General features: G+C 41.7%; 1 protein-coding gene across 1 annotated transcript; it reads left to right on the top strand.

The window, feature by feature from the left end:
* Positions 1-30,760: 30,760 nt before the first annotated feature.
* TGFBI (transforming growth factor beta induced) lies at positions 30,761-87,668 on the top strand. Its single transcript, XM_048490898.1, has 17 exons — positions 30,761-31,269; positions 38,398-38,496; positions 58,586-58,650; positions 61,508-61,665; positions 63,540-63,704; positions 64,013-64,159; positions 64,273-64,414; positions 67,320-67,532; positions 69,823-69,960; positions 72,417-72,553; positions 74,547-74,683; positions 75,288-75,418; positions 77,766-77,890; positions 79,142-79,244; positions 82,011-82,090; positions 83,892-83,916; positions 85,734-87,668. Exons 1-17 carry the CDS (start codon positions 31,151-31,153, stop codon positions 85,772-85,774), a joined length of 2,025 nt encoding a protein of 674 aa, XP_048346855.1. The 5' UTR covers positions 30,761-31,150; the 3' UTR covers positions 85,775-87,668.
* Positions 87,669-103,301: the final 15,633 nt, after the last annotated feature.

Here is a 103,301-nt window from a genome sequence, read left to right as displayed (position 1 = left end):
CTAGATCATTTGGGGAGGGAGGCTAAGTTCCAGAATTCATCCCCCCCCCCAGTGGTTTGATTCAGACGTAACACAAAACTCTTCTTATGTAGTGTTTCATCATTTCACCATTAGCACCTTTAGTTCTGTCTGCAGTTGGCCAGAGATGAAAGTGCCATCCTCTTTTCAACTCATACCCTTCTATATTTAGTAATGTTTCTTCCTTAAGTTTTACCCAAGACTTGATCCACATTAATGCAAACAAATCACGATATAAGCGCAAGTCTGGAAGACTGTAACCTCCTCACTTTTTAACCTCTATCAAATTCGCATATTTAATCCGTTTACCTTCCCCCCCCCCATACAAATGTAACAAAATCCTTTCTCCAGCCTTCAAAAATCCTGTTTGATGTTATAAATGGAATACATTGAAAAAGATAAGTCATTTTTGGTAGTACCAACATCTTAATCACAGATATTCTGCCATAGAACTATAACATCTTGTTTTGCCAACTAGAAAGTTTCTTCTTAATATCACTCCAAATATTACATTGTTAACCATGTAATGCTATTGACCCCTATGCCATGAAAAGTTTTAAATGTCCATCTCTGCACATTAAATCTCTGTTAAAGGGCCAGTGCATTTTAGCAAAGCTGGTTGACAAACTTAGTGATACAGCCATGCTAGATAAAGATTTCATCCAGTTCTCTTCTGCCTTGTCCTCTCTTTCTGTCTCCCATTTCTTCCTTCCTATTACTGCTTTGCTGTGATGGTGGGAGAATCAGTTAGCCAGACATCTGGCTTGCTAGGAAGGAGAAAGAAACAATCTCTTTCCGACCTTCTTGTACCTGATTTGTTCTTTCGTTGACTGAAATTCCCAGTGCATAATAAGAACCATAGTTCCAAGCCAAGAATGATGGGATTTTTCTTCCTTTCCACCAGCCAATATCAGACTGACTGACTGGCTGGCTGGCCCATTCATCTCTGTTCACCCAGTTGGCCCACCACTAGCTCACTACTACCACCTGCTTGGCTGAATTGGGTTGGGAGCTTCAAGAACTATCTGATGATGTCAGGAGGAGCACCATGTGGTACCACGTGCTACTTGGAATAACCTAAAATATGCACTGATTGCGGCACATGATATGGTTTATGCAAGTATGATTATGCAGCAAGTTGAGGATAACTTGCCTATTTTTAATTTCATTTGGAAACAAGTAGAATCATCTCAATAAATTGAATGGGAAAGGCGTCTGTGAACCATGTGTGAAAGGGTCATACTCAGGGGATGCAGACAATTACAAATGATCAGGTACTGGAAAATATTTATCCAGCCAAACCATCTGTACATTTAGTCTGACTCATCTGAAAACCAGACCAACAAGATGAGTTACCTCTTGTAATAAAATAGCCAACACATAAATATTCTTTTCAAGTAGCCACATTACACTATATGTAAAGCATGTTTGAAAGGCTGCTGAGGGTATTTTCCATGAAGGCACAATCTAAGCACGATAATCCCAGCTACTCTGACTATATAACATCTGCTCCCAATTTTCATGTGATTTATGTTGACGGATTGTAAATTATACACAGGTTAAAATCCTAGCTTTGTATTAAGTACAACTGAATTGTCAAAGTTTTGTATATTAGATCTCATAGAGACACCACGAGAAGTGCTATCCTTCATTTACATGTTTTAATTGTCAGGCACATATACTGTTAAAAAATAGCTTCGCACAGAGGACATTTGACACTGTGTTCCAAGGCTGCTATTTCTTTATTATTGTTTACCCCTCATAAATCACTAATGCACAGAATGGGTGGCTCAGGGATGCACGGGATTAGCTAATGCTACTCCTGCAGTCTAATGGGTCTATATTTGTTTGGTGTATTAACTTCACCTAAAGAATCCTGGGAATTTTAAGTTGCTGCTGATTCTGAGAATTCTCTGCTACCAACTCTAACCCCTCACAGAACTACAATTTCCAGAGATAGGGAATGCTTATGAAATCAGAATATTAAGAAATTCTATTTTCCATGTAGTCCTATTGTGTGGTATACTAGTTTGGCATGAAAACTAACCACACTAACCACCTATGAATGTTGTTATGGGTGGATTCAGTTTATCTGCACTGATGTGCTCATGAAGTCACTGGAGATAAGTGCTTCCTCATGCTTCTCCACAGACCATCCTGTGACAGTGCTCCATATGATTTGGGAACTCAATTTTCATAATGTACCTAAGACCACGATGATGTTTTAAAATTTAAATCTGACCAGCTACAAGGAGCACGTAGAATGTTGTCCCAGGTGGACTACTAATCTGATCTAGTTTAGCAGTTTTATCTCTCTCTCTCTTTAAGGTAGGTGAAATTTCTTAGCACTATGCGGAATCCATCCTCACAAATTACTGCTGCTTCACCCCTGAAATAATAGGCAGCAGGAACCAAGCTGGGAAAAATATATTCATGACTGTCACTCATCAGTTTTGGCTTATCCAGCATATTTGACCAGAGAATGATCTCCACCTTTTTTTTGCCACAGTGTTATAAATAGTGCCAGAAAAGCATTCCTCAAAACTGAGAAGACCAAGAATGATGACAGTTTTACAGGATCATATGATAATTACATTCATCTGGAGAATGGCAATGCTTTCTGCATGCAACCATTTCATGGACTGTACAAGTTTTGGAAGTCCACTGTCTGTTTTACACTCATGGAATGCATGGTGTACATATACCTGCTCTGCTACTTTGCTTTCATATCAATACCTCTATTTCCAAACAGTGCCACAGAGAATACAATCAGTTGAACTACAAAACAGAGCTAGGGACAGATCGGGGTGGGGGTGGGGTCTCCACAAACCTCAAGAAAATTTCTGGGGTCACAAAAAACTGAAAGCTGAAAAATAAATTACATCAAGGGATTAAAACTTCCACAAAGTAACAGGAACACACCCATGGCTTTAAGAACTGAGTGAACTTTGAGTGACTGTTGGGGATTGCTGGGCTGCCACAATAATATTTCCAAGCCTTGGTTTCTGTAACACAAAGTCATGTGGGGAGTGGCTCAGAAAGCCAAATAGCACTAGAAAACATCCCACCCCCCTATAGTATGTCCTCTGATGGAAGAAGACACATTGGGAACAGGCCCAGCAACAGCTACCAGAAATCCACTATGGACACAGCTTGGCCCAACACTGACTTCCATGCAACTCAGCCCTTCGTGACTCAGTCCAGCAACCACTACACAACTCGGTTGATCACTGTGCAGTCTGACCTACTGCTAGTTGGGCTGCATGGTTGTGCCTGGGACTTGGAGGTAGGGAAATAGCGGGCTGGGGCACATGGCATCATATGCACTATGATATCTCTTCCAGGAAAACCATAACATTTCCATAATTCCTAGAGCCACTCAGTGTCGCTTCTGGGTTTTCCCCAAAAGTGATGTCACAGTGCACAAAACACTGACTTTTAATCTTTGTCCTTTCACCACTCAGAGTGGCAGCAGGAAGTGATTTCTAACCACTGCTATCATATCCTATAATTTCTCTCTTGTATTTCCATTTTATAGATCCAGTTTAGATTAAAAACTAACAATATTTATTTATTGAAGTTTTATCCCACTCTTTGCCAACCAAAGTAGGACTCAGAACAGCTAACCATATCCTATATCATTAAAAAAGATGTAAGACTATAAAACCTGAATTAGCACTAAAATACTTAAAAGATGGTATCCTCCATTATCTCGTTAACAAATGAACAAGCAGCAGCAATGGTCAAAATAATAGTACTAAGAACAGGTATATTTCACAAGAAAAACAGTAGGGGGTCATGACCCTGGAAGGGTCCAGCAGGGAGGTCAATTGAAATACAACCATTGCTGCCCTGAACCATATTTTGTATTATAATTGTGTGGTGTTCTGTATAATTATTGTGTGGTGTTCTGTATTTTATGTTAGGAATTAAACAGTGTTATGGTACACTGTTTGCTGAATGTATGTACAATCAGCTACTTAGATTAGATTAAAATAGTCATATTTTCCAAAATACGGGGTGGGGGGATCAGTAATCCACCATGCATTTCCTTTGCTCCAGAGCAACCAATTTTGACTGACTTTTGTTTACCTCATTCCTTAGCAAGCCTGCTACTCAGTATGTTGTGACTAAGCAAGTTGTTGCAAAAGATGCCATAACGGCATGCTCACATTTGCTTCTAAGAAATCCTTTTCAGTGGTAATTTTAACACTGGGATGGACATGTGTGGTTCCCCATTGCTGGTGCAGCTGCCAATACAGCCGAGCAGGAACAGGGCTTCCATAGCATTTATTTAAAATATTTATTTGCCATCTTTCTCCCTTACAGAACTCAAGGTGGCTTATACAATATAACAACTATAAAACACTTTAAAAACAATGTAAACCCCCCCCCCCCAAAAAAAAACCCTATAAAAAGTGGCAGGTTTCCCCTGCAGTTGCATTAGGCTCAATTGAGGGGGTCCTGGAAGTGGGGAGGGTTTTCACCTCCGGCATGCCAGCCCACCTGTGCTGGTTATCAGGATTAGACTGTAAAAGTTGTATGAAGAACAAAACAAACAAAAAGGCCATACTTGTAATAAAAAAAATGATTTGTACAGACAATTCACATTAATGCTGCTGGAAAAGATGCATGTAGAAACCCCAGGAGTAAGTCAAGGAACATGTCAAAAAGCCCTGACAGCACAGTTATAGCAATGTGTTATGATTTAGTCAGAGCACATGTCAAGAAACCAACTGCTTGAAAAGAAAAAAAAACTTGCCCGAGGACAGTAGTTTTGAACATTAAAGGGACAAAAGGGAGAGCTCTTCTGAACCAGAATACCAGCCCCATGTTACTAAGTGTCAACATTTTTCATAAAATAGCCTTGGCATTTGAAGCTAACGTTTGTGCCAAGTGAAGATGAATGGTTGGATAATAGTTTCTCATTTGGGTGGTGTTTATGGAGTGAACAAAGCTAAATTTCCTTCTGACTCTGCTGCTGTCCATCACCATAACGTGACTGAGATGGCATTTTGGAAAGTTCTGAAGTATTACCAAAAAACATAAGTGTTAACTTGGAAGAAGAAAAAAAACTTAGGAATGCTCAGGACCCGATCCTGAAGTTACGGCATTTAGGATTTACTGCTGGGCTAATTAATACACAACCAGAATGTCACTGTAGCCTTAGGGGAGGTGAATGGCCAGGTCTGGCCTTATAAATCCTGGCATCAGCGGTTCCCTCCCCTTCTGCCTGCCGCACTTGTGCAGCAGGCAGGGTAAAGCCTCACGAGCCATCGGAGCTCGCGAGGCTGGGAAGGTGGCAGCCATGCCAGGAGGCTGTTCCTTCCCCTCCAGCAATGGTGGCCGTGGTAAGTTGAAGCCACTCCTTTCTGGTTGTGTATTACTTAACCCAGCACTAAATCCTAAATTTAGCTTGGAGACAGCGGGGAGATACCCACTATGATGGAACCTCCTTAAGAGGTTTGGGGTAGAACAAGCCAAAGGGGGAACATGTCCAGACATGGGCTTCTATGGCTTGTGCCCCTGGCAGCAAGAAGTCTTCAGGAAGTGGCAACCGCCCATCTGGAATCTCAGAAGCTGCTCCAATGTGTGGTAATTTTCCTCAGCAGATGGGCTGAAGGAAAATTTAGGTGACTGGGGGACAGCATAAGAACATAAGAACATAAGAACAAGCCAGCTGGATCAGACCAAAGTCCATCTAGTCCAGCTCTCTGCTACTCGCAGTGGCCCACCAGGTGCCTTGGGGAGCTCACATGTAGGATGTGAACGCAATGGCCTTCTGCGGCTGTTGCTCCCGATCACCTGGTCTGTTAAGGCATTTGCAATCTCAGATCAAAGAGGATCAAGATTGGTAGCCATAAATCGACTTCTCCTCCATAAATCTGTCCAAGCCCCTTTTAAAAGCTATATCCAGGTTAGTGGCCATCACCAATTCTCCTGTGGCAGCATATTCCAAACACCAATCACACGTTGGCGTGAAGAAGTGTTTCCTTTTATTAGTCCTAATTCTTTCCCCCAGCATTTTCAATGAATGCCCCCTGGTTCTAGTATTGTGAGAAAGAGAGAAAAATTTCTCTCTGTCAACATTTTCTACCCCATGCATAATTTTATAGACTTCAATCATATCCCCCCTTAGTCCATCCTCCTCTCCAAACTAAAAAAAAAGGAGTCCCAAAGCGCTGCAGCCTCTCCTCATAGGGAAGGTGTGCTCCAGTCCCTCAATCATCCTTGTTGCCCTTCTCTGCACTTTTTTCTATCTCCTCAATATCCTTTTTTTGAGATCGCGGGGCGACCAGAACTGGACACAGTACTCCAAGTGCGGTCAGCACTCACTGCTTTACATAAAGGCATGACAATCTTTGCAGTTTTATTATCAATTCCTTTCCTAATCATCCCCAGCATAGAGTTTGCCTTTTTTTTCACAGCTGCCATGCATTGAGTTTGACGATTCCCATGGAACTATCAAATCAAGACGCCTAAATCCCTTTCCTGGTCTGTGACTGATAGCACTGGACCCCTGTAACGATGTATGTGAAGTTTGGATTTTTTGCCCCTATGTGCATCACTTTACATTTAGCTACATTGAACTGCATTTGCCATTTCTGAGCCCACTCACCTAATTTATCAAGGTCCGCTTGGAGCTCTTCGCAATCCTTTGTGGTTTTCACCACTGTACATAATTTGGTATCATCTGCAAACTTGGCCACCACGCTACCCACCCCTACTTCCAGGTCATTTATGAATAGGTTAAAGAGCACTGGTCCCAAAACGGGTCCTTGGGGGACACCACTCCCGACATCTCTCCATTGTAAGAACTTCCCATTTACAATTCCACTCTTTTGTTTCCTGTTTCTCAACCAGTTTTTAATCCATAGGAGGACTTCCCCTCTTATTCCTTCATTGCTGAGTTTTCTCAACAGTCTCTGGTGAGGAACTTTGTCAAAAGCCTTTTGGAAATCCAAGTAGACAATGTCCACCAGTTCACCCCTGTCCACATGCCTGTTTACACCCCTCAAGAACCTCCTGAAGTAAGTTTAGCAAGACAGGATTTGCCTCTGCAAAAGCCATGCTGACTCTTTCTCAGCAGGTCTTGCTTTTCTACATGCTTTATAATTTTATCTTTAATGATAGATTCTACTAATTTACCAGGAACAGATGTCAAACTGACTGGCCTGTAATTTCCCGGGTCCCCCCTAGATCCTTTCTTAAAGATTGGTGTGACATTGGCCATCTTCCAGTCTTCAGGGATGGAGCCTGATTCCAGGGATAAGTTGCATATTAAAGTGAGAAGATCAGCAATTTCATGCTTGAGCTCTTTAAGAACTCTTGGGTGAATGCAATCTGGGCCAGGGGATTTGGTAACATTTAGTTTATCAATGGCTGCCAAGAACTTCTTCCTTGTCTACCACTATCTTCGCTAGTTCCTCAGATTAAGCCATTCCTAAGAAGCTTGGTTCAGGTGCAGGAATGTTCGTCACCTCCTCTCTTGGGTGAAGACAGATGCAAAGAATTCATTCAGCTTCTCTGCAATCTCCCTGCCATCTTTTAGCTTACACCCTTTGTTCCTTTGTCATCTAACGGGCCTACCGCTTCCCTTTGCTGGCTTCCTGCTTTTGATGTACTTTGAAGAACTTGTTTGTTGCTGGTCTTGATGTTCCACAGCCATGCGTTCCTCATAATCCCTTTTGCCTCCTTACAGCTAACTTGCTTCTCTTTTGCCACCATTTCCAGTGTTCTCTGTGGTGTTCTTCATCAGTAGTTAAGTTGGACTTCCATTTTTCTAAAAGACATTTTCTTTTTTTCTGATAATTTCCTCCAACCTCTCTTTGTTAACCATGGTGGCTTTCTTCTTTTGGACTGGAGTGCTGCCTTTTTTCCACAACCTTGTGGAACACATTCCAGCTGAGCTTTATTACTGTGTTTTTAAATAACCTCCAAGCATCCTGGACAGTTTTGACTCTCTTGATTTTCCTTTCAGCTCTCCTGCGCACTATCCCCCCCTCTATCATCTTTGAGAAATTTCCCTTTCTGAAGGCCGAATGTAACTACACATTAGTAGTTGCCACTTGTTCGCATGCTGAGATACTGAATCTTGACAGCATTGTGAGGTCGCTGTTCCCTCATCGGCTCAACAACAACACTGGGACTTCCTGCAAAAAATTCAGGTCACTGGGTCCCACATAGAATTAGATCTAGGATCACCTCTCCCCTGGTTGGTTCCACAACCATCTGCTCTAAGCCACAGTCATTTAGCATATCCAGGAATGCTCTCTCCTTACTATGACCTGAACATGCATTTTTCCAGTTTATATGGGGATAGTTAAAATCACCCATTACCACTACATTTTTGTTTTTGTTGGCCTCTCTAATTTCTTTTTCCATCTCAGAATCCTCTTGTGCACTTTGGTTAGGGGGACGATAATATATTCCTAATATTAAACTGTCCTTCACACCTGGTATTGATATCCACAGTGATTCTGTAGGGGAACCAGCTCCCCTTGCATTGTCTATTTTATGTGATACTGGGCAGCATTTGGGCTGCCCAGCACGCAGATCAGACCCCCGTTCTGCGCCTTACAGTTCGTTTACCTTGAATCAATAATTTTAATAAAAGGCTATGGCCAACCTTTTTTACCATCCAAAATGATGTTGTGGTGGTTGTTTAATTTAGTCATAATAGTCAGGAGGGTTATTAGCTACTTCGCTCAAGCAGCAATGACACTGTAGCCTTGGCCATTAACCTTTAAACTGACACTACCTAGTAAAATTACTTCTGCCAGGGGCCAAGAGAATGTGCCATATACTGTCATTTTCAAAAATGTATTTATTCTGAACTTTTGTTTTGGGAAGAAAGGAGGGCCAAACCTATCTTAGCCTCATCCTGGTCTCCTCACACAGCGATACCATAAACCAGTTCACTTCCGAAAAGTAGCTGGGGGGAGCAGCATCACCCCTTTTCACCTGAGTCAGCTGCATTGTTGCCAGCACCAGCTTGGGAAATTCCTAGAGATCTAGGAGTGATGCGGTGCCTGGGAAGGGGAGACCTTGGGGAGGGGAACTCATCTCTGTAGTCTGGAGATCAGTTGTAATTCCAGGAGAACTCCCGTCCTCCAGTCCAGTCAAGGGCAATAGGAATTAATCTTCTCTTCTCTCATTTACTTCCTTTGGCCAGCTAACTCTCCCTTGCTGGGGCATCACAGTAGAGAAAACCCATTAACCATCTTCTGTCTGCTGTGATTCCATGTAATGCCTCCCCTTTTACATTTCTCACAAAATGTTCAGTTTAAACTTTACTGCGGGAAAATCCACATGAGGTGATTCAGAGGAAGAAAAAAGCAGATGGAGAAGCAATTAAGGATCTCCTGCTCCCTACCTCTTCATTCCTGATAACCCTTTGAGAGCAGCTTTCCATTCTGAGAACACCCAAGAGAACTTCAACTGGGCACATATCAATATGAAAGATAGTGATTATCTCAAAAATTTGTTGAAATTTCCAGAGAACTGGGAAAGGCAAAGAAATATTCCCACACAAAGGACCTAAAACTCTTAATAGGGTATTAAAAAGCTGACATTTGGTACACATTGCTCAAATCATATTTATTATTAGAGGCACTAGGGCATATTCACATCTAGCTGCCAAAACTTGGGGCATAAAGTATTCCTAATAAAAGGACAGCATTTCAGCTCAGAAGGAGCCAAGGCACATATGGGGTGGGATGTTGGGCTATGGAGGTCTTGTTGCTGACTTCATACATGCATTTGTGTGAAGAAAAGTAATAAATATCAGTGCTTGTAGAATGCCGATTTAATTTGTTGGATGGAAACAAAATTCTTAAGCAAAGACAAAATAAAGAAATGTAGGAGACAGGTCAGTCTAAATCAGGGCTCACCAGCCATTTATTTAATGAGAGCTACTTCTGAGTAAGCCATATTTAGAACTCCCATCCAGGATATGATTAGCATTGTGGTGTAGCTTTAGTATTCATGCAGGAGCCATTTTGCCAACAGTTGATTGATTCAGTTGCAGAAGGAAAGAGAAAAGCTCCTGCAGAATTACTTTGGAGATTGTAATAGAAAAGGGAAAAAGAAATCACAGGCTGCCTTCCTGGGAAAAGGAGCTGTCGTTAACAGAGAGGGAGCAACTTGTCATTAGTTCATGACAGTGTGTGGCACTAAACATCTGGAAATTGTTTATGGGGCAAAAAAATCTCATTCAGACTTGATTCTGTGACAACGCTGATCTATGTTATTTTTCTCTTTCTAGATTCATCAGCAAACATTCCAAAAGCTGAGGCCAACAACAAAAAGAAAATAATGTAACAATAGTATTTAAGAATATTTCATATATTGTACAAAAGATTGCAGTATTATGTTTAATCAACCAGCCAAAAGAAGAAGGATCAAGAAGAAGCTCAAGTAGCAGAGAAAATGTCTCTCTGGTGACTTGTTGTAGAGGATGGAATGTGATGAACTCATAAAAAAGAGGAATTGGGCTAGCTGCTATCACATTTGGAAAATATCAAAAGATTTGGAAAGGAATGAAGAAAACAAAATCCCCTGTAGATGAGGTAGTTACCATGCCATCATATTGATATGAAGATCAATGGTTAGAGACACAAGTATTTGTGTGGTATCTTTACTAACAGATTAAGGGAAGAGCTATGGCTTAGTAGTAGGGCATCTACTTGGCATGCAGAAGGTCCCAAGTTCATTTTCCTGCTTCTATTTAAAATAGTCAGTGATGTGAAAGACCTCTGTCTGATACTCTGGGGAGCTGCTGCCGCTTGGTGTAGACAGTAATTACTTTCATGGGCCAATAGTCTGATTCAGTATAAAGCAACTTCGTGTGTATGTGTATACTAGGGCAGGCATTTGTACAAAATAATATCTGTCATTTTTACTGGGAGAACATGAGACATGGGATGGGGGACAAGTCAGTTCTACCAGAAAGAAATATGCAGGTACACAAAATTTACTTTTTGGACAGCTGCAGAACTCAGGAGGAGACAGATCTGGAAATCCTCATTCTCTAGCCACACAGCCATAGAATCATGTAGAGGAAGGACACATCATGAGATATTTGAAGTCTTCCAGTTGGTTCATATGATGGAACTAGCCATATACATGAGGACTGAAAGCATTCTGTAATCACACAATTTATAGCATGCTTCATGCGATTGAGGTCCCAGCTGGAAAACATGGACATGATTACTGACCCATCTAAGTGCAGAACTAATTTATGGCAATATATAGCTGATTAGTTGCCCATCATTTCTCCTAGACCTCACAAATACTTCTATGTTCATCTCTGCCTGCTGCTTATTATGGCAGTGGATTGAGCCCAAGGACGTAGGTAAGGGTTTTTTTTCCCTCGGGTTCAAAACCCCCCCCCCATTACATGTCCGAAACTCTGCCCCCCATTTGTGGTTTTTTTTAGTTTTTTTCGGTTTTTGGCCTGCAGGGGGCACAGTTTTTAGGCTAGCAGTACCAAAATTTCAGAGATTTGTGTCAAAGGTGATGAACAATAAAAACATTAAAAACAAGTTTGAAATAAATTTAGTTATATAAAAACCATTTAACACAATTATAAATGGGAGCTGAGTGCTGTCTGGATATTTCATGATGCAGTTCAAATCTCCAGATTACCGCTCCCAATGGTTTCATGAAGATGTTAAAAAGCTTGGCAGGCTCTTTTGGATTATACATAATTAATGAGGGTAGATCTCCCACTTTGGCAGGAGACCTCCCATCCATCCCCACCTGCTCTGCCTACCACCAGCCAGTTAAGTGGAGGGATGCGAGGGGCGGGGGAAATCTGGGGAATTGGTGTCTTGCCAACACCATAGCATCATTGCCAACTCAGGTTGGCAATTATGTATATAACAATGAATTCTGGTTGCCTGAACTGTTCTGGCATCTGAAACTGCATGTGAGCTAGATAGGGCAGGGAAAGGCAATGCTTGTATCCACTGACACATGAGTGGGGTACCTGGAGCAAAGATTATGCAAAGATTATGGTTTATCCCCTCCTTTGTTAAATAGGCAGCATCAATCAGGCAACTGTCTATGTCCTGTATTTTTTGTTTCTGAGTAGGGCAGATGTTGCGTGTGAGACAAAGAAGAGCCTTTGACTCCACAGCACAAATAAAGAAGGAAATGCTGCAGAGATAGGTATGGTAATTAAGCAGGATAGGCATGTTGAAATATTATCTGGGCAGGGTAACAGGTGAAAATGTCATCAAGAAAATCTGATATTCATGGCATGGAAATATTTCTGATTGAGTAATCACAGTAGGTCATGGGCTAAGTTTCTTCTCTTTTAGGCAGAAAAATAGAAGATCCATTAAAGCTGTCTTGGTGCTCACTTGCACCCAGTACCAAAACATGTTTCATTAACAAAGAATGCAGGAAGATCAGCTAGAAATTCCATGCTTTTCATCATCTGGTGAATCAGGTGCTGGTCAGCTGTGGTGTATGTAAACAGCAACTATTTCCCATGTGCCCAAGCATTTCATTGGCCAGCCAAAATCCAGTAAACATTTAATATCATTGACCAGCACCTCTTTATTTAAACTTATCCAGACATAAACCATACTAGGGAAACACCTGGCTGCTCCTCTGGATTATATCTGACAGCAGCCTTTGTAAACCTCTTGAATGCTTTACCAGAAAAGGTCTGATCTCTAAACTGCTTATGTTTCTTTTGGAATGAAACCTACACAAGTCAGTATACTAAGTGCAGGAGCATATGCAATTTCCATAGGCCAGTATCCTTCTTGGCACCCAAAGGAACCATGTTGCAGTGAAAAGTAACAGCAGACTGACCGAGCAATTCTAAACAGAATTACACCCTTCTCAATGTATTGAAGTCAATAGGCTTGGGAGGATGTCTCTTCATTTAGGATTATACTTCAAATATGTCATCATCTCTTCTCCCATATTTGTAGTCAATAATTTGTATGTTATATCTTAGCACATTTTCCATTTATATCGTATGGAAGAACTTAGGACCATATATGTCCTAAAGTTGCCAGACTTCAGGAATGATTTGAGTGTTGGCAACTATAGATTAAACATACCGCTGCTGTGCAACAGCAAAGTATAAACACAACACAGAATTAAAATGAAGTAAAATAAAAACTGTACTTCGTTGAGGTAATTTCCATTTCCATCTAAAAATCTTACCTAGATACTGGTTGCTCCAAGTGGCCCCTGAATGCACTTGGACAGGCATGTCTGCATTCCCTCATAAAACAGAGAGAGAGAGAGAGAGAGAGAGAGAGAGAGAGAGAGAGAGAGAGATGTGCATACTACTCCTTTGGAAGCAGCATCCCAAGAAAGAGAGACGCAGGAAGGAAGTGAGCATATTATATTAGCAGAGTAATATATTAGCAGAGTAGAACTGAAGAGACAGATTCTCAGTTGCTTTTTATCTGCGTTTACTAACTATAAAGGGAGGGTTACATGCAGATAAAATAAGAAATCCTTTTTGGTCAGTCTTCAACAGTTTTTAGACAGATCTTGTGGGGTATGTTACGCAAGGGGTAAATAGGAGTTACTTGCATATTCCCTATCCAGCTAAGACATACTTCCCATTTTTCACATCTCATTTTGTTTTTTCGTTTGTGTCTGATTTGGTGTCTAAGCAGTGATGAAGTAGAAGTAGGTAAAATGATGTCACCTCTCTTCATATAGTTTTAAGGATTAAAACCACATGCCTTGAAAAAAAAGCATGTCCTCATAGACAACTATTCCTTGCTGCATTGTCCAACAAGAAAACCAGACTTTCTTTTTCCTTCTTTGTTCTGTTCAGTTTAGAGTTTAACAGATACAAACGATTCTTAGTTTAAATTAGCACATCTCTTGGGGATAATAAACTGCAGAAGCAAAAATTTCTGCTTGCCAATTTAACATTTGAACTGTGATTTTTACTAAGGGTGCCAAAACCTTTTGAGCTACAGACTCAGATGAGCAAAAGTGCTAAACACCAAATCTGTCTGTCTTAATCGGGCTACAAAATATAGATGAATCCTGCTGGAATTTTACAAAGATTACATCATGTTATTCATGTACAGTAGATATTACTGACGACTTTTAAATAATACAACTATAGAAATTACTTTCCCCTTGGTAATAACCTGAGACAGCAATAGCTTGCTGTAATGGCATTTTCTTGGGCTTGGGTTATACATGTCTCAGGATGGAAAAATTCACACAATAAGATCCCTGAGTTTTAGAGGGAAGAACTAGTAGCAGTCTCAGCATGCATAGCACTGTGATTATAGTGAGTCACCACCAGGATTGAAGGAGGGGAGTATAGTGTGCAATTTCAGAAGTGAAGACTGGGAAATTTTTTTTTTGAATTACAGTGCAAACTTGGAAGATCTTCTGACCATAGATGTTCTAAGGATAATATAGGGAGGTTAGGGCAAAATAAACTTTGTGAAAGACCAATCAGTCCTACTAATTACTCACATGATCAGTTCTGTTTAACACAGGCCCTTTCCACACAGCAAATGTATAACGGGTTGCAGTTGTGATAAAGAAACTCTGCCTTTCTTTATTTTCCCATTCGCATGTGTTCCATGCAGGCCACAGAAATAATCGGGGTTGCTGCTGCGCCTTTGTACGGAGATGTTTCTCTCTTTTTTTATTGTCCTGCAACATACATGTAGCTATGCACGCATGCTAAAATGAACCCCCACAGCCATGCCGATGTCCCATGATATGACTGGCTGTACCTGTGTAGCTATGCAGCTGCAAGCTGCAACAGCTTGGCAATGGTGATCAGCTTCTCCCTGACCGTGGAGGATAGTGAGGGAAATAAGGGACCTCCTGACTTGCTGTTCGCTTGGAAGAGGCTCCAACTCGGGATTTTTAAAAAGGATCACTGGTTTAGTTATTTTCAGAAAATCCAGGTTTGAGGAAATAAAATGAGGCAGACTCGTTTGGGGGGCGTGACCTGTGTGAAGCCCCCAGCAATTGGGTTATATAGCATCCTATACCTGTGTTTCTTGGCCAGTGCAGAATGGGCCTCAGATAGGCTAAGGAGAGCACAATTTGACCTAAATTTGTCTTGTCCTGTAAATACTGGCTGATCTCATAACTTCTAACCTTTTTACTCCCAATTTTACATTTTTATGTTTAGAGATTTTCGACCAATTGTTCAAGTAAAGGTTAGAGCCAGCATGGTGTAGTGGTTAAGAGCAGGTGGATTCTAATCTGGAAAACTGGGTTTGATTTCCCACTCCTCCCCTAAGTGGCAGAGGCTTATCTGGTGAACCAGATGTGTTTCCGCACTCCAACATTCCTGCTGGGTGACCTTAGGCTAGTCACAGTTCTTTGGAACCCTCTTGGCCCCACTACCTCACAAGGTGTCTGTTGTGGGGAGAGGAAGGGAAAGGAGCTTGTAAGCAACCTTGAGACTCCTTACAGGAGAGAAAGGTGGGGTATAAATCCAAACTCTTTACAAAGGTGTGATGCTTGGTTATTTCCTTCTAGGCTTCCAAGTATCACAGGTCCTTTACAGAATATGTGAACCATTGAACCATAGCAAAGCCAAATGGATTTAGGGTTTGTGTGCAAGGGGTGGAATCAAGATGTGTATGAACTTTTCTAAACAATATTAAGCTAAATTAGAATTGATTTTTCACAGGAGAACACATAAAAACAATTCTGCTGATAACTGAAGTTGGAAAGACCTCAGCCTCCAAAATCTTCCAAAATGATGCTATGATAAGACTACAACTTAATCAAACAATCTAAAGTAACCCCCTGGTTAATTTTTTTTAAGGGACTATGCCAAAATTTTGTATTTAGCAATTTTAACAACTTGAGCAGTAAGAGTGGCTTTTAGTTATTTGAGATTTCATGCTGTGCCATCAGCATGTTTCCTACATATCTCTGCCTGAACACCTTTGCACTTGCAGACTGGTGTGGTTGAAGATTTACCATACTATGTGCTTGATTGCCCCCTTTACAGCAGGGCCCAAAAGTGTGGCATAAATTCATTTAGTCCTATAGAGGACTTTCTGGCACATATTTTTGTTTTTTTGTATTTCCTGCCTCCCCGAGTCACCAGAAAGCTCTCTGGAAGTGGCAGGGTGGTGCATCCCCTGCTGCCCCGGGCTGTGGATTGGGCTGTTAGTCTAATGTAATTTTCTTCCTGACTTCTTTTGTATTTTTAAAAAATGCTGCTGTGGAGGTAGCAATCTGCAGTGGAAAACCAACAGGAGTGGGGGAGAGTTTCTTAACCATTTTTCTATCCAGATTTTATCACACTGACACTAATTCTTACCATTTTGTTGGAACTGCTATTTCCACCATAGGGGGAAAATATCTACGTATGTTTCAAGGCAAGAGATGTTTGGAGGTGGATTGCCATTGTCTGCCTCCTTGGGCTGAAAGAGTTCTAAGAAAACTGTGACAAGTCACCCAGTAGACTTTATGTGGAGGAGTGAGGAAACAAAGCTGGTTCACCAGGTTAGAACCTGCCACTCTTACCCACTACACCAAACTGGCTCTCAGAGGGAAAAATATAGAGCTACTCATGTCTTTTCACCTGTAATGGAATCGAGAGATAATATTTACAGGTAAAACTACTAGATTGGAAATATGCAGTGCAATGGTAAGCAGCATTATGCTCTTCCAAGTCCCAGAGGCAGGTCGGGGGGAAATGGCACCAGAGACAACTCCTCCTCCAGGTGTCCCCCCCTGCACCCCCAGCACTCAGGGGTGGGGCTCAGGAGCGTAGCTCTGTCCCCAAGCCCTGCCCTCCAGCCTCCATGCCAGCCAGCTTTTGAAAGCTCGGAAACTGGGGGTGAGGCTTGGGAGGTGGCGTGTCCCAGCCCAGCCTCTGTGCTTTCAAAAGCCCCGGATTTCAAAAGCCGACCTGCAGGGAGGTGTGGGGGTGGAACTTGGTGGCGTGCGGCTGGGGCACATGCCATTTGGACTCATGGAGGAGTGCGCCTAGCAACATGGGGCCTTTCCCCACTTTATAGAATAACGTGCAGGCGCACTGAATCCGAGAAATGCTGGAGTTTTTGAGCGTGCAGTCGTGGTCCCCACTGCAGAGGCTCCGTTGCGGCTCTATTCTTCTGAAAGGCGCTGCGACCTGGTGCGCATGTCAGGATGTTACATTTCCCCACCACGACTACGCTACCAATCCGTCGATGGTGCGGGGCTGGTCATTCCAATTTGATTAGATCCGGTGATGCGGCTGACGGGCAGGACAGGTCTGATATCCGATTGGTCTGTTAGTTTGGGGGTCGAACGGCCTTCGTTTCAACGGGACCGGGGAGAAAGCGTGCACAGATGTCGGCATACAATGCATTATTCGTAGAAGGCCTACTAATCGCTTTCTACTTGGCTTTTGCATATTTCTTGCAGAAAACCTTGGCAGATAAGCCTCCTGTCCTCCCGTGCTCCTGTGCATCATGTCATTTTCAATCTTGGCGGAACCCCCACCCTTCTTCCGTGGTCTTTGGTACATATGGGTCTCGCATGTGTGTGCAAGCCGTCGAGGGATTGACGATGCCCGGCCGTGAAATGGGCTTGCATCCACGCGTGGCGTTTCGACTGGACTGAGCTGAGAAACATAACGCGGATGGAGCAGCTTCTGGCTCGTTCAGAAAGGGCCAGAGGTCCCGCACTGTCACTCCGAGTGGCGTGGAAAACTCCGAAACCCCGGAGTGACGCCACTCCAGGCTTACCCACAAGCCGGCGAGCAGCCGCAGGGTTCTTTGAAAACTCCAGTTCCGAAGAGGGGCAGGTATCGATGCAGCCAAAGCGGCCACGAAGAGAGCGGCTGCGTCGAGGCGGCTGCGTGGTCGCTCTGCTGCTAAGTAGTGGGGAGAAACGCTCGCGGGACCTACCGGTACGCACTTCAGTGGATAAACGCACGGCATAAGGTGAGTGGGGAAGGGCCCATGAACTGCCAAGTTCATAACAGTCAATGGGCTCTTTCAAAGTGGTATCCAACAGATTTTAAAAATGATTTATTTGTTTGCCACCTATCTTCTTTATAAGAACTCAAGGCAGTTTACAATGTAATTAAAAATAAAATAAAATACATTAAAATCACTCATTCAAGTCAATAATTCAAAACTGTCAGTCTTCACTCTCTAAGGTCTACTTGTTCAAGAGCAATTTGATTTTCTTGTTCTAACCAACTTGCACATTTATCTAATAGATTTCTTGTGTATAATTTACTCATAATGTTCAAAAGGCTAATGGGCCTATAGTTTGCTGGGTCCATTTTATTACTATTACTGTTAAATAATTGATGACAAGGAAGTACACTTTATCTCACCTCCACATCACCCTCCTCATCAGTGAAGCAGATCAAAGCCACATTTAGTGCCCTGCTAAATGTGCAGGGTCAGTAATTACTTTATTTAACAGTCATAAAATTCATCTGTCATGAAAACCATTAAAACAATATTAAAGCCGTAATAATTAAATACTTGAAAGATAAGTTTGAGTATTCAGATCCAGAGTGACAGAATGGAAACAAGCTGTCATGTCAATTAAAAGTTCTGGAAAAGAGAAAGTTTTTCGCTCCTCAGCAAAATACTTGTAGAGATAGTGCCAAACAGACTTCTCAGAGCAAAGTTGCCGGGTTTTTTTTTAATGTGGAGGAGAAAACTCCATGTAATTTAGCATTTCATGGAGTCCGGTTGCAAGGCACCACCATAGTGATGTGAAATTCTTTGAAGTGTTATGAAAACCTTTTTAGAATGTTTTGAGACAGACAACATTGCTGCAATTAATGTCTGACCTGAAAATAAACAGGCTTGTGCATTAAGCTCCCTTTGTGCATTATTTATACAGTGTAACATTTGGTAGTCAAATTTAGCTAATGAAGTGGAATATGAAAGGATTCATCTAATGTTCTTTATCTTACTGATTGTTAATCAAGAAGCTTTTATAAGACTCCTAAAAAGTCTCTTTTTTAAACTTCTCTTCCCATAAACAGTTGGCATATTTTACCAATTATCTGTTTAACTCTAATCTACAAAATTGCTCTTGCTAAATTAAAACACATGTTTTTGAAATATATATATATATATTTGTATATATGTACTGAGTACATGTAAAATGTACTCAGAGCAGGGCCCAAGGGTGGACAGAAGGAGATGGCTGGTTGCCATTTTTCCACTCTGTGAGTCTGGACCAACCAAGAGTCCAGCAACATGATGTAATGGAGCAAGGGACAGAACTCTATTAAACATCTCAGTGTCCAAGAAATTAATTAAATAAATAGTCACTTGGCTCAGCAATGCTCAAACATATGGAAGTTAAAAAGATTCAGATTCACAATGTAAACATATCAGGAATTAACATTGTTTGGAACTAAGAAAATCCTTTCCTAGCATAGGCGCCAGAGGTGGGGATGAAAACTGGATGGATGGAAACTGGATGTCTAACTATTGAGAGTTATTCCAGTCTAAGGTGGCAAACATTTCAAGGGGCTTAGAATGGAGTAACTCTCAATAGGCTTGCACTATAAATGGCTGGGCTAAACAGAGCCTCCATGTTAATAAATGGTGTATCTTGTATTATCAGATGCTTGCCTTAAACAATGAGCCTCTGTTCATGAGTTTTCCAAAAGCTTCTAGTTGGCAGCTGTTGGACAAAGAGCCACATGGCCATTGGCCTCACCCACCTAGGATGTTCTTTCATCTCTGCCTTTCCATACTTTGCTCACACCCTTCATTCATGTAATAGAAAGTTGCAAAGAGATTATTTGTCATTCCCCCGCCCCCCCATCTTTGGAATTCTTATACTGCAACTTTCCCAAATATTAATTGCTTCTACTTCCCAGTACTACAGTGCTTCCATGGCTCTATAATCTCACTGCACTTTATCTCTTGAGCTCCTACACTCTTCCATATGCAGGAGTCCTGTGAAAAGATCCCTGAAGGACATTGCCACTGAATAGGTGGTTTTTGGAAAATGGCCGCTTCCAGCCGCTGCCATCCCTCCCCCCTTTGCCCGATTGACCTACCTTCTCTGCGAACATCCGGTGCGTTGCTGAGGCAACGAGGCACGCCCCCCGTGCCACCACAGACTCTGGAGTGGTCGCAAGCCAGAGGCCGAGAAGTGTCCCCTGGCCTTGGTGATGCACCAAATGGTCGCAGAGAAGGTAGGTCGATCGGGCGACGGCGCTCCATGGCCCTGTCTTCCCTTTCGTTATGTATCCCGACCCAACCCCCAGTGTGGCTGTGCGGAGTAGATACAGGATTGAAATAATTTAAGAGGGGTAACCAGATGTCGTTCATATGCCCTTGTCTGTTTAGGATACAGTAGTCAACTGTCATTCATGTATTTATTATCTTGTCTTTGATCCAAGAATGACAGGGTGACACACCAAGATCTCTTGACTTCCAGTTTATCCCCTTAACAATCATGACTGGGCTGTGAGTTTAGATTATGAGACACTGGACACTTTCACATATCCTGACGAATGCACTTTCAATCCAATTTCAATGCATTTTAACAATAATTTGTAAGTGGATTTTACCGTTTCACACTGATTTTTGCCCATAGTTACCCAGAGACCTTTATGGAAGAGAAAGTATTTGATCCTAGGTTGTCCCAGTCAAAGTCCTGCACTGTAACTAGTAAATCACATACATAAACAATGATATCACTAGTTAACATATCCTGAATGCATATTGACTAATGTGTATACTAGCAAAATATATCTTTTTTCTCTTAAAGAGAAAACCCTTTTCTGTCCACTCAACTGCAAACTCTGCTGAAATGTTACACCAGAGGTGAGGTTGCCACCAAAAAGAGCAATTTCACATCTCCATCTCTTCTGTCCTCTGTAATGTCTAGGGATCTTCAGCATATGATGTTAGGTAACATGACTGGGCTGTGAGTTTCCCTTCTTTTATGGAGATACAGAATCTCTCTGCACAATGACATGGCATGCTGTTTTCTCCAATAGCCTGATATCTACTATAAAGATGAATTCCAACCTTAGATAAGAAAATTTCTCTCTGTGTGTGGAACAGCCACAGCAAACTGACCAGTCTAGATGCTTGAACATGCAATCAAATCTCTAGTAATTCCCAGGACCAATGAAATATTTCTTTCACCACTATCTGATCACTGTTGTCCAAACTCTAATAAAAAGCATTTTGTTGTCACACACTGACATCTGTCCTAGGAAAGGAAATGAATTCAGATTGGAAAGCATAGCCTTCCAAAGTGGCTCAGACAACACATGAAAGCAGTTATTTTTCTATATTGCAAAATAAACTGGAGCCAAACAAAGAGGATAACCACATTTGTACAGCACTGACATCACTGAAAGAAAACCAGAAACATCTTTTCTTATCTGGTTCAGACTTGGCCATCTCTTTCCGAATATGGCTTTTTTCCAGTGATGACATAGATTGTTCCATAGCTAATACAAGAGATGAATATCATCTGGTGGAGGCTAAAGATATAAATTTTGATTTCTCCATTTCTCTTTAATCATGTATTCATTGAAAATGAAATATGTATTTCAGTACAGTGAATAAATACTGGAGTAGACAAAACAGAAGGTAAGTACTTTTATTCTCTTTTTAACATTTCAATATTGTTGACAGTATGCTGGGTACTGTACAAAACTCAAAGTCACCTGTCTATAACCTGAAAACATAAAATGGATGTGGGGGGGGGGGGGCAAAAGGCCAGGAGATAGATTTTTTAAAAACAAAGTAAAATAAACATGGGGTTGGGTCCATCAAAAAATGTATACTGACGCGAATGGGGAGTTCATGATTTTGCCAGTATTTTTCCCTTCTTTTAAACTTGCCCCTATTTTTGTCCCTTGGAGATCCCTCTCCCCCTAGAACAACATCTAAGGGAGCCTTTGGGGCTGCAGTGGGAGAGGGGAGACAAGGAAGTCCAGATCCATTGATGAAAATCTAAATCATATAAATTCAGACGCATAGCTACAATGGGTACATCTGGGGACAAACTCCACAGGCGACCCCCATTGAGTCACTTCTGGCCTGGCTGGGCCTGGGTGTGAGGTGCATATGCCACCTGGGCAGGCCTCAGACCTCACAAAGTGTCTGTTGTGGGGAGAGGAAGGGAAAGGAGTTGGTAAGCCATCTTGAGACTCCTTATAGGATAGAAAGGTGGGGTATACATCTAAACTCTACTACTACTACTACTACTACTACTACTACTACTACTACTACTACTACCACTACTACTACTACATCTATAAACTTAGCACTTAAGAGAGGGGGGGTTGGTTCTGTGTACATAGATTTTCAAAGGACCAATGAGGCTAAGGTCTTTTTCTCAATTATGTATGTTTATTTTACTACATTTTTGCTGTGAAGAAGCATGTTATCTCTGCAGTCATGAAGTCACAGTTTTGAGAAATGCAAAACCAAACATCTGTGAAAATATCTTCTAGATAGAAAAATTGCTCAAAACAATCCTACAGAAACCTCTGGAAGAGCATGACATTGTGAATGGATCAATAGAATTCATTTACCAAAACATGTAAACATTACATAAATATACACATAATTAAATACAAATCCTTCTTTCATTATGAACAATTTTGAATGATAATGTAACTTAAATAGAGAACTGTCTTTAGATAGATTTTTCCTCAAAAAAGCATTTCAGTTCAAAATCCAATTTAAATAAAACACCCCCATACACATATACAAGAGGGTGATATATAAATAATGAGGGACAGTAAAAATTTAGGCAGCACTTCCCCAAAGGAAAAGTGTCTATCAAGGATTCTGAATGTATACATTTACATAAGATGCAGGGCTGAATCTGCGGGGGTGGGGGGATAAGTTTCCCCAGGCATGGGCAGAGGGGGGTGGGGGGTAGAAACCATGTCAGAGGCCCGTGCTGTTATTTGCACAACACTATCAATATATGTGATGATGCTGTGAGAAGTTTTGCAGGGAGGAAAATGAGAAAAAAATCAATTGTAGTGAATTCTCTACCACATTTCCATCTTATGCGAATACTGATGACTTGAGTTTGCAAAAGCTCTTGTTTTAAGAGAGCCCATCCTTTACATCCTCCTCTCACATTCAGCATTCTTGCCAAGGAATAACTCTCATCCTGTCTGAGTTCATTAAAGTCTGCTTTCCTAAAATCTAACATACATGTCTCCTGACAGCAACAGGAATTTTAGCAGGACTATGCATGGTTTTTCCATGAGCTGTATTTTGGATCTCTGAATTTACTTTCAGTCAGTCAAACACTGTATGGGAGTTTCCTGCTGGAAAACCAATTCTCGAATATAAGGGCCCCAATTTCGACATGAACATAAAAATTCTCTCTAGGCATGAATTGGGAGGGAGGAATGCAGGGAACAAGTAAGAAGGCAATGCAGTATAATCAACACTTACAAAGCCATAGTAAGCAAGGGCAAGAAATGTGCATGTACCTAGAGATGTTTTTACTACAGTTGATCACCCAGATGAACAGGCAGGCGGGTTTTCAAGAGAAAACCACAAGGGAATGCACAAAACTGCTTTTCCATTTCCAGCTTGTCTGTTAAGCTAGGTGATTAGTTGCATCAAATACATCCAAAAGACTTCCAGCTGTGTTCATGTCTTTCTCCTCTGGCTATGCTCTAATTGCATACAACGTCAACCAAAAATCATTAGCTGCCTATTTACATGTCATTCTTATATTATTTATACCTGTAGTTAATTCCTTATTGCCATCAATGGGTTTATATTCACATGGAAGGAAATACAATTCGGCAAACTCACTTTCTGTTCATGTTGTCTTTGTAGAAAGATAAAGTATCTATTAAGTGCCCCAAGAAAGAATGCAGTAGTGAAAAATCAAACATCTCTGGGAAAAATGCTTTGACTGAAAAAAATTGAATTGGAAAGGTGTTTTAAAAACTTGGATAATATTAGAAGAAATGCACAAAACATTCCCAATGAATAGTTAGAAAGTTCACAGGAAAAGCAGCAGCACTTCTCAGAGGTAAAATCTGTGGAGAAAATATAAGAGATATGTAAAGCTTTATGGAAAGGACTGTGGTTATTGGTTCTATACATAATTTCTAACTGTTTGACCATCATTGCGTCTGACCATTTTTTCTTTCTTTGCTTTGATTCTGTGTGGTTGACCACAAACACCACCTCTTGAATCAACACATGAAAATGGTGCTAGAAATCCTCTAGAGATGGTTACCAACTGCCTAGCCTCCCTATGCAGAAGAACAGCAATGCTATTCTCCTTGCAAATAGTTCAGTCATTTGTTCTGCACGTTTTGCTTACCGAAGGAGAAAAAGGCTTTCCAAACAATAAAGCTTGATCACTGCTAAAGGCTTCTTCTGTTTGGCTCTGTGAGGTACCTTGGGGAGAAATTTGCTTCCTGACTTGTTCTGGAACAGCTGCCATTTCTTGGCTGTTACTTTGGCATGGGGGAAAAAACACAAAAGCATTTTTTGTGTGTGCTTGTGAATAGACAATATTTCCAGCACATCTACATAAGTGAGACAATTAGAAAGGTATTCCCAAATGACTGCTTATAACAAAACTTGCTTTTTTTCAGGGGAAAAAAACCTACTACGCTGAGAAACAATATTGTTTACTGGGTACAGTACTGATGTGGGATCAATATAGTGCAATCCTAAACATATTCAGAAATAAATCCCATAGAACTCAACAACTTTACTCCCTCATAGAATCATAGAGTTGGAAGAGACCACAAAAGCCATAAAGTCAAACACCCTGCTATGCAGGAATACACAAAGTACCCTTGACAGATGGCCATCCAGCCTCTGTTTAAAAACCTCCAAAGAAGGAGACTCCACCATACTCCAAGGCAGTGTATTCCACTGTGGAACAGTCCTCACTGTCAGGAAGTTCTTCCTAATGTTAGGGTGGAATCTTTTTTCTGTACCTTGAATCCATTACTGCTTGTCTTAGTCTCTTGAGCAGCGGAAAACAAGCTTGCTCCATCTTCAACATAAGAGGACCGGGGGGGCAGAGGGGGCCAACACCCAAGGTGAAACCCTGGAGAGTCCCTCCTCACTGAGGAGCGAGGCACACCCATTGGAAACATGGCGGCAGCTCTGCACAGATACTGGAACTCACTTATGCTGGATTCTTCTGTGCATGACGCTGCGGACTTGGTCATTAAATTTCACTGCTTTCATGTAGGCTTGGTAGAGTTAGTGTTCTTAAATCTGGCAGGGTTTCAAATAGTATTTAGTTAGCAATATGACCTAGGTTGATATGTATTTATTGTAGTGTAGTGTAGGTAGGATGTTGTTGCTGTTATTAGGTTATATTAGTTAGGTTTCTAGATTCGGGTTTATTAAGAAGTCACCATCTATTTGTTTAACCTTATGCGGTATCAGGTTAAATAGTTATATTAATTGTAGGGAGCAAAGTTATTGTGGGTGGGTTGTGGGGAATTGTATTTTTGATATAGTTCTGCTATTTGTGAAATGTTAGGCTCTTGTGAAATTGTGAAATGTTATGTTATTGTTGCTATGTAATTATTTATTATGTTATTATGCGATACTATGTGGAATGTAAGGTCATTGTAGTTATGTGACCATTATATTGCTGTTATTATGAAATATTATATGTAATGTTAGTATTATTATATATGTTGAGTTCCTTGTTATGCCTTGTTAACCTGATACATTGGGAGGCTATTGCATTTGACTACTTGCCTTATATTTGTATATTATGTTATTGTATATTATTATGTGTCATTTTGCTGTTGTGCATCGCCCTGAGCCCTCCGGGGGAGGGTGGTATATAAATTAAATATCGAATTGAATCAAAGGTGCCACTTGCGAGTGTCACATGGGGGGCACATTTGGCTGCCCTTTCCCTCCTATGAGAGATGCTTTGCATTGCCTGCCTGCTGCCACCACCTCCTGCCTGCTTCCACCATCTCCTCCTGCGTCCCTACCTACCAACTTCTGCCCACCCACCACACCCACCCACCACCTTGGGTTGCTACTAGCCACTGGCTTCTTCCATCCACCCACAGGTTTGCCTCTTCAACATGGCATCCCTTCAAATATTTAAACATAGCTATCATGTCAAATTTAAACATGGCTATCATGTCTCCCCCTGCCCTCTGCCAAAGGCAGGGGGAGAACATTTAAAGCCAGGGAAAGGGGCCAGGGACAGGTCAGAGGAGTCCTTCAGCAATCCGGGAGAGTCCTGAGGGGGAAACCATGTTTGAGCTAGGACCAGCTCAGGCCCCATCTGCACTAATGGTCAAGAAAGGCCCTTTATGAGCCCAACTACCCTGCACCAGACCCTGGCTCACAGGTCACACAGACCCTGGCTCACAGGTCTGATGGACAGGCAAGGGTTGTCACCCTACTACTAAGGGAAGGGAAGGAAGAAGGGCTGAATGGGAAAGAGGCTTTTAAAGAGTCTGATGGAAGGACCAAGGAATTGAGCTGGGGAAGGAGCCTGGACTGGGAGAATGGTATAAAAGGGTGAGGGCTAGGATGGCCAAGGAAGATTATCTAAAGGGGCCCGTCGGCCATGGGAAAGGCTGTCAGAAGCTTGCCAGCCTCAAGGAACCCTGTCTGAGGTCAGAGGAAAGGCGCCTCAGCCCCCAGGGAATGGGGTGAGTGGTGCCGGGATCCAGAACCTCGACACCTTCCACACCCTCCTACCCCCAAATCTACCCCCCAGATCTCCAGATATTTCCCAATCCAGAGCTGCCAAACCTATTCTGATTGGTCCCTTTGGGTTGTATATTCATTTGTGGTGAAGGGAGGGAAGATGCATGCTCAGGAGGTGCTTTCCAAGTGGAAGACTTTCTAGATTATGAGAGCAGCAAGGGGAAGGGTGGAACTGAATGAAGTAGTTTCAGAGGGTAGCCATATTGGTCTGTAGAAGAGCAGCTAGATTCAAGTCCTGTAGCATCTTAGAAACCAACAAGATTTTTGAGGTCTGAGTTTACAAAAATCAAGCTTTCAAGAATCTGACAAAGGGAGCTTTGACTCTTGAAAGCTCAGCAAAATCTGGCTGGTCTTAGCCTTAGAGAGGTGCTGCTGAACTCGAATGTAGATAAGGTGTCAGTATTGGGAGTAAAAGTTATAATGTCAGAAGCTGAAATTGCTAGGTCTTGTTTGAAAAATCAAGGACCTTCCTATACATTACACTGTTTTCACATTGTTCCTCTCCGTTGTGTCCACCAATGTCTGGTTGACTAGACATTCTTTACAAGTTCTCTAGAGCAGTGGTTCTCAACCTTCCTAATGCCGCAACCCTTTAATACAGTTCCTCATGTTGTGGTGACCCCAACCCTAACATTTATCCATTTTACAGATGGAGAACACTGATGCAGAGAGTCTTAGGCGACCCCTGTGAAAGGGTCGTTCGACCACCAGGTTGAGAACTACTGCTCTAGAGGGACCAATTTGGATTGGGACTATTGTTTAAACCTCCCCCCGTACCATTTCCTGACCTGAAATGGCCCCAGGAAGTTACAATTTACCCCACTGGGGAAATTTACATGTGTATAGGTAAGTTTCCCTGTAGCACCTTTCTGGGGCCATTTTGGGTGCCGTAAATGCTGAGAAGAAGAAAAGGCATAAGGTCCATACCTCTGAACACTGAATTCCTAATTTGAACTGGGCAGTCACATACCTGAGAATAAATTCTGGATATCTCATTTTTGACTTATCTGGTCAACAGGACAAGGGAGGACCGGGTGGGGGGGAATTGCTCTGTCTTTGAGAACATAATGTGGAGTAGTAGATGTAATGCTCTGTAAGAATATCTTTTGCCTTGATCTGTGTATTTGTAAATAAGCAAACATTACAAAGGCACCATAAAATTGACAGTGATTTTTCCTCCAAAGGAAGCCAAACTCAGGTCACACTGTTCCTGTAACTTCTCACTGCTCTGGGAAATGGGGAGGACATAACAATATGTATGAACTTCAGCTGTAGTTGTAAAAGTCTTGCTGGCCGCACCACAAAATCTCACACTCCAACCAGTGTTGTCAAATGAGAGAGAATTCTTGTCTAAAAGAATCAAAACTCATTCAAGAACTTTGGAACTCTCATATATAAAATACACATTAATTGAGGCTTCCTTGGTACAACTTGAATTGTAATGTAATACGTCAGCCATTCTTGATGTGAATGGTGAGCCTCAAAACAAAGATGAGAGTGGCACAGTGTGCAAGACAACTGAAAAGGAGACAGCTCTTCAGTTCAGCAGCACTGTTGCCCCAGCCAGGCTGATAAGTTGTACAAGTAAAATACATATGTACCTTTTCCCTTGAATAGAAGAAGTGTGTGTGTGTGGGGGGGGGATCTCTTTCCCTTCGAGTTTGCTGAATAGAACACTACTGGGGAAGTAGGTTAAGAAGATGAAACTCCTGAATCCCTTTAAATGAGGTAAGGTGCCAAAGGAGGTACATTTGGTTTGTCCCACAATCACAAGGGTTTTAACGCCAGTGAAGAGATTTGTTCTTATTGTCTTCTTAGATTGAAAGATTTAAAACAGACCAGAGCTGAAACCAGTAAGCCATTAGTGCATGCAGTTGGTGCAAATTTCCCTTATACACCCCTCCCACACAAACCTCTACACCATTCTTTCTGACCCTGGGAAAGTTGATTCCTGGAATGGCAGGATCTGAAAGGATTGATTGCCCTACAGTTCTGAGGATGTTCTGTGGAGGGGAGAGCTGCTGTGATAAAAGAAGCAGGAGCTGTGACTTAGCCCCCTTCACTATCCTCAGCACAAACCCCCAACCTGCATGGCTATTATTAGACCACGAGGTTCCTGAGACACTGGGAATCAGCTTTCCTGAGGTCAGAAAGTACAGCTATCAAGTCACAGTCAGCTTGTGATGACCTTATAGGTGGTCTGCTGCCTGCCTCAGCACAGTGACCTAGACTTCCTTGGCACTCTCCCACCAAGTATTAACCATAATGGATTCTGCTTAGCTTCCAAGATCTGAAGCAGTGTTTCTCAACCTGGGGGGTTGAGATCCCTTTGGGGGTTGAATTACCCTTTCACAGGGGTTGCCTAAGACCATTGTAAAATGGTCTTTTTATATTTTATATATACCAATTTTATGGTTGGGGGTCACCACAACATGAAGAACTGAATTAAAGGGTCGTGGCATTATGAAGGTTGAGAACCACTGATCTGAAGAGATCAAGCTAGTCTGAACCATCAAGTTGATACTCATTCCTTCTGTATATACCCAGCAATTTAAATGGACACACTTTGCTTAGGATCGCACTGGTAGTAGCCTTAGCCCGGTAGAAGAGAGATTAAGAGAAAATGACACATTTGTAATGGGTTAACTCAGCTGATGTTTAGCTGAACTGAAAGATGTCTGAGCAAGACCTCCATGTGATCTCTGAAATATGAGGAATCTACACTATGAAGGGTTTGTTAAACACAGCTCAGGTGTGTTTATCTCATGTATGAATGATGGCTTCTACGCATCAATATGAATTTCTTTTAATTTGGCAAAGAAATCCCTGCCCTGCATTTTACATCTCTTCCCTCCCTTTGCCCTATTTTATTCTTATCTGTTAATATTTACTTGAGCATAATCTGCAGCAGCAACAACAACAAAAACTCCTCTGAAGAACAACAATTTTAAGCTGCTGCACTAAAACCATCTGTAGTAAATATATCTCATTTCTTGCTGCAGTCTTTTGATCTACCTAGTTATGAACCCATGCAGGTCTCATGACCCCAAGGATAAACTTTCTGGGTCAGGAAGGGCTGCTGGAGGAGAAACACTGGAAGGATGTGCAGGCCTTGTGTCTGCAGGATCCAAGCCACACTTTGCACAGTACCATCAGGGTTACTAGTGTGACAGCCAGAGTGGTTAATATTTCCTAATCCTCCACATGAAGCCTACTGGGTGACTTTGGACCAGTCACAGTTCTCTCAGTCCACATGGAGGTAGGAACTGGCAAGCCACCTCCAAACTTCACTTGCCTTGAAAACCTATGGGATAGCCATAAATTGTCTGCAACTTGATGGCACTTGACACACACAGTAAGCTTGCTAGAGTGTAAGAAGCTTGGTATCCATCTGTTCCATGTTACAAAAGAAATGTTAGTGTTGCTTAATGAGGATCTGTCCTGGCCAAGATGGACGTTTGTGTGAGGAGGCAGGCAGAATGACTTGTTTGACTAGAAAAGAAGCAAGTAGTCATTGCTGAGGAGTGAGCTGAAGAAAATGGTAAGTGGAGAATCTGTCTTCCCCAGGGGATCGGAGGGATTGCAGATCAGTTGCCTTGTAGGAGAACAACTATTCCTCTCCGCCCTTCAACCTGTGTATCTGCAAATAAAGCAAAACACAGGTCTGTTCCCTTTCCAGGTAAACTTGGAACTCATCACTGCTCAGAAGCAAGGAGAGTAGACAATAGTTTTTTGGCAGGGCTTGTGCATCCTTAACAGTTAGATCAGAAGCAACATTTCAACAAGTGAATATGCAATAAGGAGAAAAGCAGTAGTAATCCAATTTCTGCCGGTTACATTTCTGCACAAGGCACAATCTACTGACAGAAAAAGACCGTGGCAACCTTCACTAAAAGATCTAAAGAACTGATGCTACAAGTTTCTCACAGGAGTGAGGCAACACATGGAACCTCGCTGGGCAGCCTCTGCACATTGGTTGGCAGTCTGTGCTTGGGCTGGAAGCCTCACCGTCACTTCCCGAGAGAGCCCTTACAGACTGAAAACTGACGCTGAGAGAATTGCCCGCTATCAGCTGGGGCAGGCAGAAGAGTTCGAGCTTGAATCTCGTGGAGGGGGTTGGTGCACGGCTGCCCAGGCAGAAAACCAGGAGGGGAGCGGGGAAGCCCTGCTGCCGCCTCCACATGACCCTGATCGGCTTCAAACGAAAAAACAAACAAACAAACCCAAGAGGACTTTTCCCTTTGTTTCTCCACATCTCCAGTCGGCTTCGCCTGAAGCCGGGACGGGGGCTGCATTGACCGCCCCGCCCCAGACCATCGCCCAGGAGGAGAAGGGCCTGTCCCCGCCCCCTCAGGCTCTTATTTAACTGCGAGTCCCAACTTTCTTAGAGGCGCGTCCAGCCTCTCCGCCCTGTGCTTGGCTAACCCGGCGCTGCTGGCCTCGCTTGCTGCACCCTCAAGATGCGCGTGGAACTGCTATTCCCGGTAATCCTGGCGGTCTGGGTTACCATCTCCTGCGCAGCCAGGCCGCCTTACCAGCAGATCCTGCACCACAGCCGAATCCGGGGCAGGCATCAAGGGTGAGCTTTGGCGCAGCCCAAGAGGGACAGAGGGGAGGTCTCTGTACTCTTTGGGCCAAACCGGCCCGTGCAGTCCATGAGAGTCGAGGCTTTGCCTTTTGGCAGCGCGTTAGTGGGGAGGCGGGAGGATGCTTCCCAAGATTTCCTAGAAATGGAAACCAGGCACCACGAAGCAAAAGCCTTCAGACTGGAGTTTCTTGAAGGCAGCGTTACTTATATGTAGTTGGGCTAGAAAGGAATAAAGATCGCTCCTTTGTTAAGTTTGCTATTAGCCCTGCAGGCGAATGTTGTTGAAAAGTGGGCTGCAGGGGAGAGTTTTTTTAAAAAGGAAAAATAGACCATAAACTATGGGTAGGTTGCAATTTCCATGGGGTCTTGGAAAAAAGTGAGGCCGCTGCTTGGCTAGTCCTATCTGAAAAGGAGAGAGTAATCTCCCTTGTCTCTCGATCTGACAAAAAATAGGCTATGAAGTAAAAAAAAAATTATACTGTGTGGGAAATTTTCAAGCTGTGCCGAACTCTTCCTGCCCAAGAAAAGTTCTGCACAGTAAGTAAAATTACTACTTATGAGACAGTGTTTAAAACTAGAAAATAAAATTCAGAAACACTTGTACCGATATTCAAACAAAACCTTAAAGAGATGAATGTGCTCGCATTTTTAATGAATTTACCTTCAGATTGTTTTGGATACTATATGGTGTTGAGATGACTGGGAGCAAATCAGAAAACCCAAGGAAACTTCTAACTAATATTGGGAGATAGGGAAAAACATCAAATCACAGTCAACTTATGGCAACCCTGTAGGGTTTTCAAGGCAAGTGATAAACTGGGCTGGTTTGAAGCAATCCTGGGCTTCTTTAGAGGTATCCCATTCATGTACTAACCACTGACACTTTATAGCTTCTGAAATCTGATTAGATTAGGCTAACTCCAGCTATTCTAATCATGGCAACCAACATTTTCTTGACCTTAAAAAGGTCAAACTCAGTGTTTCTTAGAGTGTCTGAATTGTAGTCCCTTTCTGGAGATCCTCATCCCAGTGCTACTTATTGGTTCCACGTGTGACTTGACAAAGGTTCTTGCACACAGTTCTTTGTCTTCACTCTGCTGCTAAATGTGAGGATCTATAGATTTAGCAAGTAAATCATGCTGGCATTAGAAGGGGAATAGAACACAGAACTGCTGACCTCTTCTTAAGCCATACTCAGAAGTCTTTCCAAACTGCCATCTTCCTAATTACGTTGGAATGATGAAAAAATAAGGGCAAAGCCCCATGATGAGGATCAGTGAGGGTCCATATCTAAGGCATATTCAGTCTGTCCAGGGCTCACTTGGGAGGGAAGAACTACTTGCCTCAGAATTCTACTCTTCTCTAGAACCTCTTTTCTCTCATCCAGTACCACATGTTCTGCAAGAATAGCTGTATGGTTTGTGCACAATTAAGCCATATTCTTCAATGAAAGGGAGCCATTTTGTTGTATTGGCAAATTGGGATGGGAACAGATAATACAATGTGAGCCTCTGCTGTGATTTCAGATCATGCCCACAAACTTATGGAAATTACAAGCCACAATGTGACTTGAAATGGGAAAGTCAGTAAACTATTATCTTCAGCAAGTATATTATCTGTCTATCGAGGTGGTTTTTGTTCTCTGCTTTTCTCTACTAAAAGTCTCAAAGCAGCTTACAATTATGTTCCCTCCCCCCTCCCCCCATAATAGGCATCATGTGAAATAGGTGATACTGAGCGCATTTTGGGAGAACTGTGACTAGCTCAAGGTTGCCCAGCAGGCTGCATGTGGAGGAGTGGGAATCTAATCTACTTCTCCAGACTAGAGTCTGCCGCTCATGTGGAGGAGTGGGGAATCAAACCCAGTTCCCCAGATTAGAGTCCTTTGCTCTTAACCTCTGTACCAGGCTGGCTCTAGAAGTGTGTTCATTTAAGGATAAGTGTATATTTTATTAAGATATTTACACAGCACCTTTCTTTTGTAGCTCAAAGCACCTTACAATTCTAAACTAAAGGCACAAATAATAATATAAAGCCCCATCAATGCCTCTGCTCAGAAAATTCCTGCTGCACAAATCCTATGAGAAGCCCTACATAATAAAATAATGTTACAGCTCCTACTAAAAAGCCTCCAGGGACAATGCCCCGTTTATCTCCTCAGGAAGCCCATTCCACACAAAGTACAAAATATGATTCAACAGGCCTGGACTTGATTAGACACCAACTGGGCAACCTTAAGTGGAGGGGGGGGGGGGAAGTGTCGATTGTAGGACTACTTTGGGAGCCTTATGGGGAGAGACAGTTCTTCAAACATATGGGCTTTAAAGATCATCCCTAAGTAACAGCCACACTGTCTCAAGCAGTTGTCATATACTCCAAAAAAGGAAGCCAGAACATATTAATTCATGGGTTATTTAGCTCTTAGGAGCAACAGTGGTGTACTGGTTAAGAGCAGGTTTCACTCCAATCTGAAGAACCAGGTTTGATTCCCTGCTCTGCCACTTGAGCTGTGGAAGCTTATATGGGGAACTAGATTAGCCTGTGCACTCCAACACACGGCAGCTGGGTGACTTTGGGCAAGTCACAACTCTTCAGAGCTGTCTCAGCCCCACCACCCCACTGGGTGTTTGTTGTGGGGGGAAGGAGATTATAAGCGCCTTTGAGTCTTCTTGCAGGAGAGAAGGGGGGGAGTATAAATCCATACTCTTCTTTTTCTTCTTACTGACCTTGGATGGGTTTCATAAGTGAGAGCGTGCACTCATAAATGTTAGCCACTCTGATGTCTTCCCAAGAAATGAAAGGGAATGTCCTAAAAAGTCTGACCGTCCCCTATAGAAGTTATTGATTCAAAGCACCCTTCATGCAGCATCATATAAAAGTTTAAACTGGTTAAAAAGTAGGATGCTGTGAACTGACAGAAACATAACAGAAAATGAAATGATGCATTACTTTCAGATTCTAAAAAGTGCTGCATGGCCTTTTTGGATAAGATTGTTTTTAAGGTGGTTTGTGTGATCTCCCTGCTTTTGTGGGTAAAGTGCCTGAGATTTATCGTATTATTCTCTCCCTGGAGGAGAAAATACATAATGGCAGCAGGTCATAAAAGGATGTAGAAAACCATGATTTAAATCAAGCCTAACTAGTGATTTAAATCATGATTTAAATCAAATGCACCCTGAAAGGATGCAAGGAAAGTGGATCACATATTGAAACCAACTCATCAACCTGATACATGCAGGACACTGGAGTTCTGGAAAGCTTTAGAAACAAAAGAGGCAGATAGTCATGTTTAAATGGGAGGTTATATAAGCCCTAAGAATGTCAAAAGGACTCCTGTCCTCTAAAGCACAGGAGTTAAAAAGTCAGCAGTTTTGGAAAGTAGAGGATGACTCTGCAGAAGAAGGCAAACCACCTCTGTTTCTTATTTGCCTTGAAAGCCCCTTGCTGGGGTTTGTCACAGATCAGGTGTGACTTAATGACACTTTGCATACACATGAGCTTCAGGAAGTACTGATTCAAAATTGAGTTTGATTCAGGGTGGAGGAGAGAGCTCAAAGGGGCTGATGAAGAAGAGACAGAAGTAAGAAAGATGGATACAGATGACAGATAGGCCTATGATGCTTTTCACCCCCACTTATAAGATCAAAGCCCTTCTTCCAGCAGGATATAGGAAGAGATAAGCTGTCTCCTTGGAAATAGGAGGCACTTTCCCTTAATGGCTTTTTGATAGGTTATCATATTGCTCCTGATACTATGCAAGGGCAAGTTTTAGCCTCCCCAACTCTACAACATCATAATTCTAAGCACTTTTCTTAAGAAATAAGCCCTGGTGTTGTGTTAACAGAGAAAAGTAGTAGTTCTAGGACCTTCCTTCCTTCCTTCCTTCCTTCCTTCCTTCCTTCCTTCCTTCCTTCCTTCCTTCCTTCCTTCCTTCCTTCCTTCCTTCCTTCCTTCCTTCCTTCCTTCCTTCCTTCCTTCCTTCCTTCCTTCCTTCCTTCCTTCCTTCCTTCCTTCCTTCCTTCCTTCCTTCCTTCCTTCCTTCCTTCCTTCCTTCCTTCCTTGAATCTGAGGAGAAAAACAGGCTATAAATATTTCCTACTTGCCTTTCAAGAAGTTCAGTGTAGCATTTTACATTCCAAACAGTCTTATGATGCAAGTTAGTTTTATTTAGTTATTTCAAATCTTTATACACTGCTACTCTAATTTGCTCATAGTGAGTTCTGTAAACAGTCTATAAATCATATGACAACATATCCTTTTCTCTTTCTGTAGATTTCCTTAAAAATCAGCAGTATTTATCAGGATTAAAACTAAATTGAGTTACCCAAATTAAGTTACCAAAGCCCATCATGCTCATTCTATGGGGCACCAACACAGATTTCACTTTTTGGCAAACCACTAAAAAAAACATGTTTGGACTGAAACAGTCCCAGCTATGATGAGTATGGTGCCCTTGACAACTTGTAATGGGAGAGATGGTCTAGTAAGGATGTGGAGTTCACTGAGTGATTAAAAGGTGAAATCCAACACCTTGACTTTATCACCAGCAACCAGTGTAGATATTCAAGAAACTCAGTATCATGACTGGACATACCAGTTCCAGTCAAAAGTTGATTTAATGCATTTGTGCTACTTGAAGTTTTCAATTTGTCTTCTAGAACAGTCTCCCATCGAGTATATTATAGTAATCTAGTCCTGAAGTTACCTGACATTAATCACTGTGACTGGATTGGCTTGAACATGAGAGAGGAACAGTGTCTGATTTTTATATAACTGCACTGCTGAGTGAATCCACCAAAACTATAGAATCCAATCAATGATGGTCATATAAACTCTGTCAAGGCTTTCTGACCAGCATCTCCTCTGTTGTATCCCATTAATTTTTTATTTGTTCTTCCTTAGGCTTTTGACTACAACTTTTAGGTGATGCCCAAGAAAGGAAATTGTAACCAGGTGGGGGTAGTCACAGTCAGAGATAATTAAAGCTGGATGTTATCAGCATATTGATGACACCTAACGCTAAAGCTCTGGACTTACACAGCAGCCTCACCTAAATATTTAACAGCATATAGGTGAGGGCACAACCTGGAACACTCGTATCAATTCCTGGGGAATCTATTCAATATCTCTTCTTGCAACTGTCTGCATTCTTCACACAGAATATCCTCTCTAATACCTACCTGGATATTTTATTCAATAGTTCTGAGAGATAACAGTTGCATGAAATTTGTGAATAAGCTTCATTGTTAATTGGTGATTCAAATAGAAAGCCAGTGTGGCGTAGTGGTTAGAATGTCAGACTAAGGCCCTCCGGGGGTAGGGCGGTATACAAAACCCATAAATAAATGAATAAAAATAAATAAAAGGCCACTTCCGCACAGCCACGCTGGGGGTCGGGTCAGCGTACATGACGCCGACCCAACCCCCCGGGACCATTCACACAAATGGTCCCGGTAACAACCGGGAACACGGCACCGCACTGTGCCGTCGCCCAATCGACTTACCGTCTCTGCGACCGTCCGGCACGTCGCCAAGGCCAGGGGACACGCTGGACGGTTGCAGGGATGGTAAGTCAATTGGGCAAGGGGGGAGGAATGGCGCCTTCCAGCTGCTGCCGTTTGCACGGCAGCGGCTGGAAGTCGCCGTTTTTTTAAAACCGCCGTTTTTCAAAAACCTATCTCGGGGAGCGAGTTGGGAAAATGGTGGCTTTGCATCGCTGGGGAGGAGCGAGGGCGGCACAGCTGATTGCGAAGCAGCTGCACCCCCCTTGTGAACAGCTCCCTCGGGATGGCGTTTTTGCCGTCCCCAGGGCGCTGTAAAAGGCCCGTGTGGAAAGGGCCTAAAATCTGGAAGACACAGGTTTAAATGCCACTCTGCCAAGGAAGGGTACTGACCGTGGGCCAGTCACACACTCTTGGCCTACCCTGCTTCAGAAGGTGGTTCAGAGGATAACTTGGAGAAGAGAATGATGTAACCTGCTTTGGGTCTTCATTGGGGAGAAAGTTGGGATACCAACAAAGTAAATAAAAACATGACTTCCTGCATCCAAATGTAACATTGTAGCCATTGCACTGCAGTGGAGTCACTGATTTGCCTGGGTGTTTTGCTTCCCTGCCTCTCTTTTCCACTCTCATGTAGCTTGGGAATTTCTTCCTTCAGATGCTGTTCTGGGGAACTGTAAAGTGTGTGAATATCCTGTATGTAGATGGGACTCATCTCAGCCCTTTAGCCTCTTGCTTTGTGCTATGGTACCCATATCTGAGAGAGACCCATTCCATCAGTCCAGCCCACATGATTGCTTATTTTCTCTGTCTCCTGCGCGTGCCACACACACACACACACACACACACACACACACACACACACACACACACACACACACACACACACACACACACACACACACACACACGTACACAGAGCACTGTGGGATTGCATCAGAGGAAACTGTCTCCCATTGCCCTGTGTGTGAGATCACTAGACAGAGGGCTGAATTATATAAACCATTCACATGACTCAATATGGAAGTTACATATAGGAAACCTTAAAACAGTTGGATAGCTTTTTTGTGTATCTCTGCAGTGTGCACACAGCATCACTGAAATATGAAGAATTTGGCATCTCAAGCCTTAGACCAGGCAGTTGGTCTAGAAATGTATAATGGTTTACATTTTTCAACTCTCCAAAATTTATAGATTCTCTTGATTGTTTTTGTACATCTAATCCTTTTGTTTTGTACTTGCTGATTATTTAATTAGGAACCAAATTTATTCTCAAATTGTAACTTCTAGTGACGAATGGAAATATTTACACAGCTGTCATTGAAGCTTTTAAAATTATTGTTATTGTTTCTGGGGGGAAGAAGGGGTCAAGATTTTGTATTCATTCAGGGAAATCTTTGGAAAACCTGGCTTAGTAAAGAGGAAACTTTGTCACATTCCAATTCAGTTTATAATAGCAATTTGACATTCTGATCTGGAAAGTTAAACTAAAGGAATAAAAGGATTCCTTTATAAACACAGTGTTTCTTTTCAGACTTATTATTGACAAGGCATCTTTAAGCAGCACAGCATGAATGGAAAACTAACAGTATTTTTTTCTCCTTTTCTTTATCTGTAGTCCCAATGTATGTGCTGTGCTGAAGCTTACTGGAACAAACAGGAAATACTTGCCAAACTGCAAACTGTGGTACCAGAGGAAAATCTGCGGCAAATCAACGTAAGTTATTGAGGCAGTGAAGAAAAATACTATGATAAGAAGGTAGATATCTGATGATTTGTGGAAGGGGGAAATATAACGCTCCTGGACATCTACTTAACCCCCAAGCCAAAAATAGCATCTCTGTTTTGGCAGTCCAAGGCTGACCACAAAAACAAGGAGATGATCAAACTCCTGGTGGCTGTGTGTGACAGCTAACTGAAGGGCATCTGAACATATTCAAAGATAAGCTATTAGCACTTCACAATTTTTAAAGATCTAGAACTGGGGATAACTGGAAATAGCTGCTAAAGCTCAGTCTGCATTCACTTCTAAGCTACACAATATTTTCCCAATTTCCTTGATCATGAGATAGCTATCTGGCAAAGTGATATCAATCCAGGCTCCCAAACCACAACCTGCACTCCAAGCTCTTTGAGGAGAGTATGTTTTGCATATCATGTTATTGACATCAGAACATTCCATGACAGTAACATGCAGCTCCAATGGCTACATTGCAAAAGTATTCCTCAGTCAACTTCACTGTAGGATGTCCGAAGCATCTGCCTTCACTCTTGGAATGGCTAGGATAACAAGAATGGGAGATTCATGTGATTCCCGTTAGAAAGAAGACAAATGGGACCCGTGAGAGTTCGTGCAGGGCAGGGATGGAGCAAGATGTGGAATACCAGTTTAGCAGGCCAGGCACTTGCCTGCCAGCCTGTCCAACTACAGCTAACTCCACCTGTGTAGCTCACATGGTGATGGGGGCTACAGAACATCCCGTCCCCATGCAGCTCTAGTGATTGGGTGATGGTAGTAACAGCTCCTGGACCTTTTCTCCCACTTGACTGCCACATCACTAAGGAGGCAGAGGAGGGGGCTCATTCTTTGCTGACATAACTGCCTGAAGCAGTGAGGTGGTAGGGGCAGCAGCAGTGCCCAGTGACTCCTGCCAGCCCTATTGCTGCTGAGTCATCCTCAAAGGTTGAAACAGCTCTGGAAAGAGCCATGTCCCTCCAACACTGACAAAAAATGCTCAGATTTTTTTTGCCAATCTATAGCGTATTTCCTCAGGTTTGTAGAAAGATCTATCCATGACCTCAGTATCTGGATTTAAATATCCAGAGATTTTTGAGAATTGGATAGATGATGATATTAAAGCTGGGGGTATAATCTCTTAGCTTAACTTGAGTTTCCTCAAATGCATAGTGTTTTTTTGTCTGACTAGTTTACAAGATCTAAATTTCTATAGAATCTGGGCAAATAACAATCTTATTTCTCAAGATTAGACATTATCCATTCCCCTGGGTTATTCATTCATTCCTTTATACTGCATAACATAGATGTTACTCCTTCTTGTATTGAATGCCTTGTTAGCTACCTCATGTAATTTCAATGCAGGAAAAATAGTTTACATTAAGATATGTGAGGACTTTGCAAGTGTTTATTTTGTCATGATGTCACATGTTTGTGTCATAGTATGTATGCCAAATGATTATCTGGATATTTGACAACCTCATCAGCCACCACGAGTGAGATTTACAAATTCAGCTGAGGGCCATGCCTGCAGATGTTAGTCCTTAATGGACATTGCATAAAGCATCCTATGTAAGTGACCTAGACACATAGTTTTGGAAATGGTGGTCTGCATCTAATTAAGAATGTATACATGTTTGGCCGACTGCCAGTCTTGAACTGAAGTCTACTAGTCTTCTACGGAAGGTGTAAACTCCACGAGGTCATGGAAACTCTAAAGAAGTAGAATTTGGGGGATGAGACAGTTTTACAAATGCACAGAACTCCAGACAGCTAATTTCATTTGAGCAATTTCTGAGTTTGTAAGCAAAACCACCATAAATAAAAGTTTCTGTGTGAGCTGAGAAAAACACAACCTTGGACACAGCTGAGCTCTGTGAGTTGAAGCAACTTACAAAGCAGAAAGGGTAAACTTACGTGAAGTGAACAAACATCTCTTCAGAACTCGTGTGCTATGTGTATCAACTAGCAGCATTTTTATACTTGGCACTACACAGTGAAGACTATTGGGCTGGGATCGATAAGATAGATCCAGTTTCAAAGTACTATTGAGCCATGGAGCTGACTGGATAAGCTTGAACCAATCAGTTTCTCTCTATCTAACCTAACTGACAAGGTTGTTCTAAGCAGAGGCATAGCAACGGGGGAAAGCGCCTGGTTCACTGGTGTGTCCTCTACCCCTGCCCCAGAACGGCCCCACCCTGGAACGCCCCCGGAATGCCCCCACCATGCCCCCAGAACGCTCTCACCACACCCCCACAGGGGTGTGCACCCGGTGCGTCGCGCATCCCCCCTGTAGCTACGCCTCTGGTTCTAAGGATTACCTGATGTTTTTTGCCTTGAGTCCACGGGGACATGGGGTGTCAGATGACCCTGGGCAACGGCCATTTTGTCATGTGGGGGCACAAAATCACCCCACACCCCTCCTCCTCCTCATTCATACACCCTCCCAACCACCCACAACTCAAGCTGGGCCACAGAGGGCCAGAAAACACCCAGCCCTGCCCTTTCCCACCCCCAAGCTCTCTGGGCTGCAGAAGACCTGGGGAAAGTGCCCCCCATCCCAACTCTGGGCCGCCAAGAGCCTGGCGAGAGCTTCCCTGCCCTGTGGCCTGGGGAGCTTCAGGGTGAGTGGAGGTGGGGAATCTCTCACCGAGCCTGGTGGGAGCTGCCCCCACCTGCTTGTGGCCTCCAATAGAAGAGGAAGGGGACAGCCTGGCAGGAGCTGGCTCTGGGCCGGGAGTGCCCGGCAGGCTGCTGCCACCCCTGCATCTATTGGAGGCTGTGAGCAGGCATGGCCTCCAATAGAGGGAGGGTGGCAGCTGCCGGCGCTGGGCTGGGACCCTGCCATGGGAAGGTCTTGTTTTTGCGTCCCCCCACCTCTATCGGAGGCCAGGGGCGTCGGAGGCCTTATCCCCGGGCACCGTTTTTTCTGGAACCTTCTGCCTTAAGCTCACTGAAAAATAACTTATCAGAAAAGATATAAATAGGACATATCTACCTTTTTGTTCATGTGTCTGTTCCCCAAATTTTACAGTAGTCGGAAATCAGAACATACTTCATGCTCAGTATAAAGCCACTGCAAACTCCTAGACTTTAGGAAAGTTAAGGTCCAAACTGTCTTTGGCAAATTCTTAAAAAATTCAATAGAACAAAATGACAGAATGCGCTTAATTAGACTGTGGGCATGGGAATCCAGTTTTGAGTGGTCTGTCACAAAGAAAAAACCCTCCCTGCAAAACGAGTGGAAAACGAGCGCAGAATATAAAAGATTAGGTTAAAGTCTTTCTTCCAAATGAGCTAATTTTTATTTGCAGTGAGTTTTTACATGGAGGAACATTTATAATGTGACCAGGCCTGCCATCTGACCATATCATGTCATTCAGCTACACAAGTTGAGCGGGCCTTTGTGACCAAGGAATGCCAATAACTTAGGGACAAACATCTTTGGATTGTAACACCCTGAAGTGAATGCCTCCTTATCACCCTAAAACAGCTAAACACATCTCGTTAATCAGGTAGATTAGGCTACTGCAATGTTTTGTCCATGGAGTTTAACGCCCACTTACGGGAAGAAGCGGTTTCCGCCGAGCCCGGCCTCCTGTAAACACCTCCGCGCCCGGCGGAAATTCGCCCGGCGTGGAAGGTAACGAAATGCATGCATCGCGAGTGACCGCATAACAGAATTTTGCCGAGCATATAAGCCAATGGCGAAGGCTGAGCTCCGCCCGCGAGCCGCCTCTTCTGGCAACTTACGTCCCACTCACTTGTCCCATTGGCATTAGCCTGCGTGGTCCCGATGTCATTACGCCTGCTGGCCGTCCGGCCCTACGCGCTGCCCTCCGGTCGGGAGGACTATGGCGTGGAGTAAAAAAATTCGACGGCAATAACTGCGCGGCTGGCTGGCGTTTCGTAAATGGTGAGCGGAAACCAAGCTAGCAAATCGTTCAGTAGCTGGCGGCCCGGTTCGCTTTTAGCGCATGCAGGGAAGGCGCTTTCCCCAACAACAACCCTTTAAAGGGTTGTTGTTTAGAAATGACCTAACACCGCCGAGGCGCCAGTCAGTGAAGCGGCGGCCTGGGGCGGCGTTTTTACGCATGAGGCCGTGGTTTTTTTGGCCCATGCGGAAAGGGCCATAGTTTCTGGAAGCTATGATTGATGCAAAATGCTGTGGTCGGAATTGTGGCTGGAGTAGGCAATAGGGACTTTATCAGTGCAGTCTTGTTCCACCTACCATGGCTCCCCAGTTTTCTTCTGGATTCAATTCGAGGTATTGGCATTGATCTTTAAAGTCTTATACCTTAAGGACCACCTACTCACATATATACCCATCCAACCACTGTTGTCATCTTAGGAGGCCCTGCTTTGAGTATCCCTGGTAACTGATGCTAAACCCAATGAACAGCATTCTTGATTATGGAATTATAGAATTCCCTCCCCAGGGAGATCCATCTGTCCTTTTCTATGATTTCCTTTCATCAGTGTGTAAAGACTTTTTTTTGTTTAGCATTCTCTCACTGATTCTCATTGACCTTTCCTTCTATTTAATTTCTTTATATGTAAGTTTCGTATACAGATATTTTGTGTATTTAGATGTGTTTTACGTCTTATTTTAGTCTTTTTTATCACTACTATAGACACCCTAGGTTAGTTCAAAGACAGCTTAAAATGTTGTAGATAATTTTTTTAAAAAAGGTGTTGATGCTTGTAGAATTCATAAGCAGCTTCTGCAGTGTACCTTGGTTTTGATGCTTTGTTCTGATAACTTCTCTTCTGCAAGAGGCTATTTTTACAGCTTCCCTTTAGTCAGCTGCTCTTAGCCAGGCAAAGGCTCTTGTCTGTAGGCACTTACACCTTTGATGGAAGCAGGATCCTCAATCAAAAGGCCAGTCCAGTAGCACCTCAGAGATCAACAAGATTTTGGGGGTATTGATCTTTAGGGTGCTGCTGGACTCCAATCCAGCTCTTCTTCTGCAAATCAACGCAGCTACCCTCCTGTATTTCAAGGCCAGCTTCAGTGGAAAGTGACATGCTCCAGGAGCAACGTTTAGAATGGGAGCCATGTTCTGGTTTCCATCTCTGTGTTTCATTAAAAATAGGCACTTGAGCTCAGAAGAGATGAGGATTCTTTAGCTTCAGGGCCACATAAGGCTGAAGTTTGCATTGCTTGATCCTCTTTCACTTTCCCAATGACAGAGAAATTTCATAGCAAGGGTGGATTCTGCCCAGGGAAAATATAACGGGTGTAAGATGCAATACAAATGGTGTTTTTTTGGGGGGGGGGGTTGCACAGGTCTGCCCCCATTTATTTCCCTCACTGCAGGATTTTTGAAAATGGCTAAACCAGCAATCCTTTTGCAAAATCCTGGGTTGGAGCCACTCCTGTGCGAACAGCCAGGCAGGAGGTGCTTTATTTCCTTCCCCTCCACCATGCCACCCACAGTCAGGAAGAATTTGCCGCTGCAGCAATGCATTCATTATTGCCCTGCCAATCCAGAGAGGCCCCTTTTTCTTTTATTTTGTGTGTTACAGATGCGCAGCTACACAGATGCAGCTGATCGTATCGTGGGATGATTGGCCTGGCTGCAGGAGTTCATTTCTGTATGCCTGAGCAGCTACTTATGTATTGCAGAAAATAAAAAAAGACAAGGATCTCTGTTCAGAGGCACAAAAGCAACCTGAATTGTTCCCATGAACTCCAATCACGCATGTGAATGGGAAAGAGGAAAACGGGTTCCTGTGTAACTGTGAACCGTTATACATTTGCTGTTGCCAAGTTGCAGATGGGAGTAGGAAACAAAGTAACTTTCTTTTCTTACTGTTTAGCCCTTTCCTACTTCTTGCAGAAATCAGGATTTCAGGTTTGCATAGAGCAGGTTTAGGATATGACAAGTTACTGAAATTGTACCAAAGCTTTGATTGCTGCATCAGGGAAATTAAAAGAAAGATTTGCAATGTAATCCTAAGGGGAGTTCCTCCAGTCTTCTCCAATTCCTCCAGTCTTAGACTCTATTAACTCTGCCAAAGATTGTTCTGACAGTCATGATGGCCTGTCAACTCTTCTCATAAACTATTTCTTATGTAGATGACAGCTTAGTAACCAGGGAAAATTCCTTTTCTTGCACACCTGATTCCTTATCTGATTATGAAAGAGATGTGAGTTAGGAGTCCCTGACATTGCTTAATATTTCTGAATGTGCTTCAGCTCACTTCAGGCTCTGATTCATTCCTCAAATACGTATACAAATCAGAATGGGAGTGATCAGGAGCAGTTATGCAATGTGTTGTTCTGGGATAAGCAGGCTGTCCATGCCCTGTACATCACTTTCCTTTGTTAACTATCGAGATGGAAGTCCAAAGGGACAGAAGCTTCATACTTCATCAGTTTCAGTACTGTTTTCTGTAAAATCTTTAAGATATGGATTCTTTTGTATTTTGGCATGTGACACGTTCCTTGATAAAACGAGGAGTGTGGTTTTGGTCACATATGTAAACGTGATTTAAACTTTACCATGTAAACTTTACAAAAGAAACTGCAGATTTGTATCATTGCAGGATGCTTCCATTTCTCTTCCCTCTCAATTCTCCTCTGCTGTTTGTCAAGCTTCCTGCAGCATCCTCCTGTCATATGTATTCTGTGGTTATCACCCATAAAGTACCAAGTTGCCTTACTTGGTTTATGAGATCAGTGAGATCCCCCTACCATTCTCCAGGCTTGGTAGGATGGACGATGGGATTTCACCAGTACTAAAAAGCTCTTGCCAGATGGTAAATATTTTTGTGGACCCCTGAGCAAGAAAGTTTTGTCAGTGCTTTGGTGGTCCATTCAGTCATGCAAGTTTTCAGTTGATACTATAATCCCCCAAGCAATGAAAATGCATGTGTGAATGAACCTTATGTGTGACACGAGGCAACTTTGTCTGTTTGGCCAAGAACTTCAGCTGAGTTGTTTATAAAAGTTAAATAAATTCAGCCTGTACATGATCTGCTTTAAGAACATACCATAGCTTACTGTATTCCACCACAATTAAACAGGACCAATTGACACATGCTTGTTCATTTTGCAATAACATGCATGTGTAAATACAACCATTTGGGATCAAATAGCACAAAAAGCACAAAAAGAGATTTCTTATTATGTGCTAGACATGAATATGTAAAATAAGCCCTTTATAACTCATTTATTAAAGCAGTAAAATAAACTCTGGGCATTTTCCATTATATTCCTTTGTTTTGGTGGGGAAAGGATGAAGACTGCTCTTATTTAAGACCTTGGTTCCATTCAAGCACATAATCTAATTATCCGTTCATGTAAGAAAGTATGTGGGTGTCCATTTCAGGTATTTAGAGGGTGTTTTTTCTACCTAGGAGTCATTAGTGCACACATTATTTTCCTTCATCAAACATAGTTTTGATGAGGCATCTGACTAAAAGGAAAGTTTAAAACTAAGCACCTTGTTGATTTTAGTCATGCGAATAATTATCTGTCTTGCATGGGCTTGTATGAATGTTGCTGGGCCTTGTATTTAAATAAGAGTACTATGCCATTGTTAGATTATTTTAGGGACATGTTGACTAGGTTGTAATTTTAGGGATCAGGCTCATTGATTGAGTTTTTTCAGTTCCCACAGTATCCATGTGCCGAATGCTGCAGGGAATACTGGTTCCTACTTGTAGCGGCCAACTTAAGACATGCATTTTATATAGGTGGTGTCCTATATTTATACAAATACTTTGTATCTTACTCTAACTGCAGAGTTGCTACATTTAAATTCTTAAGTGTTAGGCTCCATTTCAACCTTCCATCAGCAGGAAATCCCACAGGACCTCAGGGCTAAGAAGGGAGGGGATTGCTCCACCTTATCTTTTCTTGTTCTCCATGACCACTGACCACTCTGCTCCCAAGTTAGAGCACTCACATCCTCACTGGCTGACTCAGACTGTCCTTATATATGTTCCCTTCTAGTCTGCCCTGTTGTTTACCTTTCCACCTTCAAGACCCTTTGCCCATTTGAGGGCTGCCTGAGAGATTAACTGGCCAAGTGACAACTCACTCCACCAGTAATCTAATTGGGCAGAGTGGAGCTAGCCTTTCAGTCTATCCCAGCTTGCACTGTGTTTGTATAGCTGATCTGTCTGGAATTGTGACCCTCCCCTTCCTTGCACCTGCCTGTTACATCACTGGGTGGCATTGGGTTATGGTCTTGAGGTGCATTGGCTTGATTGGCTTGATTTTCATTGGCTTGATGAAACTCACCACTGCTTCTTCAACTTGCCCCCCCCCCCCCCGCTGTCTTGCTATACAGTTTGGAAGTCTAGGGAGTGATGCTTCTCGACACATCGCTCTTTGTGGTGGCATTACAGTTCCAGGGCAGTCAGGGATCTTGAATAGTTGCAACATGTACTCTCCATTTGCATGTAACCTGTGTGGTCAGTATTGAACCTCAGACCTGAAAAGTAGGAGGGAGAGCTAGCATTATAAAAACCCTGTGGTTCTGATATTTCGCCCTTCCTTTAAAAAAATAAATTTTATTAAATAAATATACACATACAGAATAAAATGTCAGCTACACAACAGTACATAAAAACCCCTTTTGTAACTTTATATCCAGTAAAAAGATAAAACCATTAAATTATGATGATGAAACTCAACACACACATCAGGAGCCCCTTCAGATAAAATAATATTAGAGTGAAAAATCAAAGAGTTAAATTTATTACAAGATACAAATACAAAGACCTTTATTAGGCATATTTGTGCTACATAATAATTGTATGTCGTACAAATATGCCTAATAAAGGTCTTTGTATTGGTATTTTGTGATTAATTTAACTCTTCAATTTTTCACTCTATTATTTTATCTGAAGGGGATCCTGATCTTTTATATATTTCAGTTAACCTACAAATTTCCTATTCCATTTCATTTCTTTGTTTCTTTTTTTAGAATTGATAAATTCTGAATACAGAACCTTCTCACTACTATTTTCATTGCTTCCCAATAAAATGTATGTGATATAACAACATCTGAATTCTTTTGAAAATACCTTTCCATTGTTTTAATGTTCTGCCTACTAATGTACTCTGTCAATAAAATTAGGTTATATTACCAATTAATCAATAATTGCTGTATCTGTGGTTTTTACCGTTCCAATCAACATTTTATTAATCCAATGTACAGCTTCCCTAGATATAAGAATGACATTGAGTCTTGGAAAAAGTACCATAAACTGGAGAATAAATGGAAAGAGAGGTATCAGATGGATATAATTCACATAAACCATGTGATTCAATTGAGAACTCGATAATCTTTGTGGATTTCAGGTCTACCTCCCCACTTCAATTTTTAATGTACTCATGATGGTTACATAGTAACCTTAAGGATATTCCTTGCAGAGTGACATTCATATCCCCCTATTATTTTTATAGAGGAGGAAAATATTGCTCATTTCCTAAAAAGCTTATGAGCAAAATCCAGTTGGCTGTTTGCAAAATGTATTGATGCTAAGGTAACAACTTGGAAAGCCTCCAGTGTTCTTTTGACAAAAATGAATCTACCCTTATGGTCTCTCAAAATCCTTTTAACTTTAAAATCAATCCTTGAATGCACTAAAATCACAACCCCCCAACTTTCCGTGGACCAGGTGCCTCAAATTTATTGTCTCAACCTTTTCCCTAGGAGCACCACATCTGTCTGCTTATGCTTTTGTACTTATTGCTGAAATGAAATATCTGATTGAAACTTTTGAACATATGCTGCAGTTCTGGCCCTTTTTGTTCGAGTGGCCAAACTTAACATTTCAGAGATGTTGCCAATACATTAATATTACTATTTCCTGTATAACTAGACATAATCATCACAGTCAAAAAAACTCATTCTACCCTGTCAGTCATGGGAAGCAGAGAAAAATCAGAGAAATGATCATATCAAAATATAAGGAAAATATAGAACAAAAACAAGAACTCAATTGACATTGGTAACTTTCTTCTAGCAATACGATGACGTAGCCAGAAGTCTTGTTGCCACTTGCAATTAACGTAGGGTAAGAAAGCCTCTAATGGGGGTGGGGAATGGGGGAGAGATGTCTTGCTTACCACTATGTTTTGAGGGATATCTATCTCCCACCATTATGCTTTGAGGGATATTGATCACCTTCCAGGGTAAGGAAGGAGTGTTATACTTTCTATAAAGACCTCTTTACTGATTTTATCAGTAGTAATATAGATAAATAATATATAAATAATACTATAAATAATATAAATAATAATATAAATGTTTAGAATTCAAACAGACAAAGTATTGGCACATAATACACTGGGCATCACAGTGATCTAGGACAAAAAAGTGACCATCATTGACATAGCAGTACCTGGTGACAGCAGGGTCATTGAAAAAGAACATGAGAAGGTTACTAAATATCACAATTTGAATATCAAGCTTCAGCAACTATAGCACAAACCAGCTGAGGTCATTCCAGTGATAATCAGCTCCCTGGGCGCCATTCCGGAAACACTTGAAACATCTTCAAATTGACAAAATCAACATCGGTTGGATTCAGAAGGCAGCCCTGCTGGGATCCACACGAATACTACGCCAATACATTACAGCTTCCTAGGCCTCTGGGTGAGGCTCAAATTGTAATGAAAGGCCAACAACCAGCTTAAGACCTGGTAGCTGTGATATCAAACAAAATATAAATATAAACAACAAAAACAAGAACATATTATTAATACAAGAACAAATAATGCCCTTATAAGCTCAATTAATGAAAAAAATATTATCCAGATAATATTATAAAAATTATTCCACTTTCTGCAAATAAGAGGGAAGAAGAAAATAACAAACTTCATTCTAATGAACTATAATACTATTAGGCCTAATTTGAATAATAGTACTTCAATGTGAAAAATAATAATACATTACAGGAGACCATTAATTCACGAGGATGCAAAAAGCTGCAGTTCTTGACCCTTCGGTAAACAAAAGTAATTTCTCAGGCTCAGATTTTTTCTGCAACTGTCTGTCAGGGCCTTGCATGTTATTTCCCAACTTTGCCTTTTTCTTTGTTTTAAATGCTAGCCATTTCTTGTGTGCCTTCTGTCCAGCTTCCTCTTTATCTTGCTCATTAATCTTCTGTTTTTCACCCTTATATGGACGTATGTCATCTTATTGACTTACCAGTAGTCAATGCAAAACTGGATGTTGCCATTGGGTTTCACCACCAGTACCACTCGGCTATGCCAAGTGTTGTGTGAGGGATTTCTCACATCCAGATACAACATTTATTTAGCCTTATTGACCATCATCATCAACCACTGTTTGTGAAATATAAACATCCATGTTGTTGGAGCTATTGATTCAATAGGTATGGCATAGGAAACTAACATCATTCTCCCAGACTGATGGAAGTACCCTGGTGACTTGAAGGGCTTGACCCTAATGTTCAGCCGGGTGTCCCTTACCTAACCACAACAGCACCTTCTTTGGTGCTAGGCTAGCACATGGTAGCTCTCTAGTGGTCCACTCAAAGGGATTCTCTGCTAAGTGACAACTATCTGTTTCTTAGTCCTGCCACACTTTGAGGTGATTAACATGGAGCCAGTTCCAATGGTGATGATACATCCCACACTGAACTTAGTACATCATGAGTCTTAAGACTTGGATAACAGAGAATGGCCCCTGCAAGTGTATTTGCTACCCTTCTGCAATACCTTCTGTCTGAGTAATATCCTGATATACACTTCCAGGATCCAGAGCCATGCCACACTGTCATACCAACCTTCTGGATCTCCTGGACTTTTAGAAGGTGCTGTTAGGAATCCTTCCTAACCTGTACTAAATAGTCATGGAGTTGGCGTATGTAATCATCCAAAGGTTCCCCAATTGGTAGTAATGGTGATGTCCACCAGCTCCAAATTTCTCAGTGCTTGACACTGTACAACAACTCAATAGGTGTATGCCCAGTGCAGGTCTGAGAGGTCTCCCAGAGCACAAACAATAGGAGTTCCAGAAACCAATCCACTGGGTGGGCTTATTTTGAGTCACCTTCCTCAACATGGTTTTCAGGGTTTGCTTGAAGGAGTTCGTAGTTGATAAATCATAGTGAAGAGCTCTTGGGTGTTGACCTTCTGGCACAAATGTTTCATAAGGCGTCCAGTTCATCAGTTTCTTCTCAGGTAGACACACCTGTGTGAACATGTGAAACAATGTCTTGGCCACCCTGGCCATCTGCTTGGCCCCCATTTTTTCTCTATTTGGGGGCTCATAAAAAGATTTCAATTTCCACAGCTAATAAGAGTTGTGACTGCCTATAGCTTAGTTCCTGCTGAGTTAATCAGTTTGTGAGGTTGCTGATCTTGTCAATTTACTTTGGCAGTTTTATTGTAAGCTTTGTTTTGGTCTGAATAAGAGGAATCACTACTTGGCTCTTGGAGGGGTGATGAGTTACACAATATTTGTTTTCTATAAGTGCTACTTAGCATAAATGAGTAGTGCTTCTCTCTCTCTCTCTCTCTCTCTCTCTCTGCCTACTGCATTCCTTCCAGTGCTGTGCACATTTTGCAGTAGTTGGCATTCAAGGATTATCAGTGATAGCCAGAAGTGGCATAGTTAGGAAATTCTGGCCAGGCAATCCATCCTTAACATTTTCCCCTCATGCCAGCATAGGATAGAGGGATGTTAAACTATACAAAAACCTTTTTAGTTCAGTCATTTTTGCTGACAGAGCAGATGCATGAGCAATCAAAGACACTGGATAGAGATAATGGCTGCATTTCATTTTTTTTAATACATTTGAATACTGTGTGTTGTAAAGGTGAAAGCATGCATAGTATGTTGACCTCCTCAGAACTACCTCTTAAGCAATTATATAAGAACAGAATAAATGTGGCCATGTTCCATGTCACTTTTTATGAAACTGCTCATATGCAGCTGATCTTCAACCCACACAAATTTCTGGGTCAAGCCTGAAAAAATGCAAAAAAAATCTATGTCCCTGTAGCCAACTGTGATGGATTGCACAGAAAAATAGAGGTTTAAAAGTGTAAGTCAGTCTGTGGAACAAGGTGCTATCACAACAGAGTGCGAAGGGGGTGGGGGACTTCCTAGGAATGGGAAAGCACCCTGATTGGGTTAACTGACCTGTGCTCTGATCTGTGGAAGAACCAACTGACACAGAGAGGGGGAGCTATCTCTCTGAGAGGAAAAATTTTGTGATCTTTTTGAATTTGGATTCCTGTGAGATGATATCAAGTCCCTTAACCGCGTGTGTTAAATATCTAGTCTTAGAGAATTTCAGTCAGGAATTGGATCTGACTTGAAACATACTGAGTTCAGTGTGTGCTGAAAGTAGAAAATACACAGTCAGGACAACTGGGAGTTTTATTGGTGGTCAAAGCTGAAGGTGGAATAGTAGTGAGACTTTCCACAGGTGATGATAAATAAGAGGAAGGGAGTGTATCTTCTGGACAAAGAAAAATTCCTAGTCAGCCTGGAAATTATATACATAGCTGGATTCCCAGTCTGGCATATTAGTGTTCTGATAAAGTTACATCAGGAGGGGGATTTATATGAACTGGGTAGCTAATTTTTTTGTTTATTTATATCAACTACTTTAAAAATATTCACAATCAGCTTATTAATATAAATTACTATATCATAAAGAAAATACAAATTACAAATTAGTTACAAAGCAAAATCTGCACCTAAACAAACAAGGACAAACAAATCTTATTTTACAATAAACCTGACCTATTTATCTTATAACCACTTCCTACTAAGCATAATATCTATATATAATCTTAAATTTCCCAGGAATTGGGTAATTAATTGGTGTCAAGGCTGTTTGTGTACTGTGTGAAAGGGTACCAGCCTATTAGGATCCAAAGTCAATGTAAATACATTAGTCAGTAACTTCTAACTGAACCATCTTAAAGTAAAGAACTTCTTATAACATCTAAGCAACTGGAGAAAGTTATGAAGCTTAATTAAGAACTGTGCATGTGCCAAATATTAAAGTTTGTATATAGTTATCTCTTGCCTGATTTCCATCCATTTGAAATATTTCCTCATCCCATCTAATTTGTTTAATAAATGTTACTTCTGTTTGACAAACTTGCCTCAGTTCTCTGGTTTCTTGAAAAGGGAGATTTGCCATGGGGGGAAAAGGGCTTCTTTCACCTTTCTGGAGTTTCTTAAGGCTAAACACCTCATAACCTACAATCATAACAGCCCAGTCATTAGAAAAGGTGGGAAAACCTGCCCAGTATAATTACGAGGCTGCCTGAACCTGGCACAAATAATTAGGAGGGTGAAGGGTGTTTCTGCAACAACTAACTGGGCACTTAGTCACTGTTTTGCCCTGGGGAAAATGAAGACTTTGCATAAGCTCAGAGGACTCAACACAAAGTGCTAGATTTCAGGGAAGAAGGAGACTGCTCAACTTGCATGATTCAACTGGCCGGGCTGCTTGCCACTGTGCAACAGCAGCTACTCTATGAACGTCAGTGTGCTATATCAGTCAGAACTTCAGAACAGGGTCTATGAGACCTGGGTTCAAATCCCCATTTTGCTGTATAAGTTCACTGGGTGATTTTGAACCAGTCACATACTTTTCAGCCTAACCTACATCAAAGGATTGTTGAATGGATAAAAAGGAGGAGAGAAGACTAATGCAAGCTGCTTTGGTCCCCGCTGGTATAGGCTATGTGGGGGTGGGGGGTGAGGGTAGATGGAAAGCTTAAGACAGAGGGGCAGATAAAGGTAGATTTCCTGTTGGGTAGAAAGGAAATAGGATTGCCAGTTTAAAGCTAGGAAATACTTGGAGATTTGAGGAAGTGGGGCCTGGGGAGGGGGAGGGTTTGAGAAGGGGAGAGAGCTCAAAGGGTGTAATGCCATAGACTCCACCCTCCAAAGCAGCTGTTTGCTCTGGGGAACTAATGTTGCCAGTCCCTAGGGAAGGGCTGGAAATCAGAAAGAGTGAGTGGTGGAGTAGAGGTCAGAAAGAGAAAAGGTGACAGGCATGGTGGAGAGAGTAAGAAAAGGTGTAGGAGGAAGAAAGAGTAAGAGACTGAGAGAAGTAAGGGGGAAGAAGCAAAAATAGGGGAACGGGGATAATTGCTTCTGCAAGTTTCTTGCAGGCCCCCACTTATGAAACTGAATGTCTGTTGTATGCAGGCATCTTTGCTTGAATGTAAACTCATAATTGCCTTATCTGTAGTTGAAATACCAGTGATATTGTATAGACTGTTCTCAGAGTTGCCTAAATTGAAAAGGTTCACATTGTAGTTGAATATGTCCTGGGTTTATGCAGATGTATTTAGGAAATAAATTTTAAAGATGGTATAGCTTATACCTGGGAGAGAAGGTGACCACTTAGGAATTAACTATGAAGACATCATTTGGAAAGATCACAAATGCAGACTTGCTGAAGTAAGTTTAGCAGGACCCAAAGCCGATAAACACTGCAATAGCTGCCAAGATGAATTCAGAAACCAGAAATTTGGTACTTAATAGACAGCATACTAGGCTGGGAAAGGAGGCAGGAACCATGCCAAGGACAGGGGCACAGAGCCAGAGATTATAAGAGTCTGGTCTTTCCTTCAACACAGACTGTGATTTGACCTCACTTGGAATACCACTACAGAAGAAAGCTGTATTGAACTGAGAGCACAGTATAATGTATAAGAAATTATTCCGAGAGCCAGGTCCTATGTAATTAGAGCTTGGGGCATTTAAGATGGCCAGCTGATCTAAGAGATCTCTTTAGGTTATGTTGATTCATTAGAATCAGGGATGACCAACTAGGCCAATCTGTTTTCCAGTTAGTCATCTGAGGGATTACAATAGATTCTGCCCTACGAACTGGCATTTAATTACTGTGAGAACGCACATCACTCTAAGGGATTCATAAGTATAACACATATGTACTCAAGTATAAATCAGTATAATTACATGTATGAATAGTCTCAACATAGAGAGGTGACATTAGAGTATGCAATGTCTTTTTTACTGTTAGAAAATGATTTTTTTCAAAGTGGATTAAACTTGAATGGCACTGTCAGGGACACATAAAATCACCTGATGGGGCAGAGCCAACTCCATGACCTATCAGATGACTCCCCTTATGTTAAAGAGCAGTGATGTAGAAGAGCAGCAAAAAAGGTAAAGAAAAGAAACATTTGTAGCACTTTGTAGTACTGCTTCACTTCTAAGGGCCTTGGGCACACCAACAGTACTACCATTATTGCTGCTTGCTTTGAGAAAAGCATTTGCTGAAACTACATGGTAATATAATAATAAATTTTGGCGGCTACTACCTCAGGCAGTTCTCTAGCCCATTTTAGGTTGGGAGCGGAGGTTGCCACCCTGCTCCCAGAAAAAGGGATGTGAAAACTGAATTGAAATTCTTCTTTTAAGTACAGTTTGTCTTGCCAACATGGATACCTGTCCAGCAACTGAAATAACAAATGTACACGCACCGGAGAAGGGGCAAGGCACTGCAGCACCTCCGGGACATCAGGCCTTCTGGATAAGGAAGGATCCTCCCTGGCTGCTGCTGTCCTTCTTAGAGCCGCCGGAGCCAGGGTTCCGGCCATGTCAAAAGGGCGGACGAGCTAGTTGTGGGCAGTGTATCCTGATGTGGGACCCAAAGCATCTGGAGCAGCTGTGCTCAAACCTGCCTTTCTCTTTTTTGCAAGAGCCCTGGTTAAAGGGCCAGCAGGGGAGCTGGGGAAGATCCCGCTGGCCAACCCCCTTTTTTCTCAGCCCATCACCACCGCTTGGTGGGACCTTTCTTTCCCTTGCAAGTTAATTTGCAGCTTGGTTTGCTTCCCTTACCCTGTGGTGGGTCTTCTGGGTAAGATTTGTCCTCAGAGAGCTTAGGTTGCCATCCTGAGTTTTGTGTAAATTAAGTTCCAGGTCTGTTAGTCAAAAATCATTAACTTCCCATCTCTATAAATAAGCCTTTGAGAAATGACATCATATGTTGAGAATTCTTTATGTTAAACTTTATACTTGATTATAATAATCTTTTTTGTGTGTTCAATCCCTGTTTTGAAACACAGTGCTGTCTAGACTTTGAGAGAGTGTACATTTAGTGTGTTGGTGTGTGTAAAACAAAAAAAAAGATATGTAGGGCATACAACCAGGGTTGGGGGAGAGTGTGAATGCACATTTCCTAATGAGACAAATAAGGTAGAGGAGATTGAAATGGGAACCAGTGGGGTGTTGAAGACCCCCTGGAGTCAAAGAAAGCAATTTGCTTTCGGCAAAGCTTTTCCCACGTGGACTATATAATGTCTAGACAATCGGTCTGGGTTTTTCTATGTTGGTTTGCTTGGAAACTGTGACACAGAATTTATTTGCTTCTATAATGGAAGCACAGGTACGTTTTAGTCACTAACACTTAATTACCTTGAAAAATTCTGTTTCAGCCTGTGGTGTACCTATTGGTGATTTATAGGTCCAGATCATGGCATATCAGACAGGCTGGATTATTCACTCTCCACCCTTTTTCTTTATGTCATTACAATCTAGTTCATGAATATATTTGTCTCAAAGGCAGTTCTACAAACTAACTCAGCAGTGTGTACATTGTCAGTTTTTGCCATTTTGACACTGAAGGTTATATGGCTTTTGGAAGCAGACAAACAATAATCTAGACATGAAACAACCCAGAGGAAACCATAGTTTTAATCTTCTGGTTTTAAAAGGAGGTTGAAGAGACCTCCGAGTATTTTTTTTAACAAAAGAAACCTTGAAAGTTGCACTGAACATGCCACCCACAGCTAAGAAACTCCCCACTGTTTATTTAGTATTTCCCTTTGGTAGTGAAGAAATAGTGCCAGGGTAAAAAATATAAGGAAACTGAGACAATCCTTTAATTTTTTTTACCCTGCATGCTAATTTCCTTTCGATATAATTGGGATAAAAATAACCCAGTACTCTCAGGATACATGCTGCAATTTACAAGATTAAACATGGGAAGATTCCAAACAACAGGGACATTGATTTCTTTGTGAATGAGAAATATGAGCAGAATTGAATTGTGGATCAAAAACAGTTGTATCCATTTTTTCCTTTTCTTAGGAGAATGTAACCTTATTTTTGTATTTATTAATAAAAGTCATTTTTCTTTGTCCAGACCAGGGGTCTGCAAGCTGCGGCTCTCCAGATGTTCATGGACTACAATTCCCATCAGCTCCTGCCAGCAGGTTGCAGACTCCTGGTCCAGAGTATATACTTTGTAGCTTAATTGTAGTGTGTTCATATAGAATGATTTAGTAGCACACGGGTCCTTACTGTTGGGCGAAAGGCAGTAATATAAATAGATAAAAGACAGAGAAAGACCAAGCTGCTGGCTATTAAATGTATCAGATTGTTCATTAGGTATAATTGACCATTTTTTCAGTAAAGCTTTGCAATATGTCTTGTTGGACTGGCAGTTTGGTTTATTTCACATGTTTCTGTTTGCCAGTTGTATTACTTGACTGCTGATGGCATAATTGAGATCTTTGCTACACTCATTACAATGGGTACCTAAAACAAATAAAAGTTCCTACACCTATGGATAAAGTCCTAGGGCTGTCAAATGGGAGCTCCATTACACTTCAGTGTATGTGAGCTAAAAACATCTCTTGATGAGAGAATTATGGTTTCTGCTCTGGAGCCTGAGGAGAGAAAACATTAGCCTGTGTTGTTAAGATAATAAACATAATGGAATTACAGTCTTATCCAAACACTGATTAACTATGGTGTGCAAGCCCAGGGGTTCCCAAAATAGCTTAATCTGCTAACAAAACACCTCACTTGCAACTTTGTTCCCTGCAGACTCAACACAAGAAACTGTTACTAGGCAAGATATTTGCAGCTAAACAAAGTACTTAAAGCTTCTAAAATTTGGGAAGAGGCGATGAGTTGGCAGAAGGTTCTAAGGAATAGCCTGCATTGCCAGTCAATTTAGTATTGAAATGTGATAGCTTGGAAACAAACTAGAAATATAAACCAATTAGGCCTGCCCTGACCTGGATAGCCCAGGCTAGCCCAATCTTGTCAAATCTCAGAAGGTGGGCAAGGTAAACCCCGGTTAGTGTTTAAATTGGGAGGCCACCAAGGAAGACCCAGGATCCGTATATAGAGGCAGGCAATGGCAAATCACCTCTGAAGGTGTCTTGCCTTGAAAACTTTGCAGCATCAGCTATGACTTGTCGGCCCTTTCAACCACCATTAGACCTTGCTGACACTACTGCCCATCCCCCCATCAGCATACTGCAATGATTTGTGACAATCACAGGCATACTTAAGCTGCAAAGCATCATATGTTTCTTTACATTGAGGGAACTCCTTGCCTAACTCTATATCCATGCCCATGGCTTTTCAGAAAAGAATCTGAAGGATGGTGATGAATAAGAAAATACATGACTGTTTGCTGGCTTTGCTAGTTCACAGATTTTAGCCTTGAAAGGATGATGTTTAGAGCTGAAACAGATGAGACTTAAGACCTTGTATTTTGGCATTCATGTGTTCCCCATTCACATTGCAAATGAGAGCCTGAGAACATCTGCATGTAGGAGATTTGGCTTATGTGGCTAAAGCTTTTGTGATGATAGGCATCAATGTAAACTTCATCCACTATCAAATGTCTCCCAAATGCTTCTTCTGGGGACAGGGATCTCCAAAAGCAGTATTCCAGGGAGCATTTGGAGTTGCAGCAGGAGATCAGAATGTCATACTTTGTAGGCGGAAATCCTTCTTTTGTTGGAATGCTCTGGTGAATCCTAGCACTTCCTAACCAAACATTAAAAAGAGACAGGATTGCTCGGTTGAATGCCACTCTATTTACAAAATCCCTTGTGTGTAGAAAGCTAGCATCTCATAAAGAATCTAGTCCTCCACCTCACTTGTTTGTTTCCTATGTGTATGGAGGGTTTTTAAAATTTAAGTATTTAAATACATGATCCTTTACCTGCCATATCAAATCATGCAGCCCTGGGAGGGCGGTACTCTACAATCTTTCTGAATATGTTATGGTTAGTAGTTTCTGTTAATATTGCTGTGTCTTTTTCTCATTGCAGAGTGATTGCCTATGAGTGCTGTCCTGGGTATGAAGAAGTTCCAGGGGAAAAAGGCTGCCCAGCTGGTAAATAAAAGAAAGTAAAAGCATATGAAAATTTGGAATGGTTGGTGGTAGGAGAAGGGGTACTTCACCATTTCCTTAACTGCAGATTACCTTCTCTAAATGGTTCCCTTTGGTCCTCAGTGGTTTCAAACCTGTATAGAAGAGAAAAGGCTAGGGGGAGGGGAGTTTGGACTGAGAGTAGACGTGGAGCTTTCCTACTCTACTCTGCTTGAAGGCTGGTGTAGAACAGTAATTAGAGGATCAGACTAGGATCTGGGATAATAATATTCGAATCCTCCCTCATTCATGTCAGCTTAACCTAGCCCCACAAGATGGTAATTGTGAGGGCTGAATGGAGGACTGGGGAAGTTATGTGAAAAGCTACTTGGTGTACCCAAACAAGGAGAAAAGTGAAATGTAACATTAAACAAATTTTAAAAATATTATTTAGGATAGGGTTGCCAGGTAGTGCCTGACAACCAGTGGGAGGGTTTGTGGGGCCACAACATTGCAGGATACTTTGTTTGTTTTTTAATGTAGCCTCATGCTCTTTTCAGAAGTATATACAGGAAGTAACAAGGGTAGCACTAATAATCACTGGAAGTTCTGTGGTAAAATTATAGGTGTTCTAACAGTTCTTAGAGTTATCCCAGAGGTTAGCTCTGGGAATCACTGGAAACTCTATGGTAAAGCATAGCATTTGCAATTCATAGAATTACCCTTTCTCACTTCCTGTGTAAGTTTCTGGTAAATACACAAGGCTATATTAATCCTTAGTTTTTCTCCCACCACCACTTGACATGAAATAGGTGTTCCAAGTTTTTTTTTAAAGTTTGAGATCTTTCCTTTATATGTAATTATCATTTGGTCTTAAAATTTGGTATTGCTGGTGGTAGCCTTGACTGAGTTGTTGGAGCTGGTGTTTCAGACATCAAATCTTTGGTCCTGGGGGACTTCAGCAGACACTCTGAGGCCTCCCTGTCTGTTCTGTCTCAGAACCTAAAGGCTGCTATGGTGACCATGGGGCTGTATCAGTTTGTTGGAGGTCCCACACATGAGAAATGTAGCTTGTTGGTTCTTTTTTTCTGCACCAGTGGTGATCTGGTAGAAGACTAATTTTATAGCCTTTGCCATGGTCAGATCATTACTTGCTGAAGATGGAGGTCGTGTTACCTCCCCTCTCCACAAAGACAAACTGGTTAAGATGGTCCGACTGCAGAGACTGATGGATCCTGTTGGTTTTCTAATGGCACTAGGGAGTTTTGAAGACCTTGACAGTGGTTCTGTAGAGGCCCTTGTATCAGTATGGAGTGCTGGGTGCTGTAGGAAGGATTTTTCCTTAGTACCTTGCCCTAAGCAGCAGTAGTGTAGGAGGTTAAGAGCTCGTGTATCTAATCTGGAGGAACCGGGTTTTATTTATTTATTTATTTATTTATTTGATTCTCTGCTCTGCCGCCTGAGCTGTGGAGGGTTATCTGGGAAATTCAGATTAGCCTGTATACTCCCACACACGCCAGCTGGGTGACCTTGGGCTAGTCACAGCTTCTCGGAGCTTTCTCAGCCCCACCTACCTCACAGGGTGTTTGTTGTGAGGGGGAAAGGGAAAGGAGATTGTAAGCCCCTTTGAGTCTCCTACAGAAGAAAAGGGGGGGGGATATAAATCCAAAACCCTTCTTCTTCTTCTTAATAAGGCCTTTGACCTCCTGTTTTCCCAGAAAGCTGGGTTTTTATGAAGAGGTTGGGTAGATCTTTGGAGCATCACTGGTGCAAAACTAGTTCCAAATGGGACAAAAAAACACAGTAGAGCTCATTTAAGACAATGTGAAATGGCACTGATGGTCACATTCATTTCTGTTACTATTGCATCAGCAGAATATTGTCCAACAAAATTATTTAGGGTGTTTAAGGCCCATTGTCATCTTTGCCTAATACTCTTGGTTCTGACCTGTATATTAACAAACCTTCTTAATAAATCATCTTGGGATAACAGGGACATGGGCAATTATCAGGCCATGTCCACTCTCCCCTTTAAGGGCAGGGTGACTGAGCAGGTCATGGCAGAGCAGCTTCAGGCATATCTGGAACAGTCATCTTCTCTCAACCAATTTCATTCTATTTTCAGGCTGAGTTTCAGGACTGAAACAGCTCTATTGCCCTTGGTAGATAATTTTTGGCTATAGCTGGATAAAGGCATTCATCACTGCCAAGTTTTTTAGAGTTTCAGCAGCCTTTAATGATATTTTGTAGATCTACTGCAATAAGTGTTTGAAAGAATAAGAACTGACCATTGTTGGTTTCGCTTTTTTCTTGTTGGTAGAAACAAAATGTTTCCTAAAGAGAGGCAATGACAGTCAATAGAGACTGAAATGTTGGATACCCCAGGTGTCCATTTTATCTCCACCACTCTTCAGTATCTGTACAAGACAATGGACTGAGATCGTCAGGAACTTTGGATGAGGTTGTCAACAATATGGTGATGACACCCAACTTTGTATCTCATTATTCAAGCATGTGGAGCCAGCTTCTGGGTCAGTGTCTTGAGGCTGCGGTCCAGTGGCTTAATCTACACAAGAAGAAGGCAGTAGTGGTCAGGAAGGCAGAGTATTTGGCTGGTGCTGATTAAGCTTTCATTGGTAGGATCAAGTTAAGAGCTTCTGTACCCAGCCTTACTGATGGATAAGCAAATTGGTGCTTTTCTAACAGCACCTTCTTTGGTTATATCTGGCTCACAAGCTGGTCTCAAATCTGTTCAAGCTCATTATCTTGGATTACTGCTACACATTATTGAATCCGTGCCATCATCCTATTTTATTTTGAATATGAAATATTATTGTTAAATAGTGTAATATTGCTATTGTCTTTATTTTTTTTAACACAGCTTTGCCTCTTGCAAACCTTTATGAAACACTTGGCGTTGTTGGGGCCTCTACCACTCAACTCTATTCCGCTAGCTCTAACCTGAGTGCTGAAATCACTGGACCTGGAAGCTTCACAATATTTGCTCCAACCAATGAGGCCTGGGCATCTTTGCCTGCTGTAAGGAAAATAACATCTTCATTTTTTTCAACCTTGGTTGGTATGGGAAATGTGAGAAACAGAAATCCTCTATTAATAGATAAAGGCATTGGAAATGCGCAGTAAGATGTATACAAGCTTTTGCTGTAAGCATTGTATGGAGACATCAATAAAAATATAAGACCATCCAAACACCATCAGTTGGACTCTGCACTTCATTCACCTCAGTGCAGAGCCTTCTTCCAGTGCAAGAATAAGAGAAGGTTCATAGCACTGGAGGAAGGCTCCGCACTCAGTATGGTAACAGCCAAACCATGATCCCTATTTGGGAGCATTTATTGACTTCATAAGATTTACAAGAGTAATTACAATTGCATTATTTGTTTCATGCCACTCTTGAACAAATGGCCAGGACCTGTGTATTTTATGGGTTAAAGAGTCCATCTCTTCCTTGAACTCAGTGGCCTACTGGAGAATGCATAGTCCTTTACATCTAAATATATGAACAGAGCAGCGACTATTTTATTTATTTATTTATTTTTGAGGCTTTTATACCGCCCCATCCCCAAAGGGCTCTGGGCGGTGTACAACAAATAAAAGCAACAATACAGGGTAAGTAAAAACATTAAAAGGCAGCAACAATTAAGCAATAATCATCGAGAGAATGAAAATATAAATGGGGTCCAGCATCTTAATTTTAAGATTCCCTCCCCACCCCCCAAAGGGAGGCATGGTGGCCCCGTGAGATGACAAATGACCCAGATGCCTCCCAGGGTCAGGGATTTAGGCCAAACAGGGAGGGGGGCACCACATCAGCGGCCAGTTCCTCCAAAGGCCCGGCAAGAACAGCTCCATCTTACAGGCCCTGCGGAATCCTCGCCAAGGTCCCGTGGGCCTTGGCCAGCCGAGGAAGAGTCGTTCCAACAGCCCGGGGCCAGAGCCGTAAAGGCAACCTGGCCCGCGTGGAGGCCAGCCACATCATTGAAGGGCCAGGGACTACCAGTAAAATTGGCCTCAGCTGAACGGAGAGGCCGTGCAGGGACATATGAGGTGATGCGGTCTCGAAGATACGATGGTCCCAGGCCACGTAAGGCCTTAAAGGTCAACACCAACACCTTGAAAATGATCTGGAACTCTACTGGAAGCCAGTGCAGCTGGCGCAATACCGGCTGGATATGTTTCCAGGTGGCGCTACCCGTCAGCAGGCGCGCCGCTGCATGCTGGACCAGTTTTAATCTCCGGATCAAGCACAAGGGAAGGCCCGCGTAGCGTGAGTTACAATAGTCTAATCTGGAGATGACCGTTGCGTGGATCACGGTGGCTAGGTCTGCTTGGGAGAGGAAGGGAGCCAACCGCCGGGCTTGACGAAGGTGGAAAAAGGCAGCCCGGGTTGTATGGGCCACCTGGGTCTCCATTGAGAGAGACAAATCCAGGTGGACCCCCCCAGGCTCGCGGGATCGGAGGAGGTCGGCTTTAATGTGACCCCCTCCCACACCGGCGGCTGGAAGGTCCCACCCTCCCCCTCGCGGCCAAGCCAGAGGATCTCCGTCTTCGATGGGTTCAGTTGTAACCTGCTCTGTCGCAACCAACCAGCGACCGCCTCCAAACAGTGCTGTAGAGCCGCAGGGGTGGCGGCTGCTCCCCCCTCCATCATCAGAATGATCTGAGTGTCATTTGCATACTGATGACAAATCAGCCCAAAACTCCGCACCAGCTACATTAGTCCCTTATCCCCCTGCAGGGTAACTGTTGCAGACCAGGTGCTCACTTCCCTCTTTCTATTTACAGAGGTATTTAGAGATAATTGAGGACTATTGCACTGGTATATCCATCATTCTTGCAGGATATGTTTGGTGGAACTGAGTCGTCATTGTTACAATATTGTTTGTTTTTAGGAAATGCTGGATTCTTTGGTGAGCAATGTCAATATTGAGCTGCTAAATGCTCTTCGCTACCACATGGTGAATAAACGAGTCCTGACTGATGACCTGAAACATGGTACACGCCTCCCTTCCATGTACCAGAATATTGATATCCAGATCCATCATTATCCAAATGGAGTAAGTGTTTGGTAAAGCTCTTAACGCTACTGAAGCTATGTTTTCTTGTCATAGTAAGTATTATTAAACCTTTTGGGACAAAAAAATTAGGAACATTGTGGGTTTTATGAATTGTTTAGAGTTCAAGGGCTGAAGTCAGATGGGGTTATCATCGAAAATTCCCCCCTCCCCTCCATCTGTGGAAACAGATCTGGTGAATCTGAGCAAGGATCCTAATAGCTTAACTTGTGACTTTCTTAAAACTCCTTCACTGTTAATAATAGATCCTCATCTCAGTTTTGGACGTAGCTGTTCCTTGTTCTTTGCAGATTGTGACAGTGAACTGTGCAAGGTTATTGAAGGCTGACCATCATGCTACTAATGGAGTGGTTCATCTCGTAGACAAAGTCATTTCTACAACAACAAACAGTATCCTTCAAATTGTTGAGATTGAAGAAACCCTTGAGAACCTTAGGGTGAGTTTATGTCAAACAGTTCCATTGAAGGTGGAATTATTTGCTTGGCAATCTGATGCTTTGATTTTCCACAGAATGAACTCTATTTCCATCTTTTGCACTTTTATTTACAGGCTGCTGTGGCAGCTGCTGGTCTGAACAATCTGTTGGACAGTGAAGGACAGTTTACCTTGTTGGCTCCTACCAAGGAGGCCTTTGAGAAGATCCCACAAGAAACTCTAAACAGAATCCTAGGAGATCCAGAGGCTTTGAAAGGTGAGCAGTCACTTAACCAGTCCCCAATACTGTCATGAATAGACAGACATGAGAGGCCAAGGAACTGATAAGCCTAGACTTTGTGTTTTGCAGGAAATTGCATAACAGAACAAGGATACTTATAGTTAGTGAGGAATGTGGGTGGGATGTATTTCTGAAGGTTAGTACTATTTTGCTGATATTCTGTAGCTGTCCTATCCTGCCCATTTTACCAGTTGATAGAAGAACAGTAGCTTCAGAAGAAATGGAAGCAGCTGTGCCAGTCACTGAAATAATCTGAAAGGGTAACGACCTGAGCAGTTGCCCTTAGGATGAATGAATAAACTCCTTCAAAAAAAACTTTTTTCCTTTCACATTCTTTTTTATTGCTGCTGTTCCTGATTAACTTATTTGTTTTATGCCATTTCCTCCCCATTTTTTGCTATTTTCATTATATTCCATTTATACACAATTGATGGAAAAATAACATGAGCATTCGGTGAGAGGGAACAGAAGGTGGTGCAGGAAAAAATAGACTCATGGACTCAGTTTGCAGAATGGATAAGTAAAAATGAAGTAGGGATTTTTAAGCTGAAGTTCAGTAGCATTCTATTTGCTTCAGTTAACTCCATTATTAATCCAGCTCTTTAGATGGGTTTTTAAAAGCATTTTTCACAGTTCAAGAATGCTGTTTATAATCAGAGCCTGCGCATGTTAATAATGAAGAGCCTAAAGTACATGCTTCTAAATTCCATTGCTGGTAAAGAGAGATGCACATACTTATGTCTCCCTTACAGAAATCTATGAGACTTACTAAGTGGCCAGTTTGAACTTCCAAATTTGGATTAGTATTTTAACACTTTGTAGCAATTAATTTATAAACTCACAGAACCATCAGCATGGTCCATATGTTTCCATTAAATTCCTCAAGTGAATGTTCAAATTCAGCTCCAAACTTGTGAATTCCAGTTGTCTGTTGAATAATTCTCACAGAAGAATAAATTATTTTCCCAGGAAGTGAGTAGTGTGCAAATTAAGGCATTTCTCTACTTGAGAAGTCCAGTCTCTCATATCTTTTCTTCAGAAGTTCTTGGGATTTTACAGTGCAGGCCTAAGCAAAATTCTACCTTGCTGAGTTCACAAACTTCACTGAGCTTAGAAAGATGTAATTCTTCATAGGACTTGATTCTTAGTATCTATCTTTGTTGCTTGCTAGTTTATCTGAGAGGGACAGCAAATACTCTTGGACTAACGTCTTAGTGTAGTCAGTGAAGTGTAGTGGTTAAGAGCAGCAGACTCTGATCTGGAGAACTGGTTTTGATTCCCCACTCCTCTACATGAAACATGTTGTGTGACCTGCGGTCAGTCACAGTTCTCTCAAGACTCTCTAAGCCTATGTGGAGGCAGGGAACAGTAAATCATCTCCAAATGTCTCTTAACGTGAAAACCCTTTGGGGTTGTCTTAAGTCATCTGTATCTTGAAAGTACACATACACACATCTTGTATGTTGGTAGAAAGTGGACCTCTCTACTTGAACCTGCCATTGGAGCTGGTTGCTATGTGACTGCATTGGCCATTTAAAGTGGAGACTTGCAGTCCCCATAGTGCTGTTCTGTTTTCTTTCAAAGGCAGAAGACTGATAGACCACACATATGAATCCACCTCTCCAGTACCAGGGTGGTATACTGTGTTTATTTTACAAATGGACAATGGTGCTTTGTCTCAGCTCATTCTCATTCCTGCCTTACAGATTGAGAAAACTGTGAGAAAAAACTGTGTTAGCACTGAGTCATCAACCAGGAGACAGAGTGGGAGACCAAAAGCAAGGGGAACTAGATGAGTAACACTCATCACTATGCTCGGGGAACTAGATGAGCAATAACTATCGGCAGTCACAAGGTAGTCAGCACTTTAAAGGATTTACTAGCTCAGCACTAGTCAGACTGCACTAACCTTTGCAACAGCAAGTTTTAAAAAACAATTTCCCAGCATGTGTCCATCAATCAAAAGGTGCCCTTAGACCTTCAAATCCCAAGTTTAAGTTCTGTAGTTCACAGCTGCGGCCAGGTCCAGTCTTCTGTAGAAGGAGTAAGAAAAAGAAGAGTTTGGATTTATATCTCCCACTTTCTCTCCTGTGAGGAGACTCAAAGGGGCTGACAGTCTCCTTTCCCTTCCCACCCCCCACCCCCACAACAAGCATCCTGTGAGGTGAGTGGGGCTGAGAGAGTTATGAAAAACTGTGACTAGCCCAAGGTCACCCAGCTGGCATGTGCTGGAGTGCACAAAGTAATCTGAATTCCCCAGAAAAGCTTCCACAGCTCAAGTGGCAGAGTGGAGAAAACCCAGTTCTCCAGATTAGAGTTCACCTGCTCTTAACCACTACATCACTGCTGCTGTCATAAGTCCATCAATGGGCAGAGGACCATACTGGGAAAAGCTTCTGGGGTCACCTCCCCCACCCTCACCACATCAACAAAGGCAGCAAGTCAGTAAACATTTATTTAAAAAATATAAGCATCTGTTCATTTTCAAAAGAGAAGAAATGCACAATTAAAGCCAGGGCATTGTGCCTTTTAAATGGGAATAAGGTGCAATGTATCCAAACTAATATGAAAAATAACAATGCAGAAAGCCCTCATAGAACAAATGTGTAATCTGCTTTTTAATCTGCATCTTGAACATGCATACTCAGTGTTGCCAGGCATGGCTTGGCAACCAGTAGGAGATGAAGTGAAGTGGGTACTTATGCTACAGAATTTTCCTCCATTCCAATCTCTTTCAGTTTGTGTCTTGTGAAGGCTGTGACTTCCAAGGTAGTACAAAGGAAAATCAGAAGTGTCACTTCTCAGTATATTGTAGTATGTGAGTGATCATTTTCAATTAGCTTTCTCAAATCCCTCCATATCATATTCTGTGCCTCTGTAGATCTGTTGAGCCACCACATCTTGAAATCAGCTATGTGTGCTGAGGCCATTATTGCTGGTTTATCTGTGGAAACGCTGGAGGGTAGCATGCTGGAAGTGGGCTGTAATGGTGATGAACTGACTCTCAATGGAAGACCCATCATTGCAAACAGAGATGTCATAGCAACCAACGGTGTGATACACTTTGTCAACGAACTTCTGATCCCAGACTCGGGTAAAGCTTTTAAAATATTTATCTCAAATAAAGTATGTTGTCCAAAGTGTCCAACAGTGCTAAGGCGTATGGCTAACTTTGTCAGTAACTTTGTTTTTTTTAGATCTGTGGAGGGAATGATGATTATGAGAGCCAGGTCCAGCAAGAAACAGAACTGTGTTCCATAGTTCTGACCATTCACTTCCCTGTTTGTTGTTCCAAATTACATAGGGCTTCTAGAAGAAGCAAGAATTTGTCTTTGCAACAACATGGCCTCCCTGTATTGTTGTTCCGAATTACGTAGGGCTTCTAGAAGAAGCAAGACCTCTGCTTGACCCTAATTTCCAGCTTCTGTTGAATTAGGCAAACAACAAACACATATATATGCACAAAAATAGATTCAGGAAGAACCCTTTTTTGTGCCTTGGTGGAGAGAAAGGACAACCAGTGGTTTAGGTATAGCTTTTTAATGGGGTGGGTTTGGGGCCCCACCCATCCCTGGTGGGGCGTGCGTGGGCGCACATGCAGCAGAACTAAGGGAAGCCACCTGCACAGCCAGCCGGCATCGCACGCTTGCAAGCTGCAAGCCAGCTGACTAGGAAAAGAAAGTCTTGCCTCTCGGGAAGCAGGTTTTGAGCCCAGGAGCTCTCACGAGAAGCAAGACTTTCTTTCCCCAGCCAGCCAGCTGGCTTGCAGCTTGCAAGTGTGCAATGCCGGCAGCATGTGCGGGTGGCTTCCTTTAGTTCTGTTGTGTGCGTGCACGTGCACCCCCCCCCACACTGGCCTCTTGTTGGTAGTGGGAGGGACTAACACCTTTGCAACACCGCCACTGCTGCTCGGTTGCCTGGGCCCGGTGGGAGGCACAGCTGGGGTGGGAGGGACGCGCAGCTGGGGCATAGAAGCGCCTGCCCCTCCCCCCTCTAGACATGTAAACCCATGAACCCCTCCTTAACTACGTCCCTGACTATCTCTGTTGATTGTTTCTTCAGTTCACATCTTCCCACCCCACCCCCACCCCCAGCTACTTGCCTCCTTGTAGTATTCCTATTTGTGTTTGTCCTTTCAAACATTGATATGGAAACCTGCAAAGTGGGGAATTAAGTAGTAGAGGTAGTTTCAGTGGGAAAAATAGTGGCAAGGAAATAATGCCCTTGTTTTCTCTGCTGTTGCTCTGCACAAAAATACCCCCTCCTCATTTATTTTTTTTACAGAAATGGCACACTGGGACTTTATTAGATACATCTGGGTATTCTGTGGAGTTTGTCCCTTAGCCACTTATTTCCTTGGCAGCTCACCAATGCATGTGATTTGATACTATCTGCCTAGTAGCAAGATACTTTAAGAAGGCTCTTGTATAAAAGTATCTTTTTCCCTTTGCCTGTCCTCACAGAAATAAATGATGATGATCATGCAAGAATATTTGACCACTTTGCAGAGATTTACCCTATCCGTGGAATCTCAAATTCACTAGAAATCTGTACTCTCACCGCTACCCTTGTGACCTCTCTCTCTTCTCCCCACCATCTCTGGGATCTGATTGATGCTGTTAAAGAAATAACCCCAGTCACTGTTAGGTACAGGGCTATTGTGACAATGGGGAACTCAGGAGAGAAAAGTTCTGAGGGTCTTGTTCATTATGGACACCTGTGTAATTTGGCAAGTTATGTTATTTTTCTCTTTTTGTGTGTGTTTAGGTTGGTCTGGGTAAAATCTGGAGTCTGGAGGGAAATCTCTTTTTGAGGCATCTGTTGGCAATAAGAATATAATTAGGCTGATAATACTCACATTCAGACTAAATCTGGCTGCATCCCTCTCACTGCCTGATGGACAGAAGTGTGATAATAAAATTAAATTTCAAAAGTCAGTTCCTGAATTCAGGGTCTACATACATCAACTGACCCTGAATCTACAGAAGGTTTTCTGTTACTGATTTCTATAACTTACAAGACTTCTCCACTATTGAAATGGGGTTATTTTTGATTTGTTATTTTAATGGAGAAAAAGATTAAAAATAGTTTTTATTTTTAAAAATTACTTCACATTTTCTGTTTTGTTGTTTTAAAAGAACAAGAAGTGATAGGGTATACTGACAGATAATAACTGAAAGTATGAAATACTTCATAAGAGCTGTTAATGGTTTGTTTTGCTCTTAAAATACATGTGTAGCATTGAAAATTCAAGTTTAATAAGTTTTTTAGCTTGGCAACTATAATACTTTTACTTTCTGTGGTGATTCATAGATTAATACTTCATCAATAATTTATTATAACTCACATAATAATTCTGACTTTTGTCTTTTAAAAAAATCAAGCTAAAACTTTATTGGAATTGGGAGAAGAATCTGAAGTCTCAACATCCATGGACCTTTTAAGACAAGCTGGTCTCAGTTCCTACCTCACTGGCAGTGAACGGCTGACTCTCCTTGCCCCGACCAACTCATTCTACAAAGGTAAACTTTGGAAATCCATATAATAGTACAATCTGCTCCTAATTTGAGTCCCAAGGTTTAATTGGTATGCTTTAGCAACTAGTAGTCTGTGGGTATTGTGTGCTCAACAAAGTGAGGGAAGGAACTTAGGCTGTAGTATTCTCTGGGGTCCAATGAATAGGTAAACTTACTTATCCAGACAGTCAGCACATAGGAGAGACCCTGGTAGCTTCAACAGGAGGCTTCTTTATTGCTTCCATCAGGGAAGGCTTTGGCAACTGCATTTGGCAACTACAACCAACACACTCTGAAGGAGAAATGTGGTCTCTTCTGTACAGGCATTGAGGAAGGAAACTGAAGTCAGCTTGTAAGGGCTCACTTAAAGGGCTCACATATATGCATCACAAAGGCAACCCCTTCCCTGTGCACTAAGCTTTGCCCATATAGGAATTCGGAACAAATGTTTTTGTTGAAACCAATTTTGATTACTGAGTCTGGAGATCACAATTATCGGTCACTAAAATATAGCAATAATATTGTGACCAAAATTTTTTTAAAACTGGCTTTGTCTTTTAAAATCCTGTGGTAGGATTTGCTCGTTATCAATAAGGTATCTGTAGGGAGGGTTTCATAATGCACTGCTTGGTTAGTGTGACACATTGGCTAAAAGGTAGGAGATTGATTTTAAATGTTTTAATAGATTACTTAAAATGACTTTTTGTTAGAAACTTGGGACGGTAGTCCTAATGTGAGCAGGCTATCTATGCTTTCACTTAGGGCCAAAACATATACATCTTTCCATGTAATCCTGGACAGTTATTCCCTTTTATGTCCATTGAAGTCAATGGGCTTAGTAAGGTACAACACTGTTGATGATGAGTCTTTTAATTCAGAGCAGTTCCTTGCACAAGAAGGACTCACTGCTGAGAGAACTCAATTTATTGCCACTGACCAGTATTGATGGGGGAAAAGAGATTTTAAATCTTTTCTGGAGAGCATCAGGTGAAGGAGGTAGTTGCAGTACTACTAAGGAAGTACTACTAGGTAGTTGCAGATGATGACATCACTTGCTGGTGTGGAGTTTTGCTAATTAAGCACTAGTTCTGTTCCTGCATAATGCTGGAAGAACAACCCTGGTGCTTCCATAACTGCCTTCTTGTGCCCTTTGGTAAAGGTACTGAATCCTCTTAACCAGTGGTGGGATCCAAAAATTTTAACATGTTCCGATGGTGGTGGGATTCAAACAGTGGCTCTGCTGCACACACGCACCTCCAGTCCCTATTGGGCAGGGTTGCTTTAGTAACCCCCTCTCGGCACTCAGAAAAAATTAGCAAACACTTCTAGAGAAGTGGTGAGAACTGGTTGGATCCCACCTCTGCTCTTAACCCCCACCCCCACCCAGCAGCATTTAGCCCTCCAAGTGAACCACCACACAAGCTATTCTTGTGCATTCTGTTGTTTTGATCAGAAGGGGTGCTCAGGGTGGGCGCAAATTTAATCATTTTATTTTTTGGAGCCCTTGCCCTATTGTGCATCCTGCCTTTGACAATGCTAGTAATCCTGCTGGGGGGAAATGCATATAACCACTGTGGTGACTGTATGTATTACTGTAATGGCACTAATAGCAAGTTGGGTTCTCTACCAAAGTAAGGAAACACTCCACATTTGTTACCTTTGGATCCTGCCTTTTCTGACTAGAGCCCAGAGGTTCTTATGAGGCCACCCATCCAAGGTCTGTCTAGCATTAGGTTCAGTTGGCTTTAGAGAGTGAACTATATCAATATGCAGGGCCTAATGACATGTTACAAAATTGCCATAACCCCTACATGAACCAAGGTGGACATATGGGGAATGGAAGACTTCGTAATGTGTAGTTAGACCCTCAGGGAGCTCTTAAGTGCCACAACACTCTTTTTGTTTGTTTTGTGGCAAGAAGATTTCCACTGCTGTTCCTCTGGAATTACTGTTCAGTTATATTATTCTGGGAGACGGCAGGGCAATGGAGAAATGCAGACATTGTGGTTGAGCCATAAATTACAAAAGTATTAACAAATTACAAAAGTATTAAAATTACAAAAGTATTAACCTCTTCCATTTTAAAGATAAGTAGAATGCAAATGTTTTGTGAACGACTAAGTTAAGTAAGGTAACAATGGAATTAATGCAGTGGTTTCTATCATAAATCTGAACACTTAAAAAGAATTATGGAAATATCAAAATATAAATCAAGACTAGCTGCACTGTAAATCATAAGTTTTCCATCTGCAAGATTTCTTTATTAATGTATAATCTCTCAAGTATGGGCGTTGAGACAGACTTGGTTCCTCTACCTGCTATATTTGAAAAGGAAAGCAATAGACAAAATTATAATTTTATTCTTTCCATAGTTTTGTCAGTATTTTCCAACCATTTCTTCTAGAGCAATTTTAATTACGTTCTTATAAATTGAGGCATCTTGCTCTTATTTTGTGTTGCAGATCACACTCCTTCTGCAGACAGGAACGTGCTCCTGGATCACATTGTTAAAGACCAGCTTTCCTCTAAATATCTTTATCATGGACAGATGCTAGAAACACTGAGTGGCAAGCAGCTGCGAGTATTTGTCTACCGCAATGTATGTTTCCATTGAATCTCTTCATCCTTCATTTATTTATTAGCTGTCTTTCTCATCTTTCTTCTACCATGAAACTCAAACTCACATGCATAGGGGCTTCAAGAAGCATCCTGCCCAGGTCCTGACAAGCCCCAGACCTGCTTAGTTAGCATTCACAAAGTTGCTACATCATGTGTCTTTGAACTATTCCCTGACAACTCTCAAAGAACAAATATAGCTCATTCCATAGAAGTTTCAGCGTGGAATTTGAAACCTCAATACATCAGTCTGTCCTATTGCATTTGTACTCTAGCTTTCCTAAAAGAGTCCACAGCAGAGTGTGGGTTATAATAATAGAAGTTTATTATGAGTAAGGAATCTTAATGAGATGACACACAAATATATATTTTTTAATCTATAGAATAACCTTGTATGGAAGGATAAGAGCAACTTCAGATCTCCTCCCTGAAAATTCTGCACTTCATCTGTTTCTGGCAAAGAACATCTCCTTGTGGCAAACAGACTTTTGCTTCGGGGTAGATTTTTAGTTATGCAACAGATCTGCAAGGTTAACTGAATTAGATTTTCATTGACGCAACAGTTCTGAAGAAGCCCTGCTTCTGGGGAGACAATTCCCAGATTTTAGCAATGTGGACAAAGTGTGGACATTTTTGTCCCTCTTCCGGAAAAGTGAACCATAATGTGTGCACCATGTCTTCCCTGTTTTTTTTTTCACCTCCCACTGCTTCATTCCTCTCCCTCAAAGGACTAGTTCCTCCCTTTCATCCTCCCACTTTCCAAACATTTTGCTACCTGGCCCCCTCCTCATGGTGATTCCCCTGTATCCCTCATTTTTCTGCTGTGTTACCTGTTAGCAAGAGTTGCTAGTGCAATCTACCCTGGAAAGTGGGGTGGGGGAAGGGAAAAGGACACTAATCCAGTGCACTTAGCCTCTTTCAGAGTCCCTACTTGAATGCCAACTTTGGAAATTCCAGCAGAAACAAAACTATTACAACATGCCATGATAAGAGGGGAGGGGGAGAAGAAAACGCTGGTCTGATGCACTTAGCCTCTTTCAAAGTCCCTGCCTTCAGGAGCTCCACTGGGATTAAAACTATTGCAATCCACTCTGAAAAGTGGGGAGGAAGGAAGAGAATGCTGGTCTGATGCACCTTGCCTGAAGCATTGGACCATTTGCATGGTAATTTTAAATAAAAGAGGCATACCCCCAAAGTTTATATAACAAGGAAGTTGTAAACCCAGAGAATTTATATCCCAAACCTCTTAAATTAAAATTAAAACCCGGGGGCAGTTTTGAGAAGGGGGAAAGCAACACAAGGGGAAGTGTAAAAATACCACAACAAGTCATGGACCTGCAGATCAAAGGAAGGCAAAACTTGTGATGAGTTGTAATGAGGAAGGAAGGCAAAGGAAGGCAAAACTTGTGATGAGTTCTCCCCTGCTCGTTTACACCCAGACTATCCTCCTATGGAGGAGCCCGGCTGCTCCCTAGGGGAGGGTTTTAAGAGTAAGGATTTACCGGGTGCCTTTTATTATGATTACCGCTGTTTTAACAAAAATTTAGTATGTTTTAGTATGTTTTAATGATGGAGCCTTATGGATTGTTGTTGTTTTAATTATTGTTCGCTCCTGAATTCGTTGTATTAGTTCTGTTAGTTCTGTTGTACACCGCCCAGAGCCCCTGGGGATGGGGCGGTATAAAAATTCAAATAATAAATAAATAAATAAGTGTATGAATCTCCTCTGACTCAACATGGATGTTTGTCAAGCAACATAGAATTGTATCAGTGTTACTGAGTACTGTAACTTGATTATCACCCAGAAAGTAATATGTTGGCCACAATAGCAAAGTTACTACTTGCTTAGACAATCCATATTTGGATGTTTTCAAGTAACACCAAATGTGCCCTGATCTGCTTTGTTTTCAACAGTGGAGCAATCATTTAAGATCTTTTATAGCTACACTGTACTTAAAATACAATCTGTCTTGCAGAATCTCTGCATAGAAAATGTCTGCATTGCAGCCCATGACAAAAGAGGAAGATTTGGCACCTTGTTCACTGTGGATAAGATGTTGACTCCCCCTGTTGGAACAGTTATGGATGTCCTCAAAGCAGATGATCGTTTCAGGTGAGATTTTTCCCTTGCTCTTGCCTCCTCTCACAGGAGCAACCTCACCCCTCCAAAACATTTTGGTGCTGCAAACATTTGGTGCTCAAAAACATTTTGCTGCTGCAAAATTCAAATGGACAAAAACCCCACACAGACTTTTCTTCACCCCCCCCCCTTCTACCAGCAGCTAGCTGTGTCCTCAAAAGCTTACTGGGTACCTTGGGTCACAGACTTTCAGCCTAACCTACTCACAGAATTGTTTGGAGGATAAAATAGAGGAGAGTAGAACTATGCTGGCCATTTTGGATCCCCATTGGGGGGAGAGGCAAGGTATAAGGAAAGTACAGGAGCTCTATTGAAAAAATTCATCATAACAAGTTGTATGAATAAAATCCATTGAAAAAGATCTGAGTGTTCAGAAGGTTCATGCACATGTTATTACACATATGATACTTTAGACTAGTGGTGTCTATATTTCATTGAGACATTGTTACTTGTTCTTAAAACGTATTTTACTTATTTATAATTATCCTTCCCCCACCCCCAAATAAAATGGTGGATGTGGACTTGAGCTAATGACACTTACAAAGGTTGGATGTTTCTTTGTGTGCATATTTTACAGCACCTTAGTGGCCGCCATCCAGTCTGCAGGCCTCACGGAAATACTGAACAGGCCAAAGTCCTTCACAGTATTTGCACCAACAAATGAAGCTTTCCAAGCCATGCCACGGGAAGAACGGGACAAACTTATGGGTAAATAAATGTTCATAGATCTTATTGAACATGGATGGCATTTCAGTTTTCCATAGATGCTGTCATGGAAAGTCCATTGTGAGAGAAAATGCTTGCTCACAACCCCTTTTCAAGAGCCCATTGCATTTCCCCCTGCAATGGGCTTTACTGCGCATGTGTGTTTGTGTATATCTATGTATGTGTAGAAGAGTGTGTGTGTGTGTGTATACCTGGCCTCCCATGGGCATAAAGTTGGGGAGAGGGGAGGGATGAAACGCCATCTGATGCTGTATGGTTCCTGGTTTTATTATTGTTAATTAGTTGTTTTATGTTATGTTTTTAAGCTGTTTTTATCATTGTTGTCCAGTATTAGGTACAGCTAATACTACAGGTGTTAAAAAAATCATAGACTGCAATAACTGTATGCCAGAAAGGCTTGAGCACAAAGCATAAGTATGTGGTTATGTTAATTTATTTTTCATGTAAATGTCGAAACATTCTCTCTCCTAAGCTGGAATATGGTTTTGACTTGGAAAGAATATGAACCGGTTGAGAGCAGTCAAAAGCCCTATCAATCTGTGTCATCAAAATGCAGTATTATCTGCCGGAAACTGGTTAACCTTTTATGTTCATTGCCAGCAGTCTGCACATTTGTTTGCTTGCTCAATGCTCAACTATTTCATAACTGATTTGTAAGCTGCTGTGGAACTGAAATGTCCCAGATGTGAACAGTTGAAATGTTGAACTTCATAAGCAAAATATTTAGTTTATGGTTCTAGAAACAATGAATCACAGTTGGTGGGACTCTATAGCTGACTTGTGCAACTTTTATTTCTTGGCAGTTAATGTAACAGGTCTTCCACAGATCATAAAACTGGTGCTTATTTAGTCATTGTGCTATAAGCAAACATGGTATTGGAACACGGTTTGGGAATTGAAAATCTGCTAGATTCTGGGATAGTCCGTGTGATGCATGAAAGCTGGGTTGTAGAAATCCACAAGAGCCTTTTTAGACTGACTATATGACTTTCATTTTGTTTAGGTAGTATTTAATACTGATTTAAATAGGGTGTAGATCCAGTTAGGGTTAAGGTCAGAAACAACCAAGGGATGCCACTGTATGTGACACTTAAAGTGATATACAGTCCCATCCAAGGACTGGACACCGACACCACAAAAGAAGCTTCCTGAAGGCGTAGGAAAGTTTAAAAGGCCAAAAATCCTCTCAGCACATCAGTAGATTCACCCCTCTGCTGGGACCGATAGATAGTATCTGTGCCTAAATGCAGACAACCTGTAATGTGGTTAGGTTTCTGCTTGCAGCTGAGCAAAAGAGCCTAAAAGTCTCTGTTTATGAAATCTAGAATCAAGTGTTTGATTAAAAGTCTTTACTAATAGTTCTGTTCACTTACCAAATTACATGGACAATAAATGAGGAAGGGGAGGGATTCAGGTTCCTGCACACTGAATCTCTCCCACCTCTGCACATTCACTGGAACTTGTGCACTGAGCATGAACATAGTTTCCACAGATTACTCATATTTGCCCTTCAACAGCAAAATCAAATATTGTTTGATAGAGTACTTAATATTTATTTCTCAGTGGTGTTGTCATGATCTTCCCAGTTCTGGCTCGATCCTACCATGTCTCCTGGCCAGGACACAGGATCCTTTTCCATCCCCCCCTTTCTTTTATCTAACAGGTATTTCTGCAGTTTCATTTTACTCTGGCAATGCTTTATCAGCTCATTAGACACCTGCTAGCCATTGCTTTGTTCAGTGCTGGGGAATATGGGTTGTTTTGACCTAAGTGAAGGCCATGCTGGCTCTGGACTGTGGGACTGGAGAGTACCAAACTCCCCTGGGAACTGGGTTTTAAGGATGGTGCTAAATGATGGGGAGAGGGATGTCGAGAGGTATAATGGAGGGTGCTTTGGCATGTAAACTTTATTTCTGGCAATAGAAATCTAAATTCTTTTTCCTGATGCTGTTTCATAATAAAGAAATCAACTGAATACATAGCTTCATTATTGAACCATCTGGAGGCATGGCAGCTGTAGACCATCAGCTAAATGGACTGCTTCAGCAGCCATGTGCTAAGCAGCAGTTGATTAGCTGGAAGGAACACTTAGTGGCATCCAAGAGAATCTAGAAGTTGGTACTGTAGAGAAACAAGGATGTATTCACTTCCATGGATCAGCCACACGTTTTTCATGGGAGAGGAAATAGTTTTTCATTTTTTCCCTTTCAAACTGCTGCACTCAGTACACAAGGTTGCAGTTTGATGTTTTAGTTTCTTTTTAAGGTACCATGAAACATGTGAAAGAAGCTATAAAATTCATGCATACTTGTTGACTTTTCCTCCCCAGACAATGCTGAAGAACTTGCCAACCTTCTGAAGTACCACATTGGAGATGAAATATTGGTTAGTGGAGCAGTTGGTGCTGTTGTACGGCTGAAGTCTCTGCAGGGTGATAAACTTGAAGTCAGCACTGTAAGACCTTATTTGTTTTTATTTCATGCTCAATCACTCCATTCTAATGCACTTTCAAGAACACCTTCCAAATTTACATCCCTTCCACTCAAATGGGACCACAAGGGCCCAATTGATTGAACATTGACTTATGGAACCCGAGGAAGCTTCAGACATTAAACTCTCCTGTCAGAAGCAATCTGTTTTCTATCCCAGGTGGCTGAAGCAAGACATTTCTGGGCTGATCCTTCCACAAATACCTTGAAGAGTGGACAATCTTTTTATTGTTGGATAACTTATTTTGATTACTTACTTGTTTGCCCTCCTGCTGATCTCATGATTACAATCTCATGATTGTTTTTTTTAATCATTCAGCACAGCAGAAAAAGAACACAGCTATTCTTGATATTGAGTTACCCAAAGTGTTTGTCTCCTAAGATTCTACAGAGGGGCAGGAACAGAAGGTTGCAGCTTGTCCACATTTTTCTAAGCTCCTCACCAAATTTATCTTGTAGGATAATCACAAATTCAGGTTCACAGTGTCTCTTCCTGGCTCATTTACTGACTTCTCTTGGCAGAGGAGGTCTTGCAAGGCTTAGGTTGTAAAATAAGTTTGAGCCCAACATCTCTCTTGCCATGTTCTCTGTTAGAAGCCAAGGTGCGAGATATCATCTGAAGACCTCTGAGGTGGGGAGAATGCAAAGTCAAGAATCTAGCGGTATGCTGGATAAGAAATTATGGTGGTTGTGATTAGGAAACAGTGCTAACCTTGCGCTCTTATTCCATGCCCCTCAACACTGTGCATGTGATATGGTCACATCAGCTTGCTTTCCTTTTCTTTGCTTCATTCATGCCCTACTTTTCTCCCCAGTGGTGACCAAAAGCAGCTGACGTAGTTCTTTGTACTCATAAAAATCTTAGGAAGTAGGTTAGGCTGAGAGTGTGTGACTTGCCCAGCATGGTAGAGTAGGAATTTGAATCTGGATCTCCCAAATTTTAGTCCATCACTCTAACCACAGTACTATACTGGCTCTTCCCAGTCTTCACAAATTCAGAACATGCTGTTGACAGTTGTATCCTAATGCTCCATAGTTGGTGGTATGGTAGTTATCTAGAGGCTTCTGGAAGAAGTCATAAAAATGCTGTGTGTATAGCGTTGGACATTTGTAGACATTTTCATCTTCTTTGACGTTTCTTGTTTTTCTACCTTTCTGCATACATTTATTATCTGATCATTTGTCCCAACTTTTTTTTGGTCTTTTTTCACATCAGAAAAGAAATGCAATAAATGTCAACAAGGAGCCTGTTGCTGAGGCAGACATTATGGCTACTAATGGAGTGATTTATGCTGTGAATACTGTTTTACAACCACCAGGTAGGTTAAATTGGATTCAGAATTGAAGTCAGCACATGCTTTCCCCTTCTTAAGTTTGGTAGCCTTTCCTCGGTTGCTAAAGACATCTGCATTGCAAAATACCAGTGAAGTGCCTGTTTGTTCAGGGAAATAATTCTTATCTTCTTGTGAAACACTACCGTTTTATTCTTCAAATCCATCATTCATTCCAGAGGGGCAGGCATGCAACATTAAAGTTCTTCAGTTGACTTTTCAAAGGTGAACTTAGAAAAGCAGTGCAGGCACTTTTGTATCTGTCGATTGAAGATGTTGGAGAAAAAATACAAAACATATTATACCCAACCATGAATCATTGTTTCCTTCAACAGTAATTTGCACGTAAAAGATATTTTGTAGTCTTCCCTAGATAAAGTCCAGAGGCTTGCTTATCTGTGTGAAAGACTGTACAGAAATAGAGTGTGAAGCAGCTCCTCTAGAATTCTTAGTTGTGCCATTGGAGTCCCTTATCATGGCTTTAAGATAAATAAAATTGTTTCAGCATAAATAATTTTGAGGTTACAAGCATGTTTTGTAGGTTCAGTTTATGTGTTCAGCAGCCCATGTAGACTTTACAGACCAGCTGGACAGCAGAGAGCAGCAACCTCTTTCATGGAGTTCCAACTGGCAAGCTTAAAATCTACTCAAATCTCCTGATAAATCTTCAAGATAAACAACTTATTGCACAGAATTGTCTCCATCCTGTAGTTGTATGAATTGTTATTAAAACCATAATGGTTTGTCTCATGGCCTCAAATTCAAATGAGTTAGGCACCCCAAATACCAGATGCCATGTAGCTGCATTCTGCATTTGTTCCAAAACTCAGTGCTGGGCATGCAGTAGTACACAAGTAGCTAGCTTCTGAAAAGTCCCCTCAGATATTCTAGTCTCTGTGACAGCCTTGAACATCTTGCCTACCAAAACCTACACTCTCCTTGTCTCTGTCATCGAAGTCACCTTCCTACTTGCCATTTACTGACCAAATCCTCTTTCACGCCAAACCAGGTGCTTCCAACCTGCCTGTTGATATACATCTCCATAGACCACATCTCCTTTTCTGCTGACTGGAGGCAAACATCACGCTTTTCTTCTTTGCCATCAAATGCTGGTGGATTGCATCTGGCTCCTTTCCCATCCTCCTTAATGCCAGTATTGGTATAACTATAACTGATTGAAAAAGAGGTTATACATAAAGCAAGACAGATTATATGTGGCATTTTCTAGGTATTCACATGTCATTTTAATGCTTCATTGCTTGAACAGTAAGGAACATATGTAGCATTAATGAAGGGTTACTGCATGAATTCTTCAATGGATTTTACCATATACCTTTGCATCTAGCCTCCCTCTTGTATTCAAGATGGTTCATGTCAATAAATGAACCCAAGTGAAAATATTTAAGACAAAACAATACATCTTAGGATCAGAGTACATATGATACTGAGAACGCTGTAAATGAGCTCTTAAGCTTTTCACCCCTTATTTATGATGGATTAGATAGAAAGGTTAAATCTTCCACTCGAACCGGTTTCCAGCCTGAACTGAGCCTAGAGATTTGCTATATGAACCATTGAAACCATAAAGATTTTGACCAGAACCCATATAAGGACCTGAACGGTGGGACTTTTCAAATGGGTCTTAAACAGAGATGTATATATAGGACAGGGCAGCCAGTATGTATGTCCTGGGTGCCACATGATGGGGTGTTCCCTCAGCTACCAGGGCTCCTCCCTGCCAGGAACTCCACTCCCCCATCCAGCTTTGAACTTTAAGCTCTACCTCCAGAGCAAGTGATAGAGCCCGTAGTTAAAGGTAAACCCCAGCCAGGCTGAGCCCAGCATCAAATTGCAGTTGCATCCTGGCAAGATTCAATTTTATACAGCTGGGTCTCCCCCAGAGTTCCCTTCTGAAGTTTGAAGCTGAGCTTGGCCTGATGGGGTCCAGCCTTAAACCGTGAGCTCTGTCTCTGAAGTCCACAAGGATTTTGGAGGCGGAGTCTGCTGTTGAACACTGGATCCAGCCAGACTGCAAGGGAAGGAGAGAGATTTTCAGTGATAAGTGCTGTAATGCATAAATACACTCCTGGGCCGTTTCCGCACGGCCAAAAGCAGCGACGCGATGACGGCGTCGCAGAGTGGGTAAACGCATCCCAAAGCGTTCCCGCACAGACGAAGGCTGAGGAGACTTCTTGAGCGTCCGCATGGCCCGCAGAAATGTAATCGACCCGGTTACGCGCGGAAAAGCGCTTCTGCGGAGGCCGGCGCGTCTCCAGACGGCGTTGGGCCTGCGCGCTACTTGCGAAGCCGATGCAGGCCCGGCGCCATTTGTGGCTGACAGCTCCGTGGCGGCTGTTGCGCCCACGAGTCTTGGCGTCGATCGCGTCACATGGGGAAAAAGAGTGGTTTTAAGCGTTTTCTGCATCACGAATCGTCTTGGCGGCGCCCGGTTTAAGCGTTTTTAGCGGCCAGTAGCGACCCTGCGCACCTCAGCCTTTCTTGCCGCGAGCGGCGCTCTGCCGCTCTGACGCTTCTTTTTCCGTTGCGACGACGTCATATTTTGCCCGTGCGGAAACGGCCCTGGTCTTAAAACCCCTCCCCCCATGCCATGATCCTGACCTTAAAAGAAAAAGATGACTTGATTACTTATGGAACACCTCATCCTTTTTTGATGCAATCCCTACTCTCATAATTAGTGGAAGAAGAAATATTTATAAGTGTTTCCTTATTGATGATTTGAATTGTGTCCTTTAGCTTTTAGGCCTAATGAAAGAGCTGATGAGCCTGCAAATCCTTCACTGGAAATCTTCAGGCATGCCTCGGCCACATCCCAGGTAAATATGATATGCAGCCAACATCTAGGGATGCGTCTACATTTTTTTGTGAGACATCTGAAGCTTCCTTAAACCAAGTTGTACCGCTGGTCTACTCGAACTGGTGGAAGCTTTCCATTATCTCAGGAAGAAAGAGGTTTCTGCCTGCTTGAGACCCATTAACTGGAGATGTCCGGCACCGAACCTATCTTTTGCATGCAAGGCATCTACTGTACTATTCAGCCATCCAGACTGGATTACAAGCAGTGGCGTAACTAGGCAAACTGGAGCCTTGGGCAAAACCTGAGTTTGATGCCGCCGCCCCTGGCGCATGGCCGGTTCAACGCGCACTTTCTCTGGCCCCCTTGTAGCTATTCCCACAGGCGTATCTAGGCAAACTGCAGTTTGGCGCACCCACTGTGGGCAGCCGCCCTCCCCCACTGTGATTTTTTACACCATGGCATTTCAAAGTCACCATCACATTATAGAACATGCCCCAACTCACAAATCTGAACACAGCAATAGGCCATGCCACACAGCAGAAATAATTTTTTGAAAAATTTTTCAAAATGCTTTCAAAATGTTTTATTACTGCTATGAAAACATTTTATGGTGTTGTATCCAGTCCCCCAATTGGGGGAAACAGCATCACTTTCAATGTTATTTAAACTGGGAACCCCAGATTGTCCCTTTAAGGTGGATTTAAAAGGAGAATCTGGGCTCCCAAGTTTATAGAAGTGATACTGGAATCCACCCCCAAACAGCATCATTTTCAATGGTGTTTAAACTAGGAGCCCAGAGTCTCCTTTTAAATCCACCTTAAAGGGAGAATCTGGGATTCCCCAGTTTAAACTAACATTGAAAATGATCTTATTTTAATTGACTCTCCCCTACCCTGAAACAGCATCAATGTTCAATGTTTAAACTGGGGACCTCAGATTCTCCCTTTAAATCCATGCCAAAGGGGGGGATTTAAAAGGAAAATCTGGGGAAATTTGGGGGTGCCTGCTTTCAGAGGTGCAATTGTTAAGCTAGGAGCACCAAACTTTCAGGGTATCTTTAGGAGACTCTCCTAATGATACCACCCAGGTTTGGTGAAGTTTGGTTCAGGGGGTCCAAAGTTTGGTTCAGGGGGTCCAAAGCTTCTGTTAGCTTACAGGCAGGCAATGGATGATGGGAGGCTGCCCTTGAGGGGTCCATAAGAAGGTTGCGGACCCCTTGGACCAAAGTTCACCAAACCTGGGTGATAGCATCAGGAGAGTCTTCCGAAACATCCCTGAAATTTTGGTGCTGCTAGCCTAAAAACTGCACCCTCTTCAAGCAAAAAACGGGAAAACACTGAAAATACAAAAAATCCCAGAAACAAACCTGCAGTTTTTGCGCCCCCCACAAGGGGGTGCCTTGGGCAACTGCCCACTTTGACCAATGGGAGGAACGTCTCTGATTACAAGGCAAGGTAGATCCTGCATTCAAATTAACATAGTATCCCCTCAATCAGTTATATTCTATAGACCAGGGGTAGGGAACCTGCGGCTCTCCAGATGTTCAGGAACTACAATTCCCATCAGCCCCTACCAGCATGGCCAATTGGCCATGCTGAAAGGCTGATAGGAAAGTGTCCCTATTTGGAGAAACATAGGTCTACTATAGACTGAGATGCTGGACGGAGAGCACAAGAGAGCTCAAGGTGCATTCTTAATTTCATTTTGAGTATACATGAAATATTCTTTTGTTTTTGTTCTATTTTACATTATAAGCTTTGTAACTGGGGGGATGGGGGTTAACAATGCATATTAAACATGTTTTCTTTCTTTTGTTTTAGATTTCTCAAAGGAGTGCTCGGCTAGGTAAGTAAGATTAACAGGATGCTGGCCTCCCCTAATTATATATTACCCTATCAAAATTCTGTTGGTACATGATATTTTGCATACTTCCCTGTTTTCTACTCTTACTCCCCAGTTACATATACTCTTACTTGCCTGAAATATTATAGAAGTAGGTCTTATTAATTTTAGCTGACAAGCATTATTGAAGTATTCCTCATCTAGGATGTAACAGCCAGTGGGATAGTATATACTATATGTCAGTGGCAGCTGAGCAGCTATAAAGGATCAGATCAATATACCTTGATTGAATTTGGAACATGTTACATTTTCTGAATGTGGTCTTATAAATATTTCAAAGGTCAATAAGGTAAAGTTCTACTGTTGATTATGCTGTAGCACTAGAAGGTCTTTTTGACCATATTCACATGATCAGGTCTTCAGTGCTCACCTCCTTCTCTCCAGAACAGCTGGCCAGTAGTGAAGATACAGTACAGTAAGTTTGGTGGGGGGAAGGATCATGGTTTCTAGATATAACCCAGAGAACTTGTGTTGTCCAAACATGTTCCCTTTCTATCCAAATATGTACCATTCCTACTTTGTCATGTCATCAACCTCTTTAAATATTGTTGTGGTCGATGATGAAAACTACTCTCCATTTTTGCTCTTGAGTGCATAGTCCTGGCATGAATGTAGGAGTGGTTTTGATCTGTTAGCTATGCAGATATAAATAGAATACACTGTCCAGGTTCCAAAATATTTATTTTTCACAGTTTATGGAAGTAGATGTAGTTTTCAGTTCTTTTTTTCCTACTCCTTTTTTCCCTGTCATGTATAATTTATTTGTAAAGTATTTAGCCAGTGCTTGTTAAGTTCTGCAAGCCCACAGGATGGTTAAAGTGCCTGATGGAGGCAAAACCAGAATCCCTCTAAACTGTAGTAGCCCAAATAGTGACTTGACAGGCTTTCCCACACATGCATGCACATATGCAAAACCCGCATGGGATCCTCAATTATCTTATTGATGATTATATCGCCCATAGTATATGATGCTTTGTCCACTGTGATTGGCAAAAACAGAATATTTCACACCCTGGCTTTCTCCCAGGAGTATTTTTTATGTCTGCTAATTCTTAAAGCCTAAACTGCAGCTGCAAGAGCAAAATGAACTGAAGTAATCTTGGTTGTTAGAGTGGATGGTGCCACTGCAGACTGTAGCTGTTACATGCTGTTTCTGAATGCCTCCTAGTCGATAAAACTCCTTGCATGTTAAAACCAGTTTACAGTAAAGAAAGTAGACCAGTCTATGTATTCTGATGTCTTCGGTTTTTCTAGCAAGGAGTTTGTTATTTGGGGGAGCATTAAAATATGACCCTTCCCCATCCTGTAATATCTGAATGGCACAATCCACTCTGCCACATCTGGACACTACCTGTTCATGGCCATCAGCTGATCAGCAGTTTTAGTGTTCACCTCAGGGCCTTGGTGCACACCTAGATGAACAAAGACACTTTCATTCTCTCAGCTGACAAGGGACTTGCACGCAATATTATCTGCTCTGGTTCAACTTTGTAGGCCCAGCAGAACCCTTCAGAGCTTCAGATTAAACACTAAATGATCCAGTTACACAGTGAAGCCCAACAGCTTCAAGAGGAAGCTGCAATCACGGGCTCAGTGTTTAAACCTTCCATTGATCAATATTACAGAGAACTGTACTGAATCAGAGACATCATAATGACTATTGATTTTGATTCAACTAGAGGCAAAGGCCTTTGAATTGTAGCCAACAGGGATCATTAAGCAGCTGCTTTTCTCATAGCATTTGCTTTTTCTTTTTTCAGCTCCTCTGTATTCCAGACTGTCAGCAAGGATGAAACATTAAAGTGAAAGCCATTCTACACATAAAGCACAAATAGGGATTAGCCAGAGATTTTCCATTGGGTTCGCTGAAAAGAAGGATTCTGTTGTTCATCTGTTGTTGTTTCTTTTTTAAATAAACCAATAAACACAAATATCATGTCTTCCAATTGAAATGAAGGAAAGAAAATAAAAGCCATATATATTTAACCCATTGTTCAATAAGGGTAATTTTGTTCCCAGCTGAAACTAAGAATGGGGGTGGGGGGTGGGGGCTGGGATTTGAGGGTCATCTCCAAAACTATTTAAGCTCAAACTTCAAATGTGCAAGAACTAAGAATACCTGTGATGGAAAGGCACACTTGGGTCCATATAAATCTTCTCAGGTTAGCACTTAAACAAATGTTGAAGACCAAGTAAAGGCTTGAATGTGCTGTCAGAAATGGAACATAGAAAGCAACTGCCTGCTTAGTCAAATCATATCTCCAGCCAGCCACTGTTGTCTAGTCTAACTGGTAGCAGCTCTGAGTAATCATTTTTTTCTCCTAGCTCTGCCCCTCAAGATGCTTTTGGCTGGCAATTGAATCTCAGATTTATACACACTATGCTTGCACTCTGCCATGGAGATGTGAATTTTTTTTCCCAGTGGGAGGCTTTTCTAAATTAAGACTCCTGCAACCTTGGAAAAAGGGATTCTTGAATATTCTAGACTCTAACTGTCAAAAAGTCCAAAATTAACTTAAATTTTCCATGATTTTTTAAAGTCAGGCTGAACCTGCCTAATTTACATGGAAAACAGAGATGGATAGCTCATGAGCCTAAATTGAGGCCAAGGGGATAATAGCCCCTTTTCAGTAAGGAGGTAGTACAAGACAATTAAGTGTCACAGAACCATTTAGAATGTTTCTGGTTAGTGTAGGCACACAGAATCAAGTGACTCATGTTCAGCTCTGTCATGGGGAGGTGACCATTTTAAAACAATGGAACAAAGAAGCTTCGACTTTAGAAAAAGTCCAACTTTGTGACTCCTTCATTGCCACTCTAAGCATAGTTACAGCCTTCTAAATACTTTGAAGTCAATGGATTTAGAAGAGTGTGACTGCTTAGGATGGGACTATTTTTGTGGTGTCCATATTGATGTTGCAACCTAAGTCACCAGCTGGGATGTTCTGATTGAGGGATTTTCTTGTGGAGAAGTGGGGTCCATTGGAACTTTCAACACTAGATGTATTTTGTAAACAAAGAGGAGGCATTTGATTTCATCACTCCAATGTAAAATCTTAATTCTCTTTCCAGACATGCCATCACTGCAAATAAAGCTTCATGGAGATATTTTTTTAGGAACTAGATTATCGCTTTGGATAGGTGGCCTGAGTAGCTTCCGTTTTGATATATGACCATCCTTGTCTCTACAGAGAAGTCTGTCCACCCCCCAGCACACAGAAAAGCCCTTTTGAATTTCAGGAGTGTTTCTGAAGTGTTTTGTTGTGTAATGTGGGGGCTGCTGTGATGGGAAATAAAAGACAAAAACCAGTGTATATGCTGAAAGGTGCTCTCTGAACTGTGGCCTGTACTCTTAAAGATTCTGCAAGATACTGTCTGAACAATATCATTGATGTACTTTTACAGGAACATGTGGTTTTTATTTTCTTCCGTCCTGTGCTTTGAAAATCCTCCATGCAATTCTGCATTTTAACTTTTTTTTTAGAGCCTCATGGTTGATATTACAAAACTTGCATTGTATAAGCTATGGTTTGATCAGTGCTGTCAATTAGTTTCTGTTTACGCATATGGTTCTTACTTAAGTATCTTTTGCTCTGTGGAAGACCAAAAAGACAACAAATCTGTAATGTGGTCCTAGAACCCCCCTCCCCTTCTTTCACCAGAACATCCAAATAAACAATTCCTTTGTAATAAAACTTGCTTTTAATTTTTACAATCTATATTTGCCTTGTAAATATCAATAACGATTACAACTTGTTTCATTATTTGAGAGGATGATTTATATCCCACAAGGCCAGTACTGATGTTATACTGAGTGGTATGGCAGCCACGGCTGTGCTTCTGTTTCCTGTACCACCATAGTAATAAGAGAAGCTTATTATGGAAGGAAGTAATACTGTAACTCTCCCACAACTCTATTAACCGAGTTTTTCAAGGATTGATGTTGGCATGAAATGAAGTTACAGTATAGCCACCTACTACAAGGTCTAGAGCAGGGGTCTGCAACTTTGCTGTGCCTTTAGAAGTTTGAGAACAGGTACTATGACAAAATGGCTGGTGATGATCATGTCCAGTAACAAAACACTGGAAGATTCGACCATGTATTAGGAAGTGCCTAGCCAAGCATCAGTGTATGATAGAGAAAGCTGTTTCCAAATATATGCTCCCTGTAGACACAGAGGAAGGTTATTCTAAGAGAGAGAGACTAGTCAAAGATCATTCAGTGAAAGTCACAACTTATTGCAAATTTGAATCCACATCTTTTCAATCCTAGTCCAACACCATAGCCATGAGACAATATGACTGACTGCCAAATTAAGCATTTGTTACTTGAAGGGTAGTCATCCAGCTCAGTTTGAACACGAAAAGTTGCATGTTTGAATGGGTGTCTGAAAAAAATTCACCCCATCAGGATTTACAATCTCAAAGAGAAGTTGTGAAAACTCAGTTTCTCTCTGACGTGGTCAACAACTTTTAAAAATATAAGACAGTTAAAATAGTATAAATAATTGGTTAGGAAGCAGGGATCATTGAAGGAATGCCAAATGAAACAAAAGTATTCACCCACTGGCAGAAGATAGCAACAGAAGGGAACAGATGAATCTCCCTGGGGAGAGAGTTCCAGAGCTTTGGTGCCATGACTGAGAAGATCTTCTCTCAGGTAGCCACCCACCTTAGCTCAGAAGATACGGCCTTGCAAAGCAGAGTCTCTGAAGATGACTGTAGCAGTTGAGCAGGTTCATGAGAGATTGGGCAAGTTTTCAGGAATCTTGATCCCAATCTGTATACTGGTCATCTACCGAGGCCCCCATGCCTCCCTCTGGGGGGGGGGGGGAGGGAATTTTGAAATTAGGATGTTGGACCCACTCTTATTTTCATTTTCCTGATAATTATTAATTACTGCTGCTTTTAATGTTTTAACTATTTTGTACTGTTGCTTTTGTTTGCTGTGCACCGCCCAGAGCCCTTCGGGGATGGGGCGGTATAAAAGCCTCAGAAATAAATAAATAAATAAATAGCTTTGAAGCTACCAACATACTGTATCACTTTAGCTAGAGAAACTGCTTGAATTGGCTGAGGCATACAGATTGTGAATGAAGATTATTTTGGTATGTTTGTAGAATGTGTGTGTGTGCACCATCAAATAACAGCTGTGACCCCACAGTTTTCAAAGCAAGGGACAATCAGAGGTGGTTTGCCATTGCCTGCCTCCATGTAGACTGAGAGAGTTCTGAGAAAACTGTGACTGGCCCAAGGTCACCCAGCAGTCTTCATGTGGAGGAGTGGGGAATCGAACACAGTTCTCTAGAACTCCTAACCATTACACCACTCTAGATCTCATTTGTGGGATAGTCTGAAGTAATAAATAAAATAAGGACATGATGACATCATGATTTCTTTAGTTGATGTCTCTGAAGCTGCTGGATTTTTGTGGGCATTTTTTGTTCAACATTGTGATAAACTTCTTAATCTCAGAAACTGTGTTTGGATTCCACCCTCCAGCACATACAGAAATTAGAAACAAAGAAACATTTCAAGATAAATTCTATAAAATCATTGACTAGGCATGTCACTTTCCAAAATCTTCAACACACCACTTTTTTGGAGGGGTGGGTGGGTTGAAAAACCATTTCCTTTTCAAGCTAACCCCAGTTCTCTTTTCCATACCCTGTGATACATTTTGCTATGGTACATTGTGATTTTTGACTTCATATTATAGATCCCATTCAAATTCTAGAGGCACCCATATAAATCTGTTACAAACCTCAAAAAGTAACCAAGTATCCTGTGCAGCAGTTTGAAGCCTAACATATTTATTCTCATATAAACTGTGACACTACTTATTAAATACAAAAAAGGGCACAATCAGCAATATCAAGTGGCAAAGCTTTTCCTAGGCTGTACTGCTTCATGCTTGCATGTTTGAATGCACTTTCATGAAAAAAAATCCTCCTTGCACTTTGAGAGAAAACATGTAAGAAAAAAACTAGCCTGAATTATTTGACCTGAAATGCTAGCTTTGGAGTTGAAGAAAGACCATTAAAAGGGAGGCGAAATATCTGAAATATGCAAAAAGGCTGAAATTGAGCAGTTCAATTTGATTCTGTTGATGGTTTAAACTTAATGGATGATCTAAACTTAAAGGAAAAAATTGTTCTGTCATTTTCTTCAGGTCAGATTTGTGAACGCATTCTGTAAACTGAAGAGCTGATTCCAGAATCCTGCTGCATGCAGGTTTCCTTTCAGAGATGTTTATTTGGTGTATACTGCACATCTTCCTTATATTTCCAAGGATGGAGCTGACTGAAATTATGCAATTTGAAAAAAAAAGGGCTGAGTGAAAAATGGGGTGTGGAGCTATTAAATAGTGGAAGAATTCTGATAAACAAGATCCATGGAAAAAAATCTTTGCACTACAGCACTTTTGAGGAACAATGAAGCCAATACAATCCTCAAAAGAGAAATTCACATTTAAGAGCAGAAGAAACAGGATGTACCCAAATTTCATGAATTAAAAAAACCACATAGCACAGCAAAACATGTTCAGTCACAGCTGTTTTAGGGTAAAGAGGGAAATGAAAGAGGAAACATTTACTTCATACTGTTGAAGGTTAGCAAGTCTGGTCATGAAAACTGTCTGGATAGGAGACCACCTAAGGACCAAATGACAGTAGAAGATAAATAAGGCATCCCGAAACCACTATCACATGCTAATTCCACACAGCAAATGTACAACTGTGTGGAATCATGAGCTTTCGAGCTCATGTAGAGTTTGCAGTATTACTGGCAAGAAGTGTATCCCACAAGGACTTCAGTAAATGCCCACACGTACAGGCAGTGCCTCCTCACCAAAGCAGCCATGCATAATGCCTCTCTCACACCCTTCCTGAAGGGATTAAGTGAACACAATTTGCCTGCCCTGAAGAATGTTCCCATCTCCAGCCCTGGACCATATGCCCTGTGGAGACAAAGCGCTTGTTAATGTGTTTGTCCCAAGTGTTCTTGTTTTATTAACCCAATACTTCTTCCTTTGACAAACTTCTCTAATGACTTCCTCATTTACATTGTCATTGTTCTATAACTTTAATTCCATCAGCTACCTATAACTTTATAACTTTAATTCCATCAGCTACCTATAACAGCTACCTATAATGTTCTATAACTTTAATTCCATCAGAGCCCCTAGAGGATGGGGCGGTATAAAAGTTTAATAAATAAATAAATAAATAAAATAAATACCTCCCCTCTTTCAGGCACTTCCAAGCTTGGACCATCAATCTAATGCCTCAACACTTTAGATTAAAAACCCAACACATCATGGTTGACGTTTGTTTCTTGTCTTTTCCTGAAAGGCAGGACTCCACTTTGTCCTGGGAGATTAAGGGCCACTCAGCATAACCCCAAGGGTCCCTTTCACTATAAGAAGCCTCCTTGCCCAACACTCAGTGTTGAGTGTGTCTGGATTGCTGGTCTGGCCACACTGTTCTGCCTAGTACTTCTGAACCTGCCTTGGGGTTCAGTTGCGGCTGTGTGCCACCTACTTTCTACCCTGCTTCCTTGGGGCTAGATAACTGGACTCTGCTTCATGGACCCAAAGCCACTTCAGGATCTGGTACAGTATTACCCCTAAGAATCTGTCCAATTCATCAACTATTCCCAACCTATCCCCTCAGAATTCAAAAGGCCGGTTCACATGTGTGGAAGCAGCAGTGGTATAGTGGTTAAGAGCAGGTGCACTCTAATCTGGAGGAACTGGGCTTGATTCCCTGCTCTGCTACCTGAACTGTGGTGGAGGCTTATCTGGGGAATTCAGATTAGCCTGTACACTCCAACACATGCCAGGAGGGTGACCTTGGGCTAGTCACAGCTATTCTGAGCTCTCTCAGCCCCACCTACCTCAGAGGGTGTTCGTTGTGAGATGGAAAGAAGTTTGTAAGCCCCTTTGAGTCTCCTTACAGGGATATAAATCCAACTCTTCTTCTTCTTGTGGTTTTTCAATGTCAGATTTATGTCCATTTACTCTTTTGTGTAAGGACTCACATGCTTGATGGATGTAAGAGTAGAAGGGCACTGATGACATTTGATGGCATTTATAACATTGGAAAATGACCAGATGAAAAAACTGAGATGATATGGTTTGGTGATTGTGTCGTCAGAATGACTATGGGGAAGGGCAGTTCCTTCTTTCTAACATCCCTCCCCCTTTTCTGATTGGGACATAAGGATTCAAAGATCTTAAGCAGAACCGGTTGTTAAAATGGTGCTTGTAAACAACCAGTTGTTAAATTATTTGAAATCCTCCACTGGAACCGGTTGTTAAATTATTTGAATCCCACAACTGAGGTGACTGACTCCTAGCTACGCTTCCACAAGAGCACTCCTGAAAGCATTTTTGCACATGTGGCTTAATTTCTTGATTCAGTTGACATTTTAATACAAACGTAAAATCTACCTTAGCCAGAATGTTCATTTTCAATACAAATATCTGTCATCCATGCTGGTAATAATTAAATGTTCAAGGATGACTGAAACCTCTCTAATAAAAAGCAAATTTCAGTATTTGCTTTACCACCCTAAGCCAAGTTACTCTTCAAAAGTGAAAATCTGTTTAGAACTGCATTGCTAATCACCTTTCACGAAAACCATGCACAGTTGGTTGCTCTATAATTTTCCAGGGCAAAAGAATTAATAATCTCATAAGGCCAAGCTTGGCTTCAACCTAGCGAGCTGTCATAGGCTATGTGCACTCAGGTTGCAGAATTTTTTTCAGGCACAGAGGACAGTATTTAGCATTGACACCTTTGGTTAACTGGCAGAAAGAAATCTATTGACAGGCCAGCCATGGAAATACTAGAAGTTTAGACTTCTTTTGCTTCATCAGATGATCAGTAGCTCTGGTCCCCCAGGTCAAACCACTGTCCTGGAAGACCACATCTGGAGAATTTAAATAGAATCGTAGAGTCAGAGAGTCGGAAGACCCCCTACAATGCAGGGACACACAATTAAAAGACTCCTGACAGATAGTCATCCTGCCTCTGTTTAAAAACCTGCAAAGAAGGAGGCTCCACCACTCTCCGAGGCAATGTATTCCACTGTCAAACAGCTCTTACCATCAGGAAGGTCTTCCTAATGTTTAAGTGAAATCTCTTTTTCCTGTATCTTGAACCCATGATTCCTTGACCTAGCTTGTTCTCTTCAACATGACATCATTTCAAATATTGGAACATGGCTATCATGTCACCCTTAACCTTCTCTTCTCCAGATTAAACATATTCAGCTTCCTAAATCTCTTCTCATAGGGCATGGATTCCAGATCTTTTACCATTTTGGTTGCCCTCCTCTGGACATGCTCCAATTTGTCAATATCCTTCTTGAATTGTGATGCTCGGAACTGGTCACAATATTCCAGGTGAAATCTGACCAACACAGAATAGAGTGGTACTATTACTTCCCTTGATCCAGATGCTATACTCCTGTTGATTCAGCTCAGAATTCCACTGGATTTTTTAGCTATTACACCACTAACTCATGTTAAGCTTGGGGTCTTCTAAGACTCGCAGATACCTTTCACATGTACTGTTGCCAAGCCAGAAGTCACCCATCTTATATTTGTGCATTTCATTTTTCTGCCTAAGTGAAATACCTTACATTTCTCCCTGTTAAAATTCATTTTGTAGGTTTTGGCCCAGCTCTCTAATCTGTCAAGGTCATTTTGAATTCTGACCCTGCCTTCTGGGGCATTATCTATCCCTCTTGTGAATTGGTAGCACAATTTTTACTGGAGGTGATGCACAATCAATAATTTATATTCTATCTTAAACCTTTGTATTTGTATACCTTTTATCTCAGGTTTTTTTTATTGTGTTATGATTATTGTTATGCCAAATAAAGGCTTATTATTATTATATTATCTATCCCTCCTAATTTGGTATCATCTGCAAATTTGATTACCATTCCCTCTCTAGTACATCTTCTAAATCATTTATAAAAATACTGAATAGTACTGGACCCAGGGCAGAAAGCTTTCAAACAGAAATGAACCAAAAATTAAAATCTGGGGGAAATCCATAGCATGGAGTGTCAATTCAAATTCTCAAAATGAACAACTGAAGTTTCAAAAAGATTACAGGCATGGATAGCAAATGGTAATATCTAAACTCTGGAAGATCCTTTTCATATTTGCTTTAAAATATTTTCATCATCTGTATAGTTTTTGCTTGCTGGTATGTGCTGATCTATATCCTTAGGAAGTGATTCTGAAATACTGCATCAGGACCCACTGGCAGATCATTAGCTATCAGAATAATGGAGCTAGGGACATGAAAAGAACATTCAGGGAATAGGTGTCTGACCTGCTGTTACATACCAAAGATACTCTTTTGATCACTGGTCCTCTTAGAAAAAACAGCTGGAATCAACAGTGTTTAAAAATAGCTTTATGACTTTCTTTACAGAACATATCCTTCCTTAAGCCTTTTTTTACTGCTCCTCTGCAAATGTATTTATATATAAGGAAGTAATGAAAGCATTGTGCTGGGTTCCAGTGCAAATTCCACTGACAGGGATTCAAGTTGAAAAGTGTGTATTCTCTCAGCAATGCAGCAAAAAAAAGCAGAGCATTGTTTTCCTAGTTTACAAGAAGGGCTGGGAGTTGCTTTGACCCCAGGGGCTGAGGTTTGGGTGGTCGGTCTAAGAACACTGAGCAGTAGAGCTGAGCAGATGCACTATTGACAGGGACGTGCATCTCATTAGGAGCTCACTCAGCACTTTTTGTTGCTTAATGCGTAACAGTGGGAGCATTCATTTGTCTTAAAGGCCACCCATGGTATATGAGTCAGGATAGAAGAAGGAAGGCTGAGACAGAGGCATGATTCTGGAGACCTTTCAAGCAGGCAAACGGAATAGTGAAGATGAAACCACCCACACACTTTTGTTCAGAGCAACAGAGTTTTCTTTCTCAGTATACACACTGGTGTCTTAGTATTTTGTTACAATCAGTTACCAATCACAGCATCACCTAAAGGACTGGTGTTATACCCTTTTAGGTTTGGCAATACAGCAGGGTGAAGGTGCAAAAGGGCTTCAAAGGAGATGGCTTCTATCCCAGGTCAACAATGAGAGCCTGTGAGATGCAGCCACAATAGTGCTGACAGTTTTGTTTCCAATGAAAGCGGAAGAAATGGCCAATCTGATAAATTCCTAGAGGGGGGAAAAGTGTATTTGGTGTGAAGTCACTCGCAGCCCTTTAGGTTGAAAAACAGATCAAAAAAGCAACACCTCTCATTAGTTTGCATTAATTTTGTACCATTGCTTAGCCCTGAATGGTCAAAAGTCTTGTAAAATATGCATTTGAGTGAGTTTTGATGGGAATGTCTAAGATTTCTGTGAATCTAGGTTTGTATGCTATATTTTCAGTCAAGGAGTCATTCCTTCAGCCAGTCTACGACCAGGTATCTCTAACTAGTGATGAAGGAAGATCAGTTTATAGATTCCTCATAACTGATCTGAAAGATTTTCCAGCATTGCATTACCTTAGGATGCAGAGGATGTTGCTTTGTGTGTTTGCTTGCTTGGTTTTGCATATATTAGTGTACCAGAATAGTGTTTTCGGGAAGATGGTTAACAGATAATATTTTTCTCAGAAGGTCTGTGGTGTCTTGCACATTTATGGGGTCTTAGAATACAGTCCATGTGTTCAAACACCCCTGTAATGATGATGAGTATATTTCAGACAATAGGATTTTCTGGATTGCTGGACTTGTGTATTCGGGCAGAAGCTAGAAAATGCCTGGTTGAGGTTCTTATGGTGTGTCCATATAGATCTGTTCCAGTATGTGTGTGGGTAATTCCATCACAATCCTGTTCAGTTCTTTTTGGCATTCCTGAGTGAGGTCTGAACGTAGCTGTTTGCAAAAAAACGGTATTGGAAAGTTGTTTTTCAGCTTTCTGAATGTGGTCTGATTTGTCCATGATGACAATTGCTCTTCCTTTGTCAGCTTCTAATTTAAAAATTATGTATGGATTGTTCCTGGGGCTGTTTATTTCATTTATTTCAGCATACATGAGGTTGTGCTATGAGAGACGATGTTTTTTGACCATGTCAATTTGGTCTCAGTGATGAAAACATTATATGTGGAGATCTAACATGGCATTGCAGCCAACCCAGAGTGAAAGGGGTTGTCCTTTTTCCTGTAGAGTTGGATAGGTGGCAATTGATGGTCAATGTGTTGTCTGATTGTGGATGGGATAAATGGCAGCTGTTTAGCAATAGACTTTGAATTGCAGTGTTGTGAAGATGTTGCTTGTCCATCCATGTGCTGTTCTGAGATTTGATGAAAATAGTCCTTCAGATGCAGGTGTCAAAAAAAGGCCATGGCATTTTGGAAGCCAAGACAGAGAAAACCATCTGTATGGATGCAGCCTATAGCACCAATTGATAACAGATATGTGGTAGGGGCTGATGGGAATTGTAGTTCCTGAACATCTGGAGAGCCGCAGGTTCCCTACCCCTGTTCTAGTCAGTCAGAGCGAGGTGCCAAGGGTAGCTGGAGACTGGAATATTTGTGACATATATGGTGGTCCATAGAGCATAAGGGGCTGGTAGGGGCTGATGGGAATTGTAGTTCCTGAACATCTGGAGAGCCGCAGGTTCCCTACCCCTGAGATAGACCCAAGGGAGGAGTTAGGGTGTCTTGCTTCCTTTCAGTTCTTTCAGTCCTTGACTGGTTCTAATTGCTGTTAATTAGAATCACTTAAGTAATAAACCTATTGTTGAACTGTTGAACCTGGCTTGTGTCTCTCCCACTCTCTCCTAGCCAAGTACAGGGCACTAAAAACAGATTCACTTGGGGGGCAGAACAGCAACCCCTCTGTGGATATAGAGCAGTACCTTGACAACAGTACTTCCTTTCAGTATCCTGGCAGAATGCAGTACAATGTCTGGAGCTGCAACACCTGCCTGCCAGTAGTGCAGCTGGAACCAATTACTTCCCAGCCTACTTAAGTTGATGCCTGGGAGGAATTGCTGGATCAGCTGGTCTTCTAGGTGCAATCCTAGTGTCTCCGGCTCCAAGTCCAGTATCCCCTCCCCTCATCCCTTCCCCTCTTCCCTAATGATCACTCATCATGCACCAGACAGTGAGTTTAGATTCTCCAAAGAGGCCTTTATTCTCTAGCATCTCAGACTAATGCACTGTGAACCATATCAGCTACACTTTAAAAAGCAGATTTGACTAAAATGTTTGTATGGTCATGGAACACAATCCAGGCCATAAGGGAAGCCTGAGACAATGAGAGACTGGAGCCATCTCTCTACCCTATCCCTTCTCCCCACATTTGATGCATATTTGAGATGCAACCATTGCCTACAAGGTCAGGTTGCTAATGGTAGATGATTCTATAGGACCATGGCTCAAATGATTTCCAAACAGTCTCATCTTTTGACTCTAGGGACTTTGTCTGGAGAGAGTAAGAAATTTACATATAGTTTAATAACTTCTTCCTAGAGCCCAACTAAATGGGGATGGGAGTCCTAGAGCTGCTGCTAATAGAAGCAAAAAAGACAAGCATCACACAACACCTGTACTTCTGATATTCAGTTGAAAAATGCCATTAACTATTGTTAACCATTGACTAAGAGAGATATTTGTATCTCTGTGCCAAAATTATGTGCATTGGGAAATAGAGTGAGAAGAAGTACAGTTATCTACCACAAGTAACTATCATGCCTGTATTAGCATGTACCCCCTACTTTGATGTAACTCAGCCAATTAGAATGTCTAGTGCAATGGATCCCATCAGCCAATAATTTTATTTTCTGGCTATTGTACTGAATAACTCAATGACTGTGGCAGCACTTCCCTGAGTCCTGCCCTTCAAACGAGGGGAAGCCAACACCATCCCCTTTTCTGAATCCCTGCTCCCCCCTACTAGAACACTGAAAGGGTTCCATTTTTATATTAGCCTGGTGGGGTTGAGAGGGATTTGTCCCCTGTGCTTGCAAAAGACTCACAGATCCCCTGAAATGCCCACTTGTCCTGGTTTGAGAAGCACTGTGACTTGTGCATACAGCCCACTGTACAACGTAGAAGAAAAAAATGTGGAGACAGCAGGGCTACTGGCTTAACTGTCATTTCTTTTATTATAGTTGGATGATGTGGAAATGTCACTCACAGATTTATATTAGGTGCTATATTCCCTTGGCAGAAACTGAGTGAACTGATGATGAACTTGTTGCTGTGCCTTTCATTTCCTTGCAGTAACAAGAGAATCAGTGTTGGACCTTCCTGTATTTCGTGGTATTTTCCATTATTTGTGATGTGTTCCCAGTATGAGCAGGGCAGCCTAGAAGGTGCTGAATTCCTGGTTCCACCCATGAGCCAGTGAGGAGGGGTAATTTTCACCCTGACTCTTTTGTGAAGTAGACTAACAGGCAAGGCTTCTACATGCTCTTGGAATACAGTTGTGGTTGCAAAGGATGTCCGAGACAGTGAGGGCTACCCTCTCCTTTCCCTTTCTCCCACATTTGATGTATGCCTGAGAAGAAGGAAGACTGACCGTTTTAAAGCTTGCTATGCAGTTGTCATCTGGTCCAATCAGGTGTCTCCCTGTTTTTTGACCACAATTAAATATTATTAAATTTTCCATGATATCAAGTGATAATACACCTTTTTACTGTTTATGGTATCCTTTGTTAGCAACAACAGTGTTTTATTTTTGTTACTGTTGCTTGGTTTGACTTTTAATCAGAGATACTCAGTTGCCTCTCAGTTTAGATAGTTTTTTTTTTCAAATTATGAACAGGATTCTTAGACTCATTACCCATCAGTGACTTATGCCAGTAATGAGGTGCACCCATTCAGTGTTGTCTGAAGATTCTGGGTAAGGACACTAGTGCTCCTTAAATTCACTGCCACACTGAGTTTGTATCATCTGAGATGTTGCATATGACACTGGCAGGAGTGTCATCATAAACCTGGTGGGTACCACACAGGCAAGGCAAAATAGCGCAGGTCTTTTCCAAGCCCAAACAAGTTCAAGAATGTTTTTGCTGGGTTAATCTTCACAATTAGTCTTCAAAAAATTCAGCAAAAATTGTACATATATATTAGCAAGGATGAAGGGATTGTGCTACTAATCATTAATGAGATCATAGCCACTAGTCAGAAGTTGCCATCACCTCATGATGTGTTGTCACACTGCACACGGAGCTCTCATTTGAATGGTATATCTATATAAGTCATGTTGAGTTGGCTATGTAACATGGGTGCTACATGCAGAACTAGATTCCTTTGCCTGTCCCAGCAAGCCTTGGGGCTTGGGACAAAGATGGGCAATAATACAGGGGGCTCTGATAAAATCAAGGCACTTGAGAGGTACAGTTTTAATACTTTCACTATAACTCATCTCTAGAAAACTAAGATAACAGAAGATAAATGTTTGAAAATACATTTTCAGAAATGGAGAGCAGCATTTATATTGCACAGGAAGATATTTATTATGGTGTCATTGCTGCAAGATATATTGTACAGAACGCTCATAGTTCCTGTCAAAGTATTTTGAGTTTCCAGTTGCACCAGGGGATTTTCCAAAACAAAGTGCACATCAAGTATGTTGCCATGTGACAAATAAAATGGAAATGCTAATGCCTTTAAAAATAAGCTTATGCTGTTTTGGTATAGAGATATATTTTTAAGGTCTTTTTCCTCATGGTCCAAATATCCCAGGTTAAGCAAGGGAAATATCCCAGTTTGGCCAAGAAGTTCGCTTGATTCCCAATGCTAAAGTGGGTTTGTCCTGTGATATTTCCCTTATTGCAGTTTTTTAAAAAAATCACTAAAATCAAGATCTTTTCCTGGGTTTTTCCAAAATCCCGCATTGAACCTGCTACTGTGCAAACCATGTGCAAACCATGGGAGCAAAATCAGTTTATTTCCTACCAGTCTGATCTCCCCACCTTGTATCATGTCAGTTTTCATATCTGCTGAAATGCCAACTGGCGTGGCAGAGCGAGTGCTATTTTACCTGGATTAATCAAGAATTAATCGGAAGTGGAGTCCCAAAAATGTTCCCCTTTTTCTTTTCTGTACATGTACTGGTTGCTCGGAGCATGTAGCTAGGGAGATGCACACCTTGGGCTGAATGTTACTGGGCATATGGGCGGGGCAGATTCTTATTTTTTGCAAAATGAGAGAATTTGAGTGGGAATGTGATACTCTGCCCCATTGTTGTTCTTCGTTTTTGGTGACCATTTGCCATGTTGTGGTCTGTGCCGGCCTCTCTCAAAAACTTGAAAAAAGGGGGCATGTTTTCCTGCAGTCGCTGTGGGTTGACCAATCAGAGGCAATGCCTTTGTGGGGGTGGGAACACCCCGAATCAGCGAGAATCACACAGCATGTATAATGGTGGGCACCAGCAAATCAAAAGCCAGGGCGGAAACAATAATTAAAGTTGCCGCCCAAAAAGAACAGTGTAAAGAAAATGTATTTTAATGTATTATTTTGTTAAGTTAACATAACCATAACCATTCTGTGTGATTTTAGAACTTAAGATGTCTTGTTTGTTTGTTTTACTCATTTGGCCGATGCAGCTGTAACAAGTTCAGAAACAGAGCAAGGGGAAACTGTGCCCGGGAGAGGGGGGTGCGCCTTGTGCCCCTGCTGTGACATCACCTGTCCCCACTCCGGAACACCCCTGGAATGCCCCCTCCATGGTCTGGTTATGCTTCTGCCATGGCTTTGCTTGGGGCGTCATCCCCCCCACCCCGAATCGTGGGCGCTATGCCACTGAACAAGTTTGACCCTCAGTCTTCAAAACCATTAAATCAGTTAGTTGAAAGGCATTCCTTTAAGCTTCTGTAACCATTATCACCTGGGAACATTAAGATAACTTTGCTGTGGCTTAATTAGAGAAGCAGTCCTATTGGTTCAGTATGTACCACATGGTTTGAGTTTTTCTATATAGTTTTAATATGCTATTGAGATGAATCTTTTTTAGCTGGCTATTGTGTTATCCTATTACTATGAACTATTGCTTTGATCCTTTGAACTCTGTTCCTATCTTGGAAAAATACAGCTTGATGCACTGAACAAAGGCAACACAGAAATGAACCTATCTGATTAGACTCTGTTGGGACTTTGCTTAATAATATTAGCTTTGATTAATAATACGCAATTTTTCATCTTATTTTTGTTCTATCTGCACCTGCAAATATAAGTGCCATTAAACTGTGCTTTTTTTTCTTTAATAAAGCCAAAACCTATTTTCAACACTTGGTATGGAGTGTTTGGTTCAGAGCAAGAGTCCACACAACAGTTGGTCCTGAGCATTTGGGAATTTTGACAAACAGCCAATCAGAACGCAGGACACAGGGGATGTTCACACATGTGTGGATACAGTTGCAGTGTAAATACAAAAAGGCAGGGCTCATGTGAAACAAACTGGAGCATTTCCTCCTGATCTTAACTCAATTCCTTCGTGAAAACAGGCACCATGCCAAGGGAGAAACCAGAATAAAATAGATCCGGATTCAACAATACCGAATATAACCTGGTATAATTATGCTGTATGGAATCGACCTAACACAATGCTGAGGTACACTTGCTTAGAAATAAAATGAAATCCTTGTTTATTTAATTGTTGGGCATATGAAAGTGCTTTGAAGTTACACAGAGGTCTAGGTCTCTCCAAAGACTCCACACAAGAAGTACAGAAGATGCTCTTCCCTTTATTTTAATAGGGTTATCAACTTACAGATGGTAGCTGGAAATCTCCCAGAATTACAACTGATCTCTTGCCTGCAGTTCCTCTGGAGCAAATACCCATCTACCTTCCAAATCTCCAGGAATTTCCCAACCAAGAGTCAGCAACCCAAATGTTTAGGCGATCATGTGAGTTATTGCCTCCAAATACTTTGACCATGAGAAATGACTTGTTGGATAGAAAAGCACGGGCTCCCCTGTGGTGTTGTCCATTTTGTGAAAATTTCTTTCTAGGCCCGCCTCTTTTTAAATTCCTTATCAGTGATGATATTTTATTTACTATTTTATTTATCATTAATTTTATATACCGCCCTTCCTCCGAAGGGCTCTGGGCGGTGTACAACCTAACATGACAATACATAAGCAAAATACAAATTATAAATAAATAATATAGGCTTCAATACCCATAAACGCCAAAACTCTTAAAATACAGCGATCAATAGAGAATTGGCAGCGTCCTGCAATTAACCCCCCTGAAAACCCTCCCCAGAAAGCTACTTTAGTATATGGAGAGACTAACATCTATATATATATAAATCTAACAGTGTGTTTGTCCCTGATGGTCTCCCTCAGAAGCTGCTGGACGGATCGCCCCCAAATTTTCACAGGACATTCCTCTCTGTTTTTACAATATTGTTGTCTTGTAAAAGTTATAGGAAGTTATAGTAATAGGAAGAGCTCTTGATGGTATTATATACATGCTAATAATACTGTAGGATTACTGGTGAGATTTTTGGATGCTTGACTAGCGCTATAAAATTCTAGTTCTCCTTCCTCCATTCTATCCAGTAGAGAAGGCTCTGAGCTTTTTATGGAGGGATTTTTTTAAAAAATAAAGGGAGCATTTTTTATAAATGGTAAAATGGAATTGTTTAAGATGATGCTTTTATAAAGGGATAAGCCCTGTATTTTCTGGCACAGTTTATTGTATGCATTACTTTATTCTAATTGCAATTGTACTCTAATTTCTGTAATCCAGTTTTGCATTTCTTATATTTTCTTTTTGCTTCAAGGAACAGTCCCCTTCCTTCATTCATAGGCCCCTCAAGCAAATCCAAGTCACTCTCTTTTATGTATAGTTCTGTACCCTGTGAGCTCTGCACACTTTTTAAATTAACACATATCTTACAAGGAGAGAAAGGTTAGTTCCATAAATTAAAGTGATTGATATTGTTAGGGCCTCAAAGTGTATTAATGCTGTACAAAGAAATAACAGAGAAAAACAAGGCAAGCTTGTTTATAGCTCCTGGTACTCATTTGAATTGTGTCTGTTTAGATTACTGAGAGTTGGAAATAAGGAATATAATGTATTGGCCAAGTTATGACCTGTTGATTTATTAATGAAGAACTCATACATGTAGCATAAAAACAACCAGAGGTATTTATGGCAACCTATACTTGATGGTAATAACGTCTTTGGCACTTCATTGTGCCTGCTGTACAGAATCACTGCAGACTTAATATTACAAAATTCACAGCATGTCAAAACAATGTCAATGTGAATTTCAATTTAAAAATAGTAGTGAATCCAACTTGAATAGAGGGTTTAACGTTGGGCTTAAAGCAAAG

Source organism: Sphaerodactylus townsendi, linkage group LG03, assembly GCF_021028975.2.
Source record: "Sphaerodactylus townsendi isolate TG3544 linkage group LG03, MPM_Stown_v2.3, whole genome shotgun sequence".
NCBI lineage: Eukaryota > Metazoa > Chordata > Lepidosauria > Squamata > Sphaerodactylidae > Sphaerodactylus > Sphaerodactylus townsendi.
Note: the sequence above shows the minus strand (reverse complement) of the source record. Positions and strands in the feature narration are given on the sequence as shown.

Excerpts from the sequence above, each read along its gene's own strand:
- TGFBI (XM_048490898.1), top strand. The coding sequence starts at position 31,151 with ATGCGCGTGGAACTGCTATTCCCGGTAATCCTGGCGGTCTGGGTTACC. Across the intron at positions 61,666-63,539 it reads CCTGGGCATCTTTGCCTGCT|GAAATGCTGGATTCTTTGGT; the intron begins GTAAGGAAAATA and ends GTTTGTTTTTAG. Across the intron at positions 75,419-77,765 it reads AGAACGGGACAAACTTATGG|ACAATGCTGAAGAACTTGCC; the intron begins GTAAATAAATGT and ends TTTCCTCCCCAG.